Genomic DNA, 140945 nt, shown 5'->3' on the forward strand with positions numbered 1-140945 from the left:
ATTTCAAAAGGTAATATGTATTTCTATAATGGTTCCAAGAGTGAAGTTGCAGATAAATGTGAATCATGAAGATCAGTACCTGTACATGACAGGTATTCTATACATATTAGTCTTTTTTTCCCCTTTTACATCATACAACCAAATTGATTATTTTTTTTTCTTTTCTCTCTTTATTTCTTGCTTGCTTTCTTGCCTTGGAGTAAAGCTCTTCCCTAAATATTCATAAATATACTATTCTTTCTGATAAATGTATCATTGTGAATGAAATAGTTTCATAGTGTTTTGAAGGAGTCCTAATCATGCATCTGTTCCTGTAAAATTACCAGCTGAGTGTACTTCTGCACAGCATTTCCCAGAACTCCAGTAAATGCCAGAGAAGACTCAGGCACATCTGCTCCTTTCCTCTCAGTTTCTTATCACATCTGACATTTGTGACTAATTATGCAATCACTTGTGCGATACAGGAATGATCTTTCTTTCTTCCTGCACCTATTCAATAAGGCTTTCATTCACACCTCTCAATCAAAGCACAGCTTCTCAAGGTCACTAATAACCCCTACCCTGACACATTCAATGATCACTTCTCAGATAAGGTAGAGGGGTGGAAGGGGAAGGGAGTGGGCAGGGGGTTTGAAATGATGGTGGAATGTGATGAACATCATTATCCAAAGTACATGTATGAAGACACGAATTGGTGTGAATATACTTTATATACAACCAGAGATATGAAAAATGTGCTCTATATGTGTAATATAAATTGTAATACATTCCGCCATCATATATTTTTTAAAAAGCAATAAAAAATAGACTGAAAAAATGATCACTTCTCAGGCCCCACCATACTCTATGTACCTAAGTAGTAGATTATTTTCTTCTTCTGAACACATAGAATGCTCTCCCATGAGTCTTTCCCCACCCCTTTAGGTGCTCCTTTTCCTTTTTCTTTATTAGTCTTAAAAAGTAGTATCTATCTATAGGGAGAAGTATTAGAGACAGTAATCTTAGGCATGCATTCAAGGAGTTAGCTGCAAAGAGAAGAATGGAGGAACGGAAGCAGAATGTGTGCAGAGGGCAGATCAAGGAAGATAGGGATCATTAAAGCATGTTTGGAAGCTACTTGGAATAATCCAGCCAGACGAGGGAAAATAAGTGATACTGAGAAAAGAGGACACAATTGCAAGAGCTGTGTCTTTGAGTGGGAGAGAGGGAATGGGATCCAGGAGACAAATGAATGGGTTAGCAATCGACATGTGACATCTCATCCTTCAAAGGAGGGAAAGCAGATCTAGGCAGGTGGGCAGTACAGGAAAATCCTGCCCACACGTCTTCCTTTTTTCTCAGTAATAAGAGAAAGATCATCAGATGAGAATGAGAAAGATAAAGAAAATGCTAGAGACAGGATAGGGAGAGTCATCTGATACTCCGGGAATGATTGCACTAGAAAAAAATTAGAAGTATTACAGGTCAGCAGAGATTTTGCAACTGCTAGAAAAAAATGTAGGCCTAATAATCCAACATGTTGGTTCAGAAACTGACTTCCTTAACAAGACTCCTAAAGCTCAAGAAATAAAAACAAAAAATCAATTAGTGGGGTGGCACCAGATTAAAAAGCTTCTGCACAGCAAAGAAAAAAACTAAGAGCCTAAAAAGAAAGCCTACAGAATGGGAGAAGATCTTTGCCAACTGCTTCTCAGACGGGGCATTAATATCCAGAATATATAAATAACTAAAAAACAAGTAAGTAAAATAACCCAAATAATAAATGGGCAAAAGAAACAAACACTAAACAAATACTTCTCAAAAGAAGAAATACAAATGGCCAATAAATATCTGAAAAAAAAAAAGTTCAACATCTCTAGCAATTAGGGAAATGAAAATCAAAACTACATTAAGATTTCATCTCACTCCAGTCAGAAAGGCAATTTTCAAATATACAAATAAGTGTTGACAAGGATGTCGGGGGAAAAGTACACTTATACACTGTTGGTGGGACTGCAAATTAGCACGACCGCTCTGGAAAGCAATATGGAGATTCCCAGAAAACTTGGAATGCAACCACCATTTGACCCAGTTATCCCACTCCTTGGCATATATGCAAAGGATTTAAAATCTGCTTACAGTGACACAGCTACATCAATGTTTACAGCAGCACAATTCACAATAGCCAAACTATGGCATCAACGTCGTCGGAGCCCTTCAACAGATGAATGGGGAAAGAAAATGGGGTGTATACACACAGTGGCATATTATTCAGCAATAAAGAAGTATGGAATTATGGCATTTGCTGGCAAATGGGTGGAACTGGAGACCATCATGCTAAGTGAAATAAGCCAGACTCAGAAAGCCAAAAGTCAAATGTTTTATCTGATATACAGAAGTTAGTCCAAAATAAAGGAGGAGAGAGAGACTGGTTGGGGAGGAAGAGGGAGAGGGAGAGGGAATGAGAAAGGAGAGGAGAACGACAGGAAAGGGAAAGGAAGGGAAGAGAGAAGTATGTGTGTGTTTGTGTGTGTTCCATCAAAATAGAAGAAAGATTGGTGGACTAGATAAAGGGTATGAATGGGAAGGGAGAAGGGATGGGATAAAGGAAGAATGAATCTAACCTCACTTTTCTATGTACCTACATGAACATACCACAGTGACTCAAACCAGCATATCCACAAGACACTAACTTAAGAAAAAAAAAAAACAACTAAAAGTAAATAACAGAAAGAAAAATTAGTAGAGTAGAGGGAATGGAAAAGGGGTAGGGAGAAGGGGGAAGAAGGGAAAATACTAGTCATTAAATTAGAGCAAATTATATTTCATGCCTTTATAATTCCATAAAAATGAATTCCAATATTATCTGTAACAAAAAAGAATCAATACAAAGGAAAAAAGAAATAAATTAGTGTAAATATGAACTATAGGTCTAATGAGCTATGTTGGCAGAGGCCAGGCACAATTCTTTGGGAAAAAAAAACAAAAAACAAGAAGACCACTGCTTCGTTTTCAACAAACCCAACAACCTCCATCACAGCTGTGGGGGGAGAGGCCTCCAAAGCTGTGGGGATGGGATCACCCAGAGTCCTGGCAAAGTTATAGGCACAGGACTGCCAATCTGGTGGGTCCAGAATGTAGGATTGCTGCCCAGAGTGTCAGGAAGGTAAGACCTCATCCCAGTGGGCCTGGAAGCCAGAGTATTAAGCCAGAAGATTATTTTAGAGCCTTAAGATCTCAGGAAGTCTCCCTAATAGTTTGGACTTATTTGGAATTCATTACTCTTTTCTTTCTTATTTCTCCCATTTGGAATGAAATATCTATTCTACTCCTGTCCCACCATTATATACTGGAAGTGTGATAGTAGGAGTAAATGTGACTCCATTTTGTTTTATGATTTCATCCTGTAAAATAACCATGCCAAGTAGAAGAGTCATGACTGGGGCAAGATGTTCTTTTCCTTTGCTATAGAAATCTTTAAGAACACAAAACTACCTAATGGGGTATTGTTTCTGTAACTAGGGTAACGGGGCTCTGTTTCTGTAACTGGGGTGACTGGGCTAACTGTGATTGGTTAGGTTTCCCTCCACTTGACTGCACTGTGCCGCTTCTGTAACCTGGCTTGCTTGCATTGGCTGGACCCCCTGAACATCCCTTTTGCGGTTTTCAGGAGCGCCCTTGCAATTGTTCGGGGCTGATCAGGGGAACAGCTTTATGTTCTGGTCAGCTGCCACCGGTGTGCTTCAATAAAGGCTTGATGGTCTGGAAGTCAGTTTATGAAACCCTGGGTCGAAGCTTTAACTATAACAGAAGCACAAAACTTGCTTGGTGCTGTAGTTTGGATACTGAATGTCCCTCAGAGGCCAACATGTTAAAGGATTGGTCCTTAGGTTGGTGCTATTGAGAGGTGGTGATACCTGTGGGAGGTGAGGCCCACACCCCTTTGTCACGGGGTCATGCCCTTTAGCAGGATTGTGAGTAACCAATCCCTCTCTCATCTTCTGTTTTGTTTCCTGGCCATGAGGCTGTGCTCCACCACACAGTCCAGCCATTTCTATCCAGCACCTCCACCAGAGGCCTGAAAGCCCATAGGTCTACCTGATCACGGACTGAACCTCCAAAATTGTAAGGCAAATAAATATTTTCTCTTTATTAAAAAGAAGGAGGAGGAGGAGGAGGAGGAGGAGGAGGAGGAGGAGGAGGAGGAGGAGGAGGAGGTCACTACTACCCACCCCTTGTTGGTTAATAGTATATCAATTATATGATATAATATATAGTGAAAACATCAGCCAGTGATAAACTAACATTGTTACAAAGCTTATGACATCATTTAGTGGGATCCTTTAAATCACAGATTTTAAATTCATTCTTAAAATGAAATGTTTTTCAAATAATATCCAGTTTTATATTGGTTACTGAATGTAAAAATGGCTAATTCTTTGGAATGTTGTCATAAGTTAGAAATTATGTTTTTATTTCATGAATCTTCAGCAAATTTGAAAATGGACTTGGTAATGTAGATACAAGACATTATGGTTCACCACTTCATTTGTTCATCTTTCTCTTCTGTCCTTTTCTGCATTTTTATCTGAGAACCACTTTTCCCTCACCTTCTCATTCTCTGTGATAACTAGCTCTGCATGACAACCGGGCTCCACGATTGTTCTTATGCCCTGTGAAAGTAACCTTACCTTCTACAAAGTCTGTAATTTTGATTGGTTGTCTTAATCGATAATATTATGCTCTAGTAACAATATTCAAATTTGTGCCTATGTTCCCTGAAAGGAATAAATACTTTTGAATTTCCTTTTTTAAATCTGAAATTCCCTTTTCTCTCAAACTAGTAGAAGTTAAAAATCAAATCAAATCAAATCAAATGTAAGACTACTGTATTTCTTCTTTAAACAGAGTTCAAAAGAGTTCTTATTTAACCAAGATCAATTCAATAATAAAAAAGGAATATTTTATAGTAACATGCTAACAGGAAATTTCTTTTTCTCAAACAAATTGAAATTATGTAATGACAAAATCTAAACCATTTTATGGGTTAATTTTTATGAGACTCAAGAAGAATTAGCCTAATACACAGCAGGGCTCTATATGTTTCTAACATCAGAATAAATCCTGATGATAATTCAATCAAGATATTTAGGAAAATAAACTTGAAGGTTGATTTATTCATTCCATAAGAAAGACTGGCATGGAAGACAAATATTAGGAGGAATAAATTTATTTGCCCTTTAATAGTTCTTATATTACTAGCTCTATCAAAACAATTTAAATTTTGTTTTAGCCTTGGGGAATAGGGGCCTATTTGTTGGGCAAATGATTTTATTTGATGATGATTCCCAAGCCTGCAAAGCAACAAAACTGAAAGTATAAGGCATGTGGTTTTCATCGGTTAAAAAAGAACACAAAACAAAAACAAAACCACACATGTATTACTGCATAGGGGGATCAACTAGACAGAAAGTGGTCTAGCTTGAAGGTCTCAACAAGTCTGACTTTATGATTCTAGAAGGAATGAGATCAATTACTTACAGATTTCAAGTCACACGGCTTCAAGGAAAACAAATCATCCCAGCGCTGTGGATGTCACTGTAATGGCCAGACAGGAGCTGTTAACTATTGGGAGAACATTTTGATATAATTTAAACAAGTGAATCTCAAACAAATATAAAAGGAAAATATATTCACACCCAATGGGTCTGAATAAGGCATAACATGACTATGGCTAGTTTCCATATATATATTTTAAAATGTGAATGTTTTATTCAAATTGATACATGAAGAGAGAAAAGAAAGCCAGTGTGGGGGGTTAGAGAGAAGGAAGAAGAAAAAGAAAGGCCAGCTAGAAATGAGACAGAAGATTCTTTAGAACAACAGGAATGAACTTAATGGCAAGAATAAACTTTAGGTTAGATCTCAACATTTCAGGCCTATAACCCACCATCACTCCATTAAAGTAATTAGTAAAGACTAAAATAACAGTATAACAAACCCTTTGTAGATGTGATTTGGTCATCACAGCTCTATGAACAGCCTTGATAATTAATTTCATCTTAAACGTTGAAGATTAAGAGAGAGTACCTCATTTTGTTTCTAAGTCACACAAGTAAGTTTTCAAGTTGAGATTAAGTTGCCAAATGCCAATATCTTTATTTCCTATTCCTTAAAAGAATGGAATCAATATGCTATTACCATTTAATATCCTTTGACTTTGGGTTCCCACCAGGCTATAAATATTTTAATAATTCTCAATTACATCTGTGTTTTTCCAGGTGATCTGTTTCTACTACATGTAATACATAGGAGTTAAGACCCCAAGAACTAAAGGCTGTTATGGTTCTTTCTAACAACTTAATTTTGGAGACAAAATGGAAAAAAAAAATTCCATACCTAGGATCTACTCAGACTGATTAAATCAGGCTTTTGTTAAAACTCCCTGGTGATTCAAATGTGTGGGTAACATTGAAAATATCTATCTAGGACCTCTATTTGTCTTAATGATGCCCAAACAGCATTAGCCATGATGGTAGTTACATCACATTTTTGAAGCATTTTAATCATAATATTTTGTCCCAGATCCTGAATCTAAACCACACATTCCTTCACTCTGAGTTTGTGCACATGCCTTTTGGGATTCCAGAGCAGATCTTACTTTTAGCTCAGTGGCCTTTTCCATTATGTCAGGTAAAGAGATTTTTCAATACTGTTTCTACTGATGAACTTGACATTCCTCATTGTTTCATGTCATACACAAACTCGATCATCATGACTTTTGGGCTTTTCTAGGTTACTGACTAATGTAAAAGTAGGTAGAACAAAAAGCAGAACCTGACACAGGATTAGAGATCTTCCTCCATTCATACCACCCAAATTTCATCTTTTCTTGTTTCATAGACTACTTTTAATGAGATGCTTTTGAATCACTTTTTTCTTTTACTTGTTCCAATTAGTTATACATGACAGTAGAATACACTTTGACACATTATATATAAATGGAGTATAACTTCTCATTTTTCTGGTTGTACATAATGTATAATAATATCTGTCATGTAATCATATATGCACATAGGGTAATGATGTCCAATTCATTCTACTGTCCTTCTTACCTCCATACCCCCCATCTCCTCCCTTCATTTCCCTCTGCCTAATCCAAATTAACTCTGTTCTTCCCTAGCTCCCCCACCTCTTATTGTGAATTAGCATCTGCATATCCTAGAAAACATTTGGCCTTTGGTTTTGGGGGATCGGCTTATTTACGTAGTGTGATATTCTCCAGCTCAATTCATTTACTGGCAAATGCCATCATTTCATCTTCTTTAAGGCTGAGTAACATTCCATTGTGTATATGCCACATTTTCTTTATCCATCTGTTGAAGGATGCCTAGGTTAGTTCTATAGTTTAGCTATTGTGAGTTGAGCTGCTATAAACATTGATGTAACTGCACTAAATCACTTTTTTATATAAAAGAAATCTTTTGGGTGTCCCTGTCCATTGCAAATAATAACATTTCTAGCATCAGAACCTCCTATCCTGACTATTAAAAACTCCACTCAAAGTTGATCAAACTCTGTTGTTTTTTAATGAACAACATTATCTACTTGAAAAAGACCAACTCTTCTGTCTCAGGCTTGGTAATTAAAACTTGGAAGCTGCTAATAAGAAATGTAATTTCCACAGGGAGTGAAAATGAAGAGGCACAATCCCATGCACAGTCAGCAGCCTCCACATGAAGGGTGGCTGTCTGTGTGCAGGCTCTTAATTCAAGATGCACCTCCCATTGCCAGTCAGATAAAATAGGCTTATCAATTTTTCTTCAGGAAAAGAAAAACCAGACAAACCTTTGAAACCTTCAGAAAGTACAAGAAAGCAATACTCAGGCATTGCCCAAAACAGCTACAGCAAAACGAAAATGACCACTCAACCAACTGTGGCATAAAAATTTACATTTTGAATAGCTGAATTCTGAATAGAGTCCCCTTTTTCTTTCATGAAATAAATGTTTTATTTCTAACTTGTCTCTGAAGCTTTCAGAGAAATATATGTGTATAAGTGTGCATGTGGGCTAAACACATTTAAACAATACAAAGGTAGAAATAGAAGCCTCCTGTATCCTTTTTATTTCTGACAGATATTACTAAGATTTGATTATATGTGTTTTAAGGCTATTTTTCTGTGCATATGAAAATATAGTTTTATAGCACAAATGAAATCATTGTTCAGCAAGGTGATTCTTCATTTTATAATAAATAATACTCATCAAAATACATAGATCAATACTAGTTAAATGACTGCAAAATCCATCATATGCAAGCAAGAATCATGAGTTATCTCTGTTTCATACAATATAATATCAAATCTTTACATATAAATTTTGGCACAGGTTGAGGAATCATTATTATCATATATTCTAGAACTAAGAGATCTCAACAAATATGACATATAAAATTATAATACTTTTTTAATATTTGAAAGTTGGATACTCTTTATGTGTGTTTGAAGTTTGCCATTAACATTGTTAAATTTTGAAAATATGTTATTTAAGAAATAATATATTACAGTTTTGATTTGTTATTGAACTGTCAGTAAACCAGTGATTTTACCACAACAGTTATGTTGATATTATTAGCCTAATTTCCCACTTGATTGTTTTTTTCTTAATTAGCTTATGTTTCTTTATTTATAGTAGACGTCAACCTCTTGTTATCTATAATGCAATTTTTTTCTAAGCAACTATCTCCCTTTTAATTTTATTTATGCTTGCTTTTGCCTTAATAACATTTTAATTAGTCCTATCAGTTATTACTTTCTTTTACTTTTTATGAGCTGTAAACCATACTGACAAAGTATAGTATTTCCTAATATTGTACAAAAATATTTATTTTGTATTTTATTATTTCATGTGCAAACCTATAGTTTCCATTTATTTTGAGATATTTGACTTACCTGACATTTATTCATAGATAGAATGAGAAATCAGTTCTTTCTGAATTTGGTTCATGAGTAAATTTTTTGTTAGACGAGTGTTTCATGAAGTGGTGATTAGAAGCACAAGGGTTTTTGGTCATACAGATCTTTACTTGAGACCAGCTCTTCTTCTTTTGTGTAATGTGACTCTTGGCAAGTTATTCCCTTAATTTCAGTTCTTTCACCTGTAATTGTGGATATTAAACTGCATATCTGGTAGAGTTGTGAAAAGTAAGTAAAAACGTCTGTGAAAACACTTAGATGGGATCCAGGCACGAAAAGAACTTAATAAGTAGTAGTTATTCTGATTATTATTATTTGATTTTGAAATAAGAGTCAACACAATCATTTTCGATAATGTAATAAACATTGTTTTACAATTTTTCATGGTTGACTTCTGAGTTAGTTATTTGGTTTGGTTTGATTTGGATTAAGAAGACTAAGGAAAACAAATTGTCACCCATTGGACATCTAATTTTTTGTAGATCATAAGCCCATGAATGCCAAAGGGTTGTGTTACTAATCTCATGGTATATTCAGAGAGAGTCTAACTTTTAATTTATTCTCAGTTTAATAATGAACCTCAAGAGCTGGTAGGAACTGTGCCCTGTTTTTTCTCAGTTTTATTGTAATTATTACATTTTTGTATGATAACCAAAAATTTTTGTTTTCTCTATCTAGATCAATTTTGATCACCTTAAGCACAAAGACTCTATCCCCAGCACTGTGCCTGCCTATAGTAGATGTTCAATAAATACTTTAAGGAAAATGAATGGAATGTCCATTGTATATCTAATATATGCCCTGAAATTATTTAGTTTTGAAACAAGCTCCCTTTTCACAGAGGAAGACCCTGAATTCAGATATAATGACACTCTCCAAGAGTCTGATGATGAATAACTTACACAGGGACCTTCTTATCCTTAGTGCAGGTGGCTGAGGCAGGACAGGCCCTGGATAGAGTATATAAGTTTGAATCTCAGCTTGGTAATTTTCAGGGGCAGTTTTCCATTCTGCTTTCTGGTAAGGCCAATCTTAGTGATTTCCTTTATGTAAGCAGAACTAGGGCTTGTGTCAAGACTATTACCTTTATGCATGCCACTTAGAAGTTAAAATAGACATTCATCATCCTGAGTGAAAGTGATCAAGCCTTATGCTCAGAAAATTAGATTAGAATTCCAATCTGGCTGGTGGTCAACTCTCTAGTGACAAATTAAAATCTAGTTTCATAAAGAAAAATGAGTAAGAATCTGAAAGAACTGACCTCAGCTGCAAGGTGAGTTCTTTTTTTCCTGTATCTGTTGGCTTTCTGCTTATTTTCTGTACTTTGTCTCTCTGCTCTGCTCATTTGTACTAGATGAGCTGCAAAACAAGACTTGTCAGGAAACAGGAACTTGAAACCAGAGAGACAAGTTGTCAGACAGCATGTCCCAACATTGCTCTGTCAGTATCACAACTTACATAATCACTTGCTTATGAAACAAAGGGCAGGAATTTGAAGTGACAGCAACGTGAAGGTTTGGCTCCACGTCATCTAATAGAGAGTTCTTGATTGGGAATTCCACATTCACTTCTATGTTATTATAAGATCTCTGGAAATAATATTGTCTGCAAAATCAACCTCATAGAGGATTTTAAGGAAAAAAAAAAAAAAACTATTGCCTATGCAAGAAAGCAGTGCATGTGGGCCTGAAGGTCTCATGACTTCTCCTAATGATTACAGCCAATGACTCTCATAGAGGCATTTTGGAAAGGAGAGGAGGCAGAGGACAGGATGTGGGCACCAGCGAAGTAGAATCTGGGGGAGAAAGGAGAACTAACTATAGGAGAGATTGCAGCAAGCACAGAAATGGGGTGGGAACGAGCGTTGGGTCCAGAGCACTGAGACTAGGACATTTTTTTCCTGGGAGTATGCTGGGGATATGGTGACTGCTATAAATGGATATCAGAGGAGGAGGAATGGGAGAAATTAACAGGGAAAAGCAAGAGAAGAGAAGTTTCAAAAGAAAAGGGGCAAAAAAAGGAAGTAGATTCTGGTCATTGCATGTTCAGCGTTGGGGTGTAAGAAGAAGCTGTACGCCTGGGATGGGACAGGCAGTAGCATGGAGAACCTTAAGAATCACCCATGAAGAAGGAAGTTATCAATGGAAGAAATTCCAGGAAGTTGTCTCAGAGGGAATGGGAATAAACTGAGTTACAAATAATACTTCCAAAAAAGAAATAATATTCCAAGTATAGATGTTCATCAGCTGAGGGATAGAATGGGAACATGAATAAAGTGAATTTGAGGTCTTAGCATAGAGTCAGACATAGTCCCATAGCTAGCAACAGATTTTGTTAAATGGAATTCACTACCAATATGTGATGATAGAAAAAGGTTTCCTTTTCAAAATGTGGTACATACACACAATGGAGTATTTTTTATTTGTTCTAATTACTTATATATCACAATGGAGTTTTATTCAGCCATAAAGAAAAAAAATGAAATTACATCATTTGCAGGAAAATGGCTAGAACTTGAGACAATTATGTTAAGTGAAATAAGCCAAATTCAGAATGTCAAGGGTGGTAGGTTTTCTCTCATTTGTGGGGGTTAGAGAGGAAAAAAGAAGAGAACGATGTGTGTGGTAGGGTGATCACGTGAAAAATAAAGAGAGATGAGCAGAGCAGAGGAAATGAGGGGGGTGGGAAGAGGAGACAGAAGGGGTAAGTGCTGGAGAGGGATATTGGACAAATATATTGCTATGTTTTGTGGATGCACTATTATGTAACAACAAATCCCACCACTATGTACAACTATAACCCACCAGCTAAAAAGTGTGGAGATAAAAAGGAAATTTCTCTTTCCCAATAATCACATTATTAGGATGGAGGAGGATTAGAAGGCCATTTAACCAACATCTCAAAATGGAGGTTATATGAATAGTCTCAGGAGATACCTGGCAGAAGACACTCATCACACAGGATATGTTCAGTTTGGGAATATGTGTGGCATCAAACCCATTCAGAAAACTGTACAAGCAATGGCTCAAATATCTGAGGATTTTATTTGCCTCCCAAGACCTCTCTATTTTTCTACTATATTTGATGAGATGACCATGGCATCTAGAACCTTCTTGTCCAAATTTCTCCTAGGAAGAAGGAAAAGAGTGGTGGACACAAAGCAAGGCTCCTTCTTGGTTTATTGGGGGGAAAATACTTCTCTGCCCCCAAGCTACCATCTGCCATCTCCTTTGAACAAAACATTGTCATAAGCCACCCCTGCTACATGGAAAACCTAAGTGTTAAGATGGTCTCATTTCTACTCTAAAATAAATTATTGTATTAGTAAAGAAGTGAATGAGTACTGGACAGACAAACTGAGTATCACAATAGGAATTTACATTTCAAATAAATCTTGTAATAATCTTACCAAAAAATCAGTTCAATTATCTATATGTATGTACAAAAAAGACATTTAGGGCTGGGGTTGTGGCTTAGTGGTAGAGTACTTGCCTAGCATGTGTGAGGACCTGGATTCGATTCTCAGCACCACATAAATAAATCAATCAAGGTATTATGTCCATTTACAACTAAAAATATAAAAAAGAAAGAAAGAAAAAGTCCAAATTTTAAAATATAGCTAGTTAAAATATACCATGGAATTTTAGCACTGCATTTTGCCATTTTAACATTTTAAAGTAATCCATTAATTTCAAAATATTTAAATAGCTTGGACTTCTCAATGTCTAAAAGATGCTGATTCTGACATAAGGATGAGAGATTACAAATGTGTGTACACATGGAAGAAGTACATAAATCTGAGGATGGAGAATTCAATTTAATGGGAAATGTTAGCTATGATGATAAGAGAATAAATTCTAGAGAATATCCAAGCAGATGGAGCACTTAAAAATATATTCTTGATAAGGTTCCCTAAGCCCACACAGAGTGAAATACAGTGTCAATAGAAAACCTCTCCTGCTAGGACTTCTGGACAAATTACCTGAAAGCAGAGGATCAAATACATTTGCAAGTTTGATTTTAAGAATTTCATTTCAGCTGTAGCACAGGCCTATAATCCTAGCAGCTCAGGAGGCTGAGGCAGGAGGATCAGGAGTTCAAAGCCAGCCTCAGCAACTCAGCAAGGCCCTAAGCAACTCAGCGAAACCCTGTCTCTAAATAGAATATAAAAATGGCTGAGGATGTGGCTCAGTGGTTGAGTGCTCCTGGGTTCAATCCCCAGTACAAAAAAAAAATGGTGAGGCAGAAGAACAAAGCCAGAGGATGACACTACCTGACTTTAGTAAAACTATACTTAGTAAAACTATGGTACTCAAGACAGTCTGGTATTGGCACAAGAATATACAATAAAACAGGGGAACAGAATGAAGATCCCAGAAATAAACCAAAATAATATAGTCAACCCAACTTGGACAATACGATAAAGAACAGATAGTCTTTTCAACAAATGGTGCTGGGACAACTGGCCATCCAGATGCTAAGAAAAGGAAAGGATCTATACCCAGACCTCCCATCCTTATGAAAATTAATTCAGGATAGGTCACAGACAGATCCATAAAACACAAATATAAAACTCAGAGTATTTCAGAGGAGATAATCTAAATGATCTTGAGGAATGGCTATAACTTTTTAGATAAAACATCAAAGGTACCATACAAGAAAAAAACAACTGACAAGCTGGAATTTATTAAAACTAACTTTCTATTCTGCAAAAGATTGTCAAGAGGATAAGAGAAGATAAACCAAAAATACTCTTAGAATGTGGGAGGCCGTCGCACTATGTGACCAGCATTTTCCTTCTCTGATCGGTTGAGGCTCTGTTGGTCACTTCCAAGTGATCTGGCCCCATCAAAGTGGCCCTAGATGGCTGCCCTGATCTTGGAAGTCTCAAAATGTCACAAAATGTGTCTTCACGCTTAGGCGTGCCTTCCTGAAGCCCCATGGGTGGAGCTATGCTCTCCTGTTCCTTTGTGATATTACCCCCTTGCCCTGTTTGAGATAGAATGTTCCAGGAAATGACCTTTTTGTGTCCCCTTCTCTTGCTCTGCCTTTGGGTGTGGCCTTCCTAGATGTCAGTCAACCTGCTGACAGCAGACATCATGAAGATAGACTCAGCCCCTTGAAACATGACCCCTTGCCTCTTTTGAATGGCTTCTCCTCAATAAAGGGTCAGCACACGCTCTCTCGATCCCTCTCTCTTTCTGTGGACTCTTAAGGTCAGAGGAGCCATCACTGGACCCCCAAAGAAAAAGGTATCTCTGTCCTTTGTGTGGTTATTTCACACAGCCCAGTTCCCCTGGAGTGACCTTGAGTGTTTTTGTTGTCGGGAATGCGACATTAAAAGAGTTTGAGATACAATGAATTTTATAAAGAATCTAAGGAAATTTAAAGAGGACCAACATGGCACCTGGTAACCTACATTTGAATCCTCATTCCCTCACTTGCTTGTCAAGTAGACTTTGGCAAAGTATTGCATTTCTCATAGGCTCAGTTTCCTACCTGTAAAGTAGACCATTCTCAATGGGTTGTAATGAAGACTAAATGAGAAAGATTATCCACATAAAACATCTGGCCCATTAGGCTTCTGGGACACAGCAGATACTCAACAAATAGTTGTTCTCTTTCTCTCTCTTGGTTGTACAGACAATTTATTTTCCTTATTTCTCCCTACAGGCATTTGGGATTCAAGAATAAAGACCTGGGACAGAAATACTTGCTTTGAAGAGGGTAGCAAAGTTAGGGAGCTCGATCACTGGGCTTTGTCTTCAATGCCACATGCAGTTCAAAACTCACATGCAGTTCAGAAGAGTCTGCAGATCAAAATGTGTAGGAAGCAAAAGCCAAGTTAATGAAGACTATGAATGGTTACAACATTAGAATGGAAAAAGATGCTCTTAGCTGAAGGAAAGTCTCAAATTAAGTGGATGCAACATAAAATGTAAGCTTCCATACCAATGTCCAGGAACCCTGGCATGTAAAGATAAGCATCAAACCTAGATGGATTGAAATTGAAATCACGCTTTTTATATGGTTAAAGTTAAGTATTACAGTAAGATGAAACCTTCAACCAAGCATGAGTATGTGAAATTTGGCACCTCCGCTTGAGCTTATGGGAAAAGAAAAATGAAGTCTGCATCTACGTGACTCAGATGATGAAGAGATGGCTTTCATTTTCTCCATGTGTCTTCAGGCTGCTCTACCACAGGATGACTCAAAACCAGCAATGTTCCCTGTCCTCCTACAGGAGCCTCGAGCCTTGTGTCTCCTCACAGCTGCATTCCTATAAGCTTGTAAGACAGAGTTTAGACTTGAAATCCTAAAAAAAAAAAAAAAAAAATTCTGAGAAGCGTCATAGCAATGAGTAACCAAAACCCACTGCTGTGGTAGAGCCAAGAGACAAATCACAAAAGAAATGATCTCTGAATATTGATAGTTCCTTCCATATGATTTCAGAGACACAAGAATGCAACACAAAAGTCTTATTCTCCGTAAGAGCTAGGCAATCAGGGAACTCAGGTGGCCCTTTGAGAATGAACTTTTAGGGTGAAGCAAAAGAAATTATTCGAAGTCCATAAGAATAACTACTTCAGTGGGAATGGCTCCTTAGATAAATGACGTAAATGAAGAAAGTTCCAATTGATGGGGTTGAGAGCTGAGAGAACCTCAGTTTGGAGAAGCAAATTTGAGACAAGAGTGATTTATTAGAGCAAATGCGACTAAGGTAGCAACCAACTGACTTCTAATTCAGTTCCCTAAGTATCAAAAAACTGGAAAATGGGCATTCTGGGTAAGAGATATTCCTCCTTGTTAAATAAATAAAGTGGGCTATTTATTCATGGGAGTTGCTAGTGAAGCTTTTCCTCTGGGTTTACAGTTTAAATCCAGAGTCTGGGTTGTATGCTAGATGCTTAGAACTTTTAGAGTGAACTTTTAGCGTGAACAAGTTCACTTTCGTTTGACAAATACTGAGCTCCATATACCCAGCACCTTGCCAGATTTTAAGAATAGGCGATGAAGAAGATAAAGATCCTGTTCTCATGGAGCTCAAGATCCAATTTAGTGCTGAAATGTTTTCTTTTTTTTAAAATTTTTTATTGTTGGCTGTTCAAAACATTACATAGTTCTTGATATATCATATTTCACACTTTGATTCAAGTGGGTTATGAGCTCCCATTTTTACCCCATATACAGATTGCAGAATCACATCAGTTACACATCCATTGATTTACATATTGCCATACTAGTGTCTGTTGTGTTCTGCTGCCTTTCCTATCCTCTACTATCCCCCCTCCCCTCCCCTCCCCTCCCCTCTTCTCTCTCTGCCCCCTCTACGGACATTCATTTGTCCCCCTTGTATTATTCTGAAATGTTTTCTTGATAGGAAGCCAGCTGACTGCCTCCCAGGACAACCTTCCAATATCAAACACATTCCTCCAATTCAAATGCTAAATCTATTTGAATTTTCTCAGGGCACTAATGACCCATCAGTAGCTGTCATTAAAAAGTCAGATGCTGGGCTAGAGATATATCTCAGTTCCTAGAGTGCTTGTCTTGCATGCAAAAGGCCCTGGGTTCAATGCCCAGCACCACACACACACACACACACACACACACACACCACACACACACATTAAAAAAAAAATCTCTCCCACTTCACAGAGATTTCAAGAAAAACAGCTGTGCACTCTTGAAACATCTCTTAACTCTAGCATTAGGAATGGGATGTTGGACTGGACTCCCCAGGGATTAACAGTGGGGTGTTGCTCTCCCCCAAGCTCTGATACAACCCCATCAGGAAAGCATACCTTCCCCCTGCTTTTATACTAGTGAAAATAGTAAGATAAGAAGTTACTTTTGAGGTCTATTTTGGAGGCATGAACAACGTGGAGGCATATGAAAGTTAGCAAAACAAAGACAGATTGTGAGTCTGGTTGGTAAGGTAATTATTAAGTTTTTACAATATGGTGTAGTGAAAAGAAATATATACCTTATAAGTGAAAGGCCTGGCTTAAGGCCAAATGCCAACCTTCCAGCTATTCTACTATAGATTCTGTGGAAGATTTCCCCTGTACTCCTTGTATCTCATTGACCTTCCAACTCCACTGGCCACTCATGAGCCTCCTTCTCTGTTAGATAATTCACTAAGAGAATGTGACTGGAAAGTAAATTGAATGGGGTTTAGATGGGGAGAGAGGTAGATTACCACAGCCAGAGATTCAAGCAAACCTCTCTTAACTCACAGCCCCTCCCAGTGCACCCCTCAAATGAAGCACAGGAGTCCAAATGTGGATGGAAGTCCAAAAGGTCCATTTGGAAAGAAAGGCTACTGTTGCTCTGAGGAGTACCTTGTCACTGCACTTATAGAATAAGATTGCAATGACTTCTGATTAGAGCAGAACCAGAGCCACCAAACATTCAGCTACCACAACTAACACTAGCACCTTTCCCCTAGAGAAAGAGTCTGGCATCTGTGACTCCTCCCCAAGCAGATGACCCATCAGAACTGCAGCTGGGTCAAGGGTAGGACAGCCTGAAAGCAGAAATAAACCAGAAACTCCTGTTGGACTATTACTTGCCAACAGATGCTAATAGATACTCTATGCACAAACAATTCCGTAGCCCAATAAACTTAAAACATGTTGCAAAGCAAATCACTCCCTTGAAGATTCACATATTAAAGATTCTTCCCTCTATCACCAGGCTCGACCCACACTGGTCTTCTTTCACCCACACTGACAGGGCAGGCAGGTCAGTACGAATATCTAGACCAGGAGTTGGCTTGGGCACGCTAGGAAGATGAAAGCCTCTGTACATATTCTGATTTACTTATCTATGCAAACAACATATAAGAAGGCAATTTATATATCACTGGTTCAACAAATACTCTAGTGTCACCCAGACATGGTGTGAGATGCTGGTAATACAGTGGTAAACAGGGCAGGGAAAGTCATTTCCCACTCTATAACTAGTTCATGAATGAATGAATGAAATTAGGATGAATGCATTTGAAGATGTGCAGGGCTTCAAGGGCTACTAGCTATGCTTCGAGTGGTATGCAAAAATAATTCTGGGGTATAGCACTTGAGTATCTTACTAATTTTCACCTAAATTTCAATTTACCTTGGGAAAATTTAGTTTTGAATTCTGCTCCAAAGGAAGCTATTCTATTGAGCTTCTGTTTAATGAGATGGATCTATTAAGCATAAACTCCCAGCTGCTTCCTCTTATCCCTGGTAAGCAGATACCTGAGACCTTTATCTGAAAGACTTTGAAAAAGCCTTTCCCACTTTCAATAAAAGATGCATTGTGCACCTTTATATTGGCCAGGTTTCTCTGGAGAAACAGAATAGAGTATGTATGTATTTGTAGGGAGATTTATTTTAAGGACTTGATCCCAACAGTTGTGAGCACTGGTAAGTCCTACATAGGTAGGTCGGGTCAGATGCCTGGAAATTCAGGCAGGCCTTCTCTGTTAAAGTGTTGAGGCAGAATTTCTTCTGAGAAACCTGTTTTTGTTCCCAAGGCCTTAAAATAACTGCATGAAGCCCACCCACACTATCAGTGCTAATTAATCAATCTTTCTTACTTAAAGCCAACTGGATGGTAATAATCACATTTACAGAATACCTTAATGGCAGCATCTTGCCTGGTGTTTGACCAAAAAACTTGGCATCATAGCCCGGCCAGGTTGACACTATCACAACCCCACAAACAGCCAGAGATTTTTGTGTGAACTAACTAAAGCATTTGGTTTCATATTTCTCAGCAATAGTTCCAAAGTCAATTATACTTCAGAGACTTATTAAGATAAATGAAACAAGCGAAGTTAGCCAAGAAAACAGAACAATAATTGTGTTTTTATTACTTGCAGATACACTGTCCCTGTATTCGCTGATCTTCAAGGGATCATTGCGTGATATTTACCAAAACAAAGACACTGCAAAATAGCCAACTTAATTCCTAATGTCATCCTAATAGCCAGGGTGCCTGAAAAAAAAATAATAAATTACCATGAAATGCGAGCTCCCTCTACAAAATCAGACCTGAAGAAACTATGGAGAAATAAATAGACTTTAGGAATGAAGAAGGAGGAGAAAGAAAGATACAGAGGAGGAGAACGAAATAAAAAGAGAAGAGGAAGTATTCTAAGACAATCACTGCCTACTCTCTCTCCACGGAAATCTGTAGCCATGTCCAGAGTACAGGCACAAGAGATTTTGGAAATAAAATTACAGCAGAGAAGCAGTCCAGCTGGGGTCTGTAGGAGGAAAAGAAAACAGGTGGGACTGAATGTCTTCAGGAACCCACCTCTCCACCGTACCCACTATAAGCACCCAATTCTTATGTGTTAAAATCCAAGATGGCGTCTCTCTATCCCCACACATTCTCTGTGAAGATTTGAAAATAAAGCTTTGACAGTGACTGAAAAATCTCCAAAGGTTGCTAGTAAGTGATTCCAGAGGAGACGGATGGACTGTGATTTTTAAGGTCCTGGGGCTTAGATCTTTCTCCTTCCTTGAAGTCATTAGAGTTGCCACAGACTAGAACAAGATTTCTCAACTTCAATACTATTCATATTTCAGGCCAGATAATTCTTTGTTGTATGGAGACTGTCCTGTGCATTTAACAATGTTTAGCAACATCCCTGGCCTCTACCTAAAAGATGGCAATATTTTCCTCCAACCACAACAATCAAAAATGTCCACAGCAGGGTATGGTGGTACATGCCTGTAATCCCTGTGGCCAGGGAGGCTGACGCAGGAGGATTGTGAGTTCAAAGCCAGCCTCAGCAATAGTGAGGCACTAAGCAACTCAGTGTGGACCCTGTCTGTAAAATACAAAATAGGGCTAGGAATGTGACTCAGTGGTTGAGCTCCCCTCAGTTCAATCCCTGGAACCCTCCCGCAAAACGGTCCACAGACAATGCCAAATGTCCCCTGGTATATATAATTGCCCCAGGTTGGGGACGGTTGGACTAGGGTCTCCAAGCCCTTTCCAAGAGTAGCCAACCTGAACGAGAGGCATCTGAGCAGATAGACTCACTCCAAAGAAAAACAACAAGCTGGAATACATATAGTAGGGAACATGAAAGTATTAAAACTGGGAAGGAAGGTAACTTAAAGTGAGAAATAACTAAAGGATGAAAGGGAAGATGAACTGGAAAATATGAATAGAGATTGCCTCTGGGGAGGAGTGTAAGCGGGCCAAGGAACTGGGGTATGAGGAAGAGTATCTGTCGCATATAGAAAAACATATGAACAATTATTTTAACCATTAAAAATGAACATACATGTAACTACCAATCAGGTCAAGAATTGAATGTAACATTTCTTCTAGACCAGAATATCTTCCATTTCCTAGAGGTAGATATTACCTGCTTTTATGAGATTTTTTTCCTTTTTATACCTTTACTGCTATGCATGCATTCCTAAATTGTACAGTTTATTTTTGCCCATTTTGAAACATATATAAATAGAATGCTATTATATGTATTCTGTTTAACCCACTCTGAGGTGATAGTCCCACATGCTATAGCACGTCTGCTTTGTCTTCTTTTTGTCCTTTACATAAATCACATGAGTATAGTGCAAACTCATGTATTAGTCTTTTCCTGTTAATAGACATTTGGATTATATTCATTTTAAGGCTATAATGAAAATGCATCTATAAACATTCTTGTACACACTCCTGAGTGCATATGTGTATAATTTCCTCCAGGGCACATGCATAAAAATGGAATAACTTGGTCATAAGTTCTTCAGAAGTTCAATTTTACCATATGCTCCAAATAATTTCCCCAGATAGTTTTAGAAATATATACTCCTAGAAACTTTATCTTTGCTTCAAATCCTGCTCAATACTTCCTTTGTCATTTTTGTGGGTTTAAATTTTTTTTTTTTGCTAATTGAATGCATATGTTGTGGTATTTCATCATTGTTTGAATGTGCAGTGCCATGATGATTAATGAGGCCGGGTCTTTTCACGTGTTTATTGACTGTTTTGATACTTTCGTCAGTGAAATTCATCTGTCTTATTTTTGGCCAGATGCTTGCCATTCACATTTTCTTTCTTTCCTTCCCGAATATCAAATCTTCTCTCTAATACAAATTCTCTTTTTCGTGGAGGACGTCTTTTTGAGTTGTCCTTGGTTGGGATGTGCCAGTTAAAAAATTTCTCACATTTTCTGACAATCCCTTTACATTCCCTTCATTCTTTTCTCTTTAAAAATTTCTTCTAATTAGTTATACATGATAGCAGAATGCATTTTGATCCTTTGTATACAAATGGAGCACAACTCTTTATTTCTCTGGTTGTACACAATGTAGAGTCACACCATATGTGCAGTCATACACCTACCACCATCTTTCCTGCCCCCATGCTCCCTCCCCTCTTTTTCCTCCCCTTTGCAGAATCCAAAATTCCTCCATTCTTCCCCCATACCTCCCCCCATTATGGATCAGCATCCACTTATCAGAGAGAAGATTTGGCTTTGGTCTTTGGGGATTGTTTTACTTTGCTTAGCATGATATTCTCCAACTCCATCCATTTACTTGCAAATGCCATAATTTTATTCTCTATTAATGCTGAGTAATATTCCATTGCATATATATACACTACAGTTACTTTATCCATTCATCTGTTGAAGGGCATCTAGGTTGGTTCCACAGTTTAGCTATTGTGAATTGAGCTGCTGTGAACATTGAAGTGGCTGTGTCACTATAGAATGCTGATTTTAAGTCCTTTGGATATAGACCAAGGAGTATAGCTGGGTCAAATGGTGGTTCCACTCCAAGTTTTCTAAGGAATCTCCATACTGCTTTCCAGAGTAGTTGCACCAATTTGCAGTGCTGACCTTCATTCTTAAAAGATATTTTAAACAGACTGAAAAATCCAGGATGGTGGTTATTTATTTACAACACATTGAAGACGTCATTCCACTGGTTTCTGCCTTCCATGGTTGTTTTATTAAATACATGATTATTCTAACTGTCATTTCTTTAAAGAAGTCTTTTTTTTTCCTGAATGCTTTTAAGATATCCCTCATTGCTTTTGGATTTCTGTAGTGTCATTGTGATGTCTAAAGTTATCTTGCTGGTATAGGTCCTTATACCTGTAAGTGGTTGGGTATCATCAGTTCATATACCTTGTCTCTTTCCTATATATATTTTCAATATTTTATCTCCTTATTATATATTGAGATAATTTAACTTCCCAACTTCTAATTTACTAGGTTTCTAGTCTGCTATGTCGAATCTGCCATGCCCTCACAGATTAACATAAATGTAATCCTAGTCTGCTACTTCCAGCTAGTGTACTCTGTGTGAAAGAAGCATTCATGAACCCCTAAGTGCCAGGCTATTTAAATACTGCCACTTGATGCTCAGAGATGCACACCACAGCTCATTCCTACATTACAGTCTGTCCTCAGAGTTACAGTGATGATTTGTATCTGTGGCAAGTGATGTATTGGAAATGCAGAGGAACAATGCCCATTATTCTCCAACAAAAACAAGGTTCAAATGAGTAGAGCAAATTGAAATTATATAAGAATTATAAATTTTCATAGTTGCGCTTTAAATTGAAACTATTACCAGGAAGATTAGAGTTCTCATCTACTGCCACAGAGAGAGAAGGGGTACGGGGGTACGGGGGTGCAGATCTAGATTTTGTAAACTGCTTAGTAAGGGGTACACAAAAACCAAAGGGGGATGGAAATGATTGTTCAGGACCAAGCAATGTGGCTTCTACATCCATTTCTACCATGGTACTTGTAGACAAAGATGAAGAGGAAAGGGGGAAAGAAAATTGAATTAAAAAGAGATGAGTTATATTAGAGGTCACAGTATAAGAGACAATTATCAACAAGTGACTTTTGAATATGCAAACATAAAAGTAAAACCATATTTGATATTTTTGAAGATTATTGTATGTACATAACTTATTTTTTAAAATTTTTTAATTGTTTATAGACCCTTATTTTTTAAAATTTATTCATATGTGGTGCTGAGAATCGAACCCAGTGCCTCACATATGCCAGGCAAGTGCACTACTGCTGAGCCACAGCCACAGCCCTATGTAACTTATTTTTAAGTTAATGTGAACTTGCCACATGAAAATTGCTTCATAGTCGACATTTTTCTTCTATTCTTGAAATCATGTGGAGGAAAAGGAAGAAGAGAAGGAGGAGGATAACAACAAAAGTGTATTTTTAGTAAAACTAGGAGTCTGTAGTGTGTAGGATCTCAAAATGCAGATAAGATTGAAAAGAAATCACACAAGAGGAAGCATAAAGAGTTGTAGGTAGGTAGTTAACACTTCCAGACTCTTAAACATTTTTAGAATATTTTGATAAACATGTAACAATTGCACAATGTGATACTTCAATACATGTGTACAATATATACTGAGAAATACAGGTAATTTAACATCAAATTTTCACACAGTGTCCCATAAATTTGTATAATTAAAATAATAATTTTAAAAAGAAAATATATTCAAATTTTAAAAAGAATTAGAGAAGAACTAAGTAGTGGTAGATCTCAGAATGTGCCAGAAAATACATTTCCTAAAAGAGAAGAGCTCACATTAAAAATCAAAAACCATTTCATTTTTTTCAACAAAAGTTGAGGGATAAACAGAAATATTAAAGTCACCAAAAGAAGACGGAAACAATGAAGTTGAACAATTATTTACACATGAACATATTACAAAGATTGTACACTTTTTTTAAGTTGATAAATGGACCCAGAACTTAAGTGGACTTGAGGACACGCCCTCTTAAAGTTGTTGTACTTCAAAAGGTAAAGAAATATTCTTTGGACAACCAAGCAGGAAGATCAAGTTAAATAAGAAAGGAGAAAAAATCAAGTCAACCTCAGATTTGTTGGTAACAATTCCAGTAGAGAGTAGAGCAAGACTTCAATAAGAAAATATGATCAAAAGATTTTGTATCCTTAAAACTTTCCTCCCACGTATAAAGTTTACAGAGCATTAGGTTTTAATAGGTAAAAATTTAGGAAATAGTTTTCTCATGAATCCTTCTTAAAAAAACTACAGGAGGATAGGTTGTATCTCACCAATGAATGACTGATTAAATCACAGAGAAAAAATCATTAAGAATGGAAAGAAGAAAGAAGATCACAGGTAAAGAAGTTTGGTGATGGCCTCATCTGTGGAAATTGGTGTCCGAGATGTTCACAGCTGACAAAAATCAATCACAGGCATGTAAATAATGAACACAGATACTAAGAAAGACAACACTGGCTAAAATGAAGTGATGGGAACTAACATATAAAGTCTAAAGAAAAGAGCTTTAAATGTGTAAAATTGTAAATATATGGCTACACACTAAAACAAAAGTACAAATCTTCCTAAATATCAAAGTAACTATAAACAAAAACAAAGAAAATTAAACAGACAGCATAGTCAATAACTTTTAAAGAATTTAGAACAACAGAAATATGATATAAAGTACTGTGACAAAATTCAGATCAAAATTCATTTGTGATAATGAATGTAAATGGATTTAGCACATCAATTTAAAGGAGATTTCAGAGTGGGACATAAAGCAAAACACAACATTAATCCAAATATAAGTCATACCTAAAACAAAGCCAATTGCAAAATTGAAAAAAAATGGTATGGATAAACAAATACCAAGAAAATAAAAATTTAAAAAAAGTAGTGGTCACTATCTTACTATCAGATCTGGTAAAATTCAAGTCAAAAAACATTAACTGAAACACCAAAAAGACACTTTATGATGCTAAAAAAGTACGATTTGTTACTAATGCATAACAGTTGTAAAAACTATAGATAATATTGCAAGGTTATTCATAAGTGAAAGAATACAGGAAATATTATGATTTGTTACTAATACATAACAGTTGTAAAAATTATAGATAATATTGCAAGGTTATTCATAAGTGAAAGAATATAGGAAATAATGCTGGTAGTTTAAAGAATAGTAAAAGAATAATACCTCATTTCAAGTGGTGTTTATGAAGATTACTTTTAGGGTAGTTTTAATTTATTGTTTGTTCTTATTTTCTTATCTTATGCTTTGTATTTTATTCCTCCATATTCACACGTTTTTATGCATTATATTAGCTGGTAGTTTATTTTATTATTTTTTTGCCTTGTACTGACAGTACTGGCCAATGACATTAAACAAGGAAGAAATTGCAGGCATAATTTTACTTTCTGTTTAGAAAGTAAAACTATTATTTGCAAGCAATATTATTTTAAATATGAAAAAACCCAATAACTTCAAAAGCAAATACATGCAATGAGAGAACTTAATTTCTATGTGCCGCATACAACATTACAATTTAAATATTTTGAAAAGGAGATACATGCACTCTTCCTCCTGCTCTAATCCCTCAGCCCCTAGTTCTCCCCAGAGGCAATCTATGTTTATACTTTCCCTTTCTCCTTTAGTTATTTCTCACTTTAAAACACTTTTTCCTCCCAATTTTAATACTTTCATTTTCACTAATGTATGTTTTTCAGTTTTGTTTGTTTGTTTGTTTGTTTTTGAGGTTGTCTTCCTACTCAGATGTCTTATTTTTCAACCCTATTCTGAGACTTCTTTGAGGCAGACATTCTCCCTTACATTTCTAAGTATTTGAAATCATTTCCCATACACAGCTTTCCTTTTAAAATGGGTTAAACAGACACTACATGAATTTCGCTGGTTCAATTAAATTTATTCTAATCCCTCCTATATGAAGTGAGAGATGGGTGGCTTGGGACTTTATTAATTGGGAAGCACTAGGATGAGAAGAATCCCCTTCTCCTACATTTAGGTTAACTGGAGATGGTCTGTCTCTAGTTAACCTCATAGGGCCTTCACTATTTCTTCCATTAACAGTCAGAATGGCCAAGAGAAAAATCCTCTGCCTTGAACAGTAGTCACCTCTGAGAAACCACACAAAGTGAATGAGTTACTCCCATCTTCATGAAACCCCAAGCTTATTTTTTCACACACCCAAGAAGACTTGATTTTTTTTTTTTTTTTTAGGATGGGGAATGTGGAAGGTGAGCAGTTCTCCAACAATAACATCAGATCTACTCCAAGGACAAATAGTATGTCCTTCTAGCAAACTTTAGGTCAAATGTTGCAGTTCAAAGCTACAGGAAGGGCTTGGTTTGGACTTCATTTGAATACTTATCCCATTTGTTTCTCCAGTGGGAGAGAAAATGAAGAGGCCACAAATCAGTATTTGGGTTGAAGACAGCATGGGCAGGGACACACACACACACACACACACACACACACACACCAAGATCAGTTGAGGAGGTGGTACAATGGCCAACGATATAACAGAGTCATTCTGAACACAGTCCCAAGAAGCAACTTCAGAACTCAGGGAGGGGAGCACAGGACATTTTGATGAGGGTAGTTAGAATTGTGATTCTGTGCATGATTACACACATCTAAATTCTCCAGCAAGGGCACAGATGTGGGGGAACCTGGCTTAGGTACCTGGGTCCAACTAAGTTGTTCAAGGAACCAGTGCCCACCTGAGGATCCTCTGGAGACACCCACATGGGGAGAACACATATGGAAATCAGATCACACACCCAGGAATATGGGCAGACCCAAACACTAATGTTGTGTGCTCCAGGCCTCTTACCACACAGGGAGAAAATAAAACAATTCCAGATTGGGTAATTCAGTAGTCTTTTGATTATATCTGTCACCCGTTTACAAAACAGCCTATGCTCTTGGAAAAAAACTGTTTTTAAAACTTTTGGCATTTTTCACACCAAATAGCATATTTGGAGACAGGACAGTCTTATCTTGAATTTATATAATGCTACTACAATTTTGTACAAAGTCCATTTTCTTTAGTTTGGTTTGTAATATACGATATTTTTAAAGCAACATTCTTCTTTTCAAAGTTTGTTATTATTTTAATTGTGATAAATGAAGTTTGTATCTGGGACATTTTGCAACCTCAATAAATTATTTTCTTCCCTCACTCATTGTAGAGTCCCTGGATCCTTAGGGATTAAGAATCCCTCATGCTATTACTTGTGGCCACTTGACTAATGTAGAGTTTAAGGCTCTAGCTTTGTATATCAAGGAGGAGCAAGGACTTTGAACAAAATGACCTCCTGCTCCCACTGAGTTTGTCCACTTCAAATTCTCAGGGTCTTGCATAGTTATATTCTAGATGTTGTCATTACAAATAGCCACTTTCCCTCCAGAATCTACTTTCAACCATTTTTGTCCCTAACACCCACATTCTATCAACCTTCCGATCCAATTGGAACTTACGATTCATAGAGTCATAGGCTTAGATAAGACTTTCCAAAATTGTTAGTAGTTATCATTACCTTGTTTTAAAATAACATTTTCATTCTCTAAATACATAAATAGCATTTTGAAAAATTAGAAATGTAAGAAAGGAACATTAAAAAATATTTTATCACCCAGATTACCTCTTTTAAAAAATTTGGTATATATATATTTTTAGACTTAATCCATGGCATAAAATCCATTTGAATCTACAAATGTCACAAATATCTGTATGCAAGTTTAATAGTAAAAACACATAAGTCTTTGATGAGGAAAAGTAGTTGATTTCCTAGTAACTCCCTAAAGTAACCAGTTTTTAAAGTGTTGTCTATCTGAATTTATTGTAAAAATTGGAAAGCAGGAGTCAAAGGTAAATTTCATACAAATGCTAAGTTCCGTCTATATGGAAATTACCCTATGACTCTTTCTTTCCATTTGACGGTTCCCACAGAGCCATGGTTTATTCTCTAGTTACTTAATTCCATTTTTATTGTATCAGACAGCTCATAATTAGTTGCAGGATGACATTCTAGCTAGTACTCCCCACAGGGCAAGAATCATTCAGTCCTTATCAGAACACACACACACACACACACACACACACTTTCTGCTAAGAGTACTGTTGCAACCTGCTACAGCCTATGCATCAGTGAAAGAATACACTCCCAAGCCTTTCCCTTGACATTAGACCTTTCATCATGAATGAACTTAGGAGCAGCAGTTATTGACTAGAGCTCAAATTTTCTCAGAAGAGGAATAGTGATTTTCTTGTAGGGCAAATTTGGGTTTACAGTCGTTTAGGTATGTTTGCTGTACCAGACCTTGTCTAGATGAAAGACTAGGACCATTCACAGCTTTTGGTACTCTATCCTTGTCTTCAGAGGTGGTGTTCTTGCCTTCCTGAATTCCGTCTGACTAGGAAATAAGCCAGCTAGCTTACATTTCCCATCAGTCATGATCACAATTCATAATTTTGTCAGATGCCCTATTATAGCATGTCAGAGCAGGAAGGGAATAGACATTGAGGTTTTTAAGTTTAAGAACAGAAGGCCATATAAGCCATCAAGGCTATGCTAGGTAGGAGTGAAACTGGAAGTAGGGGATAAACTTTACCATTTTCTTTCTTTTAACTTTTACTCTAATGTACTTCATTACATAGCTTTATTCTAATAATATTGAAGAGTGTTATTTTTAAGGATCTCGGTTAGCCAAAGATTCCATCTATGTACAAGAGTGATTTTCAAAGGAAAAAGGAAAGACACATTGGGAACAAAGTGGACTATTACTATTTATTACAAGGGAAACACAGGTTCCCAAAGTTTGAAAACATTGTTTTGTTAAGAGAACTCTAATTAAGTAGCATAAGTCATCCCCAGACCAAATGTATTCTTTTTAAAAAATATTTATTTTTTAGTTGTATTATCAATACCTTTATTTTATTTATTTATTTTCATGTGGTGCTGAGGATCGAACTCAGGGCCTCACACTCATTAGGCGAGCACTCTACCGCTGAGCCATAACCCCAGCCCGCCCCCCAAATGTATTCTTCTATACATTTCTAGTACATATAAATTATGTTTATAGATTTTATGAATTTTATTGTGCTGTTTCACATGCAACTATTTTCGAGTAAGAGCAGATAGTATTGAGAGGTTGCTGGGTTGGCAGATCTTAACAATAATCTAGAAATATTTTGACTGTAAAAGACTGGTTACTATTAGTATAGCTTTTATGGAAAACAATGCAGAAATTTTAAAAAAAACCTAGAAATTGAACTACCATCCGATCCAGTAGTCACTCTGGGTATTTATCCATGAAATCAGAATGTCAAAGAGGAACGTGCACACCCATGTTTATTGTAGCACTATTCACATCAGCTACAATGAGGAATCAACTAAGATGTCCATTGATGGATCAATGGATAAAGAAAATATGGTACATATACAAAATAGAATGTTATTCAGCCATAAAAGAATAAAATGCCATCATTTGTGGCAACATGGCTAGAACTGGAGGACATTATGTTAAGTGAAATAAGTCATGCACAGAAAAACAAACACGGCATGTTCTGATTTATATGCGGAAACTAAAAAGAAAGAAAAGATTTCATAGAAGTGAAGAGAAGAATAGTAGTCCTAGAAACTAGGAAGCATTGGGAAGAGGAATGAGGAATAAGTTCTAGAGTCCTCCATTACAGTAGGGTGACTATAGTTTCCCATAATTCATGACATATCCTGTAAAGAGCTAGAAGAGTTCAAACTTTTCCAACAAAAAGAGACAAATGTTTAAGGAGAAGAAATGCTCATTACCTTGATTTGCTTATTACACATAGCCTACATGGATTAAATTATCATACTCTACCTCAAAATATATGCAACTAAAAAGAAAACTGATGCAAGACTGATTACTCAGTCTTATTTATTGAAATAAGCATACTGTAACTGATCCAATCCAATAAGTTGTGGAACTAATTTCTACCCCCTACAGTGATACCACCAGCTGTTCAGAACATTTTGGGACGGATCTCTCTTTCAAAACTACATTCAGAAGCTTTTATCTGCTACATATTATTTCAACAGTCTTCCAATATATTAAAAAAAATGTTTTGAATCTGGAACTAATTATGTAAACAGTACCATTTAAGATGATATTTCTTTGTTTTTAAAAAATTAATATTCTAAAATCAAAATCTGACTTATCTACTTTCAAAGCTTCTTTGTGAACTAATTGATAAGAATAGCCTTTTGTAAACACTTATTATATACAATATAAGTTGTTATGATCATCTAAGGGGTCATGCCTTTGTAGTCATAATATTTAATAACTAGGAAAATATCATAATCACAAAGGAATTTCATTTTTCCATTATGTCTTGCTAATAGATGTGAATAGATTCTTCTAGTGAGATGGCTTTCTCTAAGAATGTTGTTATGAAAGAGTTGTTCTGTCTTTATTTCCATATTATTTTTACTTCATTCCAATTATGTCTTGATACTTTGGGGTTGCTGTTCAAATCTTCTAATAAAAATATACCAAAAATGGGACTGGGGTTATGGCTCAGCGGTAGAGTGCTCGCCTCGCACATGCAAGGCCCTGGGTTTGATCCTCAGCACCCACATAAAAATAAATGAATAAATAAAATAAAATTATTAAAAAAAGAAATGTATTAAAAATGCAAACCTGGGCTACAGCTACAATTAGGGTCATCTTCCTGAGCCTCCTCCCCAGTGAGCCCCACCATAAGGTGTGAGCTGGGAGTCTGCAAAAGGCAAGCATCCTTTCTGGAAATCTCTACGGGAATGTCCTGGAGATTGATGCTGGGTTTCCTGGTTTCCCTAGTGTTCACAAATCTGGAAGTGCTCCTGTCACTTCAAAGAACAGCAGGCACCTTTCATTTGTACCTTTGTACATTGGAGTTTCTCAGACTGTACTCATGAATCATTTACATGAAAACTCCTGATCCCTACTCTAGACCTACTAAATCAGAAATTCTGCAGGAAAACCTGTGAACCTATGCTTTTTACAGTTTCCACTAGGATTCTTATACATTCCAAAATTTGAGAACCATGGTTTGGCAGAATTTCTGAAGTTAAACTTGTAGGGTACAATATAAAGTAGACCTGGTGATGTACCAGGGTAAGCTTCATTTCATTGAAAGATTCATTGATGTGATGTATTTCATTCCTCATCAAGAACAAATGGAGGGCTGGGGGTATAGATCAGTGGTAGAGTACTTCCCTAGCACGTGTGAGGCACTGGGTTCAATCCTCATAAAAATAAATAAATAAAATGAAGGTATTGTGTCCATCTACAACTAAAATAAAAAATAAAAAAGTAATTTTAAATAAAGAACAAATGGAGTTTCTCTCCAGCAAAATTATGAAGACAACAGGTCAGACCCACATTCATTCCCTTAAATAGACTTATGGTCTCATGATCCTTCACTTCTAGACACTTTAGGTCAATCATATTTTTATTTCAATATTTTTTATTATTATTATTATTATTATTATTATTATTATTATTATTATTAATTTGGTACTGGGGATTGAGCCCAGTAGTACTTAACCACTGAGCTACATCCCCAGCCCCCCCCCTTTTTAAGTTTTTTTTTTTTTTTTTTTTTTTGTAGTTGTAGATGGATAGCATGCCTTTATTTTCTTTGTGTATTTTTTTTTATGTGGTCCTGAGGATCGAACCCAGTGCCTCCCACGTCCAAGGCAAGCACTCTGCCACTGAGCTACAGCCCAAGGCCCCCCCAGCCCTTTTTAAAATATATTTTATTTAGAGACAGGGTTTCGCTAAGTTGCTTAGGGCCTTGCTAAATTGCTGAGACTGACTTTTGAACTCTGGATCCTCCTTTCTTAGCCTCCTGAACAGCAGGGATTACAGGTATGTGCCACCCACTGCACTGGCTCAAATGCAGATTTTTAAAAGTGCATTGTTCATTCAACAAATATTAATTAGCACCTCCTGTGAACCAGGTTTTATGCTTGTCATCAACAATATTGGGATGAATAGGATGTTTTCCCCCAAAAAAAGTCATTTTAATTTTTAATCCTTTCTTCCCAGTCTCCCCTTGCAATTGCTGCAGAGGAATCCTAGAAATTTCCAAGTCTGGTGTTGTTCTCTTTTTAGCTTTGTCTGTCTGTTACCTAAGTAACAGACAAAGGTGTTACTTAGAACTTTTTTTTTTTTTTTAATTTTTTATTGTTGGCTGTTCAAAACATTACATAGTTCTTGATATATCATATTTCACAATTTGATTCAAGTTACTTAGAACTTTAAGTGCTCGTTCCCCAGGGGACACAGGTACGGATCAGGTAGGCTCTTCACGACTACCTCCCAGTCACCCATACATACAGATCATTTTCTCTACTTATGTTTCATTACATTTCCACATAAGATTTCAGTGAAAACAAGAAATAAAGTTTATAAAACAACAAACTAGAATAGACATGTTTTCAAATGTTTATCTCCAACAAAGAGCTTCCAACTCTTTTAAAAACAAACTTTATAATAATTAAGAATCAGTCTTTGTGTGATATTTCAAACATTTATAAACATTTTAGATATTATTTCAAAGAACACTGTTAACATCTCAACCATTTTTTATTCAAGTTGCACACACAAAGAAACAATACGATTTAATAATTATAAAAGTTAAAACGAATAATTCCAATACCGGTTATTACTTTACACATTTATTTACACATATAATACAGAAACCACCATTTTCCTTGCTCTTTTATTAAAAAAAAAAAAAATGTTTAGCAGGGCACAGTCGCCCATGCCTATAATCCCAGCTACTTGGGAGGCTGGGACTGAGGATCACAAATTCAAGGTCAGCCTGGTAATAGCAAGATCCTGTGTCCCAGCAGCTCTCCCTGTAGCTGAGATAAGAGGATCACTGAGTTCAAAGCCAGCCTCAGCAATGGAAAGGTGCTAAGCAACTCAGTGAGACCCTGTCTCTAAATAAAATACAAAATAGGGCTGGGGATGTGGCTCAGTGGTTGAGGGCCCCTGAGTTCAATACCTGCTACCAAAATAAATAAATAAAGTAAAATAAAAATAAAGGGGCCGAGATTATAGCTCGGAGGTAGAATGCTTGTGTCTAGCAGATGTGAGGCACTGGTTCCATCCTCAGCACCACATATAAATAAGGAAAATAAAGGTATTTATAGGTATCCATCTACAACCAAAAATATATTAAAATAATAATAATAATAACAATCAAATCAAATAAAAAGTGCTGGATGTAGCTCAATGGTAGAGTGCTCGCCTAGCAAATGTGAGGCCTTGAGTACATCTCAGCACTGCAAAACACACCAAAATATTAATTTTTTTAAAAAAATTGTCACTGATTATGAATGATTTAAAGTCATTTATGTATAGAGAGAGCAAACCTAAATTACTTCCATTTTGAAAAAACAAAACCCAGCTTATTCATTTCTATCCACTCAAGTCATGGGCCCCATTATTTTGATAGTACACTACTATTTATTCTAAAAGACAGAAGAAGCATCGCCTTATAATAAAGAAGTCTGGACAACGATAAAAGTACTTCACAACCTATAATTAAATTACATTTGTTTTGGGTCAGGCAACAAGGCATACAGTGTAAGAAAATTAAATATTCATAAGTAACCACATATAATTCTATCATACTGCTATTAGTTCAACTCTCCCCTTCTTGTCTTCTTTTTCTGTTTGGATAAATCAGAGACAATGCCTCAAATTGGTGCTTACTTGATATAAACTCTTTTCCCACTAGCTAAGTTTTGATAAAGATGTTTGTTTGCCCTCAAAGGAGCTGGAGGCAGTAGAATCATTAACTTTTAAAAGAACTACTGTCCTGGAGTTACACTTAAAAGAAATTGTTTTGGAACCATATCAAGCCACAAAATGGGTATTTGAAGCAGCAACTTTAATTCTCCATTTCCTGAGCTCTCTTGTTCCAACCTGCTCCTATCTTACTCTAAGCTGATTTCTTTGCTTAATTTCCATTGAGCTGTGGATCAGTAACAACCTCTACTGAATTTAGAAAAACAAAAAACATGCCTTTGCCCTTCACATGAAGGGTTGAGCTGCAAATTTGCTCAATTGTTCTCAAGAATCTAGGTATTAAAACAGATCAGGAAGGACTTCTTTATTTATCACCAATTAGTCATGTATATTAATACAAATGCTTCTATCAACCCACACATTTAGACACATTCAAAAGACCTGTGCTCCCTGGAAAACCACATATTAAGACTGAAGTAATGGAGACCAGTTGATGGAAGGGATTGTAAGCAAGATTTTCCCCCAGAAGGTAGTTATGTCCAAGTGCCTGAGGAGAAATACATCAACTTAATCTGGCTGAGTGACATTCATTACCCTGGGCAGTTTGCATTCTAGTTCCCTGTAACTCTGGGTCCATACGTTTACATTGGAGTGTGTTCATCTGCTTGCTTTGGTGGGTAGTTCTTTTTTTTTCTCCTTCATAGTTGTAGATGGACAAAATGCCTTTATTTTATTTATTTTTATGTGAAGTTATGGATTGAACCCAGTGCCTCACACATGCTAGGCAAGTGCTCAACCCCTGTGCAATGGCCCCAGCTGTGGGGGGTAGTTCTTGTTGAAGCAGTTCTTAATAGACAACAAATGGTGTTTTGTCCATTTGCTGTTTGTGCTGCCCTTGTAGCTGAGATAAAGGGTTATAGAAAGGGCTATTTCAGGCTATAGCTGCTTACGGAGTCATAGGTTTATTTTTCTGGAATAGTCACTCACCTCGAATTAGTCTAAAATCCTGACAATAATTTGGAGAAGTTTTAAATGTTCTCCACATCGTTATAGGGAATTTCTAGGTTTAGGACTTGAGAAAGCAAAAGATCTAAGCCTCGATGACCTCCAAATGGACACACAGCTGCTGTAGGCATCCTTGAAGAAAAAGTTCAAAAGGAGTTCACTGTCTTGTTTTGTGAGCTTGGACATCTTGTTCAACATCTCTATCCTTAGATTTCAGATCTCTCTTTTGTAAGACATAAAAGTATCTATCCATCCAACTTCACAAGGTTATAACATATGAAAGTGCCTGACTGTGAAAGCATTTTGCAAAGTCTTTTGTAAATATAAGAGAAATATAATACTATTTTTGTAACGGTTTATGAAGTTGTAAGATTGTTAAGATCATTCACTGGGGACAATCCAGATCCTAGACCCTTCTCAGATCCACTGACAGTGTTCCTATTGCCTCCAGCTTCCTTTGATGAACACCTTGCACTAGCTACCTGGAGGGAAAGTTCTGTATGAACCATAACATTTAGGAAGCTGGTCCTGAAAGGAGGGCAACACACACAATAGAAAACCACTCATCTCCTCCAACTTATCCCTAAATTCGTATTTCCTCTCATATATAGAAAAAGACATGTCTCACAGCTAAAGGCACAGAGTAATATTAAGTTGCAGTTTCTGGGGAATGAAACATGAAAAGGTTTATTTCATGGGAGACTGACCCTAAGACTTGTAGTGATTTGAACGAACCCTGGTACATAAAGACAATCTCCCAAGTTGAACTCAGAGAGTAGCTCACTTATTACCTGTGTTTTGGCATCAGACTGCCAAATCCAGCTAGGCCATTTCTTTTATAGAGATTTTTTGGAGATGTCAGACATGCAGGAGCATGTGGGAGGTAAATACTTGAAGAACAGTAAAAAACGCAGGCATAGCTATCACCAACATTCCAAGAAAGTCATGCCACTTGCTGAGAGGTGATGTGGCCAGATTCTCCCAGGTCATTACTCAGAATTACAAAAGCATGGAAAACACCTTCAAGAATGACTGAAAAGAGGAATGCTGGGGTGAGAGCGTGGTTGTCAGCAAAATCTTCCAGATTCCATGAATAAACCTTAGACACACCAGGGCTACCAAGCTGTATAGATGGAAGCAAGTGTCCTTTATTCTTAAAGAGAAATAATGGGAGCTGGGGCTGGGGCTCAGTGGTAGAGCAATTGCCTAGCATGTGTGAGGCACTGGGTTCGTTCTCCGGCACCACATAAAAATAAACAAATAAAGGTATTGTGTCCATCTACAACTAGAAAAAAATTTTTTAAAAGATAGAAATAATAATAACAAGGTTCCACATTTAACATAAACATTTAACTAATGTTTCATGTGTTAACATCAAAATGACATTTTCAACAGTATTATTAGAAATCCATTTTACATGTTAATTATGTAAGTTCCTCACAGTTACAGAATTAGTAAATGGAAAAGCCAGAACTCAAATCCATTTCTTTGAATATAAGTCTGATGCCCCATGTCTGGGTTGGGGAAAGCATGGAAATGAATCTCTATTGGCCAATCGGGGTTAACAACTAAGCCTCCTTGGCAATGGATTTCACAGACACAGTGAAGTCTATTTAAGACACATCTTTTCTTTCTCATCAGCCACTGTGGAACTGCTTTTCTACAACTCAGGGATACAGAAAGAGAAATTGAATCTCAAGCCACACAGACCTACCAGGAAAGAGAAAAAAATAAATGTTGTCATTTAAATAATATCTCCAACCTAAATTGCCTCTATTTTGAGAGAAAAGGTGTTCATTTCCATCTGATAGTTAGGTATGTGTGTGTTTTATTAAGGTGTTTTGCTGCTGTGACTAAAAGATCTGACAAGAACAATTTAAGGAAGAAGAGTTTATTTGGGGACTCACAGTTTCAGAGGTGCCAGTCCACGGAGACTCGGCTCCATTCCTCAGGGCTCAAGGTGAGGCAGGACGTCATGGTGGAAGAGTGTGGTGGAGGGAAGCACTTCAACACATCACACCAGAAAGCAGAGAGAGACAGTCTCCACTTACCACAAACAAAATACACACCCAAAGACCCACCCCCAGTGCCCACCTCCTCCAGCCACATCCTACCTGCTTGCAGTTACCATCTAGTTAATCCACACTAGGGGATTAATTCACTGATTAGGTTAAGGTTCTCACAACCCAATCATTTCACCTCTAAACTTTCTTGCATTGTCTCACACATGAGCTTTTGGGGGACACCTACATGTAAACCATAACAGCATGGAATGCCATGATTTGAACCAGTTCATCAACTACTAAAACAAAAGGCCAAATTATTAAGGGAGCTTGCAGTCTGACTGAATTTCTCATCCCTAACCCTGCCCCAAGTTCAGATTCCTCCTCCACACCTAAAATAACTCATTAATTAAAATTGAGGACACTACAATCTGACTGATTGGGTTTCTAACCTGTTATAAAAACCTGTGCTTCAAGGCTATGGTTATAGCTCAGAGGCAGAGGACTTGCCTAGCATGAGTGAGGCACTAGGTTTGATCCTCAGCATCTCATAAAAAGAAATAAATAAAATAAAGGTATTGTGTTCATCTACAAATAAAAAACAGACAAATGCGCTTCAGTTGTTTCTCCTCTCTAAGAATGAAATAGAAATTATTGAATAAGCTTTTCAATTGAAGGAGGTTTTTATTTGTTTGTTTTCCATATTTTTATTGCTGCATTATAATTATGTAAGTACATAACGTGAGATTTGTTGTTATATATTCATCCATGCACACAATGTAACAGTATAAATTGGCCAATATTATTCCCCAATATGTCCCCTTTCCTTCCCTCCCACCTTCCCCTGATCCTTTTCCTCTACTGGTTTCCCTTTAATTTTCATAAGATCCTTCCCCTACATACACACCTTTCTTTCCCTTTTCTTCTCCTAACCTTCTTCACAGGAAAGAAAGCATACAACCCTTGACATTCTGAGTTTGACTTATTTTGCTTAACATAATATACTCAAGTTCCATTTATTTTACTGCAAATGACATAAATTCATTCTTTATGGCTAAATAAAACTCCATTGTATACATATTCCATTTTTCTCTTTATCCATTCATCTAAGAATGAAGTTTATGTTTGGAAAGCAGGTAGTTACATTGTAGTTACTCAGTAAATAAGGTGTACAAATAATCCTAAATGTTTATATACCTTAAAACAGAGTTCAAATGCATGAAGCAAAAACCAGTGGAGCTAAACGGAGAAACAGACACATGAACAACTATAATTAGAGATTTCAAAATAATCTTTCAATAATTGATAGGACAAGAAGAAATAAAATAACTAAAGGTACAGGAGACACAGATAACACTTCAATCAACTTGACATAAGTGACAATTAACAGAACACTCCACCCAACAAGAGACTACATATCCTTTTAAAGTATTGTTATGAGCTGAATGTTTGCAGGGCCCCCACTTTGAAGCCCTATCCCCCAGTGTGGTTAGTGTTTAGAGGTAGACCTTTGGAAGGTAATTAGGTTTAGATGAGATTGTAAGGGTGGGGCATCTATGAGAATAATGTCCCTATAAGAAGAGGAAGAGAGACCAGTTGGTCCTGTCTTTACCATGTGGGAAGAAAGAGACCCTTCACCAGGAACTGAATTGGCCAACACCTTGATTTTAAAATTTTCAGCCACCATAATTATGAGAAATAAATGTCTGTTGTTTAAGCCATCTAGTCTATGGTATTTTTTAATATTTATTTTTTAGTTGTAGTTGGACACAATATCTTTATTTTACTTATTTATATGTAGTGCTGGGGTTCGAACCCAGGGACTTGCATGTGCTAGGCGAGCGCTCTACTGCTGAGCCACAACCCCAGCCCCTAGTCTATGGTATTTTGTAAGATCAGCACAAGCTGACTAATGTAAGTACGTATGAAACATGTTCCAAGATAGATGGTATCTTATTCCATAAAACAGTATCCATTCATTTAAAATGATCCAAAACCTACAAACAAATTCTAAGAAAAAAAAAAACCCTCAAATTTGTATAGTAAAATAAATGGAAGGAAATTTAGAGGACATATTAGAAAATATCTCACACACACAAAAAAAGTAATAATGGAGACACTGATGACCAGAAATAAATACATAGCATGTGAAAAAACAGCAAATTGCAGAAGTAAATGGTTCCATATTGGCAATTACATTAAATGTTAATGAATTAAACCATCCGACTAAAAGGCAGAAATAGAGAGGGAACTGTGACCACGCACAGAGCAGGCCCAGCGGCCTGCTGAGGGGCAGAGCCGCCCCCCACCCCTCGCGCCTGCCAGGTAGGGGAACTGTGACCACGGACAGAGCAGGCCCAGCGGCCTGCTGAGGGGCAGAGCCACCCCCCACCCCCCACCCCTGCCAGGTGACCACCGACAGAAAAGGCCCAGTGGCCCGCGGTGGGACAGAGCTTCCAATCACTCCTGCAAGGTGGGCGGGCCTGCGACCCACCTGCAGAAGAGGAGCAGCGACCTGCTGAGAGGCAGAGCCGCCCCCTCCCCCTGCGCCGGCAAAGTAGAGGGAACTGTGACCACGCACAGAGCAGGCCCAGCGGCCTGCTGAGGGGCAGAGCCACCCCCCATCCCCCGCCCCTGCCAGGTAGGTGGAACGGTGACCACGGACAGAGCAGGCCCAGCGGCCTGCTGAGGGGCAGAGCTGCCCCCCACCCCTCGCGCCTGCCAGGTAGGGGAACTGTGACCACGGACAGAGCAGGCCCAGCGGCCTGCTGAGGGGCAGAGCCACCCCCCCCCCGCGCCTGCCAGGTAGGTGGAACTGTGACCACCGACACAAAAGGCCGAGTGGCCCGCGGCAGGACAGAGCTTCCAATCACTCCTGCAAGGTAGGCAGGCCTGCGACCCACCTGCAGAAGAGGAGCAGCGACCTGCTGAGAGGCAGAGCCGCCCCCTCCCCCTGCACCTGCAAGGTAGAAGGAACTGTGAACACGCACAGAGCAGGCCCAGCGGCCTGCTGAGGGGCAGAGCCACCCCCCCCCCCCCCCGCCCCTGCCAGGTGACCACCGACAGAAAAGGCCCAGTGGCCCGAGGCGGGACAGAGCTTCCAATCACTCCTGCAAGGTAGGCGGGCCTGCGACCCACCGGCAGAAGAGGAGCAGCGGCCTGCTGAGAGGCAGAGCCGCCCCCTCCCCCTGCACTGGCAAGGTACAGGGAACTGTGACCACGGACAGAAAAGGCCCAGCGGCCTGCTGAGGGGCAGAGCCACCCCCCACCCCCCGCGCCTGCCAGGTAGGTGGAACTGTGACCACGGACAGAAAAGGCCCAGTGGCCCGTGGCGGGACAGAGCTTCCAATCACTCCTGCAAGGTAGGCGGGCCTGCCTGCGACCCACCTGCAGAAGAGGAGCAACGGCCTGCTGAGAGGCAGAGCCGCCCCCTCCCCCTGCACCGGCAAGGTAGAGGGAACTGTGACCACGCACAGAGCAGGCCCAGGGGCCTGCTGGGGGGCAGAGCCGCCCCCCACCCCCCGCGCCTGCCAGGTAGGTGGAACTGTGACCACCATCAGAACTGCAACCGAGAGACAGAAAAGGCCCAGTGGCCTGAGGAAGGGTAGAGCCGCCCCCACCCCCCCGCACCTGCAAGGTAGGCGGACCTGCGACCCAGTGGCAGTACAGCCCCAGAGGCCTGCAGAGGGGCAGTGCCGCTGCCTGCACCTGCAAAGTAGACAGAACTGTGACCACCCACAGAACAAGCCTAGCGGCCCGCAGAGGGACAGAGCCGCCGCCCGCGCCTGCGAGGGAGACTTTGCAACTATACAAGACCAATATAAATATATAGGGGGAAAATTCAATAGCACAACAGTTTCACTAAGTAGAAAGGAACGCGAACAGTATGAAGAGACAAGGAAAGAAAGGACCACAAGCAATGCAGGTCAACTCAACGTTAGAAGAGGTAATAGCTGCAGCAGATGGAATGTCAGATAAAGAATTCAGGATATACATGCTTCAGATGATCTGGAGTCTCAAGGAAGACATCAGACAGCAAAATCAGACAATGAAAGATCACTTCAACAATGAATTACATAAACAAATCCAAGAAGCAAAAGATCAACTACACAGGGAAATAGAGGTTATAAAAAACAAACAAACAGAAATCCTAGAAATGCAGGAAGCAATAAGCCAACTTAAAAACTCAATTGAGAATACTACCAGCAGAGTAGAACACTTAGAAGACAGAACATCAGACAATGAAGATAAAGTATTTCAACTTGAAAAGAACATAGACATCTCAGCAAGACTGTTAAGAAACCATGAGCAGAACATCCAAGAAATATGGGATAACATCAAGAGACCAAATTTAAGAGTCATTGGGATACAGGAAGGGACAGAGTTTCAAACCAAAGGATTGAGCAATCTATTCAATGAAATAATACGAGAAAACTTCCCAGACTTGAAGAATGAGACAGAACCCCAAATCCTAGAAGCCTACAGGACGCCGAATGTGCAAAATCATAAGAGACCCACACCTAGACACATTATAATGAAGATGCCCAACATACAGAATAAGGAGAGAATTTTAAAAGCTACAAGAGAAAGGAAGCAGATCACATTTAGGGGTAAGCCAATCAGGATAACAGCTGATCTTTCAACACAGACTCTGAAAGCTAGAAGATCCTGGAATAACATATTTCAAACACTGAAAGAAAATGGGTTCCAACCAAGAATTGTGTTTCCAGCGAAATTAAGCTTCAGGATGGGAGATGAAATTAAAACCTTCCACGATAAACAAAAGTTTAAAGAATTTGCAGCTAGAAAACCATCTCTTCAAAACATCCTTGGCAAAACATTACAGGAAGAGGAAATGGAAAATAACAATGAAAACCAACAGTGGGAGGTAGGACACTAAAGGGGGGAAAATAATCAAAGAGGAAAACAAACCATGTTTAGTAACATAAATAAACAAATATGGCTGGAAGAACAACCCATATCTCAATAATAACCCTAAATGTTAATGGCTTAAACTCACCAATCAAGAGACACAGGCTAGTAGAATGGGTCACAAAACAAGACCCAACAATATGCTGCCTACAGGAGACGCATTTGATAGGAAAAGACATACATAGGCTGAAGGTGAAAGGTTGGGAAAAATCATATCACTCATATGGACTTCGGAAACAAGCAGGAGTATCCATACTCATATCAAATAAAATAGATTTCAAGCCAAAGTTAATCAAAAGGGATAAAGAGGGATACTACATACTGCTCAAGGGAACCATACACCAACAAGACATAACAATCATAAATATATATGCCCCAAACAATGGTGCAGCTATGTTCATCAAACAAACTCTTCTCAAGTTCAAGAGTCTAATAGACCACCATACAATAATCATGGGAGACTTCAACACACCTCTATCACCACTGGACAGATCTTCCAAACAAAAGTTGAATAAGGAAACTATAGAACTCAATAACACAATTAATAACCTAGACTTAATTGACATATATAGAGTATACCACCCAACATCAAGCAGTTACACTTTTTTCTCAGCAGCACATGGATCCTTCTCAAAAATAGATCATATATTATGTCACAGGGAAACTCTTAGACAATACAAAGGAGTAGAGATAATACCATGCATCCTATCTGATCATAATGGAATGGAACTGAAAATCAACGATAAAAGAAGGAAGGAAAAAGAATACATCACTTGGAGAATGAACAATAGGTTACTGAATGATCAATGGGTTATAGAAGACATCAAGGAGGAAATTAAAAAATTCTTAGAGATTAATGAAAACACTGACACAACATATCGGAATCTATGGGACACATTGAAAGCAGTTCTAAGAGGAAAATTCATTGCTTGGAGTTCATTCCTTAAAAAAAGAAAAAACCAAGAAATAAATGATCTCATACTTCATCTCAAAATCCTAGAAAAAGAAGAGCAAAACAACAGCAAAAGAAGTAGAAGGCAAGAAATAATTAAAATCAGAGCTGAAATTAATGAAATCGAAACAAAAGAAACAATTGAAAAAATTGACAAAACTAAAAGTTGGTTCTTTGAAAAAATAAACAAAATCGACAGACCCTTAGCCATGCTAGCGAAGAGAAGAAGAGAGAGAACTCAAATTACTAACATACGGGATGAAAGAGGCAATATCACAACAGACACTTCAGAAATACAGAAGATAATCAAAAATTATTTTGAATCCTTATACTCCAATAAATTAGAAGATAGTGAAGGCATAGATAAATTTCTTAAGTCATATGATCTGCCCAGATTGAGTCAGGAGGATATAGACAACCTAAACAGACCAATATCAATTGAGGAAATAGAAGAAACCATCAAAAGACTACCAACTAAGAAAAGCCCAGGACCAGATGGGTATACAGCAGAGTTTTACAAAACCTTTAAAGAGGAACTAATACCAATACTTTTCAAGCTACTTCGGGAAATAGAAAAAGAGGGAGAACTTCCAAATTCATTCTACGAGGCCAACATCACCCTGATACCTAAACCAGACAAAGACACTTCAAAGAAAGAAAACTACAGACCAATATCTCTAATGAACCTAGATGCAAAAATCCTCAATAAAATTCTGGCCACTCGGATACAAAAACTTATCAAAAAAATTGTGCACCATGATCAAGTAGGATTCATCCCTGGGATGCAAGGCTGGTTCAATATACGGAAATCAATAAATGTTATTCACCACATCAATAGACTTAAAAATAAGAATCATATGATCATCTCAATAGATGCGGAAAAAGCATTTGACAAAGTACAGCATCCCTTTATGTTCAAAACTCTAGAAAAACTAGGGATAACAGGAACATACCTCAATATTATAAAAGCAATCTATGCTAAGCCTCAGGCTAGCATCATTCTGAATGGAGAAAAATTGAAGGCATTCCCTCTAAAATCTGGAACAAGACAGGGATGCCCTCTCTCTCCACTTCTCTTCAACATAGTTCTCGAAACACTGGCGAGAGCAATTAGACAGACAAAAGAAATTAAAGGCATCAAAATAGGAAAAGAAGAACTTAAATTATCACTATTTGCAGATGACATGATTCTATACCTAGCAGACCCAAAAGGGTCTACAAAGAAACTATTAGAGCTAATAAATGAATTCAGCAAAGTGGCAGGATATAAAATCAACACGCATAAATCAAAGGCATTCCTGTATATCAGCGACAAATCCTCTGAAATGGAAATGAGGACAACCACTCCATTCACAATATCTTCAAAAAAAATAAAATACTTGGGAATCAACCTAACAAAAGAGGTGAAAGACTTATACAATGAAAACTACAGAACCCTAAAGAGAGAAATAGAAGAAGATCTTAGAAGATGGAAAAATATACCCTGTTCATGGATAGGCAGAACTAACATCATCAAAATGGCGATATTACCAAAAGTTCTCTACAGGTTTAATGCAATGCCAATCAAAATCCCAACGGCATTTCTTGTAGAAATAGAGAAAGCAATCATGAAATTCATATGGAAAAACAAAAGACCCAGAATAGCAAAAACAATGCTAAGCAGGAAGGGTGAATCAGGCGGTATAGCGATACCAGACTTCAAACTATACTACAGAGCAATAGTAACAAAAACAGCATGGTACTGGTACCAAAACAGGCGGGTGGACCAATGGTACAGAATAGAGGACACAGAAACCAATCCACAAAACTACAACTACCTTATATTTGATAAAGGGGCTAAAAGCATGCAATGGAGGAAGGATAGCATCTTCAACAAATGGTGCTGGGAAAACTGGAAATCCATATGCAACAAAATGAAACTGAATCCCTTTCTCTCGCCATGCACAAAAGTGAATTCAAAATGGATCAAGGAGCTTGATATCAAATCAGAGACACGCCGTCTGATAGAAGAAAAAGTTGGCTACGATCTACATACTGTGGGGTCGGGCTCCAAATTCCTCAATAGGACACCCATAGCACAAAAGTTAATAACTAGAATCAACAAATGGGACTTACTCAAACTAAAAAGTTTTTTCTCAGCAAAAGATACAATAAGAGAGGTAAATAGAGAGCCTACATCCTGGGAACAAATCTTTACTCCTCACACTTCAGATAGAGCCCTAATATCCAGAGTATACAAAGAACTCAAAAAATTAGACAATAAGAGAACAAACAACCCAATCAACAAATGGGCCAAGGACCTGAACAGACACTTCTCAGAGGAGGACATACAATCAATCAACAAGTACATGAAAAAATGCTCACCATCTCTAGCTGTCAGAGAAATGCAAATCAAAACCACCCTAAGATACCATCTCACTCCAGTTAGATTGGCAGCCATTATGAAGTCAAACAACAACAAGTGCTGGCGAGGATGTGGGGAAAAGGGTACACTTGTACACTGCTGGTGGGACTGCAAATTGGTGCAGCCAATTTGGAAAGCAGTATGGAGATTTCTTGGAAAGCTGGGAATGGAGCCACCATTTGACCCAGCTATTCCCCTTCTCGGTCTATTCCCTAAAGACCTAAAAAGAGCATGCTACAGGGACACTGCTACATCTATGTTCATAGCAGCACAATTCACAATAGCAAGACTGTGGAACCAACCTAGATGCCCTTCAATGGATGAATGGATAAAAAAAATGTGGCATTTATACACAATGGAGTATTACTCTGCATTAAAAAATGACAAAATCATAGAATTTACAGGGAAATGGATGGCATTAGAGCAGATTATGCTAAGTGAAGCTAGCCAATCCCTAAAAAACAAATGCCAAATGTCTTCTTTGATATAAGGAGAGTAACTAAGAACAGAGTAGGGTCGAAGAGCAGGAGAAGAAGATTAACATTAAACAGGGATGAGAGGTGGGAGGGAAAGGGAGAGAGAAGGGAAAATGCATGGAAATGGAAGGAGACCCTCAGAGTTATACAAAAGTACATACAAGAGGAAGTGAGGGGAAGGGGAAAAATAATATAAGGGGGACAAACGAATGTCAGTAGAAGGAGCAGAGAGAGAAGAGGGGAGGGGAGGGGAGGGGAGGGGAGGGGGGATAGTAGAGGATAGGAAAGGCAGCAGAATACAACAGACACTAGTATGGCAATATGTAAATCAATGGATGTGTAACTGATGTGATTCTGCAATCTGTATATGGGGTAAAAATGGGAGATCATAACCCACTTGAATCAAATTGTGAAATATGATATATCAAGAACTATGTAATGTTTTGAACAGCCAACAATAAAAAATTAAAAAAAAAAAGGCAGAAATAGGCAGAATGGATTTAAAAAACAATCCAACTATATGTTACATATAAGAAACTCACTTTAAATTCAAAGACACAAATAGGTTGAAAGTGAAAGGATGAAAAAAGATACTTCATGTAATCAGTATCCAAAAGAGAGCCAGAGTGGATAAATTAACGTCAAACAAAACAGACATTAAGAAAATATTGTAAAATATTATGATAGAGATCAATCCATCAAAAAGATACAGTGATTATTAACATATGTGACTCTACCACACAGCTTTGCTATGCATGAAGCAAAAACAGACAAAACTGAAGGAAGAAACATTTCAATGCCCCACTTTGAATAGTGGACAAAACAGGGAGAAGATCAGCAAGAAAATAATAGATATGAAGAAGAAGAAGAAGGAGGAGGAGGAGGAGGAGGAAGAGGAAGAGGAGGAGGAGGAGGAGGAGGAAGAGGAGGAGGAGGAGGAGGAGGAGGAGGAAGAGGAGGAGGAGGAGGGGGGAAGAGGAGGAGGAGGAAGAAGAGGAGGAGGAGGAGGAACTACTAGCTGGGTGCTGGCAGCACACACCTATAATGCCAGCTATTCAGGAGACTGAGGCAGGAAGATCGCAAGTTCAAAGCCAGCCTGAGCAATTTAGCAAGAACCTACACTAATAATAATAATAATAATAATAATAATAATAATAATAATAATAATTTAAAAAGAAAGAAGGAAAAGGGCTGGGGGTTTAGTTCAGTGGTAGAGCAGTTGCCTAGCATGAATGAAGCCCTAGATCCAATCCCCAGTAACACACACACAGAGACACACATATAAATAAATAAAAGAAGAAAAAATGGAATTAAAAAACAAATAGAGTTACAAAGGTTCTATAGAATACTTCCTTTAAGAAAATTAAATTCTTCTCAAAGATGCAGGGAATACTCTTTAGTATAGGCCAAATTTAGGACATGAAACATTTTTCAATGAAACTCAGAAGACTGAAATTGCCAGGTGTTGTAGTGCACAACTATAATTCCAACTACTTAGGAGGCTGAGGCAGGAGGATCACAAGTTTGAGTCCAGCCTGGGCAACTTAGTGAGATCGTTTCTCAAAAAATTTAAAAAGCTGGGGTTGTAGCTTTGTGAGAGATCGTGTTATAATTTCAATATTAGGTGACCCCAAAAGCTCATGTATGAGAGAAAGCAGGAAAGTTTAGAGGTAAGATGATTGGGTTTTGAGAGCCTTAACCTACTCAATGCATTAATCCCCTGATAGGAGTTAACTAGGTGGTAGCTATAGGCAGGAAGGGTGTGGCTGGAGGAAGTGGTCCCTGCGGGGTGTGCCTTTGGAGTGTATATTTTGTCCTTGTTGAGTGGAGCTCTCTCTCTCTCTCTCTGCTTCCTAGTATCATGTCCCCATCTGCTTTCCTCTACCACACACTTTCTCCATGATGTCTTGCCTTATTTCAGGCTCTGAGAAATGGAGTGAACCATCTATGGACTAAGATTTCTAGAACCATGAACCCCCAGATAAACTTATCCTCCTCTAATGCATTAAACCATCCTATTTAAAGGCAGTATCCAAAAGAGAGCCAGACCTCCTCAGGTCTTTTAGTCAGAGCAGCAAAAAAGCAAACAAAAACAGATAACCTCTGGGTTCCATTCCTAGTACTGCAGGGAAGAAAAAAAATCTTAAAATTATACAAAGTATCTTTTCTGTCCATATATAAATTACATTAGAAACCAATAACAAAAAGAATATGAGAAAATTCAGAAATATGTGAAAATTAAATAACATGTTTCTAAATAATTAATAGGTCAAAGAAGAGATCATATGGAATTTAAATATTATTTGAGATGATCCAAAAACAAAAACACACCATGCCAAAATTTATATAATACAGCAAAATTGTGCTCATAGGGAAATTTAGAAATGTAAATGCCTGTGTTTTAAAAGAAGAAAGATTTCAAATCAATAACTTAACATCATCTTCAGACTCTAGAGAAAGACAAAATCTGACAGAAGTGAAGAAATAAGAAATACTAGGATGGAGACAAATGAATAAAAAAATGATAGACAAAATAAATAAAACCAAAAATAGATTGAAAATATCCACAAAATCAAAACATTATGAGCTAAACTGACAGAGAAAGAGAGACAGAGAAAAAAAATGCAAGTAAAATAAAAAATGACAATTGAGACATTATAACCAATCTTACAGAATATATGAAACTTATAGAATACTATGGACAATTGTAAAGCAGCATGTTAAATAACCTAGATGAAATGGACAAATTCCTAGAAACACACAAACTGCCAAAAATAACTCAACAATAAATAAAGTCTGAATATATCTTTAGCAAGTACAGATAATGAATTGCTAATCCAAAAAAATCTCCCAACAAGAAAAGCCCGGGTGGAAATAGCTTCATAGGTGAATTCTACCAAATATTTCAAAAATTGACACAAATCCCTCTCAAACTTTTCCAAAAAATGGATGAGGATGGAATGCTTCCTGACTGCATTTTTAGACAACATTATTACCCTGTTATCAAAGCAACATAAAAACAATACAGAAAAAGAAAAATGCAGATCAATATCCTTTATGAATATGTGATTATCCACAACAAAATGATGATAAACCAAATCCAGCATCATATTAAAAACATAATATACCATCACCAAGTAGTTTTAATTCCTGTATGGATCAAGATCAATCAATGTAATATACCACATTAATGGAATAAAGGGGCGAAAAAAACCTACATGATCTTATTTATTTACTTATTTATTGGTATAGGAGACTGAACTCAGTGACACTTAACCACTGGGTCACAGCACTTTTTTGTATTTTATTTAGATACAGGGTCTTGCTGAGTTGCTAAGTACCTTGCTAAGTTGCTGAGGCTAGCTTCTAAATCTTTGTTGTTGTTGTTGTTTATTTATTTATTTTTACATGAGCTCTTATTATTATTTTTTTTGCATTACAATTAATATACCTTTATACCACAATTTATCATATCTCTGTATACAAGATATGTTGACACCAAATTCACATCTTCATTCATGTATTTTGTACAACGATGAGGGTCTCCTTCCAACATCCATGCAATTCCCCTTCTCCCTCCCTTTCCCTCCCACCCCTTTTCCCTATCTAGATGTATTAGCTTCTAAATCTTGATCCTCCTGACTCAGCCTCCTGAGTCTCTGGGATTACAGGCATAACCATACCGCCCAGCCTACATGGTCATCATAAAATGAAAATGCAGAGAAACACTTGACAAAAATCCAATACCCTTTCATGATAAAACACTCAACAAATTAGGAAGAGTGGAATCTTCTTCAATTTGATAAAGAGCATGAAAATCTATAGACAACATCACTGTAATGGTGAAAGACCGAAAGCTTGCGAAAGAATCTCGGCTCTCATCACTTCTGCTCAACATTGTAGTTGAAGTTCCAGCCAGGGAAATAGGCAAGAAATAAGGGCATTGAGGTTAGGAAAGAAGTAAGTATTCATAGATAACAAGATCAGCTATACAGAAAACCTTAAAGAATCTGCACACACCCATACACACAAAAAAAATTAGAGGTAATAATTGAATTCAGCAAAGCTGAAAGATCACTATGCAAAAATTATTTGCATTCCAATATATAAGCAATGAACATGCCAAATGAAATTATGAAATAATTCAATTTATAATTGCATAAAAATAAGATAATTAGAAATATTTTTTTAATATATTTTTATTTGTAGATGGACACAATACCTTTATTTTATTTATTTATTTTTATGTGGTGCTGATGATCAAACCCAGTTCCTCACACATGGTAAGCAAGTGCTCTACCACTAAGCTACAACTCCAGTCCCAATTAGGAATAAATTTAACCAAAAAAGTGCAAGATTGTACATTGAGGACTACAAAACATTGTTGAGCTGGGTGTGATGGCTCACACCTATAATACCAGCAACTCAGGAGGCTGAGATAGGAGGATTGCAAGTTCAAGGCCAGTCTCAGCAATTTAGCAAGACCCTAAGCAATTTAGTGAGATCCTGTCTCGAGAAAAATATAAAGAACTGGGAATACAGCTCAAAGGTAAAGCGCCCCTGTGTTCAATTCCCAGTACAAAAACAGAAGCACTGCAGAAAGAAGTTAAAAGAAAACCTTAAACAGGTGGAATGACATATTGTGTTCCTGGGTTTGAAGTTTTAATACTGTTAAGACGGAAATACTCTAAACTGATCAACATATTCAAATCAATTCCTTTCCAAATTCCAACAATTTCTTTTGTAGAAATGTAAAGGCCAAACCTTAAATTCATATGGAATTTCAAGGAACCCTGAATAGGGAAAACAGTCTTGAAAAAGAGTAACAAAGCTGTGAGACTCACAATTCCCGATTTCAAAATTTGCTACAAAGATACAGTATTTAAAATATTGTGGAACTTAAATATGGATGGACATCTAGATCAGTGTAACACAATTACGGTTCTGGAAGCAAATTCTCATGGCAATGGTCAGTTGATTTTGACAAGAATTCCAAGACCAGTCAATGGGGAAAAGAAGTCCTTTATACAGATTCTGGTGGATCACTGGATACTCACATGCAAAAGGATGAAGCTGGACCCTCACCTCACCCCATACACAAAAAAATAACTCGAAAGTATCAAAGGCATGTATGTATATATAAGAACTTGAGTTATAAAACCCCCAGAAGAAAATAAATGGATAAATCCTTGTGAATTAGATTAGGTAATGGCTCTGAAATATGACATAGGAAGTACCAGCAACAAAAGGAAAAAATATAGATATCTAGAATTACAACAAAAATTAAAGATTTTGTGCATCAACAGACACTATCAGAAAAGTGAAAAGATATTTCACAGAATTAAAGAGAATATCTGTATATCATGTATCAAATAAGGCCCTAAGACTCTAGAATAAAGGTGACTTTCAATCTGATGAAAGGGATACACACAAAATTCAGAAACAACATTATAGTTAATATTGACATAATAAATGCTTTCCTTTTAAGATCTAGAATAAAGCAAGGATAGTCTCTCATTATATCCATTTAATATTTCACTGGAGAGTTCTAGCCTTCTAGCTGGAGCAAGAAAGAAAGCGAAAGGAATAAAAGGGAACTAGGTTGAAAAGAAAGAGGTAAAACTTTGATTTGTGCACCTTGTTTATCTGCATTTTTCTTCACTCTGGATTCCAGCCAGTCAGAATTTGACTTTCGTTATTATTCTGCTGGCTGGGGTCTTCAAAAAGATGGACACTTTTAAATCCCAAGGACATCCTGCAGACAAACTGCAGTGGCATGCAGCCTCGTGGTAACTGCTAAGGCCATATTTATTTTAGAAAATGATCTTTAACTAAGGATAAAACCTGCCTTAACAACCAGTTAATGAGCTTTAACTGGGAAAATCAGAGGACAGAGAGAAATGGGTAAGAGGAGAGGGCCTGGAATTGCAGAAGCAAGGGAGAGCTCTTAGATGAAGGAGTGGCAGCTAAAACGGCATGACAGGGCCTGAGAAAGGGCATCAGCAACAGGGAAGGCCAGCATGGGTCCCGGCTCTTCCCATAGAGCTATTTAATCTTGGGCAATTTACTTATTACTTCATTCTTGTATATGGAATGGAAATAAGGACACAGCATATAACACCTGGCGGATACCCTCTTGTCCTTCAAGTCTTATTTGCCAATATTATCCCCCATCTTCAGAAACCCTCCTCCTACCTCCATATAATTCTGTCTCATTTTCTTCATAGCATTAACATAACCTGAAATTAATTAGTTCATTCGTTTAATGTTTGGAGTGGATCTTTGAGATTAGATGATGAAAATATTACTTAATCCAAACAGTTTGTTGGTTCTAAAAATGGGGTTGTTTTAAGAAGGAAAAGAAATCACCTGTGCCAAGCATTTGGCATTGTGCCTGGGCCACAATAAGCAATTAGTATATAATAACCATTACTATTATCACCTTTGTTCTTTATGATCACATTATAAGTGCTTATTAAAGTGTGGGCTGAATTGAAGTGTTAGGCCTTAGGACATGGAGGCAACAGAGTAGTTCTAGGTGGCCCAATGTGCAAGTCACATGCAGGTGACTTGGTCAAAGAAAAACCTCCACTGGAGGCCAAACTAGAGGGTCAAACTAGAAAGAAGCCCTGACTCTAGACAACCAGCCCATAGTTCTAGAAAGAAGCCCCGACTCTAGACAACCAGCCCATAGTTCCTGGCTGGCTGCTCAGCTACCAGGACTCACTCTTGGGACTCTTACCTTGGGCCTTTTTCAATTCCCTCTTCATTGCCCCTCAGGAGGCTCCCCACTCACCCCACCAGAATAATGTATACCACACCTGTACCAAGCACAGAACTTTCTTTGCAAACTTATTTCATTTGTGATCCTATTCTCACTTCCATCAGTGAATGCTAGCTGGGGTGACCCTCCTGCTGTATCTCAAAACATTCCCCTGAGCAAGCCCAGAATCAGCTCAATGGAAATAGCTGCCTATGGTATACCCCATTGAATGTGTCTACAGCTTCCTTTTATGAAGTGTCACCCCTGCTTATAAGAACTCATTTTTTCCTTGCAGGAGAAACGAGTTCTCAAAGAAAAAGCCAGTCAAAAATCTCCTATGCAAATTTTGACTCATTTTTCTATGAATTTAAGGAGATATGACAAAGACAAGCTAAGCTACTGTAGAACAGCAGATCATGATCATGAAAAAGGTGTGTTCTGGAGCCAATCTGCCTGGTGTGGATCCCAGCTCTGCTACTTCCTAGCTGAGAGAGGAGGCGTATTTCTGAACCTCTCTGTGCCACTCATGCATTGCTGTAAGGAGGTAAATGAGTTACTAAATTTAAAATGAGTTGGCATCTGGTACATAGTAGGTACATGTCATCCACAGAACAGGACAAAGCAAAAATGAAAGGAAAAGTGGCAAAAGAGACACAGCAAGAGACAGACAGAAACAAGCATCATGATACATCGAATGGGAAATTTGCCCACAGAGGCCATCGGGCTGTGTTATCAAGTTACTAACATTAACTGAGAACTCAAATCCATGGAGAACCGAAACACTGCAGGATCCATCACCCATAAAATGTCTGTTAGGGAGTTAGAGATGTGTCCTCTGTGAGAAGAATGGGATTTGGGTAATATTTGGGCTTCCAAGCAGGCTTTGATTCAAAGTCATTTTGATGGAATGTGGGATGCCTTAGCAAAAATATGAAATCAATTCTGGATTCAGGTTTCTATCAAAGAACAGCTCTTGCCCACCTTGGGGATTAGATGGTCAAGATGGAGTTTACTGCCACTAAAGAATATCAGAGCACTCACCTTGTGCTTCACGTTGGCCTTAACAATCACATGTAGTCAGTTTGCTTACCTGGCCTATGGGGCACCACAGGCTGTGGCCAGCACTGAGGACATGGTTATTGGCTGTCCACTGATGATGACCATCCAAGACCTTCTAGACTTGTTTGCACCTCCTTCAACATGAAGGCACAGAGACACCACAGAGCCTTCGTGTTTTAAACAATTTTCTCTGGAAAGCAAGATCCAAGAGGATGTTTGACCAGCAAGAAGGTGAATTTTTTTTGTAGAGAGAGAGAAAATTTTTAATATTTATTTTTTAGTTTTTGGCGGGCACAACATCTTTGTTTGTATGTGGTGCTGAGGATCGAACCCGGGTCACACGTATGCCAGGCGAGCACGCTACCGCTTGAGCCACATCCCCAGCCCCAAGAAGGTGAATTTATTGAGGAAAGTCATAAAATCCAAAGGCAGAAAAGACAGCAGGTTTAGGGCCTGGAACTTGGGCCTTGAGCTTCCAGAAACCAAGGCAGCCAACTGATTTCAGAACTCTCCCTCGCTTTCTTGCCAGAGAAGTTGACCTCTCATTTCTCCTCCCTGAAAACCTGTTCATGCTTCTTTGGTACTACAAATGAGCAATCTTTGCATTCCCATTCACATGGAATGGGTGTTACCCACAAACCATCACCTTGCCTCCCTTGTATACATATCCTAAATTCTCAGGAGATAATCTAATTATTCCCTTGTGGATCATGTTTTCAATCCAGGTTCAGAAAGCTGTGGCTGCAACAGAAGCATCGAATAGTACAGTCACAGCAGCTGGGACCCAATCTATGTGTGGCAGGGCAGGGTGTCTTCAGAGAAGCCATCACCACAATCAAGATAGCATGCACATCCATCATCCCTAAACACTTCCTGTGCCCCTGGAAATCTGTGGTTTGCCGACCCTTCCCAAACAACCACTGATCTATTTCTTTTTTGGTGGGGTACCAAGGATTGAACTCAGGGGCACTCAACCACTGAGTCACATTCTCAACCCTATTTTGTATTTTATTTAGAGACAGGGTCTCACTGAGTTGCTTCATGCCTCACTTTTGCTGAGACTGGCTTTGAACTCTCTAACCTCCTGCCTCAGCCTCCCGAGCCACTGGGATTCCAGGTGTGTGCCACTGCACCTGGCTCTGATCTACTTTTTGTCACCATGGCTTTGTTTAGATTTTTCTGGAGTGTTATATAAATGGCACCACATAACATGTACTGCTTTGTCAGATTTTTTTAAGGTTCATTTTTAGTGTTGCATGTATTTATAATTCATTCCTGTTCATTGTTTAGTTGTATCCCATTGTATGGATGTTTTCTTAGATTTTTTAAAAATTCATTTCCTAGATATTTTTTAAATGGAGTTTTTCAGGATTAAAAGTTCACATCACTTACTCATCAAGGATAGATTTTTAGCAGAATGTGCAACATTTAACTCAAGTTCCTAGGAATTGGCAGTTTATGCAAATGATTAGCAAAGAATATAGACCACAACAATGTCTATGTAATGTTCCATAACTGCATTTTTGACATGCAACAAGAGATGGCACAATGGCTCTAAGGACTCAGAAGATGGGAGGGAAGCAGCAAGGAGGAACAGGAAGAGCATAGGTCTTTGAGTCCTAGCCCAGCTGTTTGACCCAGGGAAAGTCACTTCTCATCTCTGAACCTCAATTTCCTTATTTATGAAAGAGGGAAACTATACAGTGATGTCTCAGGCTTAGCATTGGTGGAATCTCCTAACTCGACAGTGTCAGCAAGTGAGCTGTCTTCTTTCAGCAATGCAGGGTCTGAAGAGCATCCAACCCATGACCAAGGATGAGCAGCTCCTTCCTTTCTCCAGCTAACAGTAAACTGCATAGTGCAGAGTGATATTTTAGAGATAGAATCCAACTCCAAGGAGGCTTCTTCTTTCAGAAACTCTTTGCTGTCAGATTCTATTTATCTAGTCAGCTGCTGCTCTTGGCTTGGAGTTAGTCCTTGCCATAGAAAGAGAGAAGAGCCCCCTGCTGGTGAGTCTCAGGCTGACGCTGAGTTCGACTTGGATAAAACTACAGCACAGCGTACTTCTTCAGGCTGTGCTACCTGGGGCCAGCTTCCTCTAACTCTAGTCCCTCTGATGTGCTGCCCCCACTTCCATTAGTGCAAGCCCACCTTCCAGACTCTCCTGAGATTCAACAGGGAAGAAATGGCCAGGGGATACAATAAAAGGAGGCTGGAATGGAGCCAGTTGGACAGAAAGTAGTAAAGCATCCTTATGGCAAGGGTGGAGTGAGAGATGAGCTGGAGCACCTTCCTTTGTTCAAAAGTGCTTAAGGTCCACCTTGTCACAATCAGCACACAGAGCCTACTTTCATCCATTCAGCTTCCTACTTATCTGTCTCACTGGATCTGTAGCAGCATTAGGAAGTAGGTACATCCAGTTATGGTTATACCACCCTCCACCCATCTCGCAGAGAAGGAAACTGATATTCAGAGCCATACAATGATTCCCTGCAAACAGGTCATCAAACAGCTCAACCCTAAGCTATTCAGGCTCAATCCTAGGGTGTCCACTCCAGAGACACTTATGGATCACTTTCCAAGTGTGACATCCTTGAAGGAATCCAAGATTTATCAGGCATGCCTCTTTTAGAGAAATGCTCTCCAGTAATGAAGGTCATTGCTTCAGTGGAAAGCAGGGTATGAAGTTACTGTAAAAGCCACCAATGAAGTGCCATCAGCAGCAGAAGAACACCAGGAAAAATTCCAGCTAAAAGGAGCAAGGAAAGCCTTGCTTTTCCCTTTGGCTGCCATTTCAGATTCAGAGCCAGCAAGCCTGCTGCGGAAGCCAAGGAAGAGAGGGAACCCCGGAGCCTCTGGTTTCACCCAGTGATCAAGAGGTATAGAAAAAGGAAATGAGTAAAAATATTTAGAGGGTGAAAATGCCTGTGAGGTTTCATGTAAACAATTTCATTCACACTAGTTTTTTTTTTTTTTTTAATTTAGAAACCATTTAATACATGCCAGCTTGAAAGGAGAAGAGAGAGAAACTGGACTTTTTTTTGGTTTGGTACCCAAGAAAGGGTTGAGGGATGGTATCTGCAGTGGAACTAAGTTAATAGAATGTGAATGGAAGCTAACTTTTTACTTTTCATTGTTTTCTAGTGTTTAACATCTTACCATGTGCATACATTACTTTCATAATAAAAAAAAAGACTTTTATAATAGAGGATAAATCCAATCCTTCCTCTCCACCCTAACCACACTTGCTCAGTGACAGGCTCATTACCTCTCATCTGTAATCATAACACTTTTCTAACAAGTTGTAACAAAGTGCTAGTCTCTACAGGGAGCTTGTCATATGTAAGGCATTGTGCCAAGTTCTCTAAATGTTGTTTTCCCTATTCCTCACTACAATTCTAAGGGTAGGTACTATGATCCCCTCTACAGATGAGGAAACTTAGAGAGATTAAGTGACTTGCTCGAAGTCATAAAGTTAATAAGCAGTGGAGCCAGCTTAAAATCCAGACAGAACTTGCCATGGCCTGTGAACAGAAATAACATTCACTACTTTCTGTTGCCAGTTATTGTCTTAAACTAGATATAATCACTTTACTCCTTTGCTTAAAGCTTGCGCAGCACCTGCCGCCATCTCCATTATTCAAATTCCATTTTCAACACACTCATTCACCTATTCTTTAAAAATCAACAAATTATAGCAAGTTCTAATGTTTACTTCAAACCTGTTTACATATGGTCTCTCGAAACCCCTATGACATAGGCAGGAGAGCAAAGAGTCCCATGCAGTTTCAATGGTTTGTCAAGAGGCAAGACAACAAATGCTTATAGCTGGGACCCAAACCCAGGCCCTCACTGCCTCGCTGGACATGTGCCCTGAAATTCCTTTCTGGTTCATTCAGTGCTCTGAGCTTACTCTCAGATTTCAAGAATACCAAGTTTTTCCTTCTGTCTCTGATTTAGCCATGCTCTATCTTTTCCAGGTGTGCCTTTGTCCTGCCTGGTGAACCCAGGCAAATCCTTCATGACTTAGCTCAAATGGCCCATTTTCTTTGGGCTTTTATAATAACTATTAACATCCCCATCACCGCACTGGTCAGTAATGTTAGATTAGATGATTTGCTCGCCTGGTTTTCTTTCCCAGGAGACTGTTACCTTCCCTAGAACAAAGATTATAAGTTGTGAGCATAGCCTGAGTAAAAAACTGGGATGGATTAGTGATGGTGAATGGATATGAACAAGAAATGAAGGAAGATATGATTATCAGTGAAGCTTTGTTTCTAATGCTTCCAAAATTCATGCAACAATGAACCATGTGCACATATACACAATATATAGACAATATATAATATCTACACATAGCATGTTTGAATATGTATACATATATAGTGTGCATATAGGAGTGTACATGTATACATATATACTGCCTGTATACATGTATAATGTGCATACATATAGCATATAAATACATATATAACAGTGTGCAGACATCCATACAGTTTTTCTGCACAGTGTGTGCATATATCATATATATAATATTATACATATGTCATGTATATATGCACATATGCATGGTTTGTGTACATATTATGTGTGCACACATTTTGCATATGTACTCTAATGCAATGCAATGGGAGATTACATAGTACATTAAGAGATGGTTGGAAGAACACACATGACACACAATACAGATTTTTTTAAATAAAAATACTAGTACCTTGAGGCTTGTCTTCCTGTAATGTTGAGTGAGGAGCCATCAAAGGGAGAGGAAACATGGTAGAGCACTTACCTAGCATGCATAATCCCTAGGTTCAATCCATAGAACCACCATAAAAAAAGAAGAAGAAAAAGAAGCAGCTTCTGGAGAATTAGGAAGGAAAAGATTTAGAGAAACCTCACTGAAACCAAGCAAGAACCACGTTCTAAGATGAGGCTGATTATTAAGTGAAATAAGCTGAACTTTGAAAGTAAAGGGTCATATGTCTTCTCTCATATGTGGAAGCTAGAGAGGAAAAGGCGGGGGACAAAAGGTGGGAGGGGATCTCATGAAAATAGAAGGGAGACCAGTGGGGACTGGGGCTGTGGCTCGACGGTAGCGCGCTTGCCTGGCATGCAGGTGGCACTGGGTTAGATTCTCAGCACCACATATAAATACATAAAATAAAAGTCTATCAACAACTAAAATAATATTTTAAAAAGAAGAGAGATCATTTTGTTATATTGTGTGCATGTATGAATATATTACAACAAATCCCACTATCATGTATGATTATAACGCACTAATAAAAAATTAAGGAAAAAATCAGGCTCTTTTACAAGAACAAACACACACACACAAAAAAAAACAGGAGATGGAAAACTAAAAAGGAAAAAAAAAATCCCCGGATCTGATAATTAGGAATATAGTGAACCCAGAATAAGAGTTTCAGGAAGAGGTGGGGATGGGATGACTCAGAAGTGAGGAAATAGAATGAGACAAACATAGACTTCTGTCTCTTTCCAAAACCTTTGCCTTGAAAGGATAACTAGAGAAACGGCTTGGGGTGGAAGCAGGATCAAAACCTCAACTTCATTTGGCTCCCTATGAGATGGGAGAGCATAAGCGTGTTTGTGGGCAGAAAGTCTCATCCTGCGGCAGTTCTGTTACTCACATGGTGTAGTATCAATCACAGCAAACACTACAGCCAAGACCTCCACCCACCCCTTGACATCGAATAGCTCAAAAACCCCTCACATCAACTCTGTGAGGGACATCCCATGATAATCCACATTTTACTGATGAAGAAACTGAGGCACAGAAAGGTTAAATAAATGTTCAAAGTCACTCAGCTAGTAAGTTTCAGAACCCAGATTCCTCCCAGGTAATCTGGCTTCAGCATTTGTCCTCTTGACCCAGGATCAATGAGGATTGCTGAAAATGGAGTCCTTAACCTGTTTCCTGCTTAGACTGACCTGTATCTACCTTTCCCAGCTTCTCCTGCAACCCCCAGGCCTGCACCAGCATCATAGTAGTGGGTCAGGGGAACACTGTGTTTTAGCAGTAGTGACCAAGAAGGAAGAGCAGAAAGAGGCCATTTGTTGGCATTGCAGGGTTTGCATCTCTCTGGAAGTTGTGAAAAGTCTTATACACATCAGAAGAGAGATATAGTAAACACTATGAGACCTAAGTTTGGGAGAATTGGCTCCAACTCCTAGGATTACTTAGAAAAGGAATGTGACATATGCAGGTATCAGTATTTCATCCTTAACATTGATGAGGATGACATTGATGATGATGGTAGTGATGATATGGTGATGATATCAACTATCCTTCATCCCTTCTGGTTATACTGCAAAGAGCAAGTGAAGGAATGGGTTAAAGTACAAGCCAATATGAACTATCTATAATTACTATTAGGCTCTCAGACTATCTGAAAAAAAAATTGCTCATTCTCCAACTTCCCCAGTTCCACCTTACAAGGCATTGACCATTGAACACAATTTTGAGAAACAATTTTGAGAAAGTTTTTCTAAATCCTAATACTTTCCATGTGTCCAATTTGCCTCAAATCTAAAGTTTCCTTATATGGTAAGACAGCATGGCACATTTTTAAAAGTTCACTGAGAGAGAGTTGTGACCAAGTGTCATTTTCCAAGATTTATGGAGCAGCTTTTGGATGTTCACAATAACTAGCTGCACCACATATTCCACTCCTGCCTGTTTCTTTCTCCATTCACAATGTACTACCTCCAGTGTAACATTTGCCCCTCACTTCTCACTTCCTCTTTCTGCAGATTTCACTTTTCTAAATCATGTCATCTTTTAGTTCAAGCATGGTCCTGAGGAGGAGGTAGCTTTGGTCAAGAAAACAAGGGAACACACTTGAGGAAACACGAGAATGTCAACAGAGAGACCAGGTATATTCCAGCTGTATACTGCCATTCATTTGGAAGATTTCTCAGGAATCTCATTGGTAGATGGTGGAAATCTGGTCTTTAGATGGATTTTTTTTAACCTTTATATACAATAGTTCAGTTCACATATAATAAGTCAAGAATTACATGAAAAGTTACCCTTCTTTATGGATTTCTGTTTAAATTATCTTTGTTTTTAACTTTACCTTTTATGAACTATAGTTCAAAATTAACATTAAAATAATTAAGCAGCATCAAGATGGGTTGCTTGACTGGTGACAGGTATGTGACCAGAAATAAGGACATTTGCTAACACAAGTAATCTGCTAGAACATCTGGAACACCATCTCCTTTTTACATATGAGAAACCAAAGACCTCAAGGATCTTTTTTAAAGACAGAGCTCTGATTTTGCACGTCTGCCTTAATCTAATAAAAGGAAAATGCAAAAATTCCAGATTGCAGAGGCAATGTTTTGATGATTATTATAAAAATGCACTAGCTAAGGATGGATTCCTGAAAAGGAGGGCTTACTCAAAATCCCTTGTTGGATGGCTCAGCTACTCTAATGAACGTAATACACTACCAATTTTGCAAAGAAAAGCACTCCTCTAATGCTGTAAGTCCTTCTACACACCCAACTTGAAATAAATCAATGATTGCCCAGTGTTAATTGCTCTGTAAAACTTTATAGAGTAATTGTATTGTTTGCCTGCTGTGCAGAAATTGCCTGGAAAATATTCAGAATGAGTGTTTTTCTTTATGTGAAATATCTAGATCAAAACAGAGAGTCCCCCCTTCTCCTGCCTCCTTCTTTCTTCTAACCCCCTTCCCCACAAAACACCCACCACCAGGTTCCTCTCTTTCCATGGTAGGCTCTGAAGCATTTGGCATCCCAGCTCTCCCTTCCCTGTTTAGTTATTTTTCATCAAAATGTCAGTGAAACAGAAGCCAGTACTTATTTGGTTTACTTATTTCTTTCTCACTTTTTAAGCACAAATAACATTTCTTTCAATATAAATATACAATTCTATTAAAAATACAAAAAGTACTATAATCTTAAGTCACTGTCCAGCAGGCACATGTTTATGAATAGAGTCTACTCCATAAAGATGCAACTTTATCCCAGTTCTAAGACACTTTTAAACATAAGTCCTTGTTCCATAAACAAATCACGGGCTTTAAGTATGCCCATGATAACTGTCTAATTTATGTCAGCAATCAAGGTTATTGAAGTGAGCTAGAATTTGACACCAAGAATACAATTGTATTATATACATATATTATATAAATTACTTTGTCAGACTGCAAAAATACATCAGATTTTGTCTATAACAGTTTTCATCAGTTAATAAGTTAAGTTTTTTTTTTAAATAGCTCAGGTATATTTCTTCTGATTCGAGTGTGAGATGCAGAGCAGTCACGGTTAGGAGGGGCACCCACCACAGCCACAATTCCACCAAGCTGGCAGAGGTGCAGGGCGAAAGGTACCCAGTAATTTGTCCCAGTGTGTGAAATAAGGGGCAAAGTTGCAATTAAACTGAGAGTGATGCAGATCGTGATGCGCCACGCCTCCATACCACCCGAAAGGCACCAGTCTGTGAGTGGACCACGGAAAGTCGTAGCCTGAGTGGTCCTCCACTGACAGCCAGATGTTGACAACATGGAAGATGAGGACGGTGAGAGGGTGGCACTTGAGGAGCTTGATGTTCACCAAGTCAAAGAAGCCCAAGGAAAACAACTCCCAGACGCTCATGTACTGCGTGGCCAGAGCAAACGAGGACGAGTTCTGGTGGTGCACCTTGTGAAAGGTGCGGTACAGCCAGGGCACTCTGTGGTGCAGCACGTGCCACACAAAGAATTCACCGTCGAAGAGCAACAGGCAGAACACGATGTGGCTCACTAGCTCAAGCAGCTGGGGGGCTTCGGGTGGCAGGAGCTTGGGGCTGTGGGCCCAGTGTAGCAGCGTTAAGGGGAACACGAACACCACGTGCTGGTAGAGAGTCTGTCGCAGGCAGGGCAGCAACTGCCGGGCTGACGGCGAAAAGTCGGGGTGAATCTTGTAGCGGCGCAGAGATGGAACCCAGGGGTTCAGGACGTCCAGCACCACGAAGGGGAGGCAGAAGCCCACATAGGTGATGACTGAGAAGAGGACCGGGAAGAAGGGCGACTGGATGAGGGCCTCCCAGGTCTTCAGGCGGTCCCAGAGGGGCTGCAGGAATAGCTGGCTGGAGCTGCAAAGCACCTGGAGTTCGGAGCTGTTGTGGCAGCTCATGTTGAAGCTGTGCCTGGCAGCTGCAGCCGCGCGACTTTTCTTAAGACTGGCGGCCCCGCCCCCGAGTGATGTCAGCAGCCTTTTCACTCCTTTTCCAGGCTGCACGGAACTTGAATAAAGAACCCGCAGAGATGCTTAGTTGCTACGAATACACTCAATCACAGCTGCCTCTAATGGCTTTTATACATGCATGTAAGTCAGTAACTTTTAATATGCATGAAGAATTATGTTCCCATTCATTTTTCAATTGGCATGCAACTTACACTCAATATAATGTACAAATCTAATCTACAGCGTTGAGTTTCCATGAATTTTTGGCCACTCAACTTGTATTTTTTTTAATGCATATATAAAACTGCATATATGTTTCCATCAAGACGAAAGCATAACTTCTTTTAAAAAGAAAAAGAAAAAAGAAACTCTTTAAAGAGTCGTACCTTGCGCAGTCCGAGTCTTCTTTGTGCTCACTCTATAACGGTCTACACAGCAGCGAAAGGCAAAAGAATTGCTATGTAGAGGGGACCTCGAATTCTTGGCTGTTCGCGGGTAGCTGACGCTGGATATCATATAGGACACGTGGAGGGATGGGAAATTCCGTTGATTCCAGCGACTCCCAAAAGGAACTTTCCCTCCCGGCTCAACCCACCGTATGCAGACTTGCCGGGAAGATTCTGAGCCTGCAAGTGCAGAACTCGTGGCGCCGCGTCCAGCGCATCCAAGACCAGTGACCGGGAGCAGGAAGCACAGCAGTCTAGGGCGAGGGCTGCGACTGCAAGCCTTCACTTGCGTTGGGAGGCGGGGAAGCAGGCGGTGGGGGGATGCTTGGTTTAACACCCAGAGCCTGCACAGATCGGGCTAAGATGCCATTGCATCTCAGTATGGGGCAGAAGTTACTGAAAAAGTGAACCACCTACTTTGATTTGCAAGGGAATTATTTGCGAGATCCTGAAGCTTCCCGAGAAGGCTGCGGAAAGTACAGAGGATCCCTTACCTCCCCTGTTCTACCATTGGCTGGATCCTCTGCACCAACTTTTCCGCAGCCCCGCACCTCCCTTCTCCAAATCACTCCACTCCCAGAAAGCAAACTACCGACTGGTCTCTATCCCGTGGGTTTCTCAGCCACGAACTTGAGTCTCAGGGCCAGGAACTGAGCAGGAGGTCAGTACTAGGAGAGTTCTGGAGAGATCCTGCGAACAGTAAAGAAACCAACCTTCGCGTTTAATTTAGGTGACTTACTCAAGACACAAGGGACCCCTAGTGGATAGAACTTTTGGACAAAAACCACTCCCCATTCCAGTTTTTCCTTCTTTTATCCATGTGTTTGGGGCCGAAGCTTGCATTTTCTTATCCACCCGAAAGGGAAATAATAATAGCTGTCATGTTTGCAGCCTATTGTGAGCGTTAAATAGAAAAATAATAATGTCTACCATGTAACGTTTGCCTACTAGATGCTTGACATTGGCTAAGTGTTTTATTAGAAATGAGTTCATTCAATCCTCAAGAGCTGGGCTCCCCCTCTTCCAAGAAGTAGGCAATATTATTTTTGTGGGCTTATAGCAGCAAAACCACAGTGCTAACATACAGTAAACACACAAAATAAGACACATATTAAATTTGTACTCCAGATTTTACCTAAAGAATAATTGAGATGTTTGAAATTAAAATCAAGTAAGATTACAAAAAGAGAAAGAAAAATATATAAAGCCATTTGTTATGAGCAAATAATAAGTGGTATGAACATATAGACCAACAAACAAGCCTTAGATCTATAATATAGAGAATTTATATATACATATGACAAAGAATAGGCCTTTTAATATATTTTTGTACGTAGGACATATATATTTATAATAGATCAATTCATAATTCAAAACCTTCCAAGAAGCACATATCTCAGAAATTCTACTGATGGAATGTGGTGGTCCTTAGATATCCATTCTCTAGAGCCCCTAGACAGTAGACTCTGACTCTTCAGTAACTTTTTTTTTTTTAATTTTTATTCTTCATTTATTTTTTTTTTGTTTTAAAGTCCAGAGTGCCCTTAAGACTATTATTATATCCTGCTTGCATTTTTTGCCGTTGATAGTCTCAGAGCAGCTTTGAGTTTCTTGACAGCCAATGCAAAAAGGAATGAGGACAGATTTTCTGATGCTGTTCTGAGATCTATATGGTAGCAGAAAACAAGTTGAAGGTAGGCCTCTGGCCTCCCTGCTGCCAGATTTCTTCCAATTAAATGCTGATAGACTCCTTCTCCATATACCCCTTCCCCATTCACTTTGAAGCCAATTTAGGAACTTTTCTCTTTTTTTCATTGCTGGTAGACATGGTCCTGCCCTTGATGCAGCAATTCAAAGGAAGAACCCTTTTTTTCCTTCATTCCTGTGCCCTTCAGTGCCCCAAAGGGACTACCACCGCTCACTTTCTCAGAATTACAAATGAATTGTAAATATCACTCAAATTTATCCTCATCTAAAATTACCCTCAAATTTCCTTTTAGCACACCTTGTTCTTTTCTTGTAGTCCCATCTACCATGCTTGGATGCTTCAGATGCCCTTGGAGATTTTTTAAGATGGGTGGCATTGGCAGGTTTGCTTAATTTGAATTTAGCTTTTAAATTTGCTGTCAGGACATCTCCTTTGAGCCCCCAGCCCAACCATCCCATTCCTTTCCTGCTTTGGTGGTTCTGTCCTCTGCCCTGTTAAAATAGTCTCCAAGTGCAGATTATATTAAGCCCTCCAAAACAAGACCTGGAAGCCAGGGCTTCAGACTGCTGTATCCCAACTCACCCACCTTACCTTGTGGCGCTTTGAAGCATAGCAGCTGTGCCTGCACATACAGCCCACCAGGACAGAAGTTTGTGTGTAGTATACAGAAGCAATCATCTCAGGGAAATTGATCAGGTAAAATTGTGATAACTGTCTACTCATGTTGTGAAGGGTGCTGAAAAAAATAGGAATAATATTTCAGGTGATCAAAAGTAATTAGTTGTAATGGACCATAATAAAACTGATACATATATAGGGCTGACTAAAAGCACTCTTGAATTTGGAAAGCTTGTACCTTTAAACATTCTCTATTTGCACAAAAATTTAATAGCTTGCTAAGGGAACAGGTCTTTTTAGAGCCCAGGATATATCTTCTAGGACTTTTCCCCCACAATGCCAATCTTATCTTTGTGTATAGGGCGGGGGATGCTGAATCAGGGCCTGATACATGTTAAGCAAGTACTCTGCCACTGAGCTATACCCTCAACTGCAAACACTATATCTTCTATGTAATGAATGTTCAAAAGGTACTAAGTGCACATTTTTAAAGATATCCATTCAAAATTGAGGCTAAAAAAGTAGAATCATTCTTTTCCAGAGTGTTAATTGATGTAATTTGGGTCTGTTCACCTACAGGGAAGTTTTCCACACAAAAGGGTGTTTTTTAAATTCAGATACCATAAGGACTTTGGCAACACTATTTATTGTAATTCTCTAGTTGATCATTACTTTCTGTGTATTATTTTTATCTTGGCATGCACTCTCTGTTGGGGTTGGGAAACAGGAATCCTTTCTTCTCTAATTACCATAGGAGTCAAACACTTTTCTGATAGTACAGCAATCAAATCTATGCATATTTAACACACTCTCAAAGATATTTTTTTCCAACTCTCCAAAAAACTTTGTACAGTGTCCTCCCCCACTACACACACACACGCAACAAATAAAGAACACAAAGTCAGAAAACCCTGTTATCAGTCACATCATCTCTTTTTTTTAATGACATTTATGATTTTTTTCCTCCCAAGATGAAGCGAGACTGTTTTGGCAGCTATGTAATTAAAATAATATTCCTGAATATCAGAAATATGTAGTAATGTTAGACTTACATAGGTAGACTAACCTCAAAGATCAAAGTCTAATCCTGAATTTTAAAGGCTAAAGATTAAGACCCAGTCTCAGAAAAGTCAAAACTTGATAGGGTTAATAGTAAATTACAGCCAAATCAAGAGTGGAAGTGGAAGTTGGTGTCAGTTCTAAGCTAAGTATCTACAGGAGGAGTCTGGTGTTGGAAGGGGGCACCAAAGTTACTTTTATTTGTCAATTTACAAAAGATTCAGAAAACATTAGTGAGCCATACAAAAAACAGTAAGTATGTTGATGAAGAACATAAGGAATGCCAGCTCCCTTGAGATGCTGCTTGATGTACTTATTAACCCAGATACTGATGCACAGAACTGATCGATCATGTGGCATATAAATTGGGACTTGCACTGATATTGTTGGAACTCTCATCAACCTCTCAAAAACATTTAAAACATAAAAAATCATCTCTAATAAAAGGCATACTATGGTTTATAGAGAAAACAGCACTCGCTCCACACATCCAAGGGCTTGTTACGGTGATCAAAGCCTTATGCGAAAGCTTTAAAAAGTGAAGGCATACCATAAAATGCGAACTTTTATTTTTAGTAATTCCTAAAGAATTTAGCAGAAAAAAGTTTTACTAGCTCAGTTTAGAATTGAACTTGACATCTGCACCTAGCACATTTCAATAAATATTCTTGAATGAACAACTGGCAATTTTTTCTTTTCATTGGAATAATTACAAACCCAGTGTTGCCTTTCAGGTGCCACAAGAGATCATAATGGCTCCACTTTTGGAAATCTCTCCAAGTGTAAAAATAAATAAATGAATAAATAAGTCATGGCAAAAGATTCAATTACCGTACAGTTTTAAAAGTTTGCATTTAACAAATTAATGCCTTTAATAGCCACAGACATGAAATAATCTTCATTACTTGAAAATAATACACTAAATTTTAGTGCTTAATAAGTGTTAGGATAGGTTAAAGCCTCCTCCACTGCCATCCACCCACTACTCATGTCTAACGTTCTGACCACTTATTCACTTAATAGGCACATTTTTATTTTCAGTTCACATTTGGAGGACAGTTATTCCTTGAGAATATTTTTCAGATGTTCTCCATTAGGCATAAAGTAGTCATAATCCTGAGTAGAAATGACCACAGCTGTAGCTGGCTTTACCCATCATCAAATTACCGACCTCCTAAAGCTGCAAAGGTGTAAAGTGGAGCAGGGGTTGGGGGGTTTGGAAAGATATGTGAGAAAAGCCAAGAGTGCCATCTTGTGGCCAATAAAAAAAGTTTGTTTTTTTGTTGTTTTTTCTAGTCTCAATTCTGATTCCCTTGGAATCTGTTCATTTTCCCATGTGTACACGGTACCTTAGAAAGGGTTTCAGTTGGCAGAATATTAACCCGTCTTCTCCTTGGCCTAGAGGTGGGGCAGATGTTTGTGTTCTGCTCAACAGAAGGTTGAGCAGAAACTAGCATCAAAGCTAGTTGACAAAGAACAGAACTGGAACCCCCACCAAACTACCACAGAACTCCTGGTGGTTGATGATACAAATCTGAGCTAATGATGAAACAAAACTATATGAATGTGGCCAGGATGAGAAGGCCACAAGGGGTTTATGTCACCACATCCAGGGTAAGAGGCAAATGAGCATTATAACCCATATGGAGCAAGAACAGCTGTGCCATCTTCACCTTTAGACTGGTCCAGCTATTCTGCTTTGGAAAAATTCCAATGCAAAGTTTGGAAAGAAGATGAAAAAAAAAAAAAGACAGGTGAAGAGCAGGCTTTGGAATGCATCCCTGTTCATTCCTCAGTCTGTCGTTATGGGAGAACTTGATTGATCACAATTCTCAAGGGAATCTCTGGGAGCCCCACCCTCACCCCCACCCCATGGTGGCAACCACTGCTAGAGAAACCAAGTCATCCATGAACTAAAGCCATTCTGGAAAGCTATCCCCACTAACTGGTGAAAACAGAAAACAACACCACCCAGTCACTGGTCCCCTTCTTTTCAGCTCTACCCAGTAGGGAAACTCTATATTATTGGCCAAATCAGTTAGTTTGGCTAAAGAAGAAAGAAGGGCTGCTGGAGAGATTCGTGGCCAGCAAGGCAGGTGGCATCCTCCTGGGGATGCCCACTCTTGTGCGGCTGCCATGAAAAAACACAATAATTCTGTGTCAGTCCTTAGACCCTTTCAGGTGTCACTTGCGCATCTAACTCAACTTGGCTAAATGAAGAAGTGCTCTGTTTCCACACACTTGTCAGTACACATGCATCTATTGACTCTTATGCTCTGGGCTCTTTGTTGGACTCTGAGTACAGAGATGAATAAGATATATGTTCTGCCCCCAGGTTCACGGAGTAGTGGAGATTGCACTGGGCCTTGAATCTGTGTTTTGGGGGTCTGAGGGTATGAGCTGTCTCTACCGGCCTCTGTTGCCTCATTTGTTCAAGGAGAGCATTGGGTAGACAGTCCTAGAATCCACAGTGCTACCTGCAGCCAGCCACTGCCTGCAGATGGAGTTCACACTGCCTACTCTCCACTCACAGCCTGTGATGGTTTAGATATGAGGTGTCCCCCAAAAGCCCATGTGTGAGACAATGTAAGAATTGTTCAGAGGTGGAATAGTTGGATTCGAAGAGTTGTGACCTAATCAATGGATTAATCCATGGATCTGGATTAACTGGGTGGTAACCATAGGTAGGTGTGGAGTGGCTAGAAAAGGTAGGTCACTGGAGCATGGCTTTAGGGTATATAATTTGTCCCTGCTGAGCAGAGCTCTTTCTCCTTTTTATTTGCCATGTCCTGAGCAGGTTTTGTCTGCCACGCGCCATTCCACCATAAATGTTCTTCCTCATCTTCAGCCCAGAGTTTATGGAGCTGGATGATCATGGACTGAACCTCTGAAACTGTGAGTCAAAATAATGTAATTTTTTTGTCAAGTTTTTAGCCACAGCAACACAAAAGCTGACTAAACCACAGCCTCATTAACAGGGACCACACAGGACAACATCTGGCCAATGGTTCCAGACCGTCTTCTAGGCCTCCTTAGGCTGGAGATCCCTCCCTCCTCCCCATGGAGAGGAACAAACATTCATGGACTATATCAGTGACATTCAGGAAGGGGACAGAGGATGGGGAGATGAGAAAGAAAAGCGTGAATCCTGGCCAAAGAAAGGGGAAGAATAGAATGGCCATTAAAGAAAGGGAAACACGTCATACACAAAATCCTTCAGGCCCATGAGGCTCACTGAGTTTTATTGAAAAGTTCAAATAGGGCCTGGTAAATGTTACAAGCAGTGTTAGTCTGCCTGTATGTATTAGCCAACATAGCAAGAATTGTTACTGTAGCTACTGTGACTATATCAGATCATCTGCAAGCCAGGCCCTCTGTCCATCCCACAGCATGATAAGGAAACAAAGCAAAGAAGATACATATGGGCTTCCTGACACTGTGATGCAGAGCAGGCTTATTACAAACGACTATTACACAAACAAAACTCAACAAGCGAAGTGAATTCCTGAGCTAAACTTGAAACTGAAAATGTCCACATTAACTTTTCACTTGAGTGAAAATGAATGATATTTCCTGCAGAGGCCACAGGACTTCAGCTTCACACAGACGGGATGCCCTCACTGAGCTGCAGCAGTCGGTTCAGAGTTGGTTAATGTCGGGAAAAAGCAGTGGTCATGCCTCTTCACAGGACTTTCCTTCCTTGACAAGTAGAATTATGGCCTGCCACATCATCAGGAGTTCATGAACAAAAACATTTGAGGGTTCCAGTCTTCAAGCTATTTATAACTCAGACTTTTAAAACAGTGCAATCTGTTTCTGAAGGCTCTGGCCAACTATTTTTGCTTGAGCTGAACAATCTAAGCATTTGATAAACATTTGTCATTTATGTTGGATGAAACTTATTACAGAATATTTATTACTGGCACAGCGGGGATATCAGTGGGTTTGACTAGGTACCTAATGCATTAAAAAAAAAAATGAAAAAGTGTCATTTGGATCCCCTAATACAAGCCCATTGGACTGGAGAGCACTTTAAGGCAAGAAGATGAAAACTGGATGCTTTCACACCTGCGTTTAAATCAGTGACAGATTATTTAACATCAACCAATACAGTTTAAAATTTCCAAACATATGTGTTAATTTGTCCTGAATAAGAATAAAAACATAATAGATTTTAAACTGTAAGGAGAAACATAATGGTTTCTTTTCATATGTCAGTGATATTTGTAAAAAAAAAAAAAAGACAACACTAGGGTTGAGACACTAGCTTCAGGTTCAGCCATAATTAAACAAAATATACTCAGGGTATTTTATTCCTAACTTGAGAGAATTGAGCATCTTCAGAGTCATAATTTTCTTGCATATAAAAATATAAAAGACCTGAGAAAGGAAAACCAGTATTTTAGGCAATGAAGCAAACACATTTTCTCGAGACTCGATGACACACATCTCAAGTCTGCATGTCACTGGTACTTCCTCATCAGATTGATAATTTCACTATACAGCTGCCAAGGGGCATCCAGGCCCCAGATAAAGTCAAGATGTTCCCACTCGGGAATGCGCTTGTGGTACACCAAGTTGGTGATCTGAGTCAGTAAGATTTTGACATCTTTGTCGTCTGCAAGCCAGTCTTGACCTCCGCTCCACACTGCAGTGGGCACAAGCATGTCTTTCACATTGTACAAGGGAGGGTAACTCTACAATGAAAAAAAAAAAAAGAAAAGAAAAATGAAACAAAACAGAACCATGGAGTGCTTTATTATTTTGTGATCATTTTCAAAATCACAATAAACTGTCTCCATTAAACTCTATCTACTAAGTCTGATCTGAGAATAAGAAACCAGATTTTGAAAATCATTTTCAGTATACTTTTCAGGTGGCCATTATCAGAACAACAACAAATTCAACCCACCATGAAAGAATACAAGATGTGGACCTTGAGCACAGTAATGACTTTAATTCCCACTGAGGAAGGTACTATTTTCCGCAGGGAATAGATGTGAAGCAGGAGAACCAACTGGTTCTGAAAGAGCTTTGGAGTCATATCTTCCTCCTTTCTCCTTTTTGGTGTGGAATGAATCATAGAAATTCTCTAAGCCTCAGTTTCCTCATCTTTAAGTCGGACACCATCATGTCTATGTCACTAAGTTGTTATGAGAATCAAATATGAAAAACACAGGTAAAACATAGTACACTTTAGTACTGGTACATTTAGCATTTAAAAAATAGGAATTATATTAATTCAGGGAAGAGACATAGCAATCTAATATGGCCGAGGCCCTACAGCTAGCAGGTAATGGACCTAGGAATCCTGCTCCCTGATCTGTGTTCATGGCCACTGTGAATAACACATGGTAGTGATGGTTCTTGTTTAGAGCCAGCGAAAGGACAGCGAGAAAAAGCCCAACTGTAAAGCCTGGGTCATTCTGGAGTGGTCTGAAGGAAAACAAATGTCATCTCTCCTGTGCATGACCTATGGCACCCAAGCCAACCAGAATCTGGTAACACAGGCTGGTTCCCAGACGAGTCTTCAGGGCCCATTTCAATTAAAAAACTGCAAACTTTACCTGGTTGTAATGAAAATAATTCTTGGCACTGCTTCCCCAGTCAAAGGCTTGAAACTTTTGGAATTTAACAAACTAAAAGAGAATTTGGAAAAAAAATTATCTCACGTAAAAGTTTGAGAAAACATTATAGGTTGCTAGAGTTAACCTTATGTCCTCAGAAACAATTTTATACCAAAATCCAGATTCACTCTTCACTTCCAAATTGTTCTTTGAAACAAAATGGAACCGTTTTGTTCTATTTACTACATGACTCAGTTTCCCACTCAATGTTGGAAAATAGCTGCTACATGACACGAGAAAGCAGTTGTACACGTATGCTGTGGATTACATGGGAAAGACAGCTGTTCCTGTTAGTTGAACTTTTATTTATATGAATGCTTTCCACTGAAATTTGTATTTTGGACTTTTTCAAAGAGTTCAGGATTTTACTTGGATATATGGATAAATGCATGGGCATCACATAATGCTATTTCAATCATGGGCTGCATATGATGGTACTCCTAATAAGATTCTATTACCAAGCTACATTATAACCATGTTGGTTTGTGTAAGTACACTCTATGATGCTTGCACAATGATGAAATTGTGCAATGACACATTTCTCAGAATGTATGTATACCTGTTAAAGAGATGCCCGCTTGTATACATACAAAGAGAATCATATTTTCTGCATGAATATCCAGCCTACTTGTCTATTATATTACTTAATATTTTAATAATATTATTGACTTAGGACTTTTTCCTAATATCTGGTACCACTATAATCACAAAATGATAACATTCTAAGTTGGGAATACTACAACTATGAAATAATATTTTATATGAAATTTGATGTATGCATATTTAGAAAAGAATGATAGATATTAACAAAAAAGTCATTTATTTATGAAGTTTGAATGAATACAAAATTCATACTTCCTTGAGAATTAAAGCCAAAATTTCCAAGTCAAATAAATTGGAAACTACAAGTTTTGGCCACATGGTGGCGCCTAGCAAAAAAAAATGCAGACATTCTTTGTCAGAAATGCTTTTGATTTATGTGAAGCTTCAGTTCTTATCAATTGTAAAAAAAAAAAAAAAAAAAAAAAAATTCTATTGCTTTATGTAATAAAAGAGTGTGAATTTGGATACTACAGGAGATTGCTACAGGAGAAATGGTTAGCATTTGAATTTTGCTATTTAAAATGACAGACACTAAATAACTGTGGCATATTTTATGGATTTATAGTATCTGGGAATACATCTATCCCCTGTCTCTGATTCAGCAACGCAAACTGTTCTGCCATGGTACTCAAGACAGCAGTTTACCACCTCCTCACACATGTCTTTCAGCATTTGTACACAGCACCAAGTGTGAGTATAAAATACAGAGGGAAAACTTGCTCACAGCTCTGACTGACCTTCTAAACCTGACTTTTGACCTCAGAGTCACTTAGCACTTCAAGTCAACCACTTGAAAAGGCAACTCCAAAGGAGGGAAGTGTGAAGATTACTTACATTACAAACAACCTGAAAATAAACTAAAGCTCAATTATAGATATATGTTACATCAACATTCAAAAACAGTATGTAATGTCACAAATATAAAAAATATAAACAGAAAACAGCTTATAAACAAATTCCACAAATAATACTATGACAAAAAAAGTCTTAAAATTGATTACACACTATGGTCGTACTTCTGTGATAATCCCATGTAGATAAAAATCAGAAGGAAATGTTCACAATATTTATAGTATTAAAACAGCTTTTAAATGACATGTAAATATGAGTTTTAGGTTTTAATTAATAATTAATAATAATAATGGCTAAATTTCTCTAAAGTATACCACATAAGAAATCTTAAAGAAATGTGTACCTTCCCACCACCAAGTCTACTCCTATGAATGTGTCATCCTAAGAAAATAAAATTCCTGATGAATAAAATAGATTCATATACAATACAAGAATATTCTTCCCAGTATGTTTCACTATTGCAAAAATACTACCATGGCAAAAAATAAAATTCACACAACAGAAAACTGTCCATTACAAATACTTTTAAAATCAGTTATGACCTGGAAAGGCATTTTTAATTATAGAACAGACTAATTTTTCCCCAGTACCCATTCTTGTCTTCTTCCTTTCAGTAATGGAATCCCTAAAGATTTCTTGAAGCATATGGCAGCCAGGTTAGAAACCACATCTGCATCCCCCTGTGAACAGCCAAGCGGTGGCTGAGCCTCTTACTTCTCAGCAATCTCCCTCAGGCAGAGCCACCTGCCCTGGGCCTCCTCTCTCCCACCTCCCTGTGGGCTGGGACAGACATGGCAGTGACTCATCTTCAACCCACAGAGAAGGTTTGTATCCTGAGGGTAGCAAAGCTGCAGCCAGGACCTGCATGACCTCAGGGAGATACGCACACCTCCCTCTCCCAGCCTGTCCCATGTTCTTTGAATTGTGTTATGAGAAAGAAACAAACTATTCATTTCCGGCTATATATTAAGGTTTCTGATAAAACAATTAAGCCTGTATCTAACAAATACAATGCTATTTTAACTAAATGAAAATTACTAAAAAGCACATTCAGTATGATCCTGCTTTTGTAATGGAAATGATTTTTAAAAAAAAACACTATGATTATATCAAAATATTAAGAGTGGCTATTGCTTGGTAGTAGAAATACAATTTTTTTCTCACACTCACGTATGTTCTAAATTTCATAAAATATATATTGCTTATAGAATAAATAAAAAGTATACTAAATGTTTATGGTGGTTTTAAAAAGCCAATCAAATGTACACTTTGGCTTTTCTTCTTTTTATGCAATGTTTCAAACAATAGAGAACCTCAAAATGGTCTAAGGTATTTATTAAAATGAAGATCCCAGGGGCACATCTTAAGAAATTCAGATTCTCAACAGGTCTAGGATAGGCCCCAGAATCTGCATTTTTATTGGCATCCTGAATAAGTTGTTACCAATACTTTAAAGATAAGTTAGGACTGGCCTTCTTCCAACAAGCAAATACCTGGGCTCTGGACTGATATGAGAGGGTGGAAGATAATAACAAGAAGCTTGGCTTAGATGATCTCTGAAATTCCTTAGGATTAGGAAGAACTGTAAACTAGATTTAAAAGCCTAGGAAATAATTAGTTTTTAGATTGTTAATAAGTGAATGCAAATTATTTAAACAAAAAGTAAACTTCTGAATGTACAATCAATAAAATGACTTTAAAAGGCATCCCCGATCTTACACCACAGGAACCTTCACACTCCACACTGGGACTCTAGCCTCCAGCCTGCCAGCACCCAGGCCCTGCCCACCTTCAATGGAGCCTCACCCAGCAGGCACCAAGGCTACCTCTGGCCAACAGCCTGGAGGATAGGGAACTAAGGAGAGATCACTATGAAACAGCTGTACAAAGCAGCTCTTGTCCTGACAAGGGCAGAGTGAGCAGAAGGCAGAGGGCCAGGCTGCCTTCTGCAGTGAACCTGGAGTTTGGAAATGTTCTAGAGGCACACTCCAGTGTAGTTTAAACTGAAAACCACAACAAGGTCACAACCGGGCCTGCATGCAGTGCTGTGGACCTCAGCCTACAGCCTTTGACCTGGACTGGCTGCTTAGTAAAAGGGGATGGATCAAGAGCAGAAGCCTGATTGTAGCCAATCCAACCACACTAACCGCAAAAGGCCTGGGACACAGAAGGTGAAGCAAGGCCACCGTGTTGTATACACAGAGCTGTCTTGGGACAGCTGTGGTTTCCACGTTCCAAGGACACCTAAAAGCCAGGATCTGGTGGTCACTGACTTTGCTGATCCATTCAGCATATCGCATGTGGGCTGTTGGCAGTCACTAAGCTGGGAAGTAGCTCAGACCTGCCTTCAGCTGGGCTCAGTCACCCTCCATGCATCTCAAGGAGCACACTAACTCCTAAGGTGACAAAACCTGGGACTTTTTGAGGTGTATCCATTAATAATGGATACGTAATAATGTTTGAAAATGTAAGGGAATTTTGGTGTCAGTATATGTGAAGGAAAAAAGTGATTATAAACAGAAATATGACTAAGGAGGAGAGCAGGGGCCCGAAAGAAGATCAGCTGTGAACTGGAGGGCTTTTGAAGATCTAGGGCATTGCTTAAGTGATACAGGTGTGCTGCCAGAAGGAACAACATGCATCCTGGGGGACCCTCCTCTAAGCCATGACCAACTCTGACATGTAACAGTCAGCCTCCAGTCACTAGAATGAGCCTCAGGCCAGGTCCTAGACCTTTAGAGATGAGGTGGGGATGGAGGTGGGGTGTTCATGTTAGTAAGTGTTTAAAAACATACTCCCAACAGACAGGGCTCCTGGGACAACTGAGGAAGGAGGCCAAAGCATCGGTAATGTCCCCAGTCAGCGACTCCCAAACCTGGCTGGGGAGAAGAATCTGCCAGGCAGAGTTTTAAAAAATACTGATATTCAGAAATAAAAAGGACTGGTCTACTGAGCCTCCGGAATAAAAAAGAAATGACCTACTGATAAACACAACATGGACAAATCTCAAAATAATTAATAATAATAGTAATTAATAATCTCACCGATATGAATTAACTGGGTGGTAACTGTAGGTAACTGTAGGCAGGTAGGTAGGATGTGGCTGGAGAAGTAGGTCACGGAGAGTGTGCCTTTAGGGTATATATTTTGTCCCTGGTGGGTAGAGCTCTCTCTCTCTGCTTCCCGTTTGCCAGGTCCTGAGCTGCTTCCTTCTGCCACAGCCTCCCACCATGATATTCCGCCTCACCTTGTGCCCAGAGCTGCGGAGCCCGCCCTCCGTGGACTGAACCTGTGAAATCCTGAGCCAAAACAAACTTTTCCTCCTCTTATTCTCCTCTTGTTTCCTCCACTTTTAGTTCTGGTCAGGTCTTTGGGTCACAGCAACAAAAGGCTGACTAAAACAGCCTGAGGGAATTTTTGTGAGGCAACCCTGGCGTTCACTATCTTGATTAAGGTGATGACTTCACAGGTGTGCACCTATGCCGAAATGTATCAAAGGGCACCCTTTAAATATGCTGTCACTTGTACCTCAATAAAACTGTTAAAATAAAATGTAAGTGCAGATTCTCCAGTCCAAATGAATTAGAATCTCTGGGGATGGAACACAAGAATCTTTCTATTTTTTTTTTAAGCCAGTTCTACAAACCCAAGTCTTGTTATTTCTTTAAGCCATATTTTATTAAGAGGTCTACTGTCTAGCTAGGCCAGTGGTGCCTGTAGTTCCAACTGCTTGGGAGTCTAAAGAGGGAAGATCAGTTGCACACATGAGTTCAAGAAAAACCTGGCAACATCCTGAGACCCTGTCTCAAATAAATATATAAATGAACAAATAAAAATAAAAGGTGTACTTTTTAAAACAATTCAGCAATTCCGGTGCAAGCAGTGACTACCAGGTGCTTGGAAATTACTTAAGGTGCTTGGAAATTATCATCATTTACAGCATCTGGGTTTAGAGCTTAAACAATAAATTGTTCCATATTTTTAAAGTTATCTGGGGAAAAAATATGTCAAAAATATATCCAGAGGTGGAAATGAGTCCCTAACATATTGTCAGATAGAAAAAGAGCAAATTGTAAAATACTAAGGAGAAAATCTATTTCTACTTTTACTATTTCTAACTTCTTCTTTTAGAAATGATATGCAGCAAGAGGTATAGAGCAGAATGCAGAGACATTTCACATCTCTAAATGCATTTTTCTTATCTGAGTGGGGTTATGTAATAAGTCTATTTTCAAGATAATTTTTATTTTTTGTTTAAATACAGTTTCTAAATTTTCTAGAACAAATATGTATTACTTATGCAATAAAATGATCAAAACTTTATCTTTAAAGTTAATGGCCTCCACACACATCCATGATTGTCTTAACTCTGGTTTTTCCACGGAAGTCATATTGTGTCCTTAGGTCAATGTTGAAATTGCAGTGTCTATCTCCAAAGCTGCCCTACTATTATGTTTTATGAAGTAATGCAGAAATACAATAAATCTTAGACTCAATGAAAAACAAAGAGAAGAAGGAGGAAGAAGGAAAGAAGAAAATACATAAATCTGAGATGCAAATACACAACAGGGAAAGGAATGGGAGGAAAAAGAAAAAAGTCAACTCCAAAAGCTGTTTGGGAAATCACTACATAACATGATCTGTCTCACAGAGGCTAACACAAGCAACACCAATAGAATAGCAAGGCCCTTCAACCGTGGGCAAGGATACCAGATCAGATTTGTAAGCAGGTGGTTTTTGTCTTTGAGAAAGGTTTGCAGAGAGATGCTTCCAGGAATCCCCAGCCTTTCCAACACGGACTTCACATGACCCCACCTGCTCTCCTGGAATGCTTACCTGGCCCCAGTGTAACATGTTCTGCACAGAAGTTCCAGCGGGATCATGTGCTGCATACACATCCACTCTTGACTGCAAAATATAAAAGATGAATTAAAGAATAAAAATAGCATCAAGGCAATTGATAATGAACATATTTTTCTCCTCAAAGCATTAAAAATTACAAAGCCATAATCTCAAATATATGGAAAAAATTTTGAGTGTAAATAAGTCCCATTTGATCAACCACATACACAGATTATTCACAAACAAAATACAACAATAGGTAAGTGTGAAGCTGTGCAAGTGGAGATCATAGGTCGTTTAACTTTTTTCTTCATGCTTTCCTGAATTTCCAAGATTTTAAACAACAATCATTTTTCTTTAGTCAGAAAAACAAAAATCAAAATCACTTTTAAAAATTCCCTAGAGCTTTCATTCTAGGAATTTTAAAACTATTTTCAGAATGCAACATTAAAAACTATAAAACATATTTAAAAACACCAGTATATTGCTGGCCAAGAGTTTATATTTTATGAAACAAGTGAATAAATATATACATACACGAATATGTGAATGAATGTGTGCACTGTGTGCTTGGAAATGAACACTCTAAATTTTTTTAAAAATATTTATTTTTTAGTTGTAGTTGAACACAATACCTTTATTTATTTACTTTTATGTGGTGCTGAGGATCGAACCCAGGCCTCGCACATGCTAGGTGAGCACTCTACCGCTGAGCTACAACCCCAGTCCCTGAACACTCCAAATTTAAGAATGCCTATTGTGGTTTTTTTTTTTTTTTTTTTTTAAGATTTTTTTAAAGATGGACACAATATTGGAGCTGGGGATGTGGCTCAAGCGGTAACGTGCTCTCCTGGCATGGCAGGGTGCTGGGTTCAATTCTCAGCCCCACATAAAAATAAAATAAAGATGTTGTATCCATTGAATACTAAAAAATAAATAATAAAAATTCTCTCTCCTTCTCTCTCTCTTTAAAAAAAAAAAAGATGGACACAATACCTTTACTTTATTTATTTTATTTATTTTTATGTGGTGCTGAGGATCGAACCCAGTGCCTTTCGTGTGCAAGGCAAGCACTCTACCATTGAGCTATAACCTCAGTCCCATGCCTATTATGTTTTTAAAGAGAAATGAATCATTAGAATAACTTATAAATATTATAACTTTAATAGTGACAAATCCTCTATTCAATAGTCTCCATATGACAGCTGGCCTGAGGACAGCAGCGATACTATTAGCACTTGTGGAATTTGATTCTAAAGCCTCTTATAGCAAAGATACTTCAGAGCTGCTAAGGTCATTCCTGCATCTTCCACATTACTTAATACAAATGAGCACATTCAGATACCATCACTGAAAATTTAACGCAAGTTTTATCATCGACATAACCTACCATATTCAAATTCTTCTCATTAAATCCACACACAAGAAAAAAGATATTTCCACAAAGCTCCTTCAAAATGACATGGGTGCAAACGTGGGTACCCAGCCACTTCAAAACTTCATTCTGGGGAAGAAATTCTTTGTGTCCAAATATTTCCTACAAAATAAAAAGAAACCCAAGAATATCTTAGCATTTTATCTGGTATACAAGCTTCCACAACCCAACTCAGAAAGTACAGACACATTGCAATCCTTTCATGTGGTCTCAGGAGCAAAATGGCAACCAGCTGACATTCAAACCAGGGTATTTATGCAAAAAGTTGCCTAGCCAAAATCAGATGTGTTACAGATGTGCATTTAAATTCTCAAAGCGAAACCCAGAGGCAGAAGTTAAATAAATTTACAACAGACTTTTACAAAGGTAAAAGGGCTTTGGCCAGTCATCTAAGGCTACCCTCAAATGGGTTTCATTGTCTCTGATGGATCCTTGGTGACCTCTGAGAAATAGCTGAGGCTGTAGTTGATCAGCAATGTCTGCTAGGTGGGTTTTTTAAGATATTTTTATTTTATATATAAAACTATTTTCAGAATGCAACATTAAAAACTATAAAACATATTTAAAAACACCAGTATATTCATTCATTTTTTACTCTCTCAGTATATATATATATATATATATATATATATATATATATATATAAAATTTTAATCATTTTAAATGTTCAGTTCAATGGCATTAACTACATTCACATTGCTATACAACTATCATTACTATCCATCTCCAGAATTTTTGAAAAAGTGTTTCCTAGCCTGAAACTCTCTTCCCATTAAACAATTACTTCCCCTTACACCTTTCCCCAGCATTGCCTGTTTTTATAAGTAAAGTTTTATTGTCACAAAAGCACAATGTTTCTTTATGTACTGTTTCTGGCTGCTTTCTCAATACAACAGCAGTGTGGGGTTTACAACAAACACCATATTGCCCACAAAGCCAAATATATTTACTATCTGTCTCTTTGCAAAAGAAGTTTGCCAACCCCTGAGCTATAACCCCAGTCCCATGCCTATTGTGTTTTCAAAGAGAAATGAATCATTAGAATAACTTACAAATATTATAACTTAAATAGTGACAAATCCTCTATTCAACAGTCTCCAAAGGTCACCGAATCTGTACAAATTCCAACAGAACAGTCATGACATTCTCAAGGCAGATCTTCATATACAGAAAACAGGAAATAGGAAAAAGATCTTCCTTATATTGAACTGGAATCTGTCCCCTTTATACTCTTACTCCTGTATGCCAGTTGGAGAAACTCATAGGAATGGGAAACTCAAATGCCTCCAGAGGCGATTTTAAGGGTTGAATTATGTTTCCCTAGATGTTGGAGTCTTAATGGTCAGTATCTCAGAACGACCTTACTTGGAGAAAGGGTCTTGCTTGATAGAGGAGTCAAGTTAAAATGAGGTCGTTAAGGTAGGCCTAAATGCAATATGACTGGTGTTCCTTACAGAAAGGGGCAATCTGGACACAGAGGTAGACATGCACGCAGAGAAAATGCCAAATGGAGACAGAAGCAGAAATCGGGATGCTGCTTCTTCAAGCCAAGGAATGCCAACGATGGCCAGCAAATTAACACTAGAGGAGGCCCAAAACAGATTCATCCTCATGGACCTAGCAACAGAGTACAGGCAAAGCATGCCAATACAAGTGAGGGAAACTGTCAATGAAAAATGGCCTGAGAGTTGAAGAGGAGGGAATGTTGAACTGTGGAGCACTTAGGCTCAGCCTCACTGCTACTTGTAGCCACTACTTTTTCTGACTTATCACTAATCCATAGGGGAGTGTGGAGAACAACTTCCTTTTTTCATCCCCTTTAAAAAAAAAAAAAAAAACAGTTATCAAGATTGCTATGTGAATATCTCATAATTTAAATTTATAACATTTTATGGGGCCATATTCAACTCTTCTTCTAGCAAATTTGGTCAAGGATTGACAGCCTATGACCTGTCAAGTTAGTCTTCTATAAGATAACCAATATGTGAAGACAGGTATCAGGTCTTTGTGAATATTCCCCTTCTCCAGACTAACTATGTTGGAATTAACTGGGGTTAACCAGAAGTAAACACCACATATAGAGACTTCACAGTCATGAAGTGTGAAAAGCCGTAATTTTTAAAACTCCTGGCTTTAAGTCCCCATAATGGTCACATGCAACAATTGCACATAGTTTTGAAAGTCTCTACTAATCACAAGTTAACAGGGTGATTCATCACTGACCTAAATCATACAAACCCAGCTTTCCTTTTAACTGACAAAGGACCAGGCATTACTGTGGCAGACTTCACTGAAAATTATATGCCTACAGGAAGTATATGCAGATAAAGAAAAAAAAAAATGTTCCTTTATACATTTGTAGACCTGCTTTATCAATTTGATATCTTTATAATTTATCCTTTATATTTGAAAAAGGATTACTCTACTTTCATGAAAGCAACATGTATTTTTCGGAACAGCTAATTCATAGGTTTTATTCAAAGGTTTTTGTATATCTATTCATTCATTTTTTACTCTCTCAGTATAATATAAAGCACTATTGCTTAAAACAGTGGTTATTAGACCAATTTGCTTGCATCAGGAATCATAGAAGGTGTTTATAAAAACACTGAACCCTGAGTCCTGCTCCAGATTTTACAAAACACCATCTCCAAGGTGAAATGGGGGTTACAAAGGGGAATGAGTTTGTATTTTCACAAAATTACTAAATCATAATCTCCAAAGATTAAATTAAATTAAAAACATATATTCCTATGACACAGCAATTTCATTTCTCCAAATTCACTCTGTGGATGTTCCCAAAAAACAGCAAAAAGATTTGAGAATAGCAAATTACATCTACCACGTAAGTCCAGCAAAATAGTTCCCTTTAATCCAAAACATATTATGCAGCAGTTAAAAAGAAAATGATTTAACATAATAGCTCTCCAAGGGGGGGAACATATTACATGCAGAACAATCTATATAGTTGGATACCATTTACCTTAAAACAGCCATATATCTCTCTTGGCACATCTCTTACGTGTACAACTTTACATGTGAAGTCTATAGGAAAAGGCCTCCAGAGAGGATTTTACTTAATTCTGAGGAAGGCACATGGAGAAGGTTTAGTAATTAAGGAGCTCTTTACATGTAACTTCTGAACTGCTTTTAATGAAAATCAAAGCTTCAACTACCCAAGGCACTAAATGCAAATTTGGTCAGAGGGGCAACATCTCATCTGCATAATCATGATGCAGTGTTAGTATTGGGTTTTGAGATCAGAATATAGCCTGTATTCCCTGTGAAAGTCTTAAATGGCCTGTGAGCTATGTTACAATAGATTTTAAGTAGTCATGTGTCACTTAACAATACGTCCTGAGAACTGTGCCATCGGGCAGTTTTGTTTTTTTGTTTTTTTTTTTTCATTGACACAGTTTTTAATATGACACAAGTTCTTTTTTTAATTTGTTTTAATTAGTTATACATGACAGTACAATGATCTTGACATATCATACATTTGAATCAGATGGGATATAATTTCTCATTTTTCTGAGTGTACAGGTTGCAGAATTACATTGGTCATACAGTCACGTATATACCCACAGCAATAATAATGTCTATTTTATTCTGCTGTCCTTCCTATCCCCCCCTTCCCATCCCCTCTCCTCCCATCACATCTCTCTACCCAATCTAATGTGACACTTCTTTTTTTTTTCCCTCACATCATCATACCTGAATTCTGTATAACAAAGGAGGTCTCCTTCCCTCTTCCATGCAATTCCCCTTCTCCCTCCCTTTCCCTCCCACCTCTCTTCCCTATCTAGAGGTAATTTTCTTCTCATGCTCTTCCTCCCTACCCCATTTTGAGTCACCTCCCTTATATCAGAGAACACATTCAGCATTTGTTTTTTAGGGATTGGCTAACTTCACTTAGCATAATCTGCTCTAATGCCATCCATTTCCCTGCAAATGCCATGATCTTGTTATTTTTTTAGTGCTGAGTAATATTCCATTGTGTATAAATGCCACATTTTTTTTTATTCATTCATCCATCTAGGTTGGCTCCACAGTTTAGCTATTGTGAATTGTGCTGCTATAAACATTGATGTGGCTGTGTCCCTGTAGTATACAGTTTTTAGGTCTTTTGAGTATAGTCATCGGGCAGTTTTTGTCACTGCAAAAATGTCATAAAGCGTACCTACCTAGGGCTTGCTAATCTGCTAACCAGGAGCACAGGTGACTGTAGCACAGTCAATGATATACCTCCCTGGGCTCCCCTTCCTGGGAGGTAGGGGTGAAGGGAGAGAGAAAAGCCCACTTCTCAAATAACAAACACAGAGGAGGGTGGCACAGAAGGCCCCTCCAGTGGCAGCATTCTTCAACTCTGAAGAGGAAATCTGGGGGGAGGGGGCCCAATTACCTTAAAGAGAACATCTGGCAATTTTCCTAATATGGATAGAGGGCTCTCACAGAAATGAGTTAAGACCACAGGAGCCAATGCAAAAAACACTTTAATCCTTTTGGCCAGTTCAGGGTTCTGTGAAAATGCTATAAAACCTGTTGGAACAAAAGGAAGATAGAAAGTTTACCTTCTGGGACTTCCTTCTCGGGAAAGACAAGAAGGATTCACCTGGCCCATGCAAGCAAGTCTACCCTCAGGAGGCAAAAAGCCTTCGTGTGTGTAAGGGCTGAATTCCATTAAACTAGAAATACAGCATTTTTAACTGCTTGTTTCAAATCTCAACCTGGACATGCATGGGAAGAAATCCAGGCTAGAAGAATGGACGATCTTCCCTCTCCCTTTAAACATATGAACTAGAAGACTATTTGTATGGTTCCATCCGCCACCTCCATTCCCCACCACCTCCCTCCATCCCCAATTCACAGTCACATTAAAGACACCAAGGGTGACTCGAAAGGAGCACAAACATCTAGAGTTCCTTAGTTTTAAGATATCTTTTAGCCCTGTCTCAGGTCACCTCTTGCCACTTGGCCCCCAAATGTCACTTTAGAAAATAGCAGGGTACTGGGGCTGGGGATGTGGCTCAAGCGGTAGCCCGCTCGCCTGGCATGCGTGCGGCCCGGGTTCGATCCTCAGCACCACATATAAAGATGTTGTGTCTGCCGAAAACTAAAAAATAAATATTAAAAAATTCTCTCTCTCTAAAAAAAAAAAAGAAAAAGAAAATAGCAGGGCACAGGATATAAGTAAACTAGTCATAAAAGAAGAAATAAAACAAAGAATGTGAAGCTCCATTTTTCTGAGAGTGAGATGACTGAACCATATACAGTGACATGTTAAAAGTATTCATACCTTCCAAATAGTAATTCTCCTCCCAGGAGTGTATCCTAAGGAGACCATGTGATGTGAACACAAAGGTATTAGTCACAGTGCACACTAAAAGGGACAACTAAATAAATTATGGGATAGGACCTTAGGCCCTTATTAGGGAAATTAACCTGTCAGAATTATGGGTAATCTGTATCTTCTTTCAACTTTGTAAAATTTTTAATTTTTCTTTATAATAAATCATATTACTTTTACAGTCAGCATAAATAAAAGATGCATATGGCTTTTAAAACTGCGTATTTCTGAAGTATAACCTGTCACCCTTGTAGGTAGTTATATTATTTATTTATTTATTTATCTATCTATTTACATATTTATGCAGTGCTGGGGACTGAGCACAGGGCCTTGCACATGCTAGGGAACCTCTCTATCACTGAGCTAGCCCCCAACCCTTCAATTAACTTTAAAAGTTAGCATATTTTCTTGATTACTTTTTGAAGTCTCTAACTTTAGGAAACTTTCTTTTTCCTCCCCTTTCACATTCTATATTGCTTAACATAATAGGATGTGGCTTGCATTAATTTTTTTTTATTTTAACAGATTAATATACTATATTTGGTGATTTATATTAAAGTCTGAATTTCCATAGAATATTACCCAAATTCCTTGCCCTATTCATGATTTCTGCTTGGCATTAAAAAAAAAAAAACAAGTGCATTTAAACCAACATTACTTTTATATTTATTGTTATTATTATAAATATAACTTATATATTTATTATAAATATAATTGATATATTTATTATGATATAATAAATAAACATGACAAATATAAATATATTTTTATAGTTATTATAAATATTATATTTATTACTTTTATATTTATTATTATATTACTTTTATATTTCATGTTTAAAAACAAACATAAATATATAAATGTAAATGTCTTAAAATAAAGATATATCAATTTCTAATCTTTATTATACATACCTATTGTGGTGCCTTGAGAATGACCCACATAATACACATTTTCTTGGCCAGTTTTATTCAGAATGAAGTTAATTGAAGCTGGTAGGTCATATTTTGCCATCTCATCGAAACTATAATCCAAAATAGAAATTCTTACATTGAAAAAGTAGACAAAATAGATCAGCACACAAGTAAACATGAAGTTTGAGGAAATATCACAAACTGAATACAGCTAAGTAAACAAGCACTGAGTTCAGGAAACTGACCATCACCAGGACCACAGAGCCCCCTTGGACTCCCCTCCATTAGTGCCTCCAAAGGTTACTATTATCCTAATATTTCACAACACTGCCGGGATTTGTTCATGGCTAAAACACTCGGGGGTCACTCCAGGGGAACTGGGCTAACTGGGCTGCACGAAATAACCACACAAGAGACAGAAATACCTTTTTCTTTGGGGTTGCTGTGACAGCTCCTCTGACCTTAAGGGTCCGCAGAAAGAGAGAGAGAGAGAGAGAGAGAGAGAGAGAGAACACATACACACACACACACACACACACACACACACACAAGCACTGACCCCTTTTATTGAGGAGAAGCTATTCAAATGAGGCAAGGGGTCAGGTTTCAGGGGGCTGAGTCTATCTTCATGATGTCTGCTGTCAGCAGGTTGACTGACATCTAGGTAGTCCATACCTAAGGGTACAGTAAGATAAGGGGACACACAAAAGGGTGTTTCCATGGAACATTCTATCCTAAACAGGGCAAGGGGTAATATTACAAAGGAACAGGTGAGCATAGCTACACCCATGGGGCTGTAAGAAGGCACACTCCCTTGAACCCAAGAAGGGCGGGGCATCTAGCGGCAACTGCCGCCTGAAGCCTCAATCACCCAGCCAGGGAGTGACTCAGTCACGTACAAGGTTGGTCTCCCACACACAAGTTTGTTGCACCCATTGTAGACTTTTTCTAAAAATGAGATTATGTAGTATTTACTCTTCTGTATCTGGCTTCATCCACATTGGTGCCTAGAGTTTCAGTTATTTAATCTCATCCTATTATGTTAGTATACCACACTCTATTTGTTCAGTCATTCCATTCACTACTGATGACATGCATGCAAGTAGTTTTCAATTTTTCACTATTACAAATAGTATCACAATAAACATATGTATATACACCTTTGGGTAAAAGCTCTCATTCTTATGTTTCATGTCCTTAAGGACGCTCCAGTTTTAGAAATGAGAAGCAAGTCTGAAGATATCCAGAGTGCCAAGTTTCTCTTAACCTGATACACCAAGATAGCCCTGAACCTAAACATGAGGTATGTGTGTGTGCATGCATGTCAGGGATAGATGGACCAACTGCTACCACAGACATAACAATGTGCCAGGCCCCATGGAGGGTTCTTTCCTGGTATGTTCTCCTTTAAGCCCACAATAACTTTATGAGATAGGTATTTATTATCCCAATTTTACAAATAAGGAAGCAGTCATAGAGGGATCTTGCAACATACCCAGTGTCATACAGCAACTAATTAGTAGAGCTGGAAGTAAGAGAGAGAAGAGGAGGATTTCTGAAGACAGGAAACATCTGGGGTATGTGTTTATAGAGAATAGAGAAAGGTTATGGGGAGACATTTACCCAGCAGTTCCCACACCACCAAGAATGCCAAAATAACATCAGAATTCCTAAATGAATCAAATTCTTATTTATTTATTTATCTGTTTGTTTATTTATTTATTTAGGGGGGGCTTATACTAGAGATTGAACCCCAGGGCACTCAACCACTGAGCCCCATCCCCAGCCCTTTTTTGGTATTTTATTTGGAGTCAGGGTCTCATTGAGTTGTTTAGTACCTTATTTTTGCTAAGGCTGGCTTTGAACTTGAGATCCTCCTGCCTCACCTTCCTGAGCCATGAACTGAATGCTTAACCTAATCATTTACTTATACTTTACCTAACTGCTACTTATTAAATTCCTGGCAAGGTCTAAAACCTTTCAAGAGACATCAGTGTTCCCTCTCATACAATTTCAGAGTGACTCATCTATCAGGCTCTTCTGCTGAGTTTCCTGTGCTTCTTCTATAAGAACCTGAAGGGAAGAGATCCATGTCAAAATCAACTCAAACATACCTGAAGGCCCAGAATTCATCCTGAGACGGTGAGAGAGTTTTGTGTTTCCGAGACCAGGTGTTTCCCCTGCTGTTCCCCATCCACACGTCAAAACCAGCATCAGCAAGAATGAAGCCCAGGCTGTTGTCAGCAAGGTTTGTGATCCAATTACTGGCATCTGCCAGCAAGCCATGCTGCAGAAACACAACTGGTTTGGGACCTGAAAGACATTCATTTTTAAGAAGTAGTAGCCCCAACTTCAAAACAAATACCATTCTTTGCCAAACAGGTTATTGCTGAAAGATCTCAAATCAAATAAAGAAAGAAATTAAAACACTGAAGTATTAACGTACTCCTATATAACATTAATAAGGATTTAAAAAAATATATAGGGCTGACAAGGTAGCAGCAAAATGAACTATTTTTCGCAAGTCTGGTAACAAAGCACACTGACTTAATTATCAAAGAAAATTTGAATACATTTTTAAGAACATACAAAATGTTTCTACAGTTTGCTGCAGTAATTATGTTTCTCACAATGATAGCTAACAAAATAAAGCAAGAGAAAAAAATCACACTGGCAACAATGAGATACCACTGTATACCTACTAGAATGGCCAAGATCTGAAAACTCTGATAATACCAATTGCTGGTACAAATGTGGAGGAACAAGAACTCTCATCATTGCAGGTAGAAATGTAAAATGGTACAACCACATGGGAAATGAGTTTGGCAGTGTATTACAAAAACTAAATATAACTTACCATACAATTCTTTTTTAAAAAATATTTTTAGTTGGATATGGACACAATACCTTTATTTAATTTACTTAATTTTTATGTGGTGCTGAGGATTGAACTGAGTGCCTCACATGTGCTAGGCAAGCTCTCTGCCACTGAGCCACAACCCCAGCCCTTACCTTGCAATTCTGCAGTCATGGTTCTTGGGATTTTACCCAAGGGATTTGAAAACTTATTTCCACACAAAATTCAGCATGTGGATGTTTACAGTAGCTTTATTCATAGTTGCTAAAATTTGAAAGTCACCAAGATGTCCTTCAGTAAGTAGATGCAAATGTGTTGTATATGGACAGTGAAGTCTTAACCAGTCCTAAAAGGAAATGAACTCTGTAATCCCAGTGCCTCCAGAGGCTGAGGCTAGGGATCCTGAATTCAAAGCCAGCCTCAGCAACTCAACAAGGTCATAAGCAATTCTCTAAATAAAATACAAAAAAGGGCTGGGGATGTGGCTCACAAGTGTTGGGGGAGGGAAGTGAGGGATGAATAAGCAGAACAAAGAGAATTGGGGGAACAGTGAAACTCTGAATAATACTATAGTAGTAGATAAATGTCATTATACATTTGTCCAACCCCTTGGAATGTACAACTCCAAGAGAGCACCTAATGTAAACTATGGACTTTGGGTAATAATGATGAAACAATATAGGCTCATCAACTGTAACATATATTCAATTGGGGGATATTCATAAAAAGGCAGGCTATGCATGTATGGGAGCAGGAGGCAATAGGAAGTCTCTGTATATTGCTGTTTATAATAATTTTATTCATAATTTCCAAAATTTGGAAGTAACCAAATGTCCTTGGTTATAGCATTCTACTACTTAATTTTGTGGTGAACCTAAAACTTTTCTAAAACTATTTAAAAATCCAATACAAAAAATCTTTAAGTAAAATGAATAAAAGAGTTAAGTAGGAAAAAAAATCACAGGCATATCAATTCAAAAATGTGTGCTCATATGAATTTATTTTCTACTCATTGGTAACTGAGACAGCATAGACTTGGGAGCAAAATAAACCTGACTTCAACCCATTTATGGTGCTGAGACCATTCAGTCACTCCTCATACAAACTTTTTTTCATCACCAACCACGTGCCAGCACTGGGGACACAGCAGAGAAGAAAAGCAGGAGGGGAAAAACATCAACCTCACAGAATTGACTGTGAATTTTAGAATCAAACAAACCTGGGTTCAAATCTGTCCTTTCCCAGTTCTAATATGGTACATTAGGCAAGGTATTTAAACATTCCTTGAAACGTAGGTCATCCCTGCCAACTGAAATGTTAATATGTACCTTCTAGGGAGAATGAGATGTAGATACTATATGAGAAGTTCTTGGCAAAGTGTCTGACACACAGGAAGAGTTCAAATACATCAGTTCATATTGCTAATCTGCTTAACCAGTCTATGTTCCATAAATAATTAACAGGAATAAATGAGGTCATTGTCAAGCACAGGGACTGATACAGAGGTCAAAATGAACAAATGGGAGCTCCCTTTGCTTCTGCTCATCTTTTATAACAGTGAATCACTGGAAATAAGCTAATTGTCAAGCAGTTGAATAATTAATTGCAATCCACATGGTGCAATCATTAAGCCATCAACAATGACAGGGACTGTGATGGCACAGAGAAGCTTATAACAACATTAAAAGAAAAAAAAAGAGACAAGATACAAAAAAGATACAAAATTACAGACTAACTACAGCTATGCAAAAATAACATAGGTCTATGAGAAGGAGTTTAAAATATCAAGGAAAAATAAGAAGGATGATTCGTCAGGATGACAAGACTGAAAGTGACTTGGAACATTTTTACTTCTGCTCATGTCCTAATATACGTAGTGGTTCCTGGGTGTCTACTGCATATTGGATCCAGGACTTCTTGGGCAGATGCCAAAAACTGTGGACATTTAAGTCCCTTATATACAATAGCACAGGGTACACATATAACCTAACATATATCTTCCTACACACTTTAAATTAGCTCTAGATAACTTATAATACCTAATACAATGTAAATACTTTGTAAATAGTTGTTTCGTTGTATTGTTTAGGGAATAATGAAAAATAACTGTGTTAAGTATAGACACAATCTTTGGTTGGCTGAATCCACAGATGCAAACCCTATAAATATGGAAGGCCAACAGTATTTGGCAATTAATAAATTGTTTTTAAATGATAGTTCCTTTGATGTAAGGTGGTCTTGGTAGTCAGCTCCAGGAGGCATTGTTCACATCCATGACAACATCAGTGACATGCCCTGGATCTGTGATAGCATAGGGGTGCTACTCCCCCGTGTAGTTGAAATAATAGGACTCCAAACCAACATTCCAAATGACTCCTAAGATTTACTAATCACAAAATTGCAGGCCTCTGCACTCTCAGGTCCACACATCTGACATTCTTCCTGGGTGAAGACAATAGAAAGCAAATAAAACAGTTGCTTTATTTATTTCTTTCCCTTTAAACGTTCGTCTTAATGCCACATTAATAAGATGAAGTTTGCTATGAAAGTTCTATCCTCAAAGCACTGTGGTGGACACGGAATCTTATGGGCAGGCTCCCTGCCTTCAGTGAGGAAGACCCAAATCCTCACTGAAGGAAAGAGAGAGAGAGAGAGAGAGAGAGAGAGAGAGAGAGAGAGAGAGAGAGAGAAGGTATTTTGAAATTACAAACTTCTAAATAAGTGACAATAACAATCACAAAAATTCACTCATCATTAAAGTGCAGTTGGCTCTAGGAGAGCTGGGGCCAGTGATCTCATCATGGTGGCCTAAGCAGCACCAGGGTGGCTAAGAGAAGCAGCACGGTAGTGATTCATCACAGTGCTACTCACTTGATGAGGCCGTGACATGGATGGAAGTGAGGAAGGATTACTTGGGCTCTGAAACTGAATGTGGTCCCACAGGAGGAAGATGACCTGGTGGGTAGGGAAGTTCCTCTCCCCTCTAAGGCAATGACCTTCTCTGCCATGACACTGAGTCCTGATGGACTCCACTTCCATCTAAAACATTTGTGGAAAAACAGCCTGGCCTGGGGAAGAACCCAGAACAAGGAGGAAGGAGGCCAAAGTTGAGGGTGTTAGCATGAATCAGCCCTAGGTTCTCACCAGCCATGAAACCCTATAAGAATTCCTTAACTTCTCTGAAGTATGGGTATTCATGGAAAAGCTCAAGAAATAATAGTCCCTGATAATAAAAATATATAAATGAAGTAAACATCATTAGAACACAAGCACAGTGAGGAAAGATAAGATGAAGTGGAGATATAATCATAATTACAGCAAGGGTCAATCATGTGTTATATGTATTACCTTTAGTTGTATTATCTCAGATAAGTCACTTTATATGCATTATCTCACATAAGTCACCTAACAGCTGAGCTGATATGAGTAGAATAATGGACTCCCAAAGATGGCCACATCCTAATTCCCCAAACATGAGAATATATTCCCTTAGATGGCAAAAGGGATTTTGCAGATACGGTAAGGATCTTGAGATGGGGCTATCTCCATGTATTATCCAGGTAGGCCCAATGTAACCACAAGGGTTCTTATCAAAGGGAGACAGGGCTGGAAGGAAAGAGGGATTGCAAGGTGCAGACTTCTGGCTTTGAAGATGGAGCAAGGGCCTAGGAGCCAAGGAATGCAGGTAGCCTCTGGAAGCTGGAGAAGGCAATGAAAACCCATCTTCCTCTGGAGGCTCTAGAAGAAACAGCACCCTGCCAATACCCTAACCTTTAGAACTGTAGAATAAAACAAACAAACAAAAACAAAAAAAACTGATACCAGGCACAGTGGCATATGGCTGAAGTCCCAGCTACTCAGGAGGGGATTTCAAGTTCGTGACCAGCCTGGCCAATTTAGCAAGAATCTCACAACTTACGGAGACTCTGTCTCAAACTAAAAAAATAAAAAGGGCTGGGAAAGCAGCTCAGTGGTAAAGCACACCAGCATTCAATCTCCACACTGGGGGCAGGGGTGGGGTGGGGACTGTTGTTTTAAGCCACACTGTTAGTGGTAATTTGTTAAAGCAGTCACAGAACTCTAATGTAGTCAGCAACTAGCCCTTATCCTCATTTTTCATATGAGGACTCTGAGGCAAAGTGCAGCTAAGGAAGCTGGCCACAGCCCCAGGGTCAGCAATAGGGGAGCCAGGATACCACAGAAAGCAGCATGGCTCTCATGCTTGACTTTCACCACTCACTGATAGACTCCTTAGGGAAGGTGAGGCTGGGAGGGATATGATTATTTTCAAGATTAATTTCAAGCATCCTTTTAGCCTTGCTTCCATCTACCTTAGAGTTTTTAAGTTCTAACATTCCCATGTATGGGTTTCAGAGAATCCCCAAACTCCTTTATGAAATTGCTTGCAGTATTTTATGGATATGCATTTATTCAGGGTCTACCCAGTGACTCCTAAACCTGGCTGCTCATCAAACTATCCTGGGGAGCTTGTAAACCATTCAGTTCCCTGAGGTCCATCCCTAAGATTCTCAAATAAGGCCCAGAATTCTACCTTTCAAGCTGATTTCTTGGGTGTGTCTGAGGAGCTAAGTCTTTGCCTTGCCCCAGGACCATAAGGCTCTCCCCAGCCTGACAGCCAAGGCTTACTGGTTCCCCCACCCCACAGGGTCAGCCTAGCTCCTTGCTAATTTGAGAGAAGCCTGCATATCTCACAAGAGGGAGCCTTCTTTCTCTGCAAAGGCAAGTTCTAGAAAAAAATGGCAACAAGAACTTTGGATAAGGTATACACACATTCCCACTACTTCATACTGAGTGATACAAAATCAGTATTGTCCCTCATTTTATACTTCCCAGGATGGTCCATACCACTAAGCAATTCAGAAAAGTTTAATATTCAGCAAGATAGACCTTCGGCTCTGGACCAACCCCAAGTCCCTGGGCCACTCTGACAGGTATAGGATATGCCTAGAAGGCATGAGGCTCTTGATTAGTTCTCCAGCACCACAAAAAAAGTGGGGGAAGAATAGACTTTCATTAACCCAAAGTAAGGAGCTACTAAGTCACACAGCTAGTTAAGGTAGTAGAACCAAAATTCAAGCCAAGGGCTGACAGTTTTAATGTACTCATATTAATTAATAAGTTTTAATGTAATCATACTTAACCATGAGGCAATATAACTTCCCCAGTTTTATTCACCATAATAAACCCACAAATTATTTGGAGCTTAGAGGTAGAGAATCCTTAATCCAAATGTGGCCTAGAGCAATGATACTATGAAGTCTCAATACTTTGTTCTATCCAATCCCAGGAAGGCTGCAAGAGGGTTCATGCACAGATGAGGCCTTGGGTTGGACCAATTAACAAGCACATTAGTCAGAAAAGACTTCAGCCTCCACGAGCTCATAGTCTATTAAGGAAGACAAAGATTATAGACATTATTGATTACCTATCTGAGTTTATTGTCTTAACTAATATGAAAGGAACACAGAGAACTCAGAATATGTAGCCCAAGGGCTTGACCTGATTTGAGCAGCTGGGGAAATCCTCCTGACAAGTGACATTTAGCACTTGGCCAGGAAGAAGAAGAGGGCTGGGGGAGGGAGGAGCATACAGTCTTCTGTTCTACCCTGACCCTCTGCTATTCCAGCCCCAACCTGGGTATATGAGACAAACAGTGCAGCTGACACCGAGGTATATTTCCCCATTAGGCAAAAGATCTGAATTCACGTCCCTATCCAATGCACATCAGAGGCCCTGGTGAGCCTGGGCATGAGCTCAACTCTAGTCACCAAGCTCAGGCACTGATTAATGAACTCACATCTGTTCAATGCCCCTGCAAGCAAGGAATTACACACCAGATAATCAAGGCCTACATGTAGTTTATTAGAGAATTTATTTTTTAAAAATGGATTCTTTAGGAGGGAAGAGTTTCTGCAAGGAAGGAAAAAATCCAGAAACCATCCAGCATCCTAAAATAAACAAGCAAAGCAAAACACACGGTGGTGGCCTTCCCTTCCAAAAACTTAACTCATAAGCCATGCTGTGGATTTTCATGGATGACTCAAAAAGCTCAATGGACAACCCCTGAAGAGTCTGCATAGGCCATAGTTGAGAGGCCTGTTCCTGCATGCTGCCGTAGTTACTCCAGGTCCTTAGTGTCCAGAATGCCACTTCACCCACTGGGCCATCAGATACATAACTTCTCAGAGACACATGTGCCATTCTGGTGCTTTCTTTGATTGGCTGATTTCCCAATTAGGAAATGAGTAATCCATGTCCCTGTTACTGTTTAATGTATTTTATTTTTAATGCTCCAATTAAAAATAAACAATGCAAGGGTCTAATGGGTTAAGAAATATTCCTTCCTTAATATTCAGTCCTAGCTGAATATTCAACCAGCTGAATATTCAACTTGTTTTAGCCCAAATAAAATACATATTATGACTATCATGGGATCAACTTGCTCAATACTGATTACATAAGCTTCATTCTCAAATTAAGGAACTCTGAATTTGTAGTCAGACTGGAAGGCAGATTACCCTTTGACCTGAGACAAATCTCTTTTGCCTTTTGAGCCTGGCTGTCTCACTCGACAAAGTGAGGTTGCTGTCCTAGAACACAAAGGTCTAGATACGTTCAGATCTACCAGGGGAGTATGTTAAAACCAGAAGCTCTCTAAATCAGAGCACCCAAGCAGAAATCTGAGATTTTTTTAGTCCTATGACTTTCTAAAATAGGCTGAGCAGATGGAAAATAGAATCACTTCCTCATAAATGATTAATTTCTGAATTTCAGTTCCTTTAAGGAATTAGCAAATAGCAAACAGTGGAAAACAACCCACAAATACTCCAAGTAGCCAACCAAGGACCACCACCACATAGGATGGAGGTGAAAGTTACAGATAATGGCCAGGAAGAATATTAAGAAAGGTGTGTGTCTTCACCCACTAGATCCCTGAAGATTGTCACTTAGCAAAAACACATAATTATAGTTGGGTTTTAAGTAACTTCATCCTATAAAGCCATGTAAGATAGATGAGAACAGGGTGAGGATATGCCCACTACCAGAGGAGTCCATAACAGAATTGAAAGATGTTCACCATTTAGCTGAAAACTCATGTGCCACAAAGAATGGGGTCCCAAAAAGTGAATAATGTTTTAACATATCTTGTAATTACTTGTAAATAGTACAGATGTGTAGCATTATTCTGTGGATATTAAAAGCATTCATTTCTTAAATCATACTAAATTTCCACATTTCCATTTTGAAATTCTTTCTTTGCTTTAATATATGGGGACTTGAAAATGGAAGTCACTTGGGCCTCTCTCGGCTTCTGAGCTTATTTAGGGGCGCCCAGTTAAATGGCGACAAGAACTTAAGGTGCGGTCAGGAAAAGCAAGAAAGTGATGAACTGATGAGATGTAGCATGGGTGGCTCAGAAAGGACCTGACAGCTGCTTGAAGATGGTCATCGAGAATGATTCTGCAGTTTCCAATCTAGGTCTTTGGAAGGGTAATGGTGCTATTAACAGGAAGTCAGAAGTGACATGCAATAGAAGAGTTCTGTTTTGGGTCTAAGAAACTTATGGGGTTTTTTTGGTTTTGCCTTGTTTTTTGTCTATTTTGCTTTTTAATGAACCAAAGAAACAACACTAGAAACACTGCTCTTGAATAGACATGAAAGACAGTAAGAGCCTCTGCCCCAAGTTTTGTCTTGGGCCAGCAAATCTCAAAAGTACCTATTCAGTTCTTAGGAAGATCAACATTCCTTTAGAGAACTGAGTTCTTCATCACAGATTTCCTTGAAAAGTTCCTTTTGAGTTTAGCTCACAGCAAGCGTGATATCCAAGTCAGTGATCCTTTGTTGGGGAGGGGGGACCTCATCAGAAAAGAGAAAGAAGATGGGGATCTAATGCTATGGCCACACTTAGCTTAGAGCACTTTTGGCCTATGTTCCCTATTCTGAAAACCAAAAGTACCCACTTCCCCATCTACCAACACCCCTACCCCCACAAAAAAAAGAGTAAAAAAATATAACCCAGAGAACCAGAGGGTGATAACAATTAAATAGGAACTGTGAGATCATCCCAGTCAATCAACTGTTGTTACAGAGGAGGACTCCCAGACACACAGAGGTGAAGCACATGAGCAGTCAGGGGCAGACCCGACTCTGGCACTAAGATCACCTGACACTTCTTCCTTCCTTTCTATCAAGACTCATGTTTGCTTTATTTGTTTTCCAGGGCACCACGCCTTCACCTGCAAGTGTGATACATACACCTTGGGCAGAGAGTCCTGTGTGGATGGAAAGAAAAGCCAGGAGGTGGACACAGAAAGACAAGAGGAAATACATTCTCTCAGTGTGTTTGACTGAAGTTTCTACACTTTTTAACAATGACTTACGTTATATTTGTCAGATAATTTTAAGAGGGGAAAAATCCATATATATTTTCTTCATATGGGATATGAATATTAGTATAGGGGATTGTTCTTTAAAAGGAAACAAAAAAGGGATGAAAACCAAGATCATATGCTCACTCTGGCATAAAATTTATGCTTTGTGTGTTCCGAGCAGGGGAAAATAAGAAGCCCCCACTGCAGTTCATCACTGGTTCTTTACCACATTTATAAAAAGAAAGCTTAATACCCTGTAGCAACAAACTCTAAAAATTTTTGAGAGTAAGAAATTGAATTTCAAAAAGAACATTACATTTATTCACAGTCACTTAAGCATTATTAAATACCTTATTCTAGCTAGAATTTATGGGAGGAAAAAATAGGTAAATAATATTAGATTAAGAATAAACAAAGCACATAGAGACACAAAGCTCATGTTAACACAAAAGGCTTTTAAGTTTACTTTAACAATTTGGGAAGACAATGAGGTAAAGAATGTGCCTCCCCACATAAAACTTCTGTCAAAGAAGAGACAGTTACCTATTTAATCTAAACCCTCATTTCTAAAGAAAATTTTTATAAACAGAAAATGTTAAAGAGATTTCAGAAACATACATAAAAAATTGAGAAATGAGGAATGAGATAGGAGCGAGGTATTTCACTGTGTGTCTTTTTATTCTCTTTGATTTTTGAACTATGTGAATTCATTCTACTTAACACTCAAAATATTTCATTAAATAAGATGCTTCCTTATAAGACAAAGAAAGGAGACATTTCATTATATCCTCAAAGGACTTTGATCTATGAACCTTTAAGCAAAATATGAAATTAGTTGAGTCATCTTTACTTCTTTAAAAATCATTTTTTATGCCTTAAATAAATATGATACATTTAATACTTTGGCCTAAAACTCACCCAGTTAAATCTGAACTGGGTTACTGACACTAAAGCCAAATTCCAGCAATGTTATTACTTTTAAGAGCTCTTCTATCTTGCTTCAGAAAACACCCATACCTTTGTCAAAATGATTCTTCCTCCCATGAGGGATTCGGTAAAGGCACAGAATATACCCATCTTCTGTCTCAACTAGGTGTTCCTCAGCAGGGAATCCCCAGTAAGTGATGATTTCACTCTGGTAAGAAAAAGGACAAAGGGCATTCTATGGACAGAATCTGAGGCAATCTCCCACATTAACAGGCAAAGGAGAAGACAATATATCAACGACATAACTCAGGCTTTATTTAAGAAATCAATTGTTACCCACATATGAGTCTGCTCACTCTAAAGTCAAAATTCCATCATAAGAGTAAATTCTCATGGCCACAGGTGTTGGGCTCAGCTTCAGTTTCATCGTTCTAGCATGTTCTACACAAAGCTATCTAAATTTCACCATAGCTTTGGGCCTCATTGTTTCCATCCAGATTACAAGGTACAAATAAATACTCTTTGCCTTTCTTTTATAAATGCACCAGCTAACATCTCCTTGTTTTAAGAGTTCTAATCCTAGGAATAAAACAATTAATCCACTTTTATCAATGAACTAAAAAATTACACTAGAGTATCAAGGTGCAGTAGGGGGAAAAAAGCTGAAAAAACAAATAATTTTTAAATAAAAATTTTAACTAAAATTACGATCGAATTCACTTTTCCATAAGGAAAGTTGCAAAGGGCACAGTAGTTTAATGGAATATAGATGAATTAACAGATTAATGTAATAAAAAGTACTTATTATCCTCTCTGCCATAAGTACTTGGAAGAATTTAATTTTATCATTCTTATGGGAAGGAATTTGTTAAAAGAAAGGGAAGTAAAAGAAAAGTATTGGGATAAGAACTTAACTTAACCTTGGGACCCTATTATTATAGGGCCATACTCTCTTGGTTACTATGAATTTTTCTCAGTCTCTAAGGTTACCTGATTCTCCAGTTGGATCACTGCATTTTCTATATTAAAGTTGCTGTTTACTTTAGCCTGTATTTTTCCAATATTTTATGCCAAAATGAGGCTTTTCCAGATTTGATGGTTTCTTAAGATTAAAAACTTTGAAATGCATTAAATAATCAAAGGATTATTTTTGCTTATTTCTTCTAATAAATTTTTTTCAGATACTTTGACTTTTATATTTAAGTATGTTCCCTGAACATTCTATACAATGATCTTTTTTTCAATATATTCTAAAACTAGCACTCAGAAATTATGTTCTTGCAATAGGTGCTGTGAAACTTCCAACAGTCATTAGGTTCATTAACTAAATATCACCTGTTGGAAACAGTCTAGCAAACAGAATCTAAGATTCAGAGAAAAATATAATGAGTTATAAAGACATTACAGTTGTGGTCTCATGTCGTTGTGTTCTCATGACTGGATTTAAGGAAATAACAGTTACCATAAGTTGCATTTAAAAAGTATGTGACTTTGAGAAACTTACTATATTCATGTTTGCTTCAGGATCCACAGCTGCCACCTTCCCTCTGGGCCCCTCAGAATGCAGGATCCCAAGGACGAAACAGGCCACCAACCACAAAAACTGCATTTTCACTCTGTATTTTTAAAAAATTAATTGTTACTTGCCCAAATTTTACTACACAAAAATGTGCTGGTAGATCGAGGTTCTCAGAGAACATTCTGAACCAGGTTTAGGGCAAGTAAAAGATAAATATGAGGCAAATGACTGTAGCTGTATCTGGAAGGAGAAAGGGCAACGTCTTTTTTACTAAAAAAAAAAAAAAAAAAAACACAGGGCTCAGTGGTAGAGCACGTGCCTGGCACGTGTGGCGTGCTGGGTTTGATTTTCAGCACCACATATAAATAAAAAATAAAAATAAAGATCCACTGACAACTAAAAAATATATTTAAAAAACAAATAAACAACAACAACAAAAAACCCTTCCAGCATGTCATCCCCAGATAACATGTGGCCTTTGGAACCCGGCACAATCACTTGCCTCCTCACCACAAAGTTAAATTGTTCCTAGAGAGAGAGACAGCAGAAGGCAGAACTTAGAAGCAGACAGGATGAGAAAAAGGAGTGCCATGGAAATTCTGGAAACTATTGATTTTCCACCTTTCTCTGTCTGTCTGTGATTTAAATGTTTTTAAGTTTGGTCACCATTAGCTCTTGCCTCCCATTATCTACTCACTTCTGTTCTTGCCCCCAAATTATGTTAGGATTCAAATTTGTCATTCAAGAGAGAAAAAGTGAAAACGAAAGACAAGAGAGTCTTCAGAGAACAAAGGAGTGAGCCAGCTCCTCTTTTTCCTGAAACTCTGCAACCATCAACAAAGCTCATCCTAGTTTCTGACTCAAAATGACAGCATAGCAAAGACTAGGGGGTGGTAAAGGTGAAGGGATTGATTCTCTTAAGGATTCCCCAATGGTTAGAGGAAATGTTGGGACTAGGCCCAGACTTCCTACATTTTTAAAAGATAAATACAATCACTTACAAAGACCTACATGCATATGCCCATACAAAAACTTGTACATAAATGTTTACAGCAGCTTTGTGTGTTAGTAGCCCCAAGCTAGAAAAACATAAATGTTCCAAATGGATAAACAAATTATGGAATATGAATACTACTTAACAATATAAAGGAATAAATACACAAAAATGTGGCCAAAATAATTATGCTACATAAAAAAGACCCCCAAAAAGAAAGAGAAAGACAGAAAGAAAATAAATATTGTTTGATACCATATATATAAATTTTGGAAAATAAAATCTAATCTGTACTGAAAGAAAGCAGACCAATACCTGGGGAGAACAGGGGCAGGAGAGAGGGATTTTTACCAAGAGAGTACACAAGGAACATTTTAGATCCCATTTATTGATGGGATCACAGGGAAATGCCTTTGTGAAAACTAAAAACTCTACAATTTAAATATGCCCTGCTATTGTGTGTCAATAATACCTCAAAAGACTTGTGTTTAAATCAAATATTCCACAAGTCTTAAGAAACTGGTTCTTAGGAGATTGCAAAAGTGAATTGATTCCCTTCTGCTAATGCAATTCCTCCTAGAGTTATTTTTCTGAGCAATAGGGAACCCTGAAATTCTAGGAAGGAATGTTACAACTTGAGTCTACATTGACACACAAGCCCACTGCTTTTAATTACAAGTGTATCTTTCTTTATGCAGTTAGGAAGGGCTGTTAATCCCGGGGCTACCTTTTATCATAAATATGACCTCCCCATTCTATTACAACTACACATTAAGCAGTAGAATGAAAAGAAGAAAAAAAAAAGTATTACCAGAATTTAAAATAAAGAAGATTTCTGGCAGCAGCTGCTGTCCACATAGCATCTTTTCTAAAGAATCTGGACCAGCAAACCAGGAGACATTCCATACGGTGACAGCTGAAGTTTATTCCAATGCAGTGTCTCCCAGTTAGTTTTCTTCCCACCACAACACTTAATTTCTCAACATTCTAAATGAGCAATTATAATCAAGGAAGAGATTGTTTGAGTTCAAAGAGGAAAAAAAAAAATAAACAAACAAAAAATCCTCTAGATTGAACTCCGGGTGCTACTCTGGGCTCCTAGCACCTTTATCTCAGTTCCTTTTACTTTGTAATAATCAGTTAATTGCCCGCTAGCCTGCCTTCATTTCACCCCAGGCAAGAGGGCAGAGATTAAAGTTGATTTATCTTTGTATCCCCAGGACTCAAGCCAAATGTCAAGCACATATTATATGCACAATATAGGTTTTGAATGATGGGATGTGGCGGTCCAACGGTTCACGGCAAAAGAAAAGACCCCAATACAACTTGTCATTTACTTCTCTAGTAAGAGCAGCAACACAATAACTGCTAAGCTGTTGCAGTGCGTCAGACCTTAAACAGAGCTTTGGCTGCCTCGCCAGTTAACACCCCCATGGCAGTACCCTTAAGTCCACTTTTCAGGAAACTTCGGGTCACACCAGCATAGGAAACAAAGTGCCCATTGGTCAAACAGCAGTATCGCTGGAATTTTAACCAGGACTGATGCTCAAGTCTGCTTTTGACCACTCAATTGGCTAACAAATTAAGAGCCATAGGGCAGGCTACCTGGGGGAGATAAGGGGAGGAAAGGATTAGGAGGAAGGAGGGCTGGCCATCAGGCATTTCAGCTGTGTCCGCAGAATAGGGGACCTGGGCAAATTCTCTGACCGGAGACCCCGGCCTGTGCAGGAAATTGGAGCGAGCCCAAGGACCAGTGAGCCACTGCGGAAAGCCCCTAATTCAGATTGCTGGGGGGGGGGGGGGGGGTGGATGCCTCTGGTCACCCGCCGCAGAAAAGGAACCCGCAGGCATCTCAGGTTAAGATGCACCGAGGGCCAAACAGGGAGCCCCAGGCGCGCAGGGACACAGTACCCGGGGCCGTTGAACCCCGTCTCCAGGCCAGTGGACGCAGGCAGCCGCCAACCCCCACGTGGACCCGCAATCGCACACACCCCGCACAGCTGGGGTCGGCACTCACCCGGTGCAGTCGTCCCGGGCCGCTGTTCCTGGTCGCAGTGTCTCCTTGCAGGAGCCGGGAACGAGGCGGTCCTGGTGGGAAGGCGGGTACCCGCTCAGGCTATTAGCACAGCCAACCAGAGCAGCCAGTCACCGGGAAGTGCCCCGGCGACTCCGCCCTGGCCCTGGCGGGTCGCTTCCGAGCGGCCGAGGAGCCTGGCCCCAGAGGAGCATGCGCCGTGAGAGGTTGAGCAGAAGGGGCGGCCGCGTGTGGGTCGCCGAGCCCCACCGCATCCCCAGCTCTACCCGCGGGCTGTGCCAGCCAGGTCTCTCAGCCGCTGTCCCCTGCTCCGCCACGGGAACTCCTACAGGGCTGGCACCCATTACACCCGGTATGGAGTTCGTGGACGCTACAAATAAATTATACACTTCATATTAGCTCAGATTACCAAATAGTCTTTCTGTACATCTTATTTTTTTATTATTAAAGATTTCTGAAAAGAGGAAGAAAATGATTTGTGCACATCTTGTTTACTAATTTCATTCGATGAAAGTTTTATTGAGGACCTACTAAATGCCAGGCATTGTTAAAACGTGGTATAGCAGCCAAAGTTCCCACCTATATCTTAATGGGAAGAAACACCATGAATAAATAATTATATAATGGATAAGGTGGTGGTAAGTGCCATGAAGAATAATAAAATAAGGTAAAGAGATAATAGTAATCTAAAAAGATGCTATATGCAGTAATAAGGGACTCTGATTAAGTGACACAGGAGAACAAACAGGAAAGAATATGTTGGGAGCCACGTGATGATGGGGACAGAACACTCTGGGACGGAGTACATGAACTCTATAAATAAAAACAAATCATACACTCCACATTAGCTCAGATTACCAAGTAGTCTTTCTGTACATCTTATTTTTATTATTATTAAAGATTTTTTAAAAGAGGAAGAAAATGATGTGCACATATTGTGGCTTAGACAAGGGTGGTGATGGCAGTGGAGGTGGAGAGAAATGCTCCACAAGCCAACAGGATTGCTAGTGGATTGGATAGCAATTGGTATGAGAAAAAGAAAAGTGCCAAAGGTGGCTCTACTCCAATGACTAAGATAGGGTGCCATAAATTAAAATGGACAAAGTACAAGAAGAGCAGCTTGAGAATTAATTCAAGAGTTTGTTTCAGATGTGTTGATTTTGAGATGCCTGTTAGAGAACTCTACCAGCTGAAGCCACAGCAGAAAAAGAAATCACTTGAGGCTTTCCAAGCACAGGAAATGGTTACATAGGTAATGGAATGGCTGGGAAGCCAGAGTTTGGGCAGGCTTTGCAAAGATTATTAGCAACAGTGGAAGGACTAGGGTAAGGAGATACTGTCATTAGAAACCAAAGGTTGAGCTGCTGCCTCTGCCAGATGCACTACTCAAGGACAAAAGAGGGAAGCCAGAAATACCATGCTTTCCTTTCCTTCTGCCCGCCGATCTCCCATTAGTCTTTCCTAGAGAGCAAATACAGCTTAAAGCTGACTGCTGCAAGAGTGTAAGAAGTGCAGCCAGGGGCTCGGATTGTGGTTTAGTGGCCACGCACTTGCCTGGCATGTGTGAGGTACTGGATTCAATTCTCAGCACCATATATAGTAAATAAATACATATCAACAACTAAAAGAAAAAATACTTGCTCTGTGATGTTGAGCAAGGCTGTTGAAGAAGAAGGAGGAGGAGGAAGAGGAGGAGGAGGAGGGGAGGAGGAGGAGGAGGAGCTGCCACTGCCATTGAGGGTCAGACCCTTTCACCTTCAGAAACACAGAATAGAGCAGGGGAAGGAGAGAGAATGAGTCTGAGAAAAAAAAAGGGCAAAGATCAGCAAAATATTCACATGGAGATGGTAAGTAGACACCAGGATATACAAGTTATCATTCAAAGTCAAGTCCCAGTCAAGAGATATAATTTGGGAATATTCAGTTTAGAGACAAAATTTTAGGCCATGAGCTTAGATGAGTGCCCCTGTAAAATAAGTCTAAATAGCAAAAGATGTACAGAGAAATTCAACAGAAGACAATTGGAGAACTGAGTGTCATACCTGACACTAGGAGGAAAAAAAATTTTTTTCAAGGAAGAAAATAATCAGCCCAGGGAATTGTCAATGATAACTTGGGTGAGTGAGCACTGATAAATGAACATCAGATTTAGCGACATTCCAAGTGTCAGACACTGCACTAAGCCCTTTACAAGGAGCGTCTTACTGAATCCTCAACAGGAGCTCCATAGCCCCATTTTACAGGTGAGGGAAAGAACCATTCACCTGAAAGGTGAATTTTTCTTGGGGGTGAATCCCCAAAGCCATTGACTCAGTATTGGAGCAAAATTTGTACTAGATTAAAACAATTTGAAAATAAAAGTACTAGAATAAACCTCCATTTGATTTTCACCAAGGTAATAAATGATTCTGAAACAATTAGATAGCCATGTGCAAAACCTCATATATTACAGAAAAGTTAACTCAAAATGGAACACATACATATATTTGAGAGCTAAAACTGTACCCCTTCCAGGAAAAAGAAAATAAATACATAGGGAATTTGGATTTTGTCCACAATTTCTTAAATACAACACAAAAGCACAACCTATAAAAGAAAAAAAAAAGATCTTCAAAATACAAAAATTGTACTTCAAAGGATACTTTATAGCTACAAGGTATCACTTTCTACCCATTAACATGGCAATAATAAAAAAGATACATAATAGCAAGAGTTGGTACAGATGAGTGACTATTTGAACCCTTACTGCTTATGTAAAATGATGTGGCTATTTTGATAAATAGCCTGGCAGTTCCTTAAAAATGCTAAACAGAGAGCTGCTATATGATCCAGAAATTCCACGAGGAAATGAAACATTATGTGCACATAAAAACTTGTAAAAATATTCATGGGGGTATTACTCATAATAACCAGAAAGTCAAAACAACCCTATACCCATCAACTGAAGAATGGGTGGATAAGCTGTGATGTGTCAGTACAATGGAATATTATTCTGTAATTTTAAAAACTGAAGTCTGATGCAAGCTACATGGATGAACCTTGAAAACAGTATGCTGAATGAAAAAAAAATCCAGACATGAAAGACTACTACACCATTTATATGAAATGTCCACGACAGGCAAATCTGTATACATGGAAAGTAGATTAGTAGTTGCCTAGGGATGGTGGCAGCAGGGGCAGAAAGTGGGTTGATAGCTGGGTATGATAGTGCATGCCTGTAATCCCAGAGGCTTGGGAGGCTGAGACAGTAGAATCACAAGTTCAAAGCCAGCTTCAGCATCTTAGTGAAGCTTTAAGTAACTCAGTGAGACCCTGTCTCTAAATAAAATACAAAAAAAGGCTGGGGATGTAGCTCAGTGATTAAGTGGCCCTGGATTCAATCCCCAATACCCAAAAAAAAAAAAAAAGGTTGACAGCTAGAGGATGGGGGGGAATTCTTTTTGGGGGGATGAAATGTTCTAAAATTAATTGTGCCAATGGTTGTGCAACTCTGTAAATTACACTGAATTGCTCACTTTTAATGGGTAACTGTATGGTATGTGGATTATATCTCAACATGCTGTTTTTTTTAAAAAAAAAACTTATAACATGATAATATGTACTCCTTACAATTTAATAGGACTTAAAGCTCAATCAAAAATGGGCAAGGGCTGGTCTTAGTGGTGCACATCTGTAATCCCAGCTACTCCGGAAGTTGAGGCAGGAGGATCACAAGTTTGATGCCAGCCTGGGCAACTTAATGAGTCCCTGTCCCAAAATAAAATTTAAAAAGGATTGGGGATGGAGTTAAAAAAAAAAAAACCTGAGCACTTTATCAAAGAAGATATTGAAGATAATATTTATGAATAACAAACATGTGGAAATATGCTCAACATTGTTAATCATCAGGAAAGGCACCCTATCTCTAGGGGTTCAATAATTTTAGTGACTGTCCTGCCTCCCAGGAAGCAATTTAAAGGTTTGCTTCTTCCTTTCCTTTCCTTTTCTTTTTTTTTTTTTCTTTTCCTTTCCTTTCCTTTTTAAACTGTAGTAAATCAAAGGGTTGTGGATATGCAATTGAAACTACCCAGTAAAACAAGTCACAGAGAGAAGGGAAGGAGCTGTCATGGGGTGAATGGATGGAGTTTGGGCAGCCAGGATGCTCTAGGCTTTGACCTGTGAAGGAAGAAGCAAGGGCTACTTCTATTCCAAGTGTTCCAGTTAGTCTTGTCATTAAAAAGTGATGGTGGCTGGCAGTGGTACCCCCAAGCACTGGAAGAGTTCTAGAAATTATTGAAATAAAGAAACACACATTAATTTGGAGCAATAATTGCCCTTCATTCTCATTGGCAATGTTTGTGGACACCCACTAAAAACCTAGCCTTGAGCTGATGAGTGAGGCCAAGGCTTCAGTGCCCTCCCACGCAAATGTAACTGGGCATGATGCCCAACCCATAGGTCATACCCAAAGGCCTTCAGCTGTGCGTCATCTACCAACATAGCAGGGCCATCAGAGTGTTCTTGAAATGTGAATCAGTGTCTAACAGCTAAAAATCAGAAGCATACAAATAAAAATATGTAATTCTGACTGCTCTTGAAAAACCTAAATGGCAACTGGGCCCTCGCTGCATTCGAATGACAACAATGTGCTGAGGAAAAGTCTCTTCAACAAGAGCTCTGGTGCTGTTTGAAGTGCCAACCCCTCCCACTCATTTCTCCCACATGCCAGGGGCCTGCACTCCAGCAGAAGGACATCCTACCTCTAAGAAGAGCCTAGACTGGCAAGGTTTGGATGCAGGCATGGTGTACAACGGTCAAAGCTCATGTTGAAATTTAATCACCACAACAGTGTCACCTTAAAGAGGTGATTAGTACACACCATTGTACCAATTTTCCATGAAAGCTCTGCTTGTGAATCTATTTGTGCCTATAACACCAGAGTGGGTTAGGTGTTGCTGGAATGGGTTCCTCTGCCTTGTGTGCCTGCTTGTCCCTCTGCCACACAATAATGCTGCAGGAAGATTCTTCCCAAGTGCCAATGTCATGCTCTTAGAGTTCCCAGTCTCCAGAACCATAATCCAAATAAATCTGGTCCTTATAAATCAGCAGTCTCAGTTATTCTGCTAGAGTAGCAAAATGGACTGAGACACAACCATATTTGTATTTAAGTTTGGGATAGTGTTTATAATGGCTTGAGTCCAAATGCCTGTGGTTCTAATCCTCAGAATAATTTAATGAGATAGATGCTACTGCTACGCCTATTCCAAAGATGAACTAAAGGAAGTAAAGAAATGTCATGTAACATGCACAATGTCACACAGTCCGTCCAGGGAGGAACTAAGATTTTCTCTGGGTAACCTGACTCCAGAGTTTGTGCGCTGAACCAGAGAGCATATGAAATCCAGGGTATTCCTCAAAGAGCACCATGATTTCTAAATGCAACAAGGTCCTAGATGTTATAAGCACTCCTCAGTAATTAAGCAGACCGATAGTCCTTTGCATTACAGCATCTTGGTGCTCAATTGGCTCTGTCTTGCCACATCGTCAGGGTTGAATATAATAGCCAATGGCTTCCAGCCTCAATACTTGTGCTCAGCTCCAAGGGCACAGAAGCCCTGTCCAAAACCTGCCAAGAGGAAACCTGCCAAGACTCTTGCTCCTCAAAGTGTGGTCCACTGGCCTTCTATATCTGCACCACCTAGGAACTTGCTTGGTAGGCTCATATGACTAACCAACTTCTTTTAGGATAACACATGTCTTCCTTTAAAGTTATTGAAGTCATATGGAGACATTTAATTTGGTCTCCTTGTCAGCACTGTGCCACATGACATTGAGTCCAGTCATGGGAAGGATGTGTAATCTATTCTTCCCCTCTTTCTGGGCATTTCCCTTCTTACTACCCAAATCTTTGCTTGTCCAAGCTAGAATCAGGGAAGATGGGATAAAGGGATGGGAGTTCATCTGTTGGTTTTACATATCTGTACTGAGAACATAAGTATTTTCAGTATTCTCTGTGGGCAAGCACATAGTTATTATCTCTCACTTGGCACACACACCATTGTACCAAATTTTCCAAAAGAAAAATCATAATACACCATCTGATAGCTGCAAATCACCTTGCAGACAACAGGACTTGATCCCTGGTGATCCTTTCCTCAGTGACTTCAGGCCATCCTTAGACTGTTAAGAGGCTGGTTAGAGTCTCTCTCTCTCTCTCTCTCTCTCTCTCTCTCTCTCTCTCTCTCTCTCTCTCTCTCTCTCTCCTTGTTTCTACCTGTTCATAGTCTAAGATGCCTGTAGGAGCTCACATTGAGCAAAAGGTCATGGAGTCTCAATCTTTTTTCCTGTCTAAATCACAGATTTTCTAAGATAGCACTTGGATTTTTTTTTAAGTATTGCCATCCATCAAGTGTCATCAGTATCCAAAAGTTTACATGCTTGCTATCCAGAGTGTTCCATGGACCACCACAATGGCACTACCCGGGAGTGTAAGAAACTCTGATCTCACTTCAGACCTATTGAATATGAATCTTCACATCAACAATATCCCCAGGTGACTCACATGAAGAATGAGGAGCACTCTTTATAGGACTCTAATTCAGAGATTCACCAATATATAGAATATAGTCTATATATTCACCAATATATAGAATATATCCCTGGAACTGTTCTTCCCATATAAAATAGGTATCATGTTAGCAGAGCAAATTTGGCCTTCACTGTCTCTTCACTTCCTACTAATCCTCCCCCTCCTCTTCTTCCTCCTCCTTTTCTTCCTCCTCTTCTTCCTCCTCCTCCTCCACCCTTACAATGTCCTCAGTGAACTGTCAAGTGAAAAACAAGAACATTTGATCTAGAACACTTGCGTGGCATTCATGAAGCCCTGGATTCCATCCCCCCAGGACTGCAATAAATGAATGAATGAATAAAATACCATATACTTGACTTATTTGCCTACTGTGTCTCTCTCCCATTAAAATAGTATTTCATGCAAGCAGAGATTTTTAACACTTTGTTTTTGACTGTATGTTCAAAACCTAAAATGAATGTTTATAAAATGACATAAATGAATGAATGAAGCTGGTAACAAGGATGTAATAGTCAAGGGGTAGGCTTTGTAAACATGGTTAAATCTGTTAGCTTCTAGTTCTAAAATTTTGGGCAAATTTCCTGAGTCTCAATTTTCCTATCTGTAAAATAAAGCTAATAATGCCGACTTTGCAAGATGCTGTGTAAATTAAACTAAAAATGTGTGTAGTGCCTGACATGTAGTACACTCTCACTATGACTATTTTTTTTTTTTTTTACATTAAAGATCTTTTTCCAGAGGGAAGCCTCCTGGATGGTAGCAATGGGGTGAGTGATGTCTCCCCAAAGCTGAGCATCCCAGAAGCAGTATTCCCCCCTCCCCCTGCCCCCCACGGCCTCATGGCCCGAGGGGGCTCAAATTCCCTGTCTCAGTGATTGAATCCGCCCCCCACCTCCAACCCCCTTGGCTTCCAAGGCATGGAGACAGCAATGCTCACTTTAGGGGACAGTGAATGTCTGTGCTAGGGAATTCCCAAAGGACTAATGCCATGAATTAAATCAGAATGTAGGAAAGAAGGCTTTTTAAATCTGTCGCCCCAACTAGGTAAGCTTCCTACTCCAGCAACGGAGCAGCTATGACCAAGAGCGGCAGCCACTCAGCCGGCTGCATCGGTTATCATCGCAGCCTCGCAACCGCTAGGTTGGCAGCGGCCCCTCAGGACGCGGCTCTGTCCCGCTCCGGGTTCTGCTCCCTCGCGGCCGCGGGGCCCCTTCCTGGCAGCAAAGGACAGGTCCAAACCACAGAGGCGAGTCCTCAGACATCTCGGCCAGCCCTCTGCCTAGTGGGCAGAGGCACGGTGGAAAGAGGCTGAGAAAAGTTCATTGTCCTTAGCAGATGGGACCTAGGTGACTTGGCTCATGCAGCTTAGCTGACCCCTAGGTCAGGGAGGAGCACACGGGCCGCCCACGGGCAGCCCACTAGGGGGCGCGCTGAGCCTGAGCAGGCTGGGGCGGCCCCTCCCTCCACCCTGCACTCTCTGAGCAGAGGCAAGGCGTCCCAGAAACCCCAGTTTGCTGTTTAAAAAGAAACAGACAAAAAGTCTGGAAAGCAGAGAAAATATAAAGGGGAAAAAAAGCTGTTCACAGCTCCTAAACTCTGGAATTCCTATTAGTATAGTAAGGTAATGAGTTGCATTTTTAATTTATTTTTTAGTGGTAGTTAGACACAACACCTTTATTTCACTTGTTAATTTTTTTTGTATGTGGTGCTGAGGATGGAACCCAAGGTCTCTCACGTGCGAGGCGAGCGCTGTACCACTGAGCCACAACCCCAGTCCATGAGTTGCATTTTTAAAAAGTAAGAGCACTTATCAGGATTCTTCTTTTGGTGTGTAGGGGGAGGGCGGCCATGGATTTTTTTATTTTTTTAATAAATTGATGTAATCTCTGGATTCAGGGTCAAACATTTTGTCCCTTTCTATAGGGAAGAGCGAGATGAGAGGTGGGACTGTGTGTCTTTTGGAAAAAGGAATTCTGCAGTGGGAAGGGCTGGATGCCTTCGTGACCCTGTGAGTGTGTTTGAGGGTGCTATGAAGAAATGTTAATGTTGTGTGAGTGAACACATAAATGGGTTATCAGGGAAGCAGTAGCTCAGGAGGCGACGACCCTAAAGCCTACTTACACTTTGACATATCAACAGACTCTTAGAACAGATGATTCGTAGCATTTTTGACACCATGAAAAGTGATGTTCTACCAAAAATAGGGTAAAATGGGGAGCAGAGAGGAGACTGAAGAAGGTGAAATGAAAGGCCAGTCCCTCATTTCTTTAAGATGGTCTATGAGTGTGAAGACTGTATAGGGCCATAGTGTAACACAAGGTCATGTGAGTGCTGGAAGGTTCTCCTCCTGCACCCCAAAGGAAGGGTGAGAATTCAGTAACAGATTTATTAGGTGCAAGCAAGGAATGCTCCCACTGCATGAGAGGAGTCCCAAAGAGGGTCCCACTGGTGGCTCTCTGTATAGGGTTTTTTGTACTGTTTTGACTTTCATTGGAAAGTCTCTCTTGGTTGTTCTTTTTTTCTGACTCAGTTGAAACTGTACAATTCAATCTCTTATTTCCATAATGGGGTTGCTTAATGTCTTTGTCAAGTTGAGTTCATGTTATACTTGTCCCTGAAAAGAATTGCTTAGGTTCAAAACAGTAGGGTTGACTAATGTTAGTGTAATCAAGGACATCTGTAGCAATAACAGAATATATGGGCATGTAAGAGGGAGTGGGGCCTTCCGGGCAGCCAGCCAAAAACAAACAAAAAATAAGCAGTTAGCCTTGGGTTTATAATCTAGGGTGTGGAGATCCCATACTCTGAGGTCCCCATTTCTCTCTGCTGCCAGAGTCCTGCTGCAGCAGCAGAATAACGGTGGTGGGGGGGGGGGGGGACGAACCACTTGTTTAGATGGATACAGCAGGAGTAGGAGCCGTTTATTGCAGGACAGGAGCAGTATTTATACATTCCACATAGCTTATCTAATTAACATAAACTAGATACATCAGTCAACCAATCAGGAATCTCCACACTTAATGGCTCGCTTTTGTTACTTCTCAAACCACTCCCTCTGGCATTTTGCCAGGCACCATCCAGACTTGTTTAGAACTCTAACATTCCCCTGGCAAAATGCCAGGTGTTATTTTGACTTGTTTACAGACTCTAACACTCTGCCTATAAATAATTTATCTCCTGCCTCAAAAGTAAAGAAAATATAAAGAGGGAAAAAAAAACCCAATAACAGCCCTTGAACTCTGGAATTACTGTTGGAATGTTAGTATAATGAGTTACTTCTTCAGAAAAACAGGTGACTTCAGATTCCTCTTTTGGAGGGTGGGATTGTTTTTTAATTTTGTTTTTGTTTGTTTTTAAGAAAATAAACTGATGGGCTGGGGATGTGGTTCAGCGGTAGTGTACTATGCTTAGCATGCATGAGGCCAGGGTTCAATCACCAGTATCAAAAAAGAAAAAAAAAGAACTGATGCATTCTCTGGATTTAGGGTAAAACATTTTATCCCTTACTATAGGAAAGAGAAAGATGAGGGATGAGACTGGGTGTCTTTTGGAAACAGGGATTCTGCTGTGGGAAGAACAGGATGCATTTGTGGCCTTGTATGTGTATTTTGGGGTGCTGTAAAGAGGTGTTGATTTTGTGTAAGGGAACACAAGCAGCATAAATGGGGTATCAGAGAAGCAGGAGCTCTGGAGGCCACGGCCCTAGATCCCACTTACACTTCTTTGAAATATCAACAGATGCTTAGAACAGATGATTAATAACATTTTGACACCATGGAAAGTGGTGTGCTACCAAACAGAGTGTAAAATGGGGAGCAGAGAGGAGACTGAAGAAGGTAGAGTGAATAGCTAGGGCCTCATTTCTTTAAGCTCTATACATGTGGAAAAGGTATAGGGCCATAGAACAAGGGCAAGACAACTACAGCCCACAGGTTGAATGTAGCTGGCCATGTGTTTTTGTAAATAAAGTTTTATTGGAATATCTATTGTCCGTGACTGCTTTCACACTACAATAACAGAGTTGGGTAGTAGAAGCATTGACCATATTTTGCTCACAAAGCCAAAGGAAATATTTTCTTGACCCTTCACATAGTTTGTGACCCCTTGAACATCATTATAGCCACAATTCATGTTCCTTGAAACCTTGAGACACACAAGAGTATAGGAACTAGAGGAGATTGTATGCCAGCGACCCTTGAACAAAAATGCAGAAGCCCACTGAGGTATTTTTCAGTTATTTGAAATATTTCAAAGTTTCCAATGAGATATACTCTACTTAAATAATAAGTGTCTAGAAAATAGAGGCAAGGATTGTTATGTCCTTGTATTCTGCCATATTTCACATATTTGTTGCTTTGTATTGTCTATCAAACAGAGGAAACCTATCTTTGAATGCCCACATGAGAATGGAAAACATATATGGATGCCATTCTTGTCAATCATTTGGGGATAATTAGATAAGATAGATAACCTCAATGGAGAGAACCAGTGACCAGGTCCATCTATGGTACCAGAGTCCAGGGAGGCTTCTGCATTGGGTCCTCTTAAGGGCAGGAGAGGCTCAGAGCTCAGCTCTGCTCAGTCCTGAAACGCAGCCCACAAGTTTAGAGAAATATCTGCTTTGAATGCCTGAGAAGCCGGGGTTCTTAATGTCCATACAGTATCTTGATTAAAATAAAAAGGGAGTTTTTTGAGAAATGTTTTTGGAGCCAGGTACAGTGTCACCTGTGATCCCAGCTACCTGGGAATCTGAGGCCAGCCTGAGCAATTTAGCAAGAACCTGTCTCAAAATAAAATATTAATAATAATAACAACAATAATAGAGCTGGAGTTATAGCTCACTGGTAGAACACTTGTCTGGGATATGCAGGCCCTGGGTTCAGTCTCCAGTACTGAACACACACACACACACAGAAAGAACGAAAGTAAGTAAGTAAGCTTTTGTTTGTCCCCAGGATGACTTAATTTGTAGATTGCTGCTGCTGTTATTAGAGGGACACTGCCCATGCTATTTCTTCTGCTATCATTCCAGAAATAAGGAACATCTTATATTCCTCAACATGTTCTTCAAATGCAAAGGCATTCCATCTTGGAAAGTCACTGCCAAAACACTCACAGGACAATACCAGGCTTAGGCAAAGAAGAAGTGATGAAAACTGGGGTGGGGGCGGGGGTTGTAATGTGTCAGCTGAACTGTGTTTCCCTGAATTTTCTCCTTTGTATGTTTCCAGTCAAGGTGAGTCAGGAGAGGCTTTTCTGTGTGATTTGAAGAGCACAAAAGAAGCAGTCGTTTTGCTTGTTATATTTGAAAGGGCAGGCCTGGTGTTTCCATGGCTCATAGCTCACTATCTCTTGATTGCTAGTCCTACAACTACCCCACCGTCCCCTGGATCCTCCTTCCACATCTCCAAATCATGGCCTAGGTATACAGTGGGTGAGAGGCTGTGAGAACTCACCAGGTTCTCATCCATCTCTGGAGGCTGCAGTTCATCCTTGGGGCTCCAGCCTGTCCTTGTTCTTCACATTTCACCTTCTTCCTTTCTCAACTGCCTGCCTTGGGGACTTTGAGCTCTGGCATCAGACATGAAGACAAGAGCCTCACAGAAACTACTTAGTTAGCCAGCTTTCACAATTGCGTAAGACTAATTTCTGTAAGAAATGTGTTTATGTTCCTCCTGGTGGCTCTGTTTCTCACCAGACTCTGACTAAAACACTATTAAAGATACTGAATAAAACCAGGAATTGGAAAGTTAATAATACAGTTTCATTTCTGCCAATTCTGATTGTCACATTGAGGAAGTTATATTATTCTTATAATTTCAATTTCTTTAAAGTACAGGAGTTTTACCAAGTGATCCTCTTACATTTCATTTCAGCGAGGACTATTTGGTGACTAATTCTAATGCATAGCTCTTTATCTGAAAAGCATGGAGATAACATTGTGACTTCATCTATTTTTATATGATATTTGACCATCAAATATAGTTTGGGTGACAGTAATACCAACTCAGGTCAAAATATTAACTTTTTATTTCATTATATAATTTTTAAGAGAATGTTAAGCTGAGGAAGGTTAAGATGTAGGTTGTGAAATGGATGGAACTGGAGACTATCATGCTAAGCAAAATAAATCAATCCCAAAAAGCCAAAGGCCAAATGTTCTCTCTGATGTGTGGATGCTAACACACAATAAGATGGGGGTGGGGTGGGGTGGAGGGAAGAATAGAAGTTCATTGGATTAGACAAATAGAAATGAAAGGAAAGGAGTAGGGATAAGAATAGGAAAGACAGTAGAATGAATTGGACTTAACTTTCTTAAGCTCATATATGAATACACGACCAGTGTAACTCCACATCATGTACAACCTCAAGAATGGTAAGTTATATTCCATGTATGTACAGTATGTGCAAATACACTGTACTATCATGTATATCTAAAAAAGAACAAATTTTTAAAATGAAAAAAAAAAAAGGATTTGGAGAACTTCTGAATTGATGGCCATCAAGGTGCCATGCCACGAACTGAACATCTTGCTCCATGCATTTCTTCCATTTCACTGTTCCTGAGTTATATACACCTTGGAATAAACTGGGAAATATTTTTTAAGTAGGTTGTGTTATCCTTAGCAATTAGCAAAATACAAATCAAAACTACACTGAGATCATCTCACTCCTGACAGAATGTCAATCATCAAGAGCATAAAAAATAATAAAACCCAAAGAAGATATGGAGAAAAAGGAACACTTTTATACTGCTGGTGGGACTGAAATTAATACTGCCACTTTGGAAATCAGTATGGAGTTTCCTCAAAAGAGCTGGAGTGGATCGATTGTATGACTCAGCTCTAACCCAGTCCTCGGTATATATCCTAAAGAATTAAAGTCAGCATACTATAGTGATACATGCATACCCATGTTTATAGAAGCATAATTCACAATAGTCTAACCATGGATTTTGATGAGTAGATAAAGAAAAATGTGGTGTGTATACACAATGGAGTTTTACTCAGTCATAATGAAAAATGAGAGGTTTTTCAAGATGGCAGAATAGAGAAGGTCACTTTCCTTGCTGCTCCATGGCATGAAACGAAGAAAGGAGACAGGCAGCTTCTCAGCAAGTGAGGTATTAGAACCTTCAGGGGCACTATAAGTCCACAGGATAGAGACTCTACTGCCTCATATTCATACTGTCAGATGGGTAGACAGACAACAATATGAAAGAGCAAGGAAACAAACTGCCCCAAACAAAACAAGATACTCTAAAAACAGAATCCATTGACACCACAGTGGAAGAAATGTTGGAGAAGGAGTTTAGAAAGTATGTAGTTAAACTGATCTGTGAAGTAAAGAACAATATAAGGAATGAAAACAGAAAGAAAATACAGAAAAAGAAAGTTCACTCCAACACAGAAATAGAGATTCTGAAAAAAAATAAGCCAAACAGAAATCCTCAAAAATGAAGGAATCGATAAACCAAATTAAAAATTCAATTGAAAGCATCACCAATAGATGAGACCACTTGGAAGACAGAGCTTCAGGCAATGAAGACAAAATATATAAAATTATAAATAAAGTTGACCATGGAGGAAAGATGTTAAGAGACCATGAACAGAACTTCCAAGAAATATGGAATAACTTGAAAGAGCAAATTTAAGACTTATTGGGATAGATGAAGGCTTGGAGATACAAACCAAAGGAGATACAATCATTTCAATGAAGTAATATCAGAAAATTTCCCAAGTCTAAAAAATGAAATGGAAAATCAAATACAGTACGCTTACAGGACCCCAAATGTACAAAATTACAGGAGACCCACACCAAGGCACATTATTATGAAAATACTTAACATACAGAATAGGCATAGAATAAAAAGCTGACAGAGAAAAACAATAGGTAACCTACACAGATCTCATCTGATCTCTCCACCCAGACCCTCAGAGCTAAGAGGTCCTGGAATAATATATATCAAACTGAAAGAAAATGGGTGCCAGCCAAGAATATTATACTCAGCACAATTAAGTTTTAGAATTGATAATGAAATAAAAACTTTCCATGGTAAACAAAGTTTAAAAGATTCACAACTAGAAAGCCTGCCCTACAAAACAGACTCAATAAAATATGAAGAAGAAATAAAAAATAAAAGTGAAAACCAGCAAAGAGAAGAACTACACTAAAAGAATATTTAATGAAAGGAGAAACTAATTCAAATTAAAACCCAGAAATAATAAATCAAAATAATGGGGAATAAAAATCATACATCAATAATAACATTGAATGTAAATGGCCTAAACTCATCAATCAAAAAAAAAATTAGACTGGCAGATTGGATTAAAAAACAAGACCAAACAATATACTCTCTCCGAGAGACTCACTTCATAAGCAAAGATATCCACAGACTGAAGGTAAAAGAATGTTTAAAAAAATCTCATTCACATGGATCTTGTAAACAAGCAGGGGTTTCTAAAGATAAAGTGGACTTCAAGCCAACATTAATCAGAAGGGACAAAGAAGGACATTGCACACTGCTTAAGGGAATTATATATCAACAAGACATAACAATCATAAATACACACATTGGAGAAAAGATAGCCTCTTCAATAAATGGTACTTGGAAAACTGGAAATCCATATGTAATAAAATGAAAGTAAACCCCTACCTCTCACTCTGCACAAAACTCTACTCCAAGTAGATCAAGGACTTAGGCATTAGACCAGAGACACTGCGCCTAATAAAAGAAAAAGTAGGAACAAATCTCCATCATGTTGGTTTAGGAACTGAATTCCTCAACAAGACTCCAAAAGCATAGGAAGTAAAATTAAGAATCAATAAATGGGATGATATCCAACTAAAAACTTCTTCACAGCAAAGGAAAAATCAAGAACCTGAAGAGAGAGCCTACAAAATGGGAGAAAACCTTTGGCACCTGCACCTCAGGTACAGCATTAATCTTTAGGATATATAAAGAACACTAAAAGCTTAACACGCCCCAAACAAAAGCAAAAACCCAAATGACCCAATCAATAAATGGACAAAGGAACTGAATAAACACGTCACAGAAGAAATATAATCAATCAACAAATATATGAAAAAATGTTCAACATCTCTAGCAATTAGAGAAATGTAAATGAAAACTACACTGAGATTTCATCTTACTCATCAGAATGGCAATTATCAAAAATACTAGTAACAATAATTATTGGTGTGGATGTGGGGAAAAAGGTACACTCATGCATTGCTGGTGGGACTGCAAATTGGTGCAACCACAATGGAAAGTAGTATGGAGATTCCTCAGAAAACTTGGAATGGAACTACCAATTGACCCAGTTAGCCCACCACTCCTGGGTATATACCCAAAAGACTTAAAATCAGCATACTATAGCGATGCAGCCACATCAGTGTTCATAGCAGCTTAATTTACAATAGCCAAGCTACAGAACCAACCTAGGTGCCCTTCAATAGATGAAAGGATAAAGAAAACGTGGTACAAATACATAATGGAATATTACTCAGCCACAAAGAAGAATAAAATTATGGCATTTGCCAGTAAATGGATGGTTCTGGAGACTCTCTTGTAAGTGAAATAAGCCAATGCAAAAAAACAAAAGCTAAATGTTCTCTCTGATATTCGGATGCTAACTCACCATAAGTGGGGGCAAGAGAGGAGCAGAGGTTCACCTGATTGGACAGGAGGACTGGGGGCAAGGGAGAGGGATGGGAATGGGAAAGACAGTAGAATGAATTAGGCATAACTTTTCTATATTCGTACATGAATACATGAAGTGTAACTCCACATCAGGTACAACCGCAAGAATGGGAAGTTATACTCAATGTCTATATGATATGTAAAAATACATTCTACTTCCATGTATCACTAAATTGAACAACTTAAAAAATCAAATAATATAAAAAGAATATAAGTTGATACCAAAGCAAAAAAGAAAAATAAAAATGAAATTATGTCATTTGTGGAAAAATCGACAGAACTTGAGAGTATTTTGTTAAGTGAAATAAGCCAAACTCAGAAGGCCAAGGGTCATATGTTTTCTCTCATATGTGGAAGCTATAGAGGAAAAGGAAAAGAATGGTGGGGGAAGAGGATCTCATGGAAATTGAAGGGAAAATCAGTAGAGGAAAGGAGCCAGGGAGATGTGAGGGAGGGAAATGGGAAATGACAAGGTCCAAATTATATTTTTATATCGTATGTATGTATGAAAATGTAACATGAAATCCCACCACTGTGCGTTGTAATGTACCAAGTTGAAAACATGGGGAAAAATGTAGGTGGTGAACAAGGCTGGGATTTCATAGCACAGTAAGCAGGGCACTTAAGGTACATTTAAGGTGGTATTCAGTCTTCCTGTTGTATACCAGCACTTTGTACCATCCTGAGAATGAGAGACTCCTTACATCTCTAATGGCTGGAAATGTTGAACATTTTTTTCATAAAAGGAAATAGCATTGTTTTGGAAACAAAGAATTGCAGTTCAGGTACAGTGAGCCACGTGGCCCTGGATGGTGCCCCAAAGGGCAAGTACAGGAGAGGATTTTTATAAGAGATTTTCACAAAAATTGTGTTCAGAGGTCATTTACTAACGGCAGAAATCCTAAATTGCAAAATCATGCTGATAGGTTAGTCAGTTAGGTTCTTTCTGCAGGGAGATTTTGAAGGCCTGAAGATACCAATTCCAGTTATATACACAAGTTTTGAATATTCTGTGGTTTGACCTTTAGCAGGTATGACTGCATTCCTCTCTTTACCACCTGTCTGCCTTCTAGAAAGTTTTAGCCTCAATTACTTTATTTTCTTCCTCCTGGATCAATAAATGTTCTTTATCTTTATTTTCACTTGAATTATCCTCAAAACATGAGAAACACAGAACAGCATCTAATACCTTGTTGGAATTCAACAAATATTGACTGAGTGAATTAATGAATGCATCATTAATGAATTTATGAATGAATAAGAAAGGATCCATAAAGATGGATGAATGGACAGACAGGCAAAATATGTAATCTGAATTCAACTTCCCTGCACCTCTTCTCAGCTATTTAGAAAAAGAGAAAGCAGAAGGGAAAAATCACTGACCGAATATTGAAAAGTTATCTCTAAATGAAGAAGTTATTTGAAACAAATTTCTGTTGCTTATGATTGGGTTCCAAGGTTGGAGGGCAAGATACCTTCTTTCATCTGTTCATTAATCTTCCAAGGGGGAAAAAAAAAAAGCACAATTTGAAGATTGAATTTACCTAGTATCTTCTACTGGTTCTGGGCATAAATACCATCCCCCTGCCCACATCCTGATGGGAGCATTCTCCCTTGTTCCTGTCTTTCTTTCCGTCCCTGCCTTACTTCTCTGTGTTGACAAGGTAGCTTGAAAGTATGGAGAACACATAGAAGTGAGGCCCGAGAGAGGCCATAATGCCATTTGGAGAACCCCCTCTTAAGATCCTGCTTTTTCTTCTCAGTTTACATTTCCTCCCTTGGACTATGTTCATGGTGTGAAAGAGGCACAGGGCCAAAAGCCCTAGTGAGTCCAGCCAAAGGTTCTCAGCTGAGAAAGAAGGACCATTCTTTCCAAAATCATTGACAAGTTTCTGTTTCTCGGGGAGTTACATAACAAATTACCTTTCATTTTCTCAGTTATTGAATAATTCTGTATCTATGCTAAAAGAAAAAGAAGAACAGCTCACAAAACAAGCCCCCTCCATAGCTGGATTGACTCCAGAGCTAAAATCCAAAGCAAGAGTGGCCGAGATTTGAGTCACCGTGCCCAGAGGATCTGTAAACAAGACTTCTGAGATCAGCCTTTCTGCTTCAGCGTGTCAGAGAGATGTGGGGGAGAGCCACTAACACTTATTGACATCTAGCAATTTACCGGGTGTCAGTCATGGGGATTTTCTTTTATCTAATTTAATTTTTAAAATAAATGTATGATAGGAAGCAGAGAGAAGCTAAGTAACTTTCACAAAGCCACAAAGCTACAAAGTTGCTCCCCCAAATGCCCAGTTTTGTTTTGTTTTGTTTTTTTCTATTTTTAACTTCAGAACTGGAGGATCTGACAAGCTTTTATTAGTTTGGAATATCAGCCAAAAAAATATATATATAAATATATATACATATATATATATATATATATATATATATATATATACACAAAGACAGGTTTCAAATAGTTCTTTATGCTTTGGAAAAGCAAATAATAATAAAAATTAATAAATAAATATCTCATAAAATCTGACTAGTGTGAAAAATGTAAAGTCTTAAGCTTAGGTTAAAATAGAATAATGAAAGCAAGTAAAAAAAAAATATATATATATATATATATATATATTGGATTCCTGACATGGATATTTCTTGGAAGGAGGTGTAAGCTCTTAGCCTCAGCATGCAGAGCTCCAGAAAGGGGAAATTTCAAGACAGAATTTTATATAAATATATCTTTGGAACCTCCAGCCCCCAAGATCCGAATGTCATGACCTCAGTTTCAACACAGTTGCTCTTAGTCCTCATTTCATTGTTTTTGGTTTCCACAGTTGTTGAAGCAGTAGGAGAGAGGGATGCAATCACTCTCTTGTCACATGTGGTTGTCAGCGCTGCATGCATCTGTGCTTGCCTTAGTGCCTCTGCATGGAAGAGAAATGAAGAGACCTGACCAGATGTGACTTTCAAGGGCCTCCTGAATCAAACTTTGCCCTGAAAACTTTGGGGCCGTTGAGGTTAAACATGAGCATTGGTCTGTAAAGTTCCCAACGAACAGTAATGCTTTCACAGTCCTAACTAGTCTCTCATGAAACAGGAACAAAGAGTTAATTAAGTGGAAAAAAACATGTTTTCTTTATAACAAATAATAAACTGAAAAAAATGCTGTCTAGATATTGTATTTGATGCTTAGTAGGAGAGTCAAAGAAATTAGATGGCTCAAATTTACATAAGTAGTAGTTCACAGTTTCAGAATTCTCAAAGTACATGCAATGGGAAGAAGGAAGCTCTTACCTAGAATCTAACAAATCATCTCGTCCATTTACCAGCACTACCTCCTGAATTATTGAGGAGTCTTTTTCTCCATGTTTTTATCAGATGTTTACTTTACCCCAAGTTAATATTGTACTTAAATATCAAATAGCCAAAAAATGAAACATTTATCTCTAGGGGAAAGAAACAAACAAATAAACAAAAGCTTTAGGAAAAAAAGTATTCAGTGAATTGTAGTGGCACCCCCTTCTCCACAGAAATTCTTAACTAAGCTTCTCCAGAAATTTTCACCATTATTGATTGTAGGACTATCAGCAAAAGAGTCTCTACAAAAGAGTTCAAAGTAGGTAAACGTTGTATTTTCCTATTGCTGTATTTTACTTTGCCATTGGCCTGGTGCTGAATGCCCCTTTATTAGTTTTTCACAAACATTTATCCAGTATAGTAGTTTACAAATGCAAAATGTGATAATAAAAAAGACAATTCCTTTAACAAGGTCTCTGGCCTTGAGCTGGGCTTCACAGAGATGTCTACATTTCTAAGATAAGAGAAGTTACCAATTGGGCTCCATGGTAACAGCTGGCAGGGGGAGGAAAGAAAGGGGAGAAGCTCTCCCCTTCTCAGGTGTTGTCCTTGAAGGGTTAACTTGCCCAGAACAGTGAAAGAAAAACCTGCTTTTAAGTGAACTTCTGCAGACTCTGAACTTCTGAGTCCTTCTTCTTACATGCTGGGTATTAAGTTATGAAACTACCTGAACTCAGGGTTCAGGGGATTAGTTGATTACGGCAAATGCTGTGCCCTCTGAACCTGGCTGCAGCCAAATAAAACTGTTTCCTACTATCTTCGGTGCCTTGCCTTGTCTGTCCCCTACTACAGTATCTACTCTAGAAATGGAGAAAAGATTTAATGCAAAAACAAAAACAATATAGTGACATTGGAAGGGTGAAGAGACTTAATATAAACAAAACAACCTATATATTAATTGAGTAACATTCCCATGGTGAGACGTACTATAATAATATGCACTCATTATGATGTCCAAAAAAAGAAATATACATTGCATATGTATATAAACACACATAGGAAATACATAATTAACTATAGTATAACTATAATTAAATATAGTAGCCTTGTTTTGTATATATAAACAAAATATATGATTATATAAAGGTTATATTTTGGTATATATATTGGTTATATATTATATTTATATTTATTATTATATTTATTGGTTATATATTGGTATATATTATATTTATATTTTATTGTATTTATATTGAATTTAATGCTGTTATTTAATTTACATAAAATTTGTAAATTTTATTAAAATGTAAATTTTATATAAATAAATATATTATTTTATATATTATATAAAATTAAAAGAATACATAAGTATGTTCTATATAAAATAAATAAAAAGAAAATATTGTGTTCTTTCATATATATACATGTTCATATGTATTGAAATATATAAAGTGGAAACACACAGAATGGAAGAGATTTATATGAACAATAGCTTGTGGCTTTACAGTGGCTTGGGTAAAACACATTTGAGAAAATGACTTGTGTGAAAGATCAGTAGCATCAGAAAAATGACTTGCCCCCAGAAAATAGTTGCCACTTTTTGACTATATCAATAGAAGTAGAATAGACCCAAAAAGGGAGATGAGAAGTGTTCTAAGAAGAACTGATAATGTTTTCCTATTTGGTATGATGTATGCATTTGAGGCTTCAGTGCTTTAAGAGTAAACTGAGACCTGGCTCTTCTCCACACTGCCCTTTCTGTCTTTTTCTATGGCATGTTTTCTTCTCCTTTCCTCTTAGTTTATTGAAAGTTTAATATGATACATATTAATGGAATGATACATCTGGTCAGCTTCTTTGACCCAGGAATTCTGGATTTTTTTTTTTTTTTGGAATGCATTCTACAAAAACCCACAAAATTATATAAAGATATGAGTACAATGATATTAATTGCAGACTGTAACAGTGATCATCTGAGAGTGACTTAAAGGCCTAGCCAAAGAGGATTCATTAAATATCAAAGTGAGTCTATTAAATATTAGTCTTATCTGTATCATAGAAATAAATATGTGTATGTGTGTATTTATCTTTGAATTGAAAACCCAAAATGCAAAACAGCATGAATAAAGTGTATATATCTCAAGGTCAACTTTGGACATTTATTTAGTCTACATTGATATATTTTTTATATACATACATTTCTTATTTTTTATAATTAGAGAACATATGAAGACAGCCAACAAAATTTAAAGAGATGGATATGTAGCAAAGAAAAACACAAATTATTATGAAGACTCTTCCATAATAGTTAGGGGAAAAGTAAAAGTGCTTTCAGGCAACCAGGAAATGAAACACAAGAGATGACTTGAGAAATTCGGAAGAAGAGGAAGGGTGTCCCAGGGCTTTCTTGCTCTGCCTCCCACTACCTCTCCCAGTGCTAACAGTGTTGAATTTGAATCTCGTAGTCCTCCTTATCCAAGGTTTCACTTTTCATGGATTCAGCCACCCAAGGTCAATTATGGTCCAAAAATATTAAATGAAAAATTCCAGAAATCAACAACTGACAAGTTTTAAATTACACACCATTCTGAGTAGTGTAATAAACTCTTCCCACCATTCTGCTGTGTCCCAACCAGGACATGAATCATTCCTTTGTATGGTATATCCATGCTGTATACTCTTCCCACCCATTATTCCTACTCTGTAGCTGTCTCAGTTATCAGATGGACTGACTGCCAAGGTTACCACAGTCCTTGTGTTCAAATAACCCTAATGGCCCCAAAGTGGAAGAATACTCATGATGACAATTTGGATATCCTGAAGACAATACTGTGCATAGGGAATGTATGCATAGGGAAAAAAACAGTACGTATAGAGTTCTGTACTATCTGAGGTTTCAGGCATCCACTGGAGATCTCAGAACATATCCCCCGAGGGCAAGGGAGATCACCACACTGCTTGCAGAAGTTTCCACTCCAAGTGGGGTCTCTCCTTGTCGAAGAGAACCTCTGTTTCTAATTTTGAGACTAGCCAGCTCAGGAACCTTTCAATTCTCATTTAGTACCAACTGAATCTGCTCATTCTCAGACTGCCAAGGCATCTCATGTTGGTTCTGCTAGTTTCTGCTACTTTGGGCCATGACCATATTTATATGTAAGTTATGGGATTTCTTCACAATGAGTTTCAGTACTGAAGGAATTTGTGAGGTCTTTTTATACCGACCCCCTTTTCTCTGTAGAGCTCTAGGAGAAGAAGTAGATATTTCCAAACTGAGTTGTCCCAATGTTCCTTTTAATGGTACCATTTCTAAAGCGAGGTTTAATGGTCTATTTAGGAAAGCACAGATGAATAATGACTCTTTCTTTCTCTTTGTATCCCAGCTATGGTAATCCTAATTTACCCTTAAAAAATAAAAAACACTCACTACAGTCGGAATGGCAGCTATTATGAAGACAAACAACAATAAGTGTTGGCGAGGATGTGGGGGAAAGGGCACACTCATACATTGCTGGTGGGACTGCAAATTGGTGCAGCCAATTTGGAAAGCAGTATGGAGATTCCGTGAAAAACTTGGAATGGAACCACCATTTGACCCAGCTATCTGTCTCCTCAATCTATACCCAAAGGACTTAAAAACAGCATACTACAGGGACACATCAATGTTTATAGTAGCACAATTCACAATAGCTAAACTGTAGAACCAACCTAGATGCCCTTCAACAGATGAATGGATAAAAAAATGTGGCATATATATACAATGGAATATTACTCAGCAATAAAAGAGAATAAAATCATGGCATTTGCAGGTAAATGCATGCAGTTGGAGAAGGTAATGCTAAGTGAAGTTAGCCAATCCCCAAAACACAAATGGCGAATGTTTTCTCTGATATAAGGTGACTGACTCATAGTGGGATAGGGAGAGGGAACATGGGAAGAATAGAGGAACTCAAGGTGGGGCAGAGAAGTGGGAGGGGAAGGGAGGGGTCAGGGGGTTAGCAATGATGGTGGAATGTCATAGACATCATTATCCAAAGTACATGTATGAAGACATGATTTGGTGTGAACATACTTTATATACAAACAGAGATATGAAAAATTGTGCTCTATATGTGTAATAAGAATTGTGCTGCATTCTGCTGTCATGTATTTAAAAAATAAAAGCAATTAAAATAAAATAAAAACCCTCTTGCCTCAGGTTTTATAGGTGAAATGTCTTGGATAAGGAAATACAAAAGGAAAAGCACATTAGTATATTTCAAATTGTGATCTTGCTACAGAAGAAATCATAAATAACCTGGATTTAAAAACCCAAGTGGCTATTTCTGATGGAAGGTAAATATTTGCTAAGTACTCATTATAACTCTTGGCCAAGATTTCCTCCTTGACCTGAAACTTTAGTCAGTTTCCTTTCTAGCCAGAGGCATCTTCTTAACTTGGCCTTGACTTTGGCCTGTAGAGTCCAGTTTTAGGAAAGAATCTTGATAAGCCAGTTTATTAAGAATGCCCCCTACTTTTAATATACAGTTAAGCTCCTCTTCCCTAATCCTTGATATCCAACCAAGTTCCTCTTTAGTAATTTTCCTTTTACTCTCTTACACTGTCAGTTGGCTATAAATCCACATTTGTGTTGAATTCCATCTCTCTCCTCTACTGCAATAGTCTCTCTCCCTTATTGCAATAGTCTTTAATAGTATGCCTTATTGTTTTAAACAAATACCTGCTGCAAAATTTCTCTTTAACACTACCAGGTTTGTATTAATTCCTGAAGTTTACATATATGCAAATTAAGGTTCAGCTCAAGTTATTATTAAAGGTCAAACAACTGGTAAGTGGAGAAACAGATTTGAATTCAGGCATCAAGATTCCAGAAACAGGGCTGGGGTTGTGGCTCAGTGGTGGAATGCTAGCATGCATGAGGCCCTGGGTTCGATCCTCAGCACCACATAGAAGTAAAATATTGTAAGTGTTGGCGAGGATGTGGGGGGAAAGGTACACTCATACACGGCTGATGGGACTGCAAACTGGTGCAGCCAATATGGAAAGCAGTATGGAGATTCCTTGGAAAACTTGGAATGGAACCACCATTTGACCCAGCTATCCCTCTCCTTGGTCTATACCCAAAGCACTTAAAAATAGCATACTGCAGGGACACAGACACATCAATGTTTATAGCAGCACAATGCACAGTAGCTAAATTGTGGAACCAACCTAAATGCCCTTCAATAGATGAATGGACTAAAAAAAAAGTGGCATATGTACACAATGGAATATTACTCAGCAATAAAAGAGAACAAAATCATGGCATTTGCAGGTAAATAAATGCAGTTGGAGAAGATAATGCTAAGTGAAGTTAGCCAATCTTAAATAACCAAATGCCAAATATTTTCTTTGATATAAGAAGGCTGATTCATAGTGGGATAGGGAGAGGGAACATGGGGTTAGAAATGATGATGGAAAGTGATGATCATTATTATCTAAAAGTACATATATGAAGACACAAATTGATATGAATATACTTTGTATACAACCAGAGATACAAAAAATTGTGCTCTATATGTGTAGTAAGAATGTAATACATTTCGCTGTCGTATATAAATAAAAAATAAAAATAAATCAATTCAAGGTAAAAAAAATAAAATATTGTGTCCACATAATACTAAAAAAAATAAATATTTTTTTAAAAAAAAGATTCCAGAAACCAAGCCCAAGCATGTCACCACTACACTTTACTGATAGCTTAATGAAGACAACTTGATAGCTGATGAAGACATCTCAGTTTGGAACTACTTTAGGACATAAAAGTCTACTTGAGAGGAGGCATTAAAGGTAGGTAGGATCAATGGTAGTATCTGGCAATAAGACACACCATGGGCTATGAGGTCTGATCCATCATAGGGCCAGATATTGAGAACTTATACATATGGTGGGAACTAGATTCCAGGATACAGAACCATGAGATTTTGGAGTCACAGATTTTTATACTGAGAAAGGCCTTTGAAGGATCATGCAGGCTAATTAGTTTATTTCTCTGAGAATAAAAATGAGGCCTGCTTTATGATTTGTCTGTCAAGGCAGTTGGTGACAGAGCCAGGAACTAGAGCCAATGCCAAAACTCATTCCAAATATCCAACAGTGAGAGCAGATACTCCCTTTGCAGCCATCATATGCTGGGGTCCATTTTAAGGCTCCACAATAACTTATTTATGTGAACTCCTATTATCTTTATAGATGAAGAATGAATACAAGTTTACACAAGTAGTGAATGGCAGAGCAGAAATTGGTACCCATGCAATTTAGATCCAGAGTCTTTGATCTCAAGCACAATGAACAAATGAGAATGTACAAGTCAGACAGACCTGAACTTCCCTCCTTGGGCTGGCTGCATAAGCTCTCTGAATTATTGATTGATTGATTGATTGATTGATTGTCTGGAGATTAAACCCAGGGGCACTTAACCATAGCACATCTTCTCTTATTAATCTGGTAAATGAATACGTAGAATGAAGTCCCGAACAAAAATTTTGATCACTATTAGCTAGTGGTGACATTTCTCCAGAAACCATCCTAGTCCAATGGTTATTTTTAGATTTATACTTCCCCCATGGCTACATTCCTGATCCTCCCTCTAGTAAATTTCCCTTTGCCTTGCACACATTTCCTCCAAACACTCCATCCCAGTTGAGTCCCCAACCAGAAAAATAAAAGCTCTCCCTGTGAAAGTCTCCTTTTCCTACAGCAGGAAACCAGTGTAGATGAAAGTTAGTAGTACTTGCCAGGAACAAGCTCCATTTCATATTTGCAAATACACATAAAGGCACCCTTCATTAACAGCACGGGGCTTCCTTTCCTCTGGGCTCCGCAGTCCACTTAGGCAGAATTCTGAACAGCAAATCAGCCTTCGCCAGAACACTGCAGGACCGCAGGGCAGCGACCATGAGGTAAAGGATTTTTTTTTCTTCTTCTTCTTGTATTGATTCCTTCAAATTATGTCTAATGCCATTGAAAATCTAAAAGCAGATTTTCTCAAGGGCTGGATTTTGCCATCTGGTTAAATATGCAGCATGCCACAATCCAAAGAATGATCTTTTTTTTTTCCCCCTAAATCTGGTATTTTAAGTTCTGTGGCACATCTGGGCTCCTAGAGGCTTCCCCTAAAGGAAGCTTTTAGAAATCCTAAACTGGAAGTGGCCAGGACCTGGAGCTGGGAGGAACGTCGCGCTTGTTGTTGGCGGAGGGGGAGGGGCGGGCTATCCGAATCCCTCATCGCGGCCACATCTTCATCAGTTAAGAATACAAAAGGGGCAGAAATGTTCTCACAGGCTCTTGTTTTTTAGGTTCTTCATCTGAAAGGCAGCCAGAAGCATAGGTTAGTTCATTATAATTTTTAAGGGTGGCGTACTTCTTTATCAGAGCTCGGCGGTGGCAGCGCTGGTAGGGGATGAGCTGATTACCTTGAGCAATTCTTTTTCAAGGAACCGCAGAATGTCGCTAAGCAAGGATCCTCTCTCTCTGAAGTCCCCTAGAACCACCAGAGAAGCTGGGCATGACTAATCCCAACACCCATGCACTCCCTTTCTGTTTTGTTTTATATCTTCAGTGGTCTTTAAAAAGTAAAAGGACAAACTAGAATCCTGAAAAATTTTTCTCAGGATAAAAATACAGAAAGCACACTAAAGAAATGTTAAGAAATTATCATCAAGTATAAGGGGAAAATTCCTATTGCGCCTAATATCACCAACCAGAAAAAAAAACTACATATATGCATATGTGTGTGTGTGTGTGTGTGTATTATTAAGTGAAAAGATAAGATTAAACTAAGTGTAATATACATGGTCAACTTTGAAAATTTTTCAAAAAAACAGTTGTGCGAGTATATGTATGTATGTATCTTTCTTTTTTTCTTCTTTCCTTCATTTCTTCCTTCCCCTCTCCTTTCTCCTTTTTTTCTCACCTTATACCAGATTCATTCTTTTTCAGTTTCATCAAATGTATACATGCACACCATTTAAATAGTCAACATGATCTATAAAATGTACGGAAAATAGCAGCACCCCCACCTCCATTCCACCCTATTTCCCATTCTCTAGAGGTTACTATTTACTGTGTAAGTGTTTTAGTGACTGTTTTGTAAAATACTTAAATAATATGATTATTGGTTGTTCTTGATTTTTAAGATTTTAGGCACTATAAATTGGTTTTCTAACATAGAACTTTCTTTAAACACACACACACACACACACACATACACACACACACACTTCTGCAGCACTCTGTGCTACCAATACCTGAGCCTTTGGAGAATTCTGCATTATACATTAGGTTGCTTTTTTAAATTTCTCCCATGGCTGGTAGATTTACTTTTCTTGGGTTTGGTGAGCAATTACTGTTTGTCTAACTCATTCAGAGTCTTCAAATTTTTGTTGTATTTTGTACTCCTCTTTTCTTTTTTCCTTGTGAATTAAAGTCTAAAGTGAATTTTAAGGAAGGAACTAGAGTAGTATCATGTTCAATTGCTTGTCCTACAATACTTTAAAATTTTTTGTTTTGGAGGGCGGTACCAGAGATTAAACTCAGGGGTGCTCAACCACTGAGCCACATCTCCAGCCCTATTTTGTATTTTATTTAGAGACAGGGCCCCATTGAGTTGCTTAGCTCCTCACTTTTGTTGAGGCTGCCTTTGAATTCACCATCCTCCGTCTCAGCCTCCCCAACCACTGGGATTATAGGTGTGCGCCACAGCACCCAGCTTTTTAAAATATTTTTATATAGAACATCATCTAGGTTTTTGAAAAATTTAAGCAATTGTAACTGTCTTTGCAGTGAGCCTCCTTAGTTCATTAACCTTTCAGACAACTGGTGTTTAAGCGGAGAACTGAAAGCAATAGAAGATATGTCTTAAGAGACATATCAAGGAATTGGTGGACATTAGAATGGAGACATTGCAAGGAATTGTCTTATAGGACTGTAGGGGTTGACAGGCTTTTGGAATCTATGGGACAAGCCATCCAGGAAGGCAGACTGGAACCCTGGGGCACAGGCTGTAGCTGCTGTCACAGGAAGTATTTTCTTGACTACAGAAGGTCAGCTTTGCACTTAAAGCCTTTCTATTGATTAATTCAGGCCTGTCCTGATTATCTAGCTCTCTCTCTTACTTAAATTTACTACCTATAAACTTTAATCCTATCTACAACATACCTGCATAGCAGCACCTAGATTAGTGTTTGAATGAATAATTGGGGACAACAACCTAGCCAAGTTGACATATCAAAAGACCATCACAACCTTTGACTGAATAATTAATGTTTTGTACATTCCTAAAATTCAAATTTTTTATGTCTAAAATACCTATTACATTTTGTAACAATACCCTAAAAGTTCTAGTCAAAATATTCTCCAAGTACTCTTGTATGAGAATGTCCAATTCACCATATTCTTGTCAGATTCAATTTTTTAAAAATTATAACTGAATAATATTTTTCATTTAATTTGCATTTCTTTGATTATCAATAACCTTTTTCATATATGTTGGTAAATTTTAAATGACCTGTTCACATTAGAATTTTCTTTACCATTTGTTAGAACCCTTTAGCTATTAAAAATGATGCTTGTATTATTTATTTTCTGTGTATAGTTTTCTCCTTGATTTTTGTGAGTAGAATTTTTGGTGTGTTTCTCATCTACTCCAGATTTCTCTCCTTCTTTGTACACAATGTGTCTGTTGTTTCTGTGGCTACAGGGAATTTGGCCACTAACCAGGAGGAAAGGGTAGTGGGCTATGGCATCAGGTGGTACCCATCCAGGTAAGGAGTAGGAAGCATTTGAATTATTTTAGATCTTGAGTTTGTCCTATGAGCCAGCTCAGCAAAGCAAATCAATGGGGACAGTGACATAAATAGCTCTATCCTCATAGGCCCAACCTCAGATGGATAAAATACTCACTATGGAACAACCTGAATAAACTAATTTTGTATGCACACTCCATTCCTATGAAAGGACTCAGAGCATTCTCTCTATTCATACGCAGGTCATTGACTGATCTACAAGTATTTGGGCAGATTGGCAAAAGGGACTTGAACCCAGTAAATCTAGAAGCAAATCTAACTATGGTGGAAGGAAATGCTCTCCTGCACTTTTAGGTTGGCCTGGCCAGGACACTGAGCTAATGACTAGCTAGTTAGCTAGTGTTGTTCAGGGTGAGTGCTGGCTCCCCATGTTAGTATGACAAAAATTAACTAATGGACCCCCATGTCTGCTCCATTAGTTAATTTTCTTTCACCACCTTGTTTGAGACAGAATGAAAAAGAGGGCATGGGACTCAGAGTTGAGCTACTAGTATTTAAGAATAATGAAAAAAGTCTCAAATTTCTCATCTTATATCTGAGATGTGATCAAGCAGCCATGCCCCAAAAGCACTGCTTTGCTACTGCTGCCTGTTATCCTCAATTCCTTCTTTTTCTTCCCCTGTAGTGAAATTGCCAAACATTCCTTGGAAAATATCTTACCACAACTGAAATGTCACTTTACCTGGAATTTATATGATGAAGAAAGTTCCTTACAGGATTTAGAAGACAGAGTTCGTGATCAGGTAGAATTTCTAAACACAGAATTCAAAACGATCATGTACAATCTGTTTGCCTATGTTAAACACCTCAGAGGCCAGCATGAGGTGGCCCTGGTATACCTTCGCAGAGCAGAGGAGTTTAATCTGCAGCAGCAAGACCACCAAGGCAAAATCAGAAGCATGGTCACCTGGGGGAACTATGCGTGGATCTACTATCACATGGGCAGATTCTCAGAAGCTCAGGTTTACATCAACAAGGTGGAAAAACTCTGTAAGACATTTGCAAGCTCCTATAGAATCGAATGCCCTGAGATTGATTGTGAAGAAGGATGGGCACTTTTAAAATGGGGAGAAAAATACTATGAACGGGCTAAGGAGTGTTTTGAGAAGGCTCTGGTAGGGAAACCCACCAATCCTGAGTTCTCCCTAGGACTGGCAATCACACTGTACCGTCTGGGTGACGAAGCACGAACCGAAAACACCATTCGCCTCCTGAGGCAGGCCATCCAGCTGAATCCTAACAACCAGTATGTTAATGTTCTCCTGGCTCTGACTCTTCAAAAGGTCAAGAACAAAGCCGAAGTTGAAGGAGACCAGTTGGTTGAAGAGGCCTTGAAGAAAACACCTTGTCCAACAGATGTACTCTGTAGTGCTGCTAAATATTACCGGAATAAAGGCTCCCTGGACACAGCTATAGAATTGCTCAAAAAGGCATTAGAATCAGTACCCAACAATGTCTACCAACATCTCCAGATTGGATGCTGCTACAGAGCAAAAATTAGACAAATACAGAGGTCAAGAAAGTGCACCACTAATGAGGATGAAGAAAAACTACGGGAAATAATGAAAAATGCTGTGGATCATTTTAAGAAAGTTGTTGAGTTGAACATCAACCTCCCCCGGGCCTGCTCGGACCTTGCCTGCCTGTATGCTATCACAGGCCAGTACGATGAAGCCGAGTATTACTTCCAGAAAGAATTCAGTAAGGATCTCCCTCCTTCCGAGAAACAAGTGCTCCACCTTCGGTATGGCAACTTCCAGCAGTACCAGAGGTTGAGCGACGACGCGGCCATCCACCATTACCTGGCAGGCTTGAACATACACGGGTCATTGACTGAGAAGGGAAAACTGATCATAAACCTAAGGAGAATCGCCAATAAAAGACTCTCTGAAAATGCCTCAGATGCTGTGGGGTGGCAACTGTCCAGATTCATCCAGGAACTGAATAGAAAGGGACAATCAACAGCTGGAGGCCCTGGGAGAGGACTGGGATGCCCGTTGGGCAATCCGGCCTCAGATGCTGGCAGATTTGACCCTTCTGTGTCCCTGGATGGGATGGGTAGGAATGAAACCTCAGAGGGTACAGGTGGGGCCCACCACCCAGCAGAGCAGAAGGCCTTCGAGAGACCTTCCTACCAGGTCTCTGCACTTCAGAGTAAAGGAGAAGAAGAAAGAGGAGTAGGAGGTCCTGTGTGTTAGTCATGAAGGTGGGGGTGGGGAGGAAGGGGAGGCAGGCCCCAGCCGGAGAGAGCTGAGCAGATGACTGGGCTTTTCACTTGTTTCTCTCTCTTTCAGGTTCTAAGAATTCTCATACAAATGCAGATATTTAGAATCAACTTTCCTTCTGTCATATGGATTTTGAGCCAAAGCTCCTTTAACCAAAGCACTTGCTTTGAGATTATGTGACCCTGGTTTATTCTCATTGTGTACCAGATTCCCCAGGAGACTCTCTGGCCCAATGCTCTGCACATTGGCTGGCACACAGTAGTCACTCAGTATTTGCTGAATAAAAAGAGACTAGAACTCCCCTGGTAACTGGTCCCACCTCCTGGCTTCTTAAACTCCAAAATGGATTCTTTATAAATCAAAGTTTTCAGTGTTCAAAAAATAGAAATCATAAAATTGCCTCAAGAATTCTTGAGATAATTTTAAAAAAACCTTAGGGTCTGGAAGTTGTAGGGTCTGGAAGTTGTATGTATGAAACAAAATCCCAAACTATTAATAAACTCAACTATATTACAATATATCTTACATGAAGCCAATACCTTAAAAAAGTCCAAAGGTAAATGACAAACTAAATGATAATATTTCTATACATTACTAGGTAAAAAAAAAATAATTTCCTTAATATTGAAATAGTTCTAGTAAATCAAGACCAAAAAGACATCAGCCCAAGGGGAAAAATGGGCAAAGGTCAGGAATGGGGAGAAAATGAAAATAGCTTTTATTTATTTTTTTTTTAATTTTTTATTGTTGGCTGTTCAAAACATTACATAGTTCTTGATATATCATATTTCACACTTTGATTCAAGTGGGTTATGAGCTCCCATTTTTACCCCATGTACAGATTGCAGAATCACATCAGTTACACATCCATTGATTTACATATTGCCATACTAGGGTCTGTTGTGTTCTGCTGCCTTTCCTATCCTCTACTATCCCCCCTCCCCTCCCCTCCCCTCCCCTTGAAAATAGCTTTTAAACACATGAAATACTGTCAGTGTCATTCATAAAAAGCAACTTAAACCAACACTGCAAGTGAGGCCATTTCAGATCAGCAAGAAAAATATCTTTCCTAAGAGTATACTACCAAGGACATAGATAAATAGGCTGTATCATGTGTTGCTGTTAAAATAATAAAGGATATAGTAAAAGGGAAATGGTTGATTGTCATTAAGAGCAACTGAATCTTTATGTGTGTAATAAGAATTGTAATACATTCCACTGTCATGTATTTAAAAAAAAAATGAAAAAGAGCATCTCAATCTTTGCCCCAGCAATTCCATTCATATGAATATTTGCATGTGCATGCAAAGACATGTACGTGGTGTTCATGAAGCTTTGTTTATAAAAACAAAGAACTAAAAAGGACTGAAAATGACTCATTGGAGGATTTGTTAATTTGATTTTAACATTCCATACACGGAATATCATGTCACTATTGCAAATAATAACAATAAAGCAGTTCAACATGAAAAAATATAGAACTCTTATCTCCAAGATATATTTAAATATAAATAGATAAAAGTACAGAAGTGTATATATCATGTTAACATTGTTGGAAGGAAGGAAGAGAGAGAGGAAAGGAGGAATGAAAGAAGGAAAAAAGGCATATCACAACAGGCTCTATCATGTGTTGCTGTTAAAATAATAAAGGATATAGTAGGGGAAAATGGTTAATTGTCATTAAGAGCACCTGAATAGGCATAAAATATTTGGGAAAGGATATTTTCTCTTCAAGGTAGTCTCTAGAGAGGGAGATAGTCATCTGGGAAGATTTACCTTCAACAGTATGTCTGTTTGAATTTTGTTCCCAGAACATCTATTACATAGTCAAACAAAGTAAACCCAATTCAAGACAAAGAAGGTCAGACCAGAATGTTGTGACCCCTTCTTAGTAGCCACTGCACAAAACAGTTCCATTCCTGATGTGTGCAAGCCCACATTCATGTTTGCAAATCTCTATCACCAACCACCCCCCACCCCGCACACACACAAAATGCCCTCCAACTCTTTTCACTTATCCATAATTGTGTTAATCAAAACTGATTTTTGGTCAATCAATCTTCTCCGAGTAGACTGTTCTGACCACTCCTCTATGACTTCCTGCTGGATTTTGGTTTTTATATTCTTTTGTCATCAGTGTTAGGAAATAATTTCTTAGGCAACAAGCTTCTAGTGGGCTCCCAATGGATGTCAAGTAATGTAATGAATGAATTCCAAGTTGAAAGGCATATGTCTGATTCCAAGAGTTCACACAGCAGTTCAAGTGTTCCAAGAGTTCACACACGTTGTTCTCAGGATGCAGCTCCTGCTGAGAATACATGTGCCCTTCAGGTTTTCTTGATTTCCAATAAAGCAAGAATAGTTTCATACATTCCCTGTGCTATTCATTTCCCATGGGCTTTCCTCTCTCTGTCATTTTAGATGCATGCAAATTTAATGTTGCAATCAGATTACAAACTCTAGAAAGGGAGGGAACAGGGCTTTTATTTCATAATAAAATTATGGAATTTTAACCCACAGTGTTTGGCCTAGAATAAATGGTGGGGATCACTGCCTAAAGCCTTTTGTTAAGCACACAACAAGTATAGAGGAATAGGTAAAGTCTGGTGGGAAAACCCAAGAGTACCTTAGAAGCTTGGCTTCCAGAGCCCTGCTAATGCAGCTCACAAAAGAAGTGGAAATGTCCCTACTGTTCATTTCAAAAAAAGAAGAAATCCATACACCTGCAGTGAACACTTGAACATTCCGCGCATTTCTTCTGACCACTTATGCTGTCTCTTGTACTTTTATGTGGACTTTTTCATATCCCTCTTCCTTTCTGATATTTTCATGATAATCTATTTTTACAACTTTTGATTCTCAGAATCAAATACGGAAAAAAATGCAGGAGACATACTTTGAGGGTATTAATTAATGTTCTCCTTAAGAATCATTATTAACAAAGGTCCTATTTGATTACAGGAAGCTCTAGGACCAACAAAGTAAAAACATAACCCTTATCCCATGGTGCAAAGATGAGACTAAATGTCAAAAAGAACTTCCCAGAGGATGAAGCAAGGTGTTTGGAGAACAATGGCAGGGTAGTTCCTATCAGATGACAGAACCAGGGTCAAATCAAGAAACTTTCACCATTGCCAGGGTAGTGGATCATCAAAAGGCCCATCCAGCAGAGTTTCATCACTACCATAGACCTAGAATTTTTCCACATTCTCTTCAATTGGGTGTGTTTCTTGTTATCCTGCACTAGCACTGCACATAATACATATGAAATAGCTAGTCTTATCTAGACTTTTAGTCTTTTTTTTTTTTTGATTCTTAAATCTCCAGACCACAAAGAATCTTACCCAGACCATTGGAGAGGACAGTGCCTCACTTCACAGATCCCTGACCACAGGCTGAGGGCAGTGATTGCCTTGATTCTGGATGGGCTCCTTTGGCCAAGGTCTGAGCATGTTCTATGTTTGGCAGGAAGGGTACACGTGGATCTTTAGAGCAAGAGTAGGGTTCTGAGGTAGAAGCAGCACATGATCCACCCAAGCCAGTACTCATCTTCTGTGGCTCAAAGTTGTCACTGAGAGGAATCTTATTCAGGAACTACATTTCTCATCCTCCCTTTCTGTGTAGGAGAGAATATACTAACTCTTCTTAATGGGATATGAAAAGAAGTGTTGGAAGAAATCTGAATTCTTGGATCATTGCACAGACTTCCAGCTGTCCAGGAAAACCAACCTGGGATGGTCATATGAACAAGAGCATCTTTGTTATAGCAGCTAGCCTTATACCAATTTAGGAACCCTATGAGAGCAACATTTTTTCTCTTTTGAGCACTTTTTCAAAACTTGATTTTCCCCAATTCTAAAATATTTTCAGTTTGAGTTAAACATTCCAAAGCTTTTGGCAACAGAAGTATCCCTTTATACAGAGACGCTAATTCTCCTTCTGAAATAGTATCCTGGCCAAGAAAAAGGATAAAAAGAAAAAGAATGCGATATAGCAACTCAGTGGCATCCACCAATACTGACGGTTCTATATAGTCAATGCTCCACAGTAGAGAATAGACCACTTTTAAGTAAGTGGCCTCTGGCCCTAGAAGTAAATGCCATTCCCCAATAGTAGTGGTGGCAGTAGTATATAGAGATGACTCTCTGTTATTGGACATTTACTATGTGCCAGGCACTATTCTCTGCCCTTTATATACAGTGATTCACTTAATCTTCATTAAGCCTTGTATGGTAAGAACTGATACAGTTCCTATTTTAACAATGACAAAATTGAGGCTTAGAGAGGTTTCCAGCTGTATAACTCAGTGGCTGTTAGACCTTGGGCCCCTTCCGTCCCTCATATACAATCCTTACCCTCTCTGCTCACTTTCTTTTCCCATAGCACTTATCATATGCTATCTAGTTTATTTATTATTGTGTTAGTCTGTTTGGGCTGCCATAACAAAAAAAAATCACAAACTAGGTGACTTAAACAACAGAAAATTATTTTTCCTCACAATTCTAAAGGCTGAAAGTCCAAGACTAAGATGCCATAAAGATTAGTTTCTGGTGGGGCCTCTCTTCCTGGCTTGCAAATGGCCAGTTTGTCACTGTACCCTCACATGGCCTTTTGTGTGTGTGAGTGTGTGTGTGTGCACGTACAGGCATGGGAATCTCTGGTATCTCCTCCTATAAGAACATGAGTGCTATCAAATTAGCACTCATTACTTCATTACCCTTAATTATTTCCCTAAGGCTGTATGTCTTTATAGTTACCTTGGTGGTTAGGGCTTCAGTGTATGAATTTTGAGAAGAGAAGGGTGACACAATTCAGTCCACAACAATTGTGTTTATTGTCTTCTCTTTATGGTAGATTAAACTCAGGGAGACATATCTTTGTGTACGAATGTGTCCAGGAGCCTAGAGAGGTGCCTAGCACATTGCATATCATAAGCATTGGTTGAAAATATGAATGAAGAATGAGGGGGCTGGGGTAGTGGCTCAGTGGTAGAGTGCTCGCCTGGCATGCGCGAGGCCCTGGGTTCCATCCTCCACACCACATACAAACAATTAAACAAAATAAAGGTATAAAAAAAAAAAGAATGAGTGAATGAAATATCCCTAGTAGTCTAACAGAAATAAGGGTCCAAGTTACCTCTACCTAAGCTTATTTTCTTTGGGCTATTTGCTTAGGGCTACAGAGAAGTAAATTCATTTACTTCTATCACATTCCCAATCAAAAACTGTCCAAATATACTCTCAAAAAATTAACATTGAAAATGTCTTAGTCTATTTTGTGCTATATTTAGCCCCATTACCTTTGGGCCTGTGTCAGGGAAGTACAACATGATGGAGAAGGTGTGGCAGAGGAAGATGCTCACCTCATAGTGGCCTGGAAGAAAAGAAAAATACTGAAAGGGGGCAGAACCCCAATATCTCTTTCAAAAGCATGCTCCCAATGACCTAACTTCCTTCCACTAGATTCTCTCTCTCTTAAAAGTTGCACCATCTTCCAAAAGTGCCACTGCTAGAGACCAAGCCTTTAAAACATGGGCATTTGAGGGGGACACTTATCCTGACTATAGCAACTTTTACAAAAAGAATATGAATGAGCTGTTTTATTAACTATATCTTCTTAAAGTTTTTTTTGGAAGATTCTTTTAAATATGTGTATTCATGAATGAGTAAAGGAGTGAATGCTGAATCAGGTGGGAGCACGTTATTCACACATTACAGGTCATATAGGTGTGAACACTATTGGACTAGCCTCCAGTTCACTTAGGTAGACAAAAATCCTCACATAGATACATAACAAAAAGAGCATCAATTTAAAAACAATCTCAATAGAAAAGCGTAGTATTTCATTTCATTGAAGTAAAAGTTTTTTCATTAAACTTTCAATGTATGGTATGGTTCTCAGACTTTAGAATTTGCTGGGATTATCTGGAAGGCTTATTAATACATGGATTTCTGGTTCCATCAGTCTAGGAAGGGGTGTGAGAATTTGCCTTTCTAACAAGTTTCCAGATGGGGCTGATGCTGATTGCCAATCATAGTGTGAGAAGTATTGCATTTTACCTCCCTATAGCCAATGCAGATACTCATGGTGACTTTCCCCTTTCTGGGAACAGCAAGCAACTCCCCCTTTTTGAAACCAAGCTAAAATAGGTACAGTCCTAGGCCTATGGACTAGGGAAAAGATGCACAAATACTTGTGGTGACCAGAGTAATCAGAACTTTCACTAAATACATTTTTTTTCTCAAGTAGAAGACAGCTAGCCATCCTTTCCAGTTTCTACTTTGCAATGACACTCAGTGTTCTTGCACTAACAAGCTACAAGGTGCATCTCTATTGTAGTTGCCCTGTATAAGGCATGGGCCAGAGAGATTTCTGAAGGGTGAAAAAAGTTATCTGCAACCATTTCAGAGTGTACTGACCGCTAGTGTACTGACCTCTGTGCCTTTATTCATAATTTAAACATTTCTACTCAACAGTTACTCTTGTATGGCTTTTATTTATTTATTTATTTATTTTCAACTGGAGATTGAATCCAGGGTCTTACACAGGCTAACCAAGTGCTCTACCTCTGTGCTACATCTCCAGCCTTTTTAAAATTTTATTTTGAGATAGGGCCTTACTGTGTTGTACAGGTTGGCCTTGAAGTTGTGATCTTTCTTCCTCAGGCTCCCAAGTTACTGGGATTACAGATGTATGCCACTAGGCAGGACTCCATTAAGTTTTCTTGAATGCAAACTCCAACACCAAAACAAAACCCACAAGTGTCCCTGGTTTCCTAT

At 38.7% G+C, this 140945-nt stretch overlaps 3 protein-coding genes across 4 annotated transcripts; 1 reads left to right on the top strand and 2 right to left on the bottom strand.

Moving 5' to 3' along the window:
* Positions 1-60982: 60982 nt before the first annotated feature.
* On the bottom strand, positions 60983-63886 carry Ch25h (cholesterol 25-hydroxylase). The gene is made up of 2 exons (XM_046450107.2): positions 62745-63886; positions 60983-62416 (listed from the first exon to the last, which is right to left on the bottom strand). Exon 2 carries the CDS (start codon positions 62305-62307, stop codon positions 61459-61461), a length of 849 nt encoding a protein of 282 aa, XP_046306063.1. The 5' UTR covers positions 62308-62416; positions 62745-63886; the 3' UTR covers positions 60983-61458.
* Positions 63887-69401: 5515 nt separating this feature from the next.
* Positions 69402-102655, bottom strand: Lipa (lipase A, lysosomal acid type). 2 transcript variants are annotated; one of them, XM_046450109.2, is made up of 11 exons: positions 102517-102638; positions 101311-101486; positions 99491-99602; positions 98077-98194; positions 87924-88122; positions 85810-85919; positions 83951-84087; positions 79504-79650; positions 78108-78179; positions 71757-71828; positions 69402-70886 (listed from the first exon to the last, which is right to left on the bottom strand). In XM_046450109.2, the coding sequence occupies exons 3-11, from the start codon at positions 99593-99595 to the stop codon at positions 70653-70655; spliced, it is 1194 nt and encodes a 397-aa protein (XP_046306065.1). In that variant the 5' UTR covers positions 99596-99602; positions 101311-101486; positions 102517-102638; the 3' UTR covers positions 69402-70652. The 2 variants fall into 2 exon arrangements, with proteins under 2 accessions (XP_046306065.1, XP_046306064.1); XM_046450108.2 differs by lacking the exon at positions 101311-101486 and having other exon boundaries at positions 102517-102655.
* A 26095-nt stretch (positions 102656-128750) lies between these two features.
* Positions 128751-136288, top strand: LOC124096475 (interferon-induced protein with tetratricopeptide repeats 2). Its single transcript, XM_046450368.2, has 2 exons — positions 128751-129037; positions 132567-136288. The coding sequence occupies exons 1-2, from the start codon at positions 129033-129035 to the stop codon at positions 134137-134139; spliced, it is 1578 nt and encodes a 525-aa protein (XP_046306324.1). The 5' UTR covers positions 128751-129032; the 3' UTR covers positions 134140-136288.
* The last annotated feature ends 4657 nt before the right edge of the window (positions 136289-140945 follow it).

This window comes from Marmota monax, unplaced genomic scaffold (assembly GCF_021218885.2).
Source record: "Marmota monax isolate L192 unplaced genomic scaffold, Marmota_monax_Labrador192_F-V1.1 WCK01_AAM20220418_F8-fsc00004, whole genome shotgun sequence".
In the NCBI taxonomy this organism is placed as follows: Eukaryota; Metazoa; Chordata; class Mammalia; order Rodentia; family Sciuridae; genus Marmota; species Marmota monax.

Coding starts and splice junctions, on each gene's coding strand:
- Lipa (XM_046450108.2), bottom strand. CDS start 99,595: ATGCAGTTTTTGTGGTTGGTGGCCTGTTTCGTCCTTGGGATCCTGCAT. Junction 78,180..79,503: donor ATGAGAAGAATTTGAATATG/GTAGGTTATGTC, acceptor TATATTTTGCAG/TCAAGAGTGGATGTGTATGC. Junction 71,829..78,107: donor ACATGTTACACTGGGGCCAG/GTAAGCATTCCA, acceptor ATTCTCTTTTAG/TTTGTTAAATTCCAAAAGTT.
- Ch25h (XM_046450107.2), bottom strand. CDS start 62,307: ATGAGCTGCCACAACAGCTCCGAACTCCAGGTGCTTTGCAGCTCCAGC.